This window comes from Gigantopelta aegis, chromosome 8 (assembly GCF_016097555.1).
Source record: "Gigantopelta aegis isolate Gae_Host chromosome 8, Gae_host_genome, whole genome shotgun sequence".
Lineage (NCBI taxonomy): Eukaryota > Metazoa > Mollusca > Gastropoda > Neomphalida > Peltospiridae > Gigantopelta > Gigantopelta aegis.
The window spans coordinates 9,654,833-9,799,011 of NC_054706.1; the positions used below are offsets into that span (position 1 = coordinate 9,654,833).

General features: G+C 37.2%; 6 protein-coding genes across 6 annotated transcripts in view; all 6 read right to left on the minus strand.

The window, feature by feature from the left end:
• Positions 1–14,408: 14,408 nt before the first annotated feature.
• On the minus strand, positions 14,409–41,002 carry LOC121379140 (polycystic kidney disease protein 1-like 2). Its single transcript, XM_041507626.1, has 15 exons — positions 40,904–41,002; positions 36,036–36,241; positions 35,235–35,461; positions 33,147–33,597; positions 30,756–30,931; positions 29,673–29,906; positions 28,747–28,917; positions 28,138–28,298; positions 27,313–27,711; positions 26,287–26,614; positions 25,533–25,653; positions 19,084–19,325; positions 17,967–18,141; positions 16,221–17,453; positions 14,409–15,669 (listed from the first exon to the last, which is right to left on the minus strand). The coding sequence occupies exons 3-15, from the start codon at positions 35,418–35,420 to the stop codon at positions 15,617–15,619; spliced, it is 3,930 nt and encodes a 1,309-aa protein (XP_041363560.1). The 5' UTR covers positions 35,421–35,461; positions 36,036–36,241; positions 40,904–41,002; the 3' UTR covers positions 14,409–15,616.
• LOC121378732 lies at positions 37,269–44,151 on the minus strand. Its single transcript, XM_041507018.1, has 6 exons — positions 43,942–44,151; positions 42,576–42,707; positions 42,004–42,204; positions 41,028–41,124; positions 37,441–37,528; positions 37,269–37,302 (listed from the first exon to the last, which is right to left on the minus strand). Exons 1-6 carry the CDS (start codon positions 44,149–44,151, stop codon positions 37,269–37,271), a joined length of 762 nt encoding a protein of 253 aa, XP_041362952.1.
• A 356-nt stretch (positions 44,152–44,507) lies between these two features.
• Positions 44,508–48,691, minus strand: LOC121378735. The gene is made up of 4 exons (XM_041507021.1): positions 48,631–48,691; positions 47,723–47,878; positions 44,906–45,021; positions 44,508–44,522 (listed from the first exon to the last, which is right to left on the minus strand). The coding sequence occupies exons 1-4, from the start codon at positions 48,689–48,691 to the stop codon at positions 44,508–44,510; spliced, it is 348 nt and encodes a 115-aa protein (XP_041362955.1).
• Positions 48,692–49,020: 329 nt separating this feature from the next.
• Positions 49,021–86,045, minus strand: LOC121378736. The gene is made up of 6 exons (XM_041507022.1): positions 85,856–86,045; positions 68,515–68,854; positions 59,847–59,879; positions 51,137–54,073; positions 50,648–50,823; positions 49,021–49,223 (listed from the first exon to the last, which is right to left on the minus strand). Exons 1-6 carry the CDS (start codon positions 86,043–86,045, stop codon positions 49,021–49,023), a joined length of 3,879 nt encoding a protein of 1,292 aa, XP_041362956.1.
• A 30,436-nt stretch (positions 86,046–116,481) lies between these two features.
• On the minus strand, positions 116,482–122,336 carry LOC121378742 (alanine and glycine-rich protein-like). Its single transcript, XM_041507031.1, has 3 exons — positions 122,117–122,336; positions 118,468–118,549; positions 116,482–116,626 (listed from the first exon to the last, which is right to left on the minus strand). Exons 1-3 carry the CDS (start codon positions 122,334–122,336, stop codon positions 116,482–116,484), a joined length of 447 nt encoding a protein of 148 aa, XP_041362965.1.
• A 9,141-nt stretch (positions 122,337–131,477) lies between these two features.
• Positions 131,478–144,179, minus strand: part of LOC121378743 — a 59,838-nt gene continuing 47,136 nt past the window's right edge. Inside the window, exons 21-29 of the mRNA XM_041507032.1 lie at positions 143,715–143,885; positions 142,716–142,876; positions 142,013–142,411; positions 140,553–140,880; positions 140,119–140,239; positions 137,561–137,802; positions 135,276–135,450; positions 133,559–134,791; positions 131,478–132,944 (exon numbers count right to left, since the gene is read on the minus strand). Coding sequence (XP_041362966.1) covers positions 132,886–132,944; positions 133,559–134,791; positions 135,276–135,450; positions 137,561–137,802; positions 140,119–140,239; positions 140,553–140,880; positions 142,013–142,411; positions 142,716–142,876; positions 143,715–143,885 — 2,889 coding nt within the window. The 3' untranslated portion in view covers positions 131,478–132,885. The remainder of the gene's footprint in view (positions 132,945–133,558; positions 134,792–135,275; positions 135,451–137,560; positions 137,803–140,118; positions 140,240–140,552; positions 140,881–142,012; positions 142,412–142,715; positions 142,877–143,714; positions 143,886–144,179) is intronic.

Genomic DNA, 144,179 nt, shown 5'->3' on the forward strand with positions numbered 1-144,179 from the left:
ATAGGGCTGACAGTTGCCCACAACCATAATACGATATGCTCTATGGTTGTGCCATGCCTTGATGGCTTGTGGCAAACCGACTGGGACCACAAGACACGTGGACATTTAGATCGGACTTTAAACTTTTAGACCTTCGTTCAAAATTTTATGTCGAAATTACTTTCTTTTTTAATATTATTAAATAGTCCGATCCTCTCTGCTTTGTCTTATTTATTTTTGGACTGTCCTTCTAAAATGCTCCAAATTATATAAATATTCGGCCGATCAGTCAATTCTTTTTATTTTTGGTGCCATCATTATCAAAAGGCACTCCGCCAACTAAATAACCGTAAGAAGACCAATACAGATTCCAATAGCAAAAAACATACATCGGCCAGGCCAGCAACTGCAGTCACAGCAGGCTGCACATATGCTGAAAAACTCAAAACCTCAGCCAATCAGGAAGTCAACCAGTTAAAACTAGTAATTGAAACTCTAGTTTCAGAAATAGCCTTAATCAAAACCAACCTCAACTAAACAACTAAATTAATTAATACGAACTTAGCTTAATTTCGGGCTAGCGTTATAGGAGACAAGTCTCCATACGCCCCCACAAATAAAAATAACATAGGAAAAAAGGGCCTTAGCGTTCTCCAATGGAACGCTAAAGGCCTCCATTCAATGGGACATGGCAACAACAAGCCAGATATTATTTGCCTTCAAGAAACATGGCTAGGAGCTGGCGTCAAAAATAAAGCAAACAAAAATAAAACAGCTAAAACCTTTAAAATACCAGGTTACACTAGTTACTTTAAAACTAGGGACAGTAACACCCGCGGTGGTCTAGCCACCTTAATTAAAAATAATATTCCTCATTTAGAAATGAAAACTCAACCAACTAACAATAACCTTGAAGTCCTAGGACTTATAGTTCAGCACGATAAAATGTCTATTGACATCATTAAAGGGACATACCCTAGTTTTTAAACACTAAGGTATATTTTTGACTGTTAGAGCTGTTTTTGATAACTGAAATCATACTTTACTTAGATTTTATGGTTTAGATTATCAATTTACGTACATTCAAAGTGTCTTTGGTTATCCGGTTGTTTTTAATATCACAAAATGCATTTCTCATATTTTTAAAAACGCACGTGCGACTGAGACGTAAAAGTTATGGAGTTGAGGTTTACTCCGTTTTCAGAAGGTATTTCACCATTTCAAAGTCACAGACTCATGTTTCACTCATTTGTAACTTTATCCAAATTTTTTTCGGGTTTGTAGATTAACTAAACTTAGTGTTAATTTTCACGGGTTGAAACCAGGGTATGTCCCTTTAATGTTTATATTCTATCTGGAGTCGCCCACAGCAATCTAACCTTAGCAAACTACAATAAAAACCATAACATAATTCTAGTAGGAGATTTCCACTGCCACAGTACTCTGTGGGGCTGTTCCTTCACAGAACCACAGGGGGATGTACTTGAAACCTTCATCACTAACAATAACCTAGTCTGTTTCAACGATGAGAGTATGACTCACATCTCTGGTCACAGCGCTGGTACCTCAGCCATCGACCTAACTATCACCTCAAATAATATAGGAGCCAACTCTCAATGGGAAGCGATGGAAGCCCTTAATAGCAACCACCTGCCTATATTAACCAGATACAAATGTAATAATACCTTTTCAGAAGATAAAATATTCATCCCTAAATTTAAATTCTCACTAAAGATTGCCAGGACGTTAAACTCAACGAGAACCTAAACATTGATGACGCTACCAATGATCTAACAGATAAAATTTTAAAAGTAGCTGAGAAAAAATATACCAAAAACCAAACCCTATAATAAAAATAAACCAGTCAACTGGTGGACAGACGAATTCAAAGCTAAACGCAGTCTTTGCAATAGGATGTGCAAAATCTTAAAAAAAACCCCAGGCAAACCTGAATATCATACTAAGTACAAAATAGCCAAAAATGAAGTAAGTAAATTAATAATCAATGCTGAACAAGCCAGCTGGAACAAATTCTGCGGCGAAATTAACAATAATACATCCATAGGCGAAATGTGGAAACAAGTTAAAGCTATTCAAGGACATCGCGTCAAATCCACAGTCCTTTAAACACATAAAACAGCAATCTCTAATAAACAAAAGGCCGATCTACTCAGCAAAACCGTTAGTACAAATAGCAGGAATGAAAATTTTCCTAAACAGTTCTTTGAAAAACTTAAAAATAACAATTCTTTACCCACTAATAACGTTACCGAAGCCAAACAACCAGCCAATGATAATCTAGAATTTAATCAGCCAATAACCTTAACCGAACTTAAAACCGCTCTTAAAGCAAAAAAACCACAGAAAAACAGAAAGGTACGGCAACAGGACCAGATAAAATAAGCTATATATTACTTAAGCATATGCCGGACGTAACCCTTGAGGTTGTGTTCAGAGGCGTAGGCTAGGGGGGTTCGGACGAAATGGTCCGCTTTCAGAACTAAAACATACAGGAGTTTCTGGTGGTGCAAAAACAAAATAGAAAAAGGTCCACTTGGTTCATATTCGACCCCCCCCCGGTCCAGATCACGCTACGCCCCTGGTGTTATCATTGTTTAACAAAATCTGGGGAGAGGGGTGTATGCCCGAAGCCAATCTAATTAAAATTAGCTCCACTATTACATGTGGATCTAACAGCAGCCCGTTGAAGCTCATGTCCAGTTGACCTGTCATTCGACCAATCAAAACCTTACTTGCAAAATCATGCCAGTGATTTGAAAAGAATTTGAAAACATTCGGGATTATGTGGAGAGTATACGAAATGATTCAGGGGAATTACGAAGTATGCCGGAAACTAATTTCAATATACAATTTTATATAAAATTCGTTTCAAGACGAAAAAAAACCCCTGCTGAAATAGACCAACAAGTTCGCCTATTGCATAAATAGTCTCGCCCGATATTTTTAGAATTTGTATGCTCCCGAATAACGCTATAAAAGGCGAAGTATAATTGGTCGATATTTAAATTGTTATTTATAGATGAAATGTCACTTGGACATGGGAGTCTACGCAATGCTGTTAGATCTACTGGTGAGACCATTAGAGCTAATTGTAATCAGATTGGCCCGAAACATGGAAACATGCTGAATGCTTTAGCCTGCCTAAAGCGGGCAAGAACCACTCTCTACCAGGTAGTTATAGACCGATAACGCTTACGTCCCATATGTGTAAAAGCTTAGAAACCATTATAAACAAACGTCTTAATAACTACTTACTTAAAAATAATCTTATCACTAATACCCAAAGTGGATTTAGAACTAAACACTCTACTATTGACCAAATAGTTAAACTTCAAAATACTATTAATGATGCATTCAGAAAATCAAATAAAGCAATGGCGTAAACATAGAAAAGGCATTAGATATGGTATGGCGGCAAGGCCTACAACTAAACTCCAAAATAACGGAATTAAAGGAAACATGTTCAACTTTATTAATAATTTTATCCATAACAGATCCATCTCAGTCAGAGTAAACGGTCACTACTCCGATAAAACTGATATTCTTAATGGTATATCACAAGGTTCGGTCCTCTCACCCAACCTTATTTAACGTCGTTATTAACGATTTAACCACAGCACTTAATGCCAAAGAAAAAACAGGTCAATCATCTCTACTAAACACAGCCTTATTTGCCGACGACTGCGCCATATGGTGGACAGGCAGACAAACTACAGCTCACTGTAAAAAAAAAAATGCAACTAGATATGGATAGACTAAATCAATGGGTCCTTGCCTGGGGCATTAAACTATCTAAAACCAAAACTGTATTTATGCTATTTAGTAAAAACAAAAAAACCCAGATACCTGCCAACTAAAATCAGGAGCTAGATTAGTACCCAGAGTAAAATAATTTAAATTCCTAGGAGTCACCTTTGACTCAAAACTAACGTTTAGACCACATATTCTAGGCATAGTTAAAAAATCTAAAAAACCACTAAACCTTCTAAGGGCAATATCAGGCACAAGTTGGGGAGCGCAAACAGAGGCAATGCTTATGGTATACAAAGCTTGCATAATCTCCATACTTGATTATGGCGCCCAAGCCTACAGTTGCGCCGCCCCATACTTACTGCATAAACTAGATGTAATACAAAATCAAGCTCTAAGAATAATAGCCAAAGTACCACAAAACACCAGTGGCCAAAACCTAGAAGCAGAATTTAACATTATGCCACTCGAATATCGTAGGAAACTCCAACGTCTTAAATACTGCCTTAAAATTCACTCTTTTGAGCATGAGCATCCAGTACAGGAGCTCATACCAGTAGCAGACAAACCAGGCCTAGCCTTCAAATCAAATAAAAACCTTGGCGACTCTTTTGCCACCACAGTCTATACAACAGAAACAGAAGTAGGAATCGATGATATACCGGTGGCAGTATGCACCCTCAACCAACCAGTATACTTCCACACACCTTACCTAATTAAACTAGCTACAGATAAAACTCCCTTCCCACCGTTTAAAAAAATTCTATTCGAAGCTGCCGCCAATGAAAATTACCCAGAGCACACCCACATCTTCAAGGATGGCACAAAACACCAATAAAACGGCAGGGTTCCTTTGCAGTAGTTGGAGAAAACATTTCCAGGCATCCTAAATTAGTTACATTTACAAGGCTGTCAGATAACCTATCAGTATATACAGCAGAACTGACAGCCATTCTGGAAGCACTAATCTGGATTAAAACAAAAACATATACAAATAGTGTAATTTTCTCAGATAGTCTCAGCTCTATTCAATCTCTACAAACAAATCGCTCCACCAGACCAGATATCCTAACAGCTATACACAAATAACTAAATGAAATAAACCAACTAAAACTAACAGTTACTCTAGAATGGGTCCCAGCTCACGTAGGAATAATTGGCAATGGAGTAGCAGATTATGGAGCCAAAAAAGCACTTTCCATCAATAATACTAATATTATCAACACCATTCTACTAGGCATCACCGAACTTATATCCATAGCAAAAAAAACCCCAAAACCCCACTACACCAACAAATGGCAAGAAAGCTGGGACCAAACACAAAACACTTGGCACTATAATATTAAACCCACAGTTAACTCTCTAAGACCTAAACACCTAAATTCTCACATAGATACAACTATCATTAAACTAAGAATAGGCAACTCAATGGCACTAAATAAATGTTCGTCTAAAATTACTAAAAGCTCATCTAACTGTAACTGCGGCACCCCAGAATATATGAAACACTATCTTCTGGACTGTACGCTGCACAATAACCATAGAAAATCATTCGTAGAAATTCTTACTAAAGACAACCCTGCCATCATAATTATCCCAAAAACTCTAATTCTCCCAGATAATTTTTTGTTTAAAATTAAATCTTTACAGCGCTCTTCCAATGTGTACAGTCCACCAAACCTAAACTCTAATACAAACCAACCCCCGTTCCCAAGCCACCGGTCACCTGAGGCGGAGCAGCCACCCTGCGCACTCGACCACGATACGCACTCCAAATTAGAAGGCAGGAGCCAGGAAAGGGGAATAACTCTAAATAACCATGGGCTCATGTTTAACAAACATCGAGTAAATTAGCTAATTGTCCAGCCCCACCCTGCCTGTACGTCCCGTGGTGCGGAGCAGCGACCATACGCACTCGATCTATGACCACGCACTCCAAACTAGGGAACCAACGACAGGGAGTCGCTTGAACATTTATAAACCTTAAAAGATTTAATAAACCACTTAAATTAATATGACGACAGACGTCATAAATGAAAAAAAGTATTTTAAAACCCCCGACGTGCTGGCACTCCTTTGAGGCGGGTGAGCGACTCTAGGAACTCGAACAGACTGTGCACCCCAAATCAGACGTGTGCCGAAACGATAGCTACGGCCTAAAACTTCACCCTGCCTGTACGTTATATGTGCGGTGCAACGACCATATGCACTCGACCACGACTACGCACACCAAACTTATGAACCAACGGTAGGGAGTCACCCGGGCACTAACTAAATCGATAATTAGAACTAATTAGCAATTGTATATATATGACTGTTCTTAATACGAAGAGAACAGACCACTATTCATTGTAATATAGAATCAGTGCACTGATCCTTGATTGGCAGTTGGTATATCACACTTTCAAATGTTCTGGTGGCCCTTAAAAGGGCCGTATCAACACTATCGCGGTCTGATAGTGTTGCAAATGCGAAAGAAGTACTTTCGCATTCCACTGGCATTGAAGTGGACCTCGTCATCCAAAAAAATCTTCAGGATAACGGGGTGACAGAGGCACCAGGTTGCGCCCTGTGGCCTTCTTCAAACCCCGATTCACAGCATTTCTTAGTGTGTTGAACCGAGCTATTGTCATCTCAGGGGATTTCTTAAAAATCCCCCCGGCGACAAATCTCCACCACACACACCCTCTCCACACCTCCAGATAGTAGTCGTTGACGTAACGCCAGCAGACGGTCAACAATATATTTGGGGACGGTCTCAGGACCAATATCATTTCCGCCAAGGTGTATTATCACCAAGGACGGATTATAATTTTCCACAGCCCGAACCATCTTCTCCGGTACGCGATCAGATCGCATACCTCCCCGGCCCAAAAATCGGCACTTGGTGGAGAACTGAACTGAACTGAACATTTATTTCTCTCAGGCCGTAACCCACGGCATATGAGGAACAATATATACTCTTCAAAAAAAGAAACGCAAAAGGGTACAAATGGGTTATAACTCCGATTTTATGTTTCCTACCGGTTCATGCTTTGTGAATATAAGGTCATTGCATGTCCCAAACACATTCCCACGGTTACATTCGATAAAACGCAGCTACTGTACAATAAAGTTCCGAAATGTGAATATTCGCAAAAACGCAGCCACGTGCAAACCATGTCACCACTGCACGTGCGTTGTCTGCACGTGCAACATGAACACCGACAGTATAAAAGTGCAGGGTGTTCGCTTGCCTGGCCTCTGTATCTGGCCGACAGTTGACAATCCAGGACATGCCACGTCTCAGTGAACCGCAGAGAAACAATGCCATCGGCCGACTAGACGCAGGCGAATCCAGAACGGCCGTTGCCAGGGCATTCCATATGTCCCCAAGCACCATCTCCAGACTGTGGGACCGTTACCAGCAACATGGATCAACACGTGACCTCCCTAGATCCGGTCGACCACGGGTCACTACCCCCGGGCAGGACCGCTACATCCGGGTACGCCACCTTCGGGAACGATTGACTACTGCCACCTCCACAGCCGCAGAAATACCAGGTTTGCGCAGGATATCCGACCAGACCGTACGGAACCGCCTACGTGAGGTAGGAATTCGTGCCAGACGTCCAGTTCGAGGTGTCATCTTAACACCACAACACCGTCGACTCCGACTGCAGTGGTGCCAGATTCATCGACAATGGCCTCAACTGCGATGGAGACAGGTGTGGTTCAGTGACGAGTCCCGATTTCTGCTCCGACGTCATGATGGAAGATGTCGCGTGTATAGGCGTCGTGGTGAACGTTATGCGGCAAACTGCGTGCAGGAAGTGGACAGATTCGGCGGGGGTAGTGTCATGGTGTGGGCAGCCATCTCACACACTGGCAGAACTGACCTGGTCCACGTGCAGGGCAACCTGAATGCACAGGGCTACATTGACCAGATCCTCCGGCCACACATCGTTCCAGTTATGGCCAACGCCAACGCAGTGTTCCAACATGACAACGTCAGGCCTCACACAGCACGTCTCACAACGGCTTTCCTACAGAACAACAACATTAATGTCCTTCCTTGGCCATCGATATCACCGGATTTGAACCCAAATGAGCATCTATGGGACGAGTTGGACCGACGCCTCCGACAGCGACAACCACAGCCCCAGACCCTGCCCGAGCTGGCAGCAGCCTTGCAGGTCGAGTGGGCCACCATCCCCCGGGACGTCATCCGTACTCTGGTTGCTTCAATGGGCAGGCGGTGCCAGGCAGTTGTCGACACACGCGGAGGCCACACCCGGTATTGACTCCAGATGACCTTGACCTTGGTGGTGTGTCCTATCACTTACTCACAATGGACTAGAGTGAATTGTGAACAATCCTGCAACATTTGGTAATTATCGGACTCACCATTCAATAATTAAATCAATTCTCCAAATGTTACGACAATGTGGTTTTGCGTTTCTTCTTTTGAAGAGAGTAAAACTATTCACATAAGTATATCTACATAAAACGAACATGGGAATATAATTATAAATAATTGGTTTGGGTTTGCATACACAATAATAATACAATAAAGCTATGAGCCGGAGGGCTTGAAAGTATTCATAATATGTTTACAAAATATACACCAGTTTTTTTACAATTAAATAATTCGTGAAATTTATATGTGTTTGGTTTGGATCGATAATATTTCGGTATATATTGAAGTCTGAATTGGTTAAAATATGGGCATGTAAAAATATAATGGAATTCATCTCCGATGTCGTTAGTGTTGCATAAAAAAACACAATCTATCATGTCTCCGCGAGTATCTTGACCCAACCGCCTAACATAGCTACTGCCAAAAATAGCCACTCGCGCCATTGTGAATGGAATAGAATGGAAACTCGTTTAACGTGTCCATATCCACGAAGGTTCAGGTACGCCCACCACGGATCCGACCTCTGACTTCGCCAGTGGAGGGTTCCGTGGCAGGAGGGGGTGGGGGGAGCGGAGGCAGTTGAGATGATGGGGATAATTATAAAAATTTAGATGGTAAGACCAGTGTTCTAAAATAAATAAATAAAAACTTTAAATAAAAAAAAAAAAATTGTTTAGAAGCACCAAGAGAAAAGGGAAACATAAAATAGGTTTTAATCATGGGTGATCAGGTTATGAAAATTAACATTAAATTAATAGGTGCAAATTTGAGTCGTGCTGGCCAGAAAAAATTAAATAATATTACAATATATTTATTAAATTATACAACTTAAATATATAATTACTAATTACTAGCCCTGGAGGTTAAGGATTCCAAATCTGTTCCGCGGTCCAACAGGCGGGTTGGCCCAGGTCAGCTGGTCCGGATTTCCATGGGATGGAAGTGCCGGGGAAGGGAGGCCTCCTAACAGGCAAACTATCGGTCGAAACCGCCTACGCCCTACCGCACCCAAAAGCACCCTACCACGGCGTCCCCGCCCCCCCCTATCCCGACCACCCCCAAGTTATCCATACAGCAGGTAAGGGTTTTGTTTACTATGATTATGATAAGGGTAGGAAGGGAGGGAATGATGGGAAAGGAATGATGATGATAGTGTAGAGCCCGCCAGCCGCCGTCCAGAGAGTTGGTGGAAACGTAGCCATTGTGAACTGGCAACTGGCAACTCATTTTGCGTGCCCCTATCCACTAAGGTTCAGGCACGCCCACCCCGGATTCAGCCTCTGACTTCGCCAGTGACCGACTCCGGGGCGGGAGGCCATTGTGAACGGGCAACGGGCAACTCTTTTTACGTGCCCCTATCCACGAAGGTTCAGGCACGCCCACCACGGATTTAGCCTCTGACTTCGCCAGTGACTAACTCCGGAGCAGGAGGGGGGGGGGGGGGGGGGGTAAGTTTGAGGTGGGCGGAATTTGGAATAAAGCCATTTAGTAAGGTCAACGCGAGCGCGGACCAAATAGCAGACACTTCGTAAACTTGAAGTACACCGAGTGGGAGCCGTGCTCTGATTGGCTGAATTTCGATTCCTCGGTGAAGCCTGTATTTTACCTAAGTCTACAAAGAGTAACTGCATCCAAAACATGTCCGGACTCTAAAATTTAACCCAAAGTAGTTAAGACTGCTCAGCCAAAAGGTTTTTAAGGTGATTTTGAGCAATTGAACGGGCGCCAAAGTAAAATGCGTTAGACTACTTATAAAAAAATAAACAAAAAAAAATGAACTGCTTTCGAAACGTTTAAAGTCTAACTAGCCCAATAAAAGAGGTTGGTACTCACGGAGGTAAAGGTTGGTATCTAGGGGGTTCCGATGTAGTCGTGGATGTCAAGGTGCGGGAGGAACTGCCGGTAATCGGAGTCTGCTAGCGACTTGGTGATTGGAACGGTAATGCGGACCCGCGACGGTTTTTAGGACACGATGTAATGTCGGGTTGTCCATCTCCGGTAGTAGCAGACCTTGATTAAATCTTCCGTTCCGGCGGATGGTTACGCACACTGCGTTTTGTCCCTCCCGCATCTTGAGCCGGTGCACCGCGAATTCCCCCTCGTTGAGTCCGTCGGGTAGAGGTTGATAGGACTGCTCCTTAGGGCGGCTAATCAGGTGGCGTACATCTGAGAGATTGGTCTTCACCAGCTGTTGGTACCGCTGTTGGAGACGGCCGGCCTGCAGTGACCACCATCCCTCTGGTTCTGTCTCCGGCTGCGGCGGTTTAGAGGGGCAAGTTGGCTTGGGTGGAGTTGCACTCGGGGGAGTGTTCGCCTTCCTCCTCTTCACAACTGGCTCCTTCCGGGCCTGCGCCTCAACGGGTGTCGTCGACAGGATCGGCGACACGTCCGGAAGCGCTTGAGTAGGAGTAGGTGCAGGAGGCCGATTGGACGGGGTGGCACAGATGGCTGTGTCAGGCTCGTCCAATTCGTCTTCTTCCAAGGGGACGGTAGCCGAGACAGCCGGGGCCGGAACCTCTTCTATCTGGGTCGTCTTCCTCTGGTGAGCGGTGTTCGGCGGTTTTACAGAAGGAGTCGCCGCCGGCGGTTTAGCCACCGGTTTTGACCCCCCCCTGCGCCGCCGCTGGCACACGTCTCCTCTTCCTCCACCTTCCTTTCTTCTGAATCCGGTCTCCGTACACCAAGGTCACGGTTGCCCGTGACCCGGTGTACGAGACCCGGTATTCTAGCAGCATTCCATACGTCTTCATCAGTCCCCCCAGGTGGGGGGGGGGGGGGGGGGGGGGGGCAGATCGAGAGAGCAAGGGCTAACGTCCGTCATCATCGCGAAAATAGATTGGAATGCCATTGTGAATGCAAGATACAAACTTCAACCCTCCTTTTATTAGCCAGATAGGATCGGCAATTACACTAATCCAATTGGTCAATTAAAACAACCAATCAACAACCGCTAGGCACTTAACCAAGACAGGGAGCCGTTGATTATAACCTTTCTCTTCCAGCGTTCTCATTGGTCCAATCCAGCCAATCATGGATTAGGAGCACCACCTGTACATAACTTCACTTCGTTGCATTTACATGTATGTCTTGGTAGTTGGAACCGTTTTATTACAGCAGATCAAGGTGAGTTTTTCAGAACATCAACAAACAGATGTCCAACCAGACAGGAAGACCAGATAATAAGTAAGAATAGAATAATTAGTAAATACCAAACACCCAACTATACTATTTCCCTGGGGGACCTGGGAGTTATCTATATAACTAGCATAAACATCTGCCTAATGAACAGTACCTGCTACCTAAAATTACCATGTGAAGCATTAGCCTTTTTTAACCAATGCCTACACTATAAGGGAACTTCCCTTCAAATTAGATAGCTAGGTTAGTTTAATTCCCACCCTCCTTGCATTCAAAACTGCAATTCACGGAGAGAGGGGGATAGGTGGCTTGATCGGCCGTTGGATACTTCTAGTAGGGACCTAGGACAATAAAAACAACCATAACACAATAAATAGGTACACACGTATACGGCATGCGCACACGCAACATTCCACACAGGATGCATTGACTAATGATAACAATGCATCCGCTCAAAAATAAAAATAAAATAATGGGCCAATAAGGAGTCGGGCAAAAGAAAACCGACTTAGAGTACACAATTGCACTGCACCCGGAGGAAGCTGGACAAAAGAATACCGGCCTCCTCCATCCATCCCCCAAATCCTTGCTGCTAGTATGACTTCTTGGGCACCTGGAAATCGGTAGAGGAAAACAAAACAACCACGACACCAACGGCAAACCTCAAGCAGCAACACCCGCCTTCGCCTCGTCCGACATATACACAATTGCTCGAGTCTCCCCTGGGTTGTCATGCCACGATGAGAAGAGATCAGGCCCTTTCTAAGGACCCTACAGGCAACCTAGGGAGACACCCCAGCATCAACGGGTCTTAGTAACGAGCTACTCTCGGCCTACTAAAATCAAAACTTATATGTGGCTCTCTACCTTTCACATTTTGAACGACCATCAAAATTGTGCCAAATTTCCTTCACTAAAATGCGCACCAGTTCTCTTTGGCTTAATCCTACGGGACATTCCAAATTACATAGCACCATATCACCCTCCGCCTGTTGCCAACCTCGATTGGGTTTGAAACGAGGCATGGTAGTAGGAACACGTGTTTATTTTGTTTAACCAGTTTAGAATAATGATTTTATTTTATAAATAAATGAATAAGTTTTGATTATCTTGTTGACTTGTTTTATTCTTAGTGGGGTATTAATAATATACGAACTTGGGTTGATCTAACAATATGGTGCAAGGTATTAAGATTAAATAATTATGCCCCCTGTTACATGTATATAATGTTTTAAATACATATTTCTCCTGAATAAGTGATGTGCATGTTGGTGTTTTTTTTCTCACCTTAAAACATCAAAGAGGTGATTGAAAAGTTCTAACTAGGAAGGGGCCGTGAACATGACATGAATCGTTACGAATGCGTTGCCAATAACGACGGGTTCACAAAGGTGTAGTTTTATCAGGACCACGCACCTGCTCACGCATCGGTGTTTGGTAGATATTGCAGTCTCTTTAGTTTTAGTTCAGTTTTAGAACCAATCTATCAAAGTTAATTTTGCGTTTTCTAAGCTAGTCTCGAGAGTGGCATTCGTCCTGCAATCTGTGCAAGATGGATGAAACATTCTGATATGGATCTCCTAGACGCGTGTCGGTCCTCCTAAGGGCGACCACCTGATAAGTGACTATGGAAGCAATCACGACTTTGCCTAAAATTTTCTTTCAACTCTGCCCTGTGCAGAGATACGATTTTGATAACGGAATACAGTTTTTACTACTCCCATGAATCTTTAAGTGTCTCATCTACTGGATCATTTAACCTTCTTACGCTCCTAAGACTGGTGTCACGACAGCTGAGTGCACACACACAACACGATACAGACGCAAGACAATAATATGTTTTGCTATTTTAATTATCACGTTAAACAGCATAATTAATACAAAAATGTACATGACTAAAAAGCAAGACTTGAACAACTACGAAAATAAAATATAAATGTAATTGTATTAAATTAACTTTATTATTCAAATATGGTTTTCAATGTAATGTTTGAGGAAACTTTCAGTTGAGAACACAACCAACATATTAATAGGTAACTGTAATTTCTGTCGGGTAACTTCGGGTATATAGCATTAAGAGTTATAGGGAAAAGTGTATCACCACAGGCGTCTTATTATTAGTTGATTGTGAACAAGCTTTTGACTAGGTACACTAGAATTTTATTTATAACGTACTAACGTTTTTTTTTAGGGTTTTTTTAAAAATCGATTCAGAAATGGGGTTATTTATTTCAGACAGACAGCCATTCCAGTATCCTTGTAAACGGATTTGCCTCATATTTCTTTAACCTATGAAGAGGGTGAAGACAAGGCAATCCAATATCGCAATAATGTTTTTTCCTCTGTTCAGAAATATTAGCCAGATTGTTCAGAAACAATAATAATATAAAAATAATAAAAACATGGTAATACGGTATATTTACACATGTATTTGCTAAGTTTGTAGATGATGCAACAGTAATATTAGATGGAACGGTTTATTACAAAGAGTTTATCCTTTTCCAAGTGTGAATATGATAAATTTCTAAACTTTTGGTCAGTATATCGTAATTTAATTAAAGAATAAATATAGGGCTTAACTGTTCAAAGCATAGTCATGCAGCTAGTACTAACTAATAAATATAAATGTTGATAACTTAAAAACCCCCACATTTTTTGTTAAATGCATACAGTTTGATTTAATATAGATATTTCGTTTTATTTATTCTTTAAAAAATATATCTTAACAAGTGGCTCGCTGGCTATTTTGTTAACGGCTTGCCCAATTGTACCATGTTCACATTATGTATATTTAAAATAATAGTGTTCTTGAAGAAATTATTGTATCTAGATATCAGTATATATCCTTTTTGTATGTATAGTTATGTAAAGAATAGGTTAAATTAAATTTTATATTATATCATTGTAATTGTAATTGTATCAAATTGACTTTATTATACAAATATAGTTTTCAATGTATTGTTGCAGAAAGTTATCAGATGTGAATAGAATAGAATAGAATAGTTGTTTAATGACACCCCATCACGAAAATACATCGGCTATTGGGTGTCAAACTGTGGTAAATGCAAAAATAAAGTAATGATCAACATCAATGTAAACCAAAATCAAGAGTTAAATAAAAACACAGTGTAAAGAACTGTATAAAATACAAATATCACAGATAGGTCAAATTAAAATTTAGAATAAAAGTCAGTATCACGTAGAAATTGTAATAAAATAAAAGTTCTGGATGGAATAAAAATGATTTATCAGATGTGAATGCAACCAAATTATTAATACGTAATATGCATTTAGTTTAGTAATGTTTAATAAAAATACATAAGCTATAAATATTAATATTGAATTCAGTTAAATTATTGTGTTGTGTGTAAGGTCATAAACCCATATATACAAATGCAAATATATTGACATTTCAGGACCAGTGATTAAAATATTTAGACTGCTTCATATTATTACTATTATTAATGTTATTCTTCTTCTTCTTCTTATTATTATTATATAAAACATTAATTATGTATTCTTATTAAAACATTATTTCATTGCTATTATTATTATTTTATTATTTTAAACATATTTTATTTTTACATGTTAATATTTATACAAGGCCATAATCAGCTTAACTAATATTAACAAATGGCAATTAATTGTGTACACAGCGCCCCGAACCCCCCTCACCCCCGGAACAAATGACTGGTAGGAAATATAGAAAAAGTGGAAACCATGTTGCAATCTGATTATCGACATAAGCAAAACCAATTCCCGATGTTAAATATAACATTATTAATGTCAACATTTTGCTACACAATTTAAATTTGTTTGAGTGGGAAACTAATTTAATATTAATTTATATAAAAGAACCATAAACAACGAAAAAACCCTAATATTAAACATTTCTTCAGGAGTTATGGCCCCTTTGTCATGAATATCTGCATACATATCTTCTTTTACGTTAATAGAATCACCAATGACAGATTAATATAAAATAAACTGCTTAAAATTTAGTGATTACCAGGCCCAAAACTCCCCTCCAAGCCCTCAACCTCGTAATAAAGAACTAGCATCATCACTTTCTGTCTTTGCTCCAACATAGAAACAATGTTTGTTCCACCAAGTAGTAACAATACTTGTTCCAAAAGTAGTAACAATAAAGGAAATATATAGTGTCAGTAGATTAGTGCAAATATCTGTGGATGATGGAGCGAAGTGTGAAGAATAGTGTCTCAATTATCAATGTGAACACTGCAGGTGACGTCATAGTACATAGAGCAGGTGATAACACAATGTAAAGAGCTGATGACGTCAGAGTAAATAAAGCAGGTGACTTCACAGTTATGGCTGAACTTCTGGTTTCGAAAATGTCTTGGTGGTCAGCCGACGAGACTCTGAAAAAGACATGGTAGTTTGTTAATGTGACGTACCACTACTGCAGTTAACGTCAGAAATTTGATATAAAGTGACCATACAAACTGACAAATTACTAGGCGCGATGGTACTTTAACATTAGTCAAATTCATCTAACAGAATTTATATTATCCTGGTTTAAGCAAGGATATGCTTTAAGTGGCTTTGTCTTAACACGTTATATACTGATGTTTCTAGTTCAGTCCACTGGTAGAATGGTGACAACAGTGGTAGAAAAATCGCCTAGCAGTCCTTCTCGTGACGTAATATATATCAAATGAGACAATTAACGTCACGATACAACAATAAAATGCTGTTAATTATATATAAATATACTACAATTATAAGACTGATTGACCTAGAAAATATTTGACTGAATCAATCTGATTGAACTAATCCGTCTGTAGATGTGATTTTAACACTCAATCCTTGAGAATTCTATCAGAAAAACATCTACATGTGGACCCGTGTCAGAAACTATTATTCTATAGGAAGCTGCGTTTTTCAAACAAATTAATATAAAGTTTCATACTAGTTTTAGGCTTCAGGGTCTTGTCGTTTTGCCTTCTAGTTATGATTTCTTTAGCAGAATGCCACAGGAATGTCGTCAGTTCAAGATCCAGCTCTCCATTCTTGTCACTTTGTAGCAAGTCCATCGTATCCAGCAGTATTGACATGAAGATGTTGGCCAGGGTGAAGGTCACAATTATGATGAAGGTCACGAAGTATATAAAGCCAAACCAATTGCTCTCTGCTGGGATGTTCATCTTGGTGAATCCAGTATGACCCAGAACGCCAGAGAAGAGACTCTCCAAACATGTGATGATGTCTTTGTATTCCTTCGCATATGCGCCAAAGAACAGCGTGCCAAATACAGCGAAGACCAGCAGGGTCAAGATGATGTAGAAAAAGAATCCCGGGAGAGTCTTTGAGCTTTGCTTTAGCACAATGAAGACGGTGTGTGTGAACTTGCTATAGGCCATGACCTTGATAAGCCGTACGGTGACAATGGCCAGAATGATGGCAACGACGTAAATGAAGATGCTGTCCCATACTGCAATGTGGTAGAAGTTGACGAATTTGCGAGTGTTCTCTCTAAACTTGGTTAAGGCTTCTGTGGTGAACCGTAGCCTGTAGAAGTACAAGGCGATTGCACAAAATGATAAACCGACAGTGCCGAGTTCAGCGATGTTCCAGAACTGGTTGAAGAAGGTCCATCTTTCCTTGAGGAATCGAAGTCCAATGACAACCGCCCAAATGACGGTAGTTATCAAGAAGAGGATCTCACAGAAGATAGTGAAGGTGCCCAGAGTTCCAGTAAGCTGCAAACTTCTGAAGGTGAATATATTTTTGTAGTGGAGAAGGGATCCCGTTTCTGGAAACTCAGATAGCAAACTGATATAAGCGAACATGTTCAGATTGGTAGAATACACCGTGAACTCTAGAAACACAGCTCTTGTCTGACGGTCAATCCATCTGGTTTCTATCAGTTCAGCTATTGATTTCTTAGCCACTGGACGACTGATGTCCAGCTCTGCTATGTATCCACCACCGCCATACACGTTGAAGCTTCCAGTAATTGGAATACCCCATATTTTCCACGCTGGTACGAAACTCCAAGCTGCACTTGATAACTTCAACCCTTCATCTTCGTCACATGGCTTTGTAGAATTCCAACCCTCACAATAGTCCCTAGTATCTGCTGTAGTCAGTGAATATCGTGGAATGCATTTAACAATGCCTACGTACGGCAAGGAACACGAAGCTGAAACAGTATTAAAATATATGATGTAGCCTAACTCCTAAGTATTGTACTAGTGTTTTGTTAGCTAGGATCGTATTCTTTGGTGTTATTTTGTGAACATTTCACCTATTTGTTTCTCCACATTTAAGCACAATTAAAATCAGGATTATTTGATATGGAATCTGATTTTTTTTGGTATAAAATCTAAATGTATTTATATCGAAGATAGATAGTTTGATACACGTGGTGCTTTTTTTCACTGAATCATAATGACTTTGCATTTAATATCAATATTTTCTCTATAAAACAGATTACTTTCTCTTTGCTTTATTTCGTATAAAATATTATTGAAGGTCCAAGACATTTAAACATTGTTTTATGAAATCTAGATGCTTTCTATGAAATCTGAATACTTGTCTATTCAATTTGCATATATTCCTTTGAGAAAGTATACATTTAGTTAATATTTGCCTAATTCTGTACTTATATTATATAATTTCATTCATATTATCAATTATTACTGGATAAACTTACTTTTTCTCTGCCTAACAAGTCTTAGTCTGGGTGCTCCAATACGGAAATTGTTCAAATCAGACATCAACAATCTGTCCTGAGATCCTAACACCTCTTTGTTGTAATTTTCTTCTGGAAACATGGCGTCCATCACTGTGTAATTCAGCCAGTGGTAATAGTGTCTAACACTGTGAACCTGTTGTAAAAGAAAGGAATATTCAAGATAATAAATATACAATAGGAAAAATACATTGTCTTGGGAACTGGCAGAAACAGCAATTGAGAGCTATCCTACTATTATCAAACATATGACCTTGGGATTTAGATGGAGTTCAATGTACTTTACAGAAGTTTAATTTTGCACGAGTTAGTGCACCACTAGGCACAATGGATAGGTGTAAGGCCACATACACCGTGTTTCATCCACTTCAAAGGTCCCATATGGGTGTGTCTCCCGAGGATATGACCCCACATCGGCGATGATTACCTGGCATGTACTGAAGGTTCCATGTACCTCAGGCTCGGGTGATACCGAGATAGCTCAACTGACAGCTGTCGTAGCGCACGGCCCAGTCAAGTAGCGCCATACCGAAATCAAAATACTGCGGCTTCACCATTCATATCATCATTATCCAGGTTTCAAAACAAAAGAAAAACTGTTTTGTCTCTGTTACATGTTTGTGGCATTTAAAAACAACAAACCCTCCTCCTAAATTCCTGAATAAGAGCAAAAAGGAGATACTGACAGTTATGTCACTAAATTGATCATTTGTAAAATTTAATGGTGGGGCATTAGAAAGGGCACAGGAATTTGTTCCGAGACCATGGATGAGAATAAGGCCAAAATCTACTGTTACAGATTCTTGGAAATGAAAATAGGCACACTCTTTCTCCATTATACTTTGTGTTTAAACAGGACTGGGGACGTTAGCAGCAATGAATCTTTCATATGTAAGATCTCTCCAGAGTAGAAATCTAATAAAAGCTACTACAGCTTTGAAACTCTTGTCGAGACAAAAAGCAACAAAAAACCCAGCCATACATAAAAAGCATTCAAATAAGAAACAAACCGCAGGCATGAACATACACTATATTCAATATAACCTTTTGATAAATATAATAGTCTGCATAAACGTACTTGTGATAACTTGATGAGGGGTTTAGTTGGTGATATGAGCTGGTTCTCCAAGTTTGTTCGTAGCAGGAAGCTATGGGGATCCCTGTTGCTGTAGCAGATGGTGCAGAGGAGAACGAGGAGGAAAACAGTCACCAGAAACTCACTGATAGCCTTCTGGATTTTTGACTTTTGCTTACATTTGGTTATGGCTGCTTTTATTTGCGATCGAGAGAATGGATGTTTGTAGTCCAAACGTCTTCGTGCTAAATAAAATAAATGTATATTGGTGTCAGGAATTATCTATGTTAAACATAAGGTGACTCTCACATAGTTGAAGCTAAGTTAATACTTCATTGCCATATCTGGTTTGCGAGTAGTCGACTCATTCAGTTCTGTTTCTGTCCATACATCATCCATCTTTAGTATATTTGCATGTCTGTTCTTTAAGAGGTTTTTTTTTTCTTTTACAAAAACAGTATTTCATTTACAATACGTCTAAGTTTCTCATGAGCCTGACAACCATTTTAAACATATATCATTTGTCAAAGAGGGATATATTAGAGTATGCCGCTTTATAAACGGACAGTACATAGTCACACTTCTTTTTGTACGAGTGATGTTAGACAGATAATAATAGGAAAATAACATGTTTGATAATTAACTTAAATTTGAGCTACGAGAATGCTACTTTAAGGTATTTTGTTCATTTCAATCTCTTTTCTAGTTTATATTGATGTTGTTCGTAACTTATTTCTTTTACATTTACCTTAGTTTGACACTGAATAGCCCATGCAATTTTGGTACTGGGGTGTCGTTATATTCAGTTACTTCTCAAGCACGCTGTCCTGGGATATCTGTTGAGCCAGGGCAGATGTTTTGTTTTGCTTTTGTTTACCCGCTGCACCATACATATCAACTATGAGTAATACCACTTTATGAACAGAACATCTTAACAAAAATGCTGTAAAGACTATAATAGAATAGATGTTTAATGACACCCCAGCACAAAAAATACATCAGCTACTGGGTGTCAAACTATGGTATATGCAAACATTAAGTGATGAGCAACATCAATGTTAAAATGCAACAGTTAAAGTAAAACACAAAAATGCTGTAAAGGCAAGTGTATGTCACGTGGTTCTCGCTGTACGTCACATGCGACTTCTGTGATTCACAATCACGATCTGGACAAACAGTCACAATGTGGACATTAATTAGGTGCATGGAAGCTCTTTGTTAATATAGAGTATGATTACGATTACAATTATGATTATGATTACAAGAAAATGGAAAGTAATCGATTACAATAGAGAATACATTATCTAGTAATCATGTTTACAGTCATGATTACATTTTACATTTTTACAAATATGTGAAATTATATCTCCAATATAAAATTGTTCATTTTATTTCACAACCATATCAATTTCATTAATTGAAAACATAATGAATTATTTTGGATTATTTATTGAATAATTTCAGAAATGTATGAACGTATGTACACAAGCCATAATAATAATAATAATAATAATTATTATTATTCATGCTTCTTTTAAATTTACTAATAATCCTTTTTATTTCAAAGCCTCAATTAAAAACTGGATTAAAACTCTGTATAATAATTCAATGTCGAGGGTGATTCAAAATGGCTTTCTGTCAGAGACATTTAAATTAGAAAGAGGATGTAGACAAGGTGATCCACTTTCTCCTTATATTTTTATTATTTGCGCTGAAATTCTACCTATATTAATAAAAAATAACGAAAACATAAATGGAATAACAATCGATGGTGAACAATATCTAATATCCCAATACGCAGACGATACAACTTTTATATTGGATGGAACTCCTGGGTCTCTGTTTAATACTTTAACAATATTAGAATATTATGCCACAGTATCTGGATTAAAAATAAATTATACAAAATCAAAAGCTATTTGGATAGGCAGTAAAAAAACCTCAAAAGATGTTTATCACCATTCAAGATGGAAATTGGAATGGAATACAACAGAATTTAAGATGCTCGGAATAACGTTTACAGTAAATTTACAATTAATTGTTAAAGCGAATTACCCCACAAAAATTAATGAAATTAAACTATTGATAAAACTATGGTCAGTAAGGAAGTTAACTGTCTTAGGAAGAATAACCGTACTAAAAACACTAATAATACCTAAAATTACATATTTACTAATTTCACTACCAAACCCATCCAAAAAAGAAGTTGACAATTTGAATAGATTATTTCATAAATTCATTTGGCAAAATAAACCTGATAAAATAAAACGAGTCTTATTAGCTCAAGAATTCAAAGATGGTGGATTACAAATGTTAAATATATATAATTTCATGATGGCTTTAAAAGCTTCATGGCTCAGGAGACTATTTTTAGGTAACGCAAAATGGATTAAACTGTTTGATTCTACTACTAACTTATCCAATAGAGACCTTGTAATAAATGGAGATTATTATTTGAATATAAAAAGAAAGAAATTAAAAAACATGTTTTGGAAAGATGTCTTATACAGTTGGGAGTTAATTCAACAAAAACAAATTTTGGAAAAAATAGAAGACATTTTAAGCTCAAATATTTGGTACAACAGCAATATAACAATAAATACAAAACCATTCTGTTATAAAAATTATTTAGAAAAGGGAATAATATTTATAAACGATCTACTTGATGAAGATGGAAATTTCTTTACATTTGAGAAATTAAAAAATATATATAACGTAAATTCACACTTTTTAGAATATTCATCGCTTATAAACAGCATTAAGGCATTTATAAATAAAGCAGACAACGTTACAAATGGCCACTTTATATTGCTAACTAATCCTGTATTTCCGGTAAAATTTAATATTATTCTTAAAAGTCAAACAGGTATTAAAGACATGTATAAACTATTAAATCACGAAATTATTACACCAACATCACAAATAAGATGTAGAAACCAAGGTTTTGCGTTTGACTCAAAAGAATGGGGAAACTATTATAGAGTGCCTTTTATAAGTCTCAAAGATACAACTTTGATATGGTTTCAATACAGAATTATACACCAGATACTAACAACTAATACTTTTTTACATAAAATTAAATACATAGATACTAATGAATGTACGTTCTGTGGCAGTTCACCAGAAACATTAACACATTTATTTTACTATTGTAATAAAGTGACTGATCTGTGGCATGCTGTTGTAAATTGGATTTTAAACAAAAAAGGAATTCGAATAAAATTAAATAAAACAATTATTTTATTTGGACAAATAGGCGATATAAAAGACATATTTATAAACTGGCTGTTAATAAACATTAAATATTATATATACAAGACAAAAATGGAAAAAAATGAAATAAATATAATAGCTGCTCAAAACTTTTTAAAAAATAAATACGAAATAGAAAAATATATTCTTTTTAAAAACTGTAAATATGAAGAGTATAATACAATATGGGCACCATGGAAACGACTCTTCAGTCAAGAAAGTAATTTGATGGAAGATAATAGAAACAATTATCAAGCGAGCGCTTGACGTGAATTTTGACATTATCACTCATCACTATAATTACCTACTATAACTTCTCTTTTTAACATTCTTTCTTTCTAAACTTATATATTTATTTTATGTCCCCATTACATCAACCAGCCTATTTAAATATATTTCTATTAACTAGTCATTTATAATACTACTATCTACATGTACATATGCATTAATATTAAATATATCACCATGTATATTATTTGTATAAGTATTACGATTACTATAATCAGCACACTACCACAAATTGTATGTACTTCCAGTATTTAGCGTGTATAATCTAATTCATATTCTGTGAGGCGATGAATCAGAGCACCCCAACCCTGGCATCGTCAAAATGACCTGGGGACAATAAATAATTAAAAAAAAAAAAAAAAAAAAAAAAATCCTTTTTCGAGATGGGGACGGGGGAATCTGTTTCCAAAACCAAAATTATTATTCTTATATTTGGATCATTGACGAAAAGGTACATCCATAAGCATAGGTATAATTATATCTATATATAAAATATATTTGGATCATTGACGAAAAGGTACATCCATAAGCATAGGTATAATTATATCTATACATAAAATATATCTGGATCATTGACGAAAAGGTACATCCATAAACATAGGTATAATTATATCTATATATAAAATATATTTGGATCATTGACGAAAAGGTACATCCATAAGCATAGGTATAATTATATCTATATATAAAATATATTTTTTATTTATTGAACTAAGCCCTACTTAATATTTATCGGTCTTATCACTGTTTTATTTTTTGTATTGTTTTTTGTATTTAAAAAATACCACACACAAATTATAATTAAAATAATGAAATAATCTTTTAAAATCTATTAATTAAAAAATAATGATAGAAAGATAGGAACAGACAAATAAATAAATAAATAAATAAAAAAACAAACAAACTGATATCTACATTTGCGCAAATTGTTGATTGCATTTAATTTTTGACACTCTACAAATGACTATTATTGACGTTCGAAATCGATTTTATTAACACGTTTTTGCATTTATGCTTTTATTAAATAAATTAACAAAGTTATATCTTGATTGACTACTTTCAAGTAGGTGTTTGCTTAATTAGTTACGTGATTCGTGACTGTCTGTGACAGTGTAGGGATAACCGTCTATGGAATCAAGCCTAAAACGACTGGCTGCCTGCCCATCTGCAGTCGTAACGACTAAGACAAGAAAAGAAATTTTGTCACAGTACGGTTGGTAAATTTTCACACCTGTGACCAAATGATATATTGTCAAGCGTTAGTTGAGAATTCAGACCAGTAATAACACTGTACACACTTTGAAAGGAAAGCAAGGTTTTAAATTATTTTATTTCATTTCATTATTATTTGTTGTGCGGCAAAGCATTATGGCATGGTGACAACAAACAGCAGGGCAGCACAAACCTGGGGCAGGGCGCGCAGCTAACGCATTTCTATTTATTGCCAGCTAGAATACTGTATTCATTCAGTGAATGCCATTATGTGAATGTGTAGCTGCAGGCCCCTTGGTTTCATTCATTTGGCAATCATTTCATGTTGATTCCCTGTTTCCAAGGCACATTATAGTAGTGGAAGAAGACAAGTTGTTTTATAATTGTGTCACATGCTGTAAATAACATTTTAATCATAGAATATAAATATATGAATAAATACAAAGGTTAGACAGTACAGCATCCAAACAGCCCATGAGACACTTTAAACTTTTAAAATTGTAAAATACATGTGTATTTAAAAAGCATATGTGCTAACTTCTAAGTAAAATATAATTTATTATATAATGCAATAATCATGCTATAATTCGATTGGGTTAATCAGTATATCGGACAGTTCAACTGTTAGAGCAGAAGACAATGGGATATCAGTTCTAATGTCCACACTGATTGACAAGTGCGGCAGTTGATGCTAAACATACCTAAGGGGTTTGGTAAATTATGAGTAATCATGAAAGTAATCGTTGACTATGATTACATTAGCTGTGTAATCTATTACGATTGTGATTACATGTCATCCTCAAACATTAAAATCGATTACGATTGCGATTACATGAAAACACTAAAACTATTACAATCGATTACCCCATCTGTGATATATATATATGTATGTATGTATGTATGTATCTCTATCCATCTATCTATCTATCTATCTATCTATCTATCTATCTATCTATCTATCTATCTATATTTCTATATTTCTATATATCTCTCTATCTCTCTATCTATCTATGTATCTATGTACCTATCTATATCTATCTATCTCTATCTATCTATCTATATCTGTCTATCACTATCTATCTCTATCTATCTATCTTATCTATCTCTATATCTCTATCTATCTCTGTCTATCTATCTATCTATCTATCTATCTATCTATCTATCTATCTATCTATCTATCTATCTCTATCTCTGTATCTATCTATATCTATCTATCTCTGTCTATCTATCTCTATCGCTATCTATCTATCTATCTCTATATCTCTATCTATCTATCTCTATATCTATCTATCTATCTATCTATCTATCTATCTATCTATTTCTATCTCTATCGCTTTCTATCTCTATGTATGTATGTATGTATGTATCTATCTATATATCTCTATATCTCTATCTATCTCTATATCTCTATCTATCTATCTATCTATCTATCTATCTATCTATCTATCTATCTATCTATCTCTATATCTATCTATCTATCTATATCTATCTATCTATATATCTATATCTATATGTGTATATATATCTATCTATCTATCTATCTATCTATCTATATCTATATGTATATATCTATCTATCTATCTATCTATCTATCTATCTATCTATCTATCTATCTATATCTATCTATATAATAAAATAAATAAATAAATAAATAAGAAGACGAAAAATAAACTAGAATATGTCAGTTTTAACCAACTTACTTTCTGTTGGTTTGCCATTCTTGGCATTCATGGCTTTGATATGGTCCAAATCAAATATTGTGGGTTGAACTACTTTTATGTTCTTCAGAATTATTGCAAATATGATTGAGAGAATCAAAATCTGAAACACATATATGAAATGAATAAAATGTTTTGATCACTATTTAACTAATGTCAAAACTATATATTTGCAATAAAATTAATTTGTTCCTTTTATTCTTATGTTCTTAAATGAATTATCGAAATGTTATTACATGTTTTTACTTTAATACAGACAAACAAGATGGGAAAACAAAAGGTAAAACATTCACATGACAGAGCTGACAGGCAGACACATGTACACATATACATTAAATGGTAGTAACATTGATTTGTCAGGAAATGCATTAAAATTGACATATAACTGTTACATAGTCCTCCCAATACGAAATCTAAAATTGGTATATAACATGTCTGAAATTGCTATATAATCCTACAATGTCTAAAATTGATATAAAACGTTTTAAATGGTTACAAAATTCTACGAATATAGTGAAACCCAAAATTGGCATATATGAAATGTCTAAAATGGTTACATAGTTTAACATTTAACATTCTTATATATAAAATGATTACATATTTCTGGCATTATTAAATGTAAAATGGGTATATACCATATCTAAAATGGTTACATAACCTTGCCAATATAGACTTTCATTTTAGAGATTGTTACTTCTCTTGAAAGTTTAAAACCACACATTAATCATTGTCTGACCTTAAATGGATACAGGATGAACATGGACTCGAAGAAGCTTAAGAAAAACGTGGCAAGCCACTCTTCAGAAATGTCTTTTCCCCACTGTGCACTGTACATAAATATGAAGAAGGCTGATGCCAGTGAAGCCAAAGCCACGAGGACCCAGCCGATGTAGACACAGAAGTGAGGCAGGACACCATCCTCGTCATCTACAATATCTTTTATGACCAGCACCTTCTGCAGTGCGACACTGTCCTTGTAGAACTTGAATCGTTTGAAACATGGCAGCATCCAGTGTGTTGTGTACTCGTTGGCATCCACCTGCCTCTTGCTCAGCTTGGACTTTCTGAAATAGTTATGATTATATAATTGCCTAAAATGGTGATGGTTCTAATATGCTAATTCAAAACGACAAAGCTGTTATCATTGTAAAAGACGGTGATAGTCATACGGTTATTCAGTAACTGAGGTCATAGTAACAATTATATCTGTGAAAAATAGTCTGGTGGTCGAACAAACCACGAATGTTATTAATAATTAAATTTGTTGATGAAATATAAAACTAACACTCAAAATGGAAAGCACACCACTATTTGAACTCATGTCTGGCGTTTGTTTGAGTGCGAAAAGTTAAACTAAACGGAAGACAACACTGTCAGTGTTACATTATGACAGTTGAACACATGACAATGATTCGTGTCAGCCGTCACGATTTTGTCAATTCATCTTGTGGATCTGCTTTGTGAAAATATGTTAAAGTATATGACTTATGTATTTTCAGACCAATAATAGTAAAGGAAGATACCAAGGTCTAGGAGTTATTGTTCCCACCATATGTGTTCTTTCTTAGTATTAAAATAATAAATTAACGAATTTAGAGAATGTGTATCTACAAACCACAAGTCTAAATGAGGACTGTGCATAAGCCTGTCCTTTTATTTTACGACCTGTTATTTTACAGGTTTGACCCAGGCAATAAAAATGCACTCCGATGGGGTTGAAAAGGACAGTGAGAGAGAAATGCATTGATGCTAAAATATTTACCTGAAGAGCAGCATAATCACAAACACTGGAATGGTCGTAATTATGGCACTCACAAATGAAATCCATAATTGAGAGAAATTGAACTTTATTGGTCCTAGTTCAAGGTCAACTGACTGCTTTCTGTCTTTGAATTCCTTGCCTTGAAAGAACATTGCGTTTGAAATCATGGACAGAAGAATCAAAGCCAAACAGCAACCAACTCGCTGTACTCGACTGAAGTGGCTCTTCACGGGTCTCAATACGGTCGACAGCCATAGATGATCATCAATCATGCTGTGCCTAGCATGTTCAAAGAACATTCTTTTGAAGGTTTTCATACTTTCAGCACATCCCGCACCAATAGCTGTTTCAATCCGCCCTGTTTCCAGTGACAGCCATTTATAGCAGAGGAAATCATTTCTGGGAAGATAAAGAATAAAAATATTTAACCATGTATAATACAATTTCTGGAAAGTTATATTGATATATACACAAAGGCAAAAGTTATTGTCGTATCGTTAAACAAAACAAAAGACTATCATATCGAATATACATTGCCACACATGAAACAGATCATAACGTTTATAGATAACACTTTTTTATTATAAAATTAAGATATAATATTAAAATTGCACCTTTTGTAATCAATACATCTTCATGTATACATTTTGTGTAGTTATAAGACATGTTGACAACGTACTATGTCCTGTAAGGTAAAGTATCTTATTAAGGTGTCAACATTTCTGGCATTGGCAAAACGCTATAAAGTGATTATATTCACAATCTTACTACCTGATTTACCTGATTATAGATCTTAATATTTTAAACTATTTTATCATTCATTACCTTTCCTTTGTCTGGAGGTCGACGATCTCTATTCTGTTGAGATACCAGGACGCCCAGTTTCCCTTGCCAGAGTTGTCATGCCAGATTTCGAGACACTGTAATCTACCCAGAGAGTGAGGCACCGCAATGATGAAATGTAGAACACTTCCTGAACCAAATTCCTGCAGAAAGATGATAACAGAAAAACACTAGGTCTGTGATAAACAATAACTGCAGAAAAAAGATAAAACAAATTAGAGACTTAAAACTGTATCACAAATTTACATTAGCTCTAATAAAGATATACAATAAAATATCTCCAGGATCAAAACTAGCGACAAAACTGCAACAGTTCTACAAGAGTCTGTTATCATGATACAAATCGGTATTTTGGGAAATAGTAGATCCAAACTGGTTTTCTTTTTCATATTATATATGATCTATAAAAATCCATGCTTTGAAACTGGCTCCATTTCTCTTTCGGCGAATAGTTCCAAATTCTGCGTCCAAATTACGTCCAAGAAATTACATACCAGTTTATATTTGGCTATAATCCCACTGGACATTTGCCTCTGCTCCCTTGCACATGCCAGTCAGGGCGATTCATCCTTCCCTACCCTTTCATTTTACCTTGCGCACCCCGTCTGTAAGAGCTCTGATACCAGTGTCTCCCTTCTCGCCAGAGATGTTGAACTCGATTCTAGACCTGGTTCCTCCCTGTCTGATCATTCCAGTGTAAACTGTTATCAGGTAGAAATAAGTATCTTCGTGAAAATTGTCTTCCAGCAGAGACACGCCCCACTGAAATTAAAGTATTGTTTTAAAAACTAAACCAATTTCTCTCACAAACAATCTGTTTACAATTATATCTTCTAGTAAAACTGACATAGGTAGAGTATCAGCGCACACAACAGTACACAAGATAAATAGATCTAGGGTAACAGTTTTTTCTGTGATACACAACTGGTCTAAAATGTGGTAGTCCGCATGTAAAATTGGCAGTTCTAAAATTTCACTTACAAAATAAAAATAAAATCTTCAATTGCATTAACACAGTTGCATCTACGCATGATGAATGTGGACTTGTGAAAGGAATCATTGTGACTAAAATCTGATGTTCGTCAGATTTTAGTACCTACACTTAAGTTCGAACCCTGAAGGCACATTACGAATTGCATTTAAAAATCCAGTGTTTATCAAAGGAACACAATATATTTATTTCTTGTTAGTATGTGACATGTAATATCTTGGTGGGCTTAGTGTTTCAAGGGAATAATACTATATTATAATACCTGGTAAGTTATTTTGAATACCGTTGTGTGCTTTCTAAATAGTACACCTCCTCCCTCATTTCAGTAGTCAACCTTTCTGATATGGTGTACTTCCTATTCTGCACAAGCAACTGTTACATTTAATTTACTTGGCAAACTTGAGATGTCACAAGGTATTTGTGGAACGAACGTAAAGAATGTATTAAGAATTGTTATTTTGCCCTAGTTTTAGCCAATACAAAAATCAGAAAATTCACTGAAATTACACACACTAACGTGACACACCTGAAGAATATCCTGGCCGTCTTTGTACCTTGAGAACAGAGCGGCGATGACAAACAGTGTGAAGATGACTATCAGTGTTGACAATACTGCTGCCTGGCCTGCAACATCAAACTTGCTGAACACTGTGGAGAAGTCGATCATGTTTGGCGCCACGAAAAACGAAACGCTCGCCACCAGATCCTTTGTGTCTGGACAGACGCAAGTCGTCTCGTTGTTAAGTTCGTCTCTTGAGAACTAAAAAAACAACACAGTGATGTAATGCATGTCATGAAGATATCACGATATGTGTATGTGGAAGTAATGCGTCTCTCTGTCTGTGTTTGTATCTGCCTCAATTTGTATCTTTCTCTCTGCCACATCACTCTTCTGCCTCACTTAAAACATTCCCAAATCGCCGCTTCTATCCCCATATATCCCTCCCGCCCCTCTCTGACTGTCTGACTGATTATTCCTGCTTGTGTGTTGATGGTTGATAGCACAGCGTGCCAGATTGGATACACGGTACATTATTCTCTAGTACTTCTCCAATTCTGGAGCAGTCCATTATTCCCTTCATTGACTCGATACATTTCGTGTATTTAACCATATTTATTTCTGGACACATGCATCTGTTTGACACCCTATTATTCTCTTCTATCACCTCGACTTGAACTATGATCAGAACGTTTACCATACAATAAGTTATTTTCAGTTGTACAATATTTTAGCAAAACTTCATCCTATCATACTCCCAGATTCCCCCAACAAAATGTCATATAATATTTTGAGGCTGAATGAAACAGTTTTGCCACCCCTAACCGTAAGACATTATATGGCTTAAACATGCTGCTAACCCGCTTCGTCCAGCCATAAAATGTTGTATGACATATAGCTATCATCTGCTGGTACCCCATCTCCCTAGCCTCATCTAGTCATATGACGTATAGCTCACATTTGCTGCTACACTACCTACCCAGACTCAGCTACTCTAACACAGCTCTCATCTGCTGCTACCCCACCCTCTGCTTCAACTAGTCACAAGACATATAGCTCACATTTGCTGCTACCCCACCTCCACCAACTTCAACTAGTCATATGCCATACCTCACACGTGTTGCTATTCCAGTCTTCAATCTGTGCATCCCATGAGAAACATCCGATTGTGTTGACTCGAAACATGTATGGAGTTTCTAGAACACTGGACTCATTAGACGTCCTAGTGCTGCTTCCTGAAGACGTTTGAACATCCACACTCCTTTTTGGACGTGAAACAGGATCGGCTGTGCAGGAAATGAAAAAGCAAATATCATTTACGGATCCAATGTCATATCCCTCTACATGGCAGCAACAGAGAAAGAGAGAAATAGAGTGATAGCGTATATGTATGTTCTATATCAATATTAATCACCTTTTAAAATATCTACAAATTATGCAATTAAAATCACTGTGGAACACAGAAAAGAACAAATAATATCACAGGTAACACATTGCCCTTGGGAACATAGGCCTACGGGCTTCCATTTTTGTAGGGTAGCAGGCTGATTTTTGCACAAATTAAAGAAAAATGCCCGAATCTGGATAACAAACATTTATTCATAGTGGCAATACTGGCAAATGGCTATATGGTTGAAAACAAATCACTACGCATTTTTACATGGATTACAACTAATATTGTGGGTAGAATAATGAAAATGCATGGTGAAAAGGTTTCAGGCAAGCTCATTTTGCCAGAATATTTCTATCTTTTTTGCCCGAATTTGAGGATTTACTCCTGCCCTTGGGAAATATAATCAATCAGTTTATTATGTAGAAGCTGAAATGAAATCAGCCATTGACTCAAACATAAAATATAATATGTGGTTATTAATACAATAGCACAGACGTACAGGCTCCGATTTTTGTAGGGGGTGGGCAGGCTTGGCTTGGCTTTTGCCCGAATTAAATGAAAATGCCCGAATCTGGATAACAACATTTATTCATATTAACATTACTACCAACAGCTATATAGGGTTGCAAACGAATCAGGATGCTTTTTTTAATGATGGAATACAACTAATTGTGATAGTAGAATGATGGAAATACATGGTAAAATGGTCTCAAGTTAACACATTTTTTTCCGAATATCTCTTTTATTTTCCCCGAATTTGAGGTTTTGCTCCAGCTCTATGGGGGCAGTTGCCCCCTCACACCACGTCCCCTGCCCCGTACGCTTATGTATATAGTGTTACAAATATACATCTGAATAAAATAAGAAAATACCAAACAAGTAAATGCATATAACAATTATTCACGATCAGTTAATAATAATGTTAGTAGTAGTAGTAATAATAATAGTAATGTAGTAGTTGTAGTGGAGGAAACAAGAACTATGACAGTGACATTTTGCTATCTACTACAATTTTGTTAAATTGTAATGTTAACAAAATTAACATCTATTGCCCATATTTTATATTTCGTAATAATTTAGTATTAAAATACTAATCAAAATTATACCCAGGTGTTATAGTCTGTTTCAAATTACATATGTTTTGCAGTAAACTAATACATAAGACTGGAAAATCACCTGATTAGTACTTTAGCATTGTTGACTACATATAGTGGTTATGAATTATTATTATTATTTTCGATTGGTATTTCAAAGGCAGTGGTATGTGCTATCCTGTCTGTGGGATGGTGATACTATACTGTGTTGTTGGTTTCAGTTGACAATTTGTGATGTTGGCTTCATATCAATTACGCCACTCGTTTCCTCCCAATTTGAGTAACCAATCGAATGTCTAAAAAATGATTTCCACATATTGGAAAGGAAAGGAAATGGTTTATTTTATTGACGGTTATATGGCGTCGGACATATGGTTAACGATCAAACAGATATTGAGGGAGGAAACCAGCTGTCGCCACTTCATGGGCTACTCTTTTCGATTAGCAGCAAGGGATCGTTTATATGCACCATCCCATAGACAGTATAGCACATACCACGGCCTTTGATGTACCAATCGTGGTGCACTGGCTGGAGCGAGAAATATCCAAATGGCCCACTGACATTACCAGTGGGTTACGTCCCTCCCAATATATTGAAGACATAAATGATTCAATATCTGTACAGGAGCGGGACGTAGCCCAGTGATAAAGTACTAAAATGATGCGCAATCGGTCTGGGATCGATCCCCATCGGGAGGCCCATTGAGCAATTTCTCGCTCTAGACCGTGCATCACGACTGGTATGTCAAAGGCTGTGGTATGTGCTATCCTATCTGTGAGATGGTGCATATAAAATATCCCTTGCTACTAACGAAACCATGTAGCGTATTTTCTCTTGACATCCAATATCTCATGAATAATAAATCAATATGCTCTTGTGGTGTTGTTAACCTAAAACCCCCTTTAACTTTCCATGGTTGTACTGTTATAGTTACACGGGTATTAGCACTGTGATGATGAAACGCTCACTAAGACTGTGGGTGAGTTTATAAAAGCGGAAAAAAAGAGAAACACCTTCATTTAGTCTGGGTCGCAATCCCAAATAGACCACACCCATACGCTTTAGGGTGCCTGCAGGAATACAATAGTTGATTCCGGTCTCTCCCTCTTTCGCCTTGTAGGAAGTATAATGGTCATACGTGATATCAGTAGGTGGGTTACCAGTTCTAAGAAACATGTCGTAAACTAGTTTGATGTTAGCAATTGGAAGGATAGATAAGCAGATATTTAGTAGACGATTCCTGTAGAACAATCTGTGATATAACAGTTTAGCAGCATCTTCTTTTATGAACTGGGGTGTGATCAGCTTGTACGGGGAGGTCACCAGGTCAGTCTGTTTGACGACTGGCTTTGAAATTTCCACGAGAGAACCATCCTCTGTCTGTACACGGGCAATCACGACAGGCGAGTTGACGAGCTTGGCGTTGTCGCCACCACTGTAGATGTTGCCTTTGACGACCCTGAGCTAAATATTGAAATTTTCAAATTTCAAATATAAATGTCAGTATGTTTATTTTTAATGTGTAAATATATTTTGGATTTTAACTATAATGTACATGTAATTGTCTGCCAAGCAGTATACGAATTACTCATATTAAGTGCACGTGCAAATAGTACCACGTGACAGTTACGGTTCAACATGAGAGTTAATTCTGGCATGAGTTGGCGATTTTTTATGGTCAAGTAGGAAGTGTTGGATAGGGTGGTGTTATAACATTATATTGTAATAACTGTAATGTATATAATTTGTATAGTAGTATATAAACGTGGTGAATTTGTTCTGCTGCATAGACAAAATCTATGTTGTGATTTAATGGTATCATGTAACTATTGATAATAGATACATAGTAATGTGTTGTAGTTGCGGGTGTATACGTGGGTATCTACATGAGTAAGTACTGGTGTTAATATTAATTGGTGTAGTTAATAATGTATGACTAATAATAAGTAGATATTACCTTGTATTATGGGAATGGATAACGTCTTATATATTACCGTAAAGTAATGTTAGATATATATCACTGATAAGAGTGATAATATTGTTAATGCCCGTATGAATATTTTATTCACAATGTTATAGTTCTTAGTCGTCCTTTTAGTAAGGTTATATATATTTTCTTTACGGAGTACACACTAGGATGTATGGTGGTCAAGTCGTGTGGTGGTGGTCACATGGGCACCTGGTTCAATGAACGGTTTATGTAATATGGTCAAGATTTATTTAATATATATGTATGCATTATTTTACTGTAAGATTTGGTAGATGATGTGTGGATGTTTTATTAATGGTTGCAGATGTATGACAATGGTGTAAGTATACATTATAGTGAGGTATTAAATGTAATGTAATATTGTATTACATAATAATGGCATACCTGTGAGTAAATTGGAATAGTGAATATTAGGATTTGTTAATGTTAAATGATGTTAATAGGGTTATAGTTATTCCTTTCTGGGTGTTTAGCTCATGCGACTTGGTGACCAGAATAAACAAATTAAGAACCTACATTGATTCGTTGTCCCTTAGTGGTATTATCGGCGACGTATAATGTAGCTGACACATAAATACATATACAAAAACATGAATATATGAATATTTGGATATATAAAAACAGATATAACATATTTTATAACAAATGCAGTCCTAAAATACTATTGGGTTGGAGGAATAAAAATAAAAGCATAAATACTTAAATATTTAGATATATTAGAATATTCATAAAATATAATTTAAAGATAGTATTTCCCTAAGCTACAACGATGTTATCCAATTATATCTTCTCATATAACTGAAACTAATATGGCACTGTTCTGAAATTAGAATATACACATGCATATATGAATACTTGGATAATATATTAGAATATACGTAATATAATAGGAACTATTTTATTAAAATACCGTATACTAATTGTGTTATGGGTTTATGAGACATCACACGTCTCAAAGCATTTTATATTATGGTATAGTTTAGGAATGGTATTGCACTTGAGAATACGAATTTGTCTTACCCGCTCTCTTTTGGTCATATTATGAAAGTTATCTATTTTTATAGCAAAACATAATTATTATAAACACACATTACTTTCCATAAATTCTAACCTGGAGTTTAACAAGGTCTTTGTTTCCAATTGACTTGTTTTTCAGACCATCCAGTTTAAAGTTTGCGCCATTCAAAGGTGGTCGACTACTGTTGGTTATGTTTTGCACAGTCTCTTCCTCCAGAGATAAACCAAATCCTTCCTGGTACAAAGTTTTCTTTTTTATCTTGCTCATCAGCGTAAACATGCTGTTTATTATAATTTCTGAGTTATGAAGTGTTTTTGAATCTACAATGAAAAGATTATATGAATAAATGTAATTATTTTAATGCAGATAATTTCTTTGAATTATAATTTGAAGGAAAACATCTTTTTGACCTTCAGATGTTCTGCTGTTATTAAGGCGAATATAAATGCTACAAGTGCCACAGTAAAAAAAACCATAAACATTTTTCATGAATTTAACTAAGATTCACAACCTCGAAAGTATCATTGTTAGTTGCAGACTCTCACGGTTATATTTGTGTATTTACCCATTACTTAAGACCAGGTTTTGATGAAAACAAGACTAAAAATATATTTTAGAAAATAAAATGAAATTTAACCTAGTACAAATATTATAACGATCAGAAACACGTTTAATATACAGCCATTAATATTTTAGGTATAAAAATATATTTGATACGTAATTACAATCGTGAAAAATTGCAGCAAACTCAGGAATGTCCCTTTAACGGACCAAGAAGTGTTGTTTCTTCAGTTTTATAAATGTGACATAACTATGTAGCCATACATACATCAGTAACGTAAACACAAACGAAGGTTAAAACAAAAATATTTCATTTGCCAGACAACAACATACATGTTTCTGCCTCTTCTGTCTGTCAACCTCACGTCTTTTCTTGATGACTTTCTTGAAATATTTCCTTTCGAATTCGTTGAACATGCGTTCTCCTTTAGTGAGTTTCTTGTTCACAAAGTTCTCAGCATCGTCCAGGTCCTCTAGGTCCTCAACGAGGTTCTTATTGTCCTGAATGTTGTTGAGCTTGCTCTCACTGGCTCCTATAGCTGAAACCACGACAGAAAACCATGTCACTGTAGACAGATGAAGACCGTTTTAAGTTAAAAAGTGAAGATAACCACACACATGACCATTTTAGGTTACACACACACACACTGATTATCCAATTCCCAAGTAGATGAAACACCCGATATGCTTGATGTAAAAACCGTATTCCAGTTTCGAAGTCTTATCTCTGCACAAATCAAGAGACAAAAGGAAGTTTGGCAGTCACGATTGCTTCTATGTCCCATTATCAGGTGCTCATTCTCAACAAAATATATACATTTTAATATTCAGATTTTAGAAGAAAAAAAATCCCCAATAAAACCCCCTAAACAACAAAACCCCACCACATTAATTAAACTACAAATAAAAGAGAGATACGTACCCATAGTTTACTCACTGAATATAAATACAGAATAGTTATTTCAATTTGCAAAACATTTTTTTTTTCTATATTGTGTAAAGCCAAACTTGAATATTGGCAAAACATATACTCTTCTAAAAAGTAGGAGAACTCTAATAAGAATTTACAATTGCCAAAGTTTTAAAGTATATTAGCTGTGGGGAATGGTTATATGATAATAGTGAATTAATTGGGCAAACTTTACTACCGGTAGTTCAGTATTACAGTAGGTTTTATAACCACCAAAGATCTTGAAGGATGACTGGGGTCAGAAATGAAATTTGAAAGGTGTGTTTTTTTTTATCAGTAAATCACAAATTCAAACAATAAAAATGACTAAAAACAAACGTGTTTTTGTCAGTAGTGGGTGATACCGCCACGATGTGTCAGACATTCATTCAGTCGACGAGGCATACTGCGTATGAGTCTCCCAATGGTCATTTGAGGCAATCTGTTCCACTCCTCTTGCAGCGACTGACCAAGTTCCACTAACGTGGTCGGCGGTCTTTGACGTTGACGCACACGTCTCCCTATCATGTCCCAGACGTGTTCAATGGGGGAAAGGTCTGGGCTCATTGCTGGCCATGACATTCGATAGATGTTGTGCTGCTGGAGGTGAGCATTGACTATTCGTGCATGGTGAGCACGGTCATTGTCATCCTGAAAAACAAAACGTTGACCCACACGCCTAGCAAACGGGACAACAAAGGGTGTCAGTATGTTGTCTCGGTAGACCCTTCCTTGCACAATAGGGGGGGGGGGGGGTGTTCTGTCAGTAATAGTGATACCACCCCACACCATAACCGATCCACCGCCAACTCTGTCATGAAATCGCATTGTGACGTTGGCGTGCCGTTCATTTCGTCGTCGCCAAACCCGACCACGCCTGTCAAGGAAGTCCAAAGTGAATAAGGAATCATCTGAAAACATGACACGTAACCAGCGACGAATACCCCAGTTCTGACGCTCCATACACCATTCACGTCTGTGGGCAATGTGACGATTTGTTAAGGTAGGCACAACCCGGGGCCGTCGAGCATGAAGACGATTTCTAATCGTCTGACCCGTAACTCGGACATCAGTAGCCTGATGAAGGTTTGCAACAATTTGATTTGCCGTTTGAGCTCGATTTCTTAGAGTCTGCGTACGGATGAATCCTGTCGTTGCCCTGGGACGACCTGAACGGGGTAGATCGTCAACATTTTGGGTTTTTTGTACCTGTTCCATAGTCTGCTAATCACTGACTTCGAAACACTGAAGGTGTTGGCCACTTCACGCTGTTTCTGCAGCATGCCAATAGCCCGTAGACGCTCATCGCGTTGCATACGCCGCATCGCAAATTCAAACAATAAAAATGACTAAAAACAAAACAATAACAACTGTATGATCAACAGAATGAAAAAGATTGACAGAAATGATGTTCCACAGTGATTGATCGACTGCGTGATGCACGTGCAAACTATGGAATGTGTTTGTGTGTTGATAAACAGACCTGGACGTTCTTTACTAGGATGTCTGTCGTCAAAACGTATGTTCGGTCTAATATTTGATATAAACATTAATATTTCAGGTTCCCCTACTTTTTTTGAAGAGTATATAAAAGTTTGCCTGGTACGGGTTCATAATCATTTGCAAAGACCATTGCCACTTCTGGGTTTTTTTTTATCTCTACACTCAGTGAACCATTTGATTAACGTTCTTGTTGCTTAAGTGTACACATGAATACCATTAATTTTGTAATGACAGTTATTAGAGATTTGATAGTCGGACTCTTTGTGGAAGTATAATAATGTCAGTAAGTCACTTCTCGATGAACATGATTAACCGAGTTTAGTCTTGTATAATGATGGTTGAAGTTTTTGTTTGTTGGAACATACGAGTGGCAGTCCAAAATTTAATTTAAAAGGTACATAACGTCATTAAAAGGTACATAACGTCATTAAAAGGTACATAACGTCATTAAAACTGAGGCTAGATTGGTCGAATTTGATTGCATAGACATTTTCGCGTTTAGGTAAAAACACTTTGTGTCAGGAGCCAGCACTGTAATGCGCCTGAGTAGTGACGGCAGCTAGTCCAAGACGACGACTCGAATGGAGCCGTGGTCCAAAGAGGAGATCCATCCAGAAATTCGGTGAGGAATGCTATGAATTTGCCTGCAGCATAAATTTATCATCAGCTGATCAGAATGTACTAGAACAAAGTGACGAGTCGTGAGAGTGTGGCAAAGTTGTATGCAGACGTTGAAACCGGATAAGCCATAACAAAAGATTGTGAGTGAAGAGGCAGACCCTTGACAGCAAACACGCCAGACAACAAGACACTTGTTTAAACAGTCATTTGTGAAACAGGAATTTTATCATGAATCAACTACAGCAATATTTGAGTCTGTTACATGGAACAGATGTAAGATGTTTTGAGGACGTGACGACAGCTGTGTGACGGTGGGTGTACTTGCAGAATACCGAATTCTATGATGAAGGAATCGAAACACTAGTCCAGGGTTATGACAAATGCGTCAACTGTGGTGAGGACCATTTTGAAAAATAAAGAGATGAGCTAAGGTCTTACTACACAGATCACTTCCGGGTGAGAGTTGATTGATCACGGTCCACTATAGTCCCTAATTGTGACACATGTTATGGTTCACATATTCACTTCTAGGAAATGGTGAAGAATTAAAACAATATGTATGTTTAATGGTAAGCCTTCTGGCTGTATTTTACACATGCTATTTTGTAATATTGTGCATCGACCTTTTGGGACATGAGTGTATAGCGCAAAAGACAGCCGGAGTGAATCGGTTAATGAACCACCTGTTCGGACCGGTACTACAGCCAGATGCGGTCATATAGCAAAAAACTGAGATGGAAATGTTCTCAATTTTGGAGTGAAAATAAATGCTTATATAATGTATGTTCGCAATGGTGTATGTTGTTAGTGCCAACGAGAACCCGTTCTATTGGCAATCTTCGTTTCAAGTTGGGCAATTTAACATGGGTTTCAATGGCAGATGACATCTGTGTAATGAGACCATAGAATCAAATAAATTGACACATATACTCCAAGATCTATGTCTTGTAAATTTACTTTTGTACTGCCCCTCGTAATATTGTAGGGTTTTGCTGAAACCATTATTCCGTAAACCGTGATAGGTGGTGTACTTAATTCATTAACGAATGGTTGTTTATAATGGTTTTCTAATTGTATGATTGTCTCACAAAAACAATGCAATCGCACACTGCTGTCTGAGGTTAATAGGATATACTGGACTCTGAATGGCATAAGCACTGTTAAACACAACGTTGCCACTAATAATAAAACTAGTGGTTTGACTATGGTAGGCAATTACCAGAATGTTTCGTAATATATTTGAAAGTAATCTAGAAGATACTTGTCAGTTCTCTTTTGTTTATACTATATTCTGATCACACTTCGCGGTTCGGTTCTCATGGATAATTTCCGTATAGTATTATTACATCTACTGTGAACAATGATTCACGTCTTCACTACTAATTTGCAGTCTATTTTCGTCTTCTAGAAAGCCGGCTATTATAATTAGCGATTATGTTCTTCATTTAGTACGGTTATACACACTGTGTTTTGTTTGCACTTTTGGCGGACTCAGGTACAGTAACAAGTTTGACACCCAATAGCCGATGTATTTGTCTTCTTGGGGTGTTGCTAAACATTCATTAATTAATTCATTCATTTTCAGGTACAGTAATTTGCCGATCATATTAGTTGATCAATTTCGTTTTGATAGCTATGACTAAGTTATTAAAGTGAGCGATGAATTGCATAATATATATTTGAAATATATATTGCTTTATCATCCATTAAATGCTTTTGTGGGAGATATCGCTGGCACTATAGTATGCGATATCTCCTGCAATATTCTCCTAGGAGATATTGCTTTTTTTGTTACGTCACTGTGTATGTTTCAGCACTAATTCTGTTATAAGTTATGTAACGCCACTGGCGTTCTGCTAGGTAAGGAGTCTATCGCTGCCAAATATAGCGACATTAAACCCACATTACTGACATTGTCGCTAAAGAAAATAATGATAATGGATGATAAAGAAGAATATCCCTCGTGTCTTGTGTTATCATAATATATCAGCACTCCTTGATAAAAGTATAAAAATCCTCGGCAAGCCTCGGATTTCATACTTTTATCAACTTGTGCCGATAAATTATGATATCACAAGACACTCGGGGAGTATCCTCTATGTAATTTCAGTAGAAGAAGAATTAGTACCTTCAAGTGCAAACTCAATCTGGCTGATATCTCTGCTATGGTTCAGCGTTTCCAAGAAAGCTTTACTTAGTCCACTGAGGCCATTCGACACATCTGACTACAACAGCAAAAGAAGAATTAGTACCTTCAAGTGCAAACTCAATCTGGCTGATATCTCTGCTATGGTTCAGCGTTTCCAAGAAAGCTTTACTTAGTCCACTGAGGCCATTCGACACATCTGACTACAACAGCAAACAAACAGTAATACATATATATTTCAAATATGATTATTTAATTAACATACCATTTGTAAAGACAAGATACAAGTCTTTAGTGATAGGATGTTCGAAACAAACATTACTCTGATTGCAGTGTAAATTATTTGGTTACAGCTCTATAGTCCGAAGGTTCAGTGGTCTGAAGGTTCAGTAGTCCGAAGGTTCAGTAGTCCGAAGGTTCAATACTAACCCTAACCCTAGGTTCAGTAGTCCAAAAGGTTTATAGACCTAACCCCGGACTATTGACCCTTCGGACCACTGAACCTTGGGACTATAGAGCGGCTCCCAGTTATTTACAGAAGAAAAGTTCAAGTTCAAGTTTGCTTTGTTATACGACACCACTAAAGCACATTGATTTATTAATCATCGGCTATTGGATATCAAACAAATGGTAATTTTGACATATAGTCTCAGAGAGGAAACCCGCCACAGTGTTCCATTAGTAGCAAGGCATATGTTATATGCACCATCCCAGAGACAGAATAGCACATACCACGGGTCGTGGTGCACTGGATGGAATGAAAAATATACAAATGAGGATCGATCCTAGACAGATTGACGTAGCGAGGGAGAAGGGCGCACGGGGGTCATTACCCCATAAAACAGTTTTTAACTGTATTAAATTTGATTAAATCATACATACAATCATACATATATGCATACTAGGTTTACATTTATTGTGGAAAGAAAACCACAATGAATGCTATTGTTTACATATAATGTCAAAATAAAACTATAAGGAACATATTATCTGTACATCTAATTTTGAAACCAAAATTACATTAGAACTATATGATTTTACATTTAATATGATTTTACTAAGGAAAAGTGAAAACTGTTTACCTCAATACCCGGCTTCACAATTTCCGTTTTTTTAATGGTTGTTGACAACGCCGATGTTAACATGATGAGGATCTCAACTGATGGTTTTGTGGTAGGTAACACGATCCCGTTGCTGTCGGTGTTGCCAGGACCGACTGTATATGGAGCCACCACTAGCAATTCGATGGCCTCCAGGGTAGCACTGGTTAAAACCGCTGTTGTCTTAAAAAAAAAAGCACACAAAAACGTTTTATTTAAAATGGTGCTATTATTATCTTAATACAAATAATACTGCTGCGCTGATTACATGAATCTTTCTTTTATTCATTCATTCATCCATTCCTTCATTCATTAATTTTTATTCATTCATTCATTTGTTAATTTATGACATCAGCCATTTTGTCCACTCCTTTGCTTCCCTCCTTTCTTCATTGACAGACATGCAATGCCCCAAAAAATTAAACTAGTTACCTGTTGTCATCAAGTTTATGGTCCGATACTAGTTGAATGCTTAAAATATACTTTAAATAAGATGAAAAGAGAACCCTCCTCAAAGATCCCGTTTAGATTTACCTATACAAATAGATATGTACCTCTTGAATGCGAGCCATGTCTGGATTAGGAGATGTCAGGAACGTTAGAGCATTAGCTACGACATTGTTTACATTTCCATCACCTGCAGCAACAGCATTGGTGATATCGTTAGATGTGATTTCTGGTAACGCCTACAATTATTGACAACATATTAAGACAGACACGTTGTAGAAACAGGATATCGATGAAAACAAAGAAACTGAATCTATGAATTAAAAGAGAAAACAAAATGAAAGTAATACATGAATGAACGAGAAAAAAGTAGAATGGGATTCTTAAATTAAAAAAGAAGAAAAAACCCCTAAATAAATAAAATAAAACAAAACAAAAAAATCCCAAAACAAATGTGACAACATTGACCACTTGGTGTCAAACAAGGTCAACGAATCAATAGCCACATCACACATTCATCACAAGGGGATAATAACGTATAATGCTATGATAAAATCAAATTCATGCATTGATGACGATGATTATTATGATTACGGCTATCTAACGACACCACTAAAGCACACTGGTTAATTCATCTTTGGTTATTAAATACGAAACGTTTGATTATTCAAGTAGGAAACACGCTACATTTGTTCATTAGCAGAGAGGGATCTTTTACATGCACTTTCCTACGCATATACCGCAACCTCGAAATCGTGATGAAAAATAGATATTAGATATATTATTAACATTCAGTCTGATGATGTTTACAATTACTATAAATTCGGAGTAGTAAGGTGGTGCCAGAACGTATTCGGTATATGTATATTAAAGTATACGTCTAGATATTATTCTTCAGTGTTGTTTACAAGTTGAAATCAGCCTCTCACTTAAAAAACAAAATTCTCTCTCTCTCTCTCTCTCTCTCTCTCTCTCTCTCTCTCTCTCTCTCTCTCTCTCTCTCTCCCCCGTCCCTCCCTCTCTACCTCCTCCCCTTCCCTAACTCCCTCCCTCCCCCCTCTCTCTCTCTCTAAATTTGCACTTATAGTAGCTGTTGAGATTCACTATTATATTTTTATGTACACCTTGTGGTTGTTTTCGAAACAACCGTAGTAATAATTTTGACCGATGCAAAACCAAAAGTTAAAGTTTTTGTTTGTTTAACAACACCACTAAAGCACATTGATTAATTAATCATCGCCTACTGGATGTCAAACATTTGGTACTTCTGACTCGTAGTCATCAAAGGAAACCCGCTACATTTTTCCATTAGTAGCAAGGGATCTTTTAAATGCATTTGTTTTACAGACAGAAAAGCACATACCACGGATGTAGACCCCCCCCCCCCCCCCCCGCCCACAATCAGCTGAATGGTACACCAAGATGATTCGATTATACGACACCTCCAAAATCAAGAGACAAGTTATTACTTACCATGGTGTTTATTGCTGACATATACATGGATGCTACTTTTGCCGTTTTTTCGGAATCTCTACTCATTTTAATCAATTTAAGGGCTAATTCAGTATCTTCTAGGAAACGTCTTAAAACCGGATTGCCTTCCTCAGGGTTATACGGGACTTCCAGCGATACTGCTGGAATATCAGGAGTTAAGTTGATGACCTGTACAAAAATACATTTCATTTATACTATTATAACAGTCAACAAATAAATAAATAATCAACTAGAAAAATCCAAATATACGTTAATACATACTATTACATAACACAGGCTGTCGTTTTTGTTATAGGGCAGCCTTTTTGCCCGAATTAAATGGAAATGTCCGAATCCGGATAGCGATTATTAATATTTGCATCAGTACAAGCTAGTCATATAGAGTTCGAAACATATCACTACGCATCTTCGCCGAATGTCTCCATCATTGAGATGAGTTAACTTCTCTAAGTCCCGCCTCGTGCACATATGCACAATGTTGACTTTGAAGAGTGTATGGAAACAGAACAAGAAATTAACGAATAGATGTTTAATGGCACTGTACCTCACAAAAAGAGAATCTGTTAATAGATGTCAGACAAATGTAAACATATGAAGACAAAGTGATGAATGACTGACATCGGTATAAAAATTACAAAAAGGGTAAAGAAGAAAGTAACTGTTTTATTTAACAACACACTCAGGATATTCTGTGTTACGGTTATATGCTGTCAGACATATGGCTAAGGACCTCACAAATATTGAGAAAGGAAACCCACTGTCGCCACTTCATGGGCTACTCTTTTCGATTAGCATCAAGTGATATTTTATATGTACCATCCCACAAACAGGATAATATATACCATGACCTTTGTAACACCAGTTGTGGATCACTGGTTGTCACGAGAAATATCCAAGAGTAAATAAAAAAGAACAGTAACATGAACATAATACGTGCCGTTACAGAAAGATACTCAATAGCCTCTGCGTTGAACAGATCCCGTATTCTGATTTCAATTTTACACACATTGTTATCTTCTTCAGGACAGACTTCCAACTTTTGGACCGTAGTAGCTTCGTCTAGAACAACAACAACAACAATACGTTACATGGTTTAATACAGTTGGGGGTCACCACATTTATTTACTAAACTGTTAATTTGATAAATATTATTTACTGCCTTGTTTTAAGTGGTGCTGAAAAGTAATGTAAATGAAAAATACATTTAATAATATAATCGTGTTTTTTGTTGTGTGTTTTTTTGTTGTTAAATAAGCAGTATAGTTATTAGTACTAATTACATACAAGTATCACTCTTTATAACCAACTGATTGTAGTTTATCGGAGATCTGCCCATGGTCTTGTTGTTTTTCTGTGATATATTTGACAATTTGATTTCAGAAAACGTAAATGTTTCTTCGAATATAAGGCACAGTACAAATTTTATTAATATATTGGAGGTATCCCGGAAATCATCACACAGAAAGTCGGGGTATGGTGTATTTTGATGTTAATACGTTACACCCATTAAAGACATATTTTGCAATATTAATCATGTAAATTAATTTACCAACGGTGTATGCATAACGGGTCCAACAGACGAATATGTTACACTAAAAGCAATATATTTGTAAACATAATCCCCACTTTAGAAAATGCTATATATTAATAAAAACTGTTACTTCCGTTTCACATCGAGTCTATGTCAACAAGCTTCCGTAACTACGGTTAATTGGGCTTCCATTTTGCGGAAGACTTGGTTATCCAAGTGGTTAAGGTTACAGGCTGTCAAATGTCATACAAATCGATGCAGTAGGTTCGAATACTGCCAATTGATAGTTTGTGTTTTTAAACATGAGTTACATGGCTGCTAAAACATAATTTAGCTTTCGTTCTCCTCCACCACCCAACAAAATCAGTGAGGACGATGCATAGTCTTTTTATGCACGATATATAGTCTTTTTATGCACATAGTTCTGGATGTAAATAGATTCTAGGATTTTGTTACTGATGCAGTGAGAGTAGAATTGTCTGTGTGAAAATCAAGTAAAACAAAAAACAAAACAGCAGTTAATAATAATAATAATAATAATAATAATAATAAAAAGAAGAAGAAGAAGAAAAATAATACAAATGTGTACTAAAAGCGGTAATGACGGATTCCTAAGCTGTAATACCCAGAACACATAACCGCTCATTTAAGGACAGTGGCACCTGTTGATGGCTGACCTCTGACTGACCTCTTATTATTGCCAACGGTTCAACAGTTCTCAGCCGTAAGAAAAGTATTTTTGGTTAGGAAGTTTCATTTAATGTATTGCCATATTAACAAAACACATTGCAGCTAATGAGTAATCCTAACATATAACTTTTATTTCTGTCACCTTCATAGATTTAAAGATACAAACTGCGCAAATATGTGCAATTTTCATTTGCAAAATCTATCTGAAAAAGAAAAAAGGAAAAAAAAAAGAAAAAAAAAAAAGAGAAAGAAAGTAAAATGACAGTTTATTACGCTCTAAGGAGTAGATTTCAACAGCAGATTAATTCAATATTTTGACACTTTTATGGGCCTAACTACCTACCAGATTTCAGCTATATAGGCCCAGAACGTTTATTTGAAAATGATGAAACACACAGCTGAAGAATGTTTTTAATGAATAATTTCACATAATTCGCGACAGCGGCCAATGCACGTAACGTATACACACAATTGTTTAATACATTCAATATCCCCCCCCCCCCACCCCCCACCCCACCCCCACCCCCGCGGGAACTAATTACCGACAAAATGTCAAGGAAATCGGTCCAGAAATTTCCTCAGTTTATTACAAAAAAGGCAGCTTAATAATAATAGTAATCAAACCAAAAACAATAGGTACCCCAGCGGAAACCGATTGGGGACCTAATAATAATAAACCCCACCAAACACCTTTGACAAGCTTCAATGCTATCAAGCCAATCTTGGGAGAGTGGCAGTCCTCCTATAGACAGTGCAGGAAGGATGAAATAGTCTTGTGTCGTGCCCGCATCGGTCATACTTACTTGACCCATTCATTTATCTTAAAGAAAGATCCTCCACCTGTGTGAGCACTGTCAGTGTCTTCTGACTGTGCGACACATTTTGGTGGAGTGTAAGCATTTTACAGCAACTCGAAAAGCTGTATTTGGACAAAGAAATATTGCAGTTTTTACGTGATACTGAGTTTTATTCTAAATTGTAATATTATATATCTGTAATACACTGTGTTTTAATTTAACTGTTGAATTTTTATATGGATGTTGATGATCACATTGTTTTTCCATTACCACAGTCTGACACCCAATAGCCGATGTATTTTTCGTGCTGGGGTGTCGTTAAACATTCATTCATTCAATCACAAACCCGTGGTAATGATGAAATCTGAAGAAACACTTAGAGACACAGTCATTCGGCAATTGACGTCAAAAAGATGATCTAAAATAACAGAAGCTGGTGCTCGCTGACAACATTTTGCGAACATTTCTAAACAGCTGACGTTATTGTTGTCTGCATTATGGATATGTAGCTTCAATTACATTGTTGTCAAAATATCGACAAGAGGGATATGACAACTATGTAGATACAATAATGAAGTACATCTCGAGACAAATTAAATGAAAAATATTATATACCTTTGGGATTTGATAATTATGTGACTAGTTGAATGAAGCACATTAAATGTACAAATGTATATATTTTCAAGCAACGTTTTGTTGGAAATTTGTTACGTCAATTGCCGAACACACGCGACAGTCTTACTTCCGGTGTAGATGATTTGAGCTACGTTTCCTTTGATCTGCGATATGACGTAAGTGAGGGGCTCGTTGGCATCCAGGGTGATGTTGCGGACGTGACGTGGCCCTTCGTCCTTCCAGTCCATGCATTCGAACCTGAAGTCATCTGTAGTAGCATTACCTATAAGACAAAGTTAGTCGAGCTCGGTTCTAGAGGACATGCCCAGACGGAGTGTGCGTCACCAAATACAAACTTTCCTTTAGGGCCACTGTGACCTAGTTTGTATCGCTCTTTATACTTTTATCCTGCAATCACTTTATCAGGATACCTGTCCAAATACATGTATATAACTTTCTGTGTCTATTTTTACATTAGATATGATCAGCATATGATTGTTGCATTGTTCAAATTTAATTATTCTTTTATTTCCAGTTAGTTGTTTTGATTTTATAAACTATTTTGAACATAATTTTTAGTTTAAAAATATGAACTATTTTTTTTTAAATTTAAGAAGTACTTTGCTTTATAGATAGTCGTGAACGTCCTATTCTGGAAAATTATAAAGTTGCGACGTTCATTAATTTTTCGTTTTATGTGACTTGCAGGACCAATAAAATAATCGGTTACTGTCTTAAGGTATCTGTTTTATCCTGCTCAGTTTGAATGACGAATGTATATGTACATTTGTGTCTGCATGTCTATTTGGATATAATTATGAGTGTATTTATGTGTGTTTGTATTGATATGTATGTATGTATGCGTGCGTGCGTGCGTGTATGTATGTATGTATGTATGTATGTATGTATGTATGTATGTATGTATGTATGCATAGTCGTATGAATATATATTGCATGCATGTCGTGTTTAACTAGTACATACATAGACATTAGGGTAATGGCACAGGGGATGAAATCCTTTCTGGCCTCACAAACTATCTATCATGCCGATACTGGGACTTTTAACTTTAGGCATCGAATTGCCCGCAGCTGCCATGCAACCGCAGTAATTTTGCGACCACCGAGATATTCATATAAATGAATGTTCAGTTAACCGATGATATACGTGGGGCCCACATACCACGTGGCAGGGCTGCATGTTTAGAAATGACACCTGAAGTATTAAAATGTACACTAACATGCTTTATAATACGGCGATACTATCCCAAAATACCAAGCCAATACAGATATTACATGTCCCCCAGTAAAAATTAAACAATCCTAAATCATTCGCTACACACAAGCATTTTCAGGACACTTTGGCATTTATGAGTGTACATCCCAAAACACGTCCTCTGGATCTGTACCTCTATGATTATACATATATTACGCTTTTATCTGCTTTGGATACTGGCCTGTTGAAGGGTTAACGGTACAGGTTCCGCCATAAGGTTCTTCACTCACAGTGAAGAATGCAGTCGCCCACGCAGATGGGAGATCTCCTACGTTCGACACCGTTACCTTCAGTTTGTAAGATTTCCCAGGTTCCAGAACATCAGCCGCAACTTCGAAAACACCAACAGTTGGGTCTGTAAACGTAACACAGTTTATGAGTTTGAAAGTATTATTCCTTCTACCAATCATTTTGACCTCAGTTTATTACTATTCATTTAATACTTCATATTCTTTGTGGCCATTTTCATGATTATCTTGGATTAAAATGCTGATGGACTATCTCAATTAGCATGAAGTCATTATATATAAATTCTTTGGCCTACAAACTTTAATTACTAATACATACAATCCTTTTCCTATTTGACGTTTTGACGTAAAATGCGATAAATTACGATTTCCCTAATTTAGCTGATACAGTAGCTGCCGTAAGGGATTACAATGGTGTTGCAAAGCTTTAATTAGCTGGGAATAGTTCTCAACAAATTCCTGTTAATGTTCACAGGTGGATTTTAGTTTGTGTGATAGATATAATGACACAGTTTAATACAGAGAATCGTTAGTAATTGTTTGGGAAAATATCCCCTCTCTACTAAAATGAATTGTTTTACCCTAAGAATCTTGTTTTGATATCCATCATCTTGTTTTTGAGATCCAAGCACACACCGTTATCACAAAAGCGTTATCCGTGCGCCCAGATTGTACCGAATGGTCAAATGTAGGGTCGCACCCCAAGGTCTAGTAATGCGAGGAAGTTATCCAATGTCAAATTAGTCGATTGGACGTTATATTCATCACCATCTGTTTTTCTTCTGGTTTTTTGTTCAGTTCAAATAAGGGTAATAATTACTATTCAGTTCAGAAATTCAAATTTGTTAACAATATATGATCAGTGCCAAAACTGATTAATAATACTTCATCCTCAAAATAGTTGGTTCTTGTTTGAATTTACGGAAGAAGAAGTAGAACGATTTTGGTGTGCACTGCAATTTAATTGTTCCCACGCATAATCTTTGCACAAATTATTCGGTTGTGTCGAAATTGTAATGTGCTTGAAGACATATAAAGAGCATCGTGTTCGGTGAAACAAAGTTGCTATCTTATCACATCTTACGAAGTTGGAAAATCCACACACTAACCAGGAGATTGTCAGCAGCTAGATAAGGTCGTAAGAGACAAACCAACACAAACTAACCAGGAGATTGTCAGCAGCTAGATAAGGTCGTAAGAGACAAACCAACACAAACTAACCAGGTGATTGTCAGCAGCTAGATAAGGTCGTAAGAGACAAACCAACACAAACTAACCAGGTGATTGTCAGCAGCTAGATAAGGTCGTAAGAGACAAACCAACACAAACTATTCAGGGTATAAGGACTATTTTATTAATTTACTGTAGACTCGTTCATCTGTACGAGCGCAATATTTTAAAGTCTGACTGACGAAAACACGAACATCAGCTACTACTACTACTACTACTACTACTACTACTACTACTAGTAATACTTGTACTCATACTGCTACAACTAAATCAATTACTTTGAAATAATATATATAGCAACCTGACAGAACGGGCACGTTTGGAACAAGACCATAGTTAATCCCGTTGTATTTCTGCAGCTGCCACTGGTATGTTGCCGCTGTCAGTTCGTCATCAGTGCAATTAGTGCAGTTTAAGTGAGTGTCGTATATCATGCGAACTCGTCTAGATCTCTTCATTTCACAGTTCCACTTACAGCTAAAACAGCGAATAGCGAAAATGCAACACATTGTTTAATTAATACCCACTTAAAAATAGTTCGAAACAAAGGTAACTTAAAGCATTGCCTAAATACATGCATATGAATCGTTTAATGACATAATAGTGATATACGTGATAAATACTAGTCTGCTAGACTACATTTATGCAGTGACAGTTATAATAGACACGTGAAATTCTGAAACTCGTTTTGTCTAAATTAATGAGAAATGAACTTTCATTACCAAACAAATGCAATATGGCACAACTTAGCAAAACATGCTAGTACTTGAAAGCAGAACATAATACTTACTACAGAAAGAATTCTGGTCTACCATCGTCTACGATGCGTATGGCTTGAATAGCTCTTGCTGACCGGACGTCTTTGGAAACAACAACTTCAAATAAGAACCAAGCATTGGGCTGCAAAGACGACGCGGGGACTGTCACCACACCGGCGGACGTGAAGCTAAGCGTGCAGGCTGTACCGTTCTCGTACGAGGAGTCATCACTCTCTGGGGTTAAATACTTCTCCACGTCACTCTCTACTATCTCAAAACACCGCCATGAAAAATCAAGATGGTTCTCATTCCCGTACCCTATCACCGGATCATAAGAATTCGAAACGGCGTCTAAGAAAATATCTGCATCACTGTTAACAGTCAACTTCGCGCCTCCTGCTATCCAGGCAGTTATTGGTGGGTCTATGAGTTGTAAGTACATCTTGTCTTTGATCGATTGTACCTTCGATCCATAAACAGTCAAGTTGCACGACAGTCTGTAAAACCCAGGACCAAGTTCACACATGGCAAGATCAAATACCTTAGCATTTGGACTGGGAACATTGAGTTTACTCCAACCAAAAGGCCGCTGTTCTTCAACTGTCCAGTCGAAGGTCTGTTCAGTACTGTTCTGGCATTTTGGTGAAAATTCTATTCGTCCAGAAATGATTCGGATCAGAGATGTGTAGGCCTTAAGAGGTGTGCGAATATGTCTGTATCTCTCATCAAACAACCTTGCCACAGTAAAACATCCAGTCAACACTATAATTGTTTGTGTGAGTGTCTGGTGAGATAGCTGGTTCGAACAGTTTACGGATATTGTTTTACCTCCCATCGTGGCAAAGATGTGCTCGGGACCAAGCAGCTTTGTAGACTGCTGTGAGAAGTTAATCTGTGTCACGTTTACATCACCATCGTAGTCAAACGTACACGTGACATTATTTATGTCCAAACTGCCGGTGTATATTACTTCTAGAAAAAACGTGAAACCGAACTGAATCGACGCTGGTATGTTCCACGTTAGATTTTTCACTGGATTCTCTATGAAAATAGAATCAGTAGTGGATGACATTTCAGTACCTTTGGAACTCATTGCTTTGATTTGTGGTGTAAATAATCCTGCCAACACAAATGTGTGATATACTGTCATTGTTTTGTTTGCCGACAAATTGATTTGCTCAGAAGTGTTGTCACCCCAGATGACATAAATATCAGCCGTTGTTCCATGTAAATAGTTTGCAATTTCAAAACTGAACTGTGTCACAGACACTAGTCCGGATGTTTCAGAGGAAACTAGCGATATGTTAAAAGCTCCCATGCTTATTTCGAGGTTTATACTTCTGATATCATTATCAATAATATATTTTATTTCTAGATATACTGAATAGTGTCCTCTATTTGGGTAGATATGTTGTATAGAAAAGTTAGTCATAGGAACATTCTGAACAAGACCAGAGCCATCACCAAAATTCCACTTTAGAATGACATTGTTTGGAGGACGTGTAAAATTATACAGTTGTAGCTCGATCTGGAACAACCCAGACTCACTCTCATTGTGCAAGTTAATACTGCGGTAAGATATATTGAATAGTTGGACACTAAAGTTAATTGCTCTGATCATGGTCATTAGGACAAGCCTGCTTACCGGGTTGCTGCAGTTCAGAATAACTTCGTAAGTTCCACCTGACACGTAATTATGTTCTAATCGGAGTCCAAAACCGGTTGCGTTATAGTCAAACTCAGTTGAAACATTTGTTAAGACAGTCCCATCATCAAAGTCGATATCACAGAAGACATTGGAGGGTTTGGGAGCAACCAGACCATCATTAGAATATATTTCAAACTGAACAAGGCCATCAACTGGAATAAGAAGAGTTCGGTTTGGATTCACTTGAAAATAGCTTTTGGGAAGTCCGTAGAAAGCTGTGACAATCGTTTCTTTATTAACAGTGTAGAAATCGTTGTATGCCATGAAACGGATGTAATATTTTCCTGGTCGACTGTAATTTAATGAGGATGGTAAACTAATACCGGAGTATGGCTGCATGAGAATCCCTGGATCAGTTTCCTCGATTATGGTCGTTTCTCCAAAGTCGATATGGTATTTAAATCCAGAGAGTGGAGGATCAACAACTTGAAACACAGGTTGTGAACCAACTGAGAAGTATGTTTCGTTGATATGCAGGGAGACATTCAACCTGTCCCAGACGTAGACATCCATTGTCAAGGAATCTTCTATCCCAAACAGCGACTGTGTTGAGATGTTAACTGTGTAGTTGCCCTGTGTTAGAAAGGAGCACGGAAACAGTTGCGTTTGGCCAGGCAGAACGTTTAATTCTTCCACCAAGCTGGATATTCCACATGGGGAGATGGTGACGGTCAATTTGCCCATGTATAAATCAGCCGTTTGATTTCGACTGACGTAGAATGTAGCATTCTCAGTCGTCTGTATCTCACTTTCATTTAGGCCAATAGTGAATCCACTGTAAGGATACACCACTTCTATATTCCTTGTGTCGGATTTGTTGTAACTTAGAGTCGAGACGAACACACTTATGGTGACGGATCCAGCCTCGGTGTATTTATTTGAAGCATTTAACCGAAAACAGCCGTGATTCGTGACAATCAGTTTAACGAAATTAACAAAAATACCCACACTGACATTCTGACTTATACTAACATTAATTACGTAAGTTGATCCCACCAACATTACTGTTTCTCCAAATACAATATCTATTTCAGGCTGGTAAATGAAGGTCACTTGTGCAAAACTGTTTTCGTTGGTGATGTCGTTTGATGCCACGGCAATCAGGTTGTGTGTTGAGTTATTGGCTGCGTACTTGTCCAGAAAGTTTCCATTACACGATTGTATCAGTGTGGCAAGTTCTTTCAAATCAAAGGCAAACTCTGCATTGGTGTCATTCTCAACTGACGCATGGACCTCGAACGGTTTATCGGGTTTTGCATACCTATGGAAACAAGAATTCTCCGGAATTAAATGTTTCGCCTACCATATACTCATTCTGTTTCACAAAAAAATTGCATACAAATGATGGTCATCTGAATGAATGTTAAACATTTAAACATGATTTTAATCGTTTGATGCAGGAATTAGAGTTAAATAATGTTCTCATTGTTGTGATTGGCCAGGGGGCTTAGCAGTGGAGGGAGTTAAAGTTATAAGTAGTTATGCAGTTACACTTGCAGTGTGATTTAATGTATCAGTTCAGGCGACACACTGGGTTCAAAGAGACGTGTTTCTTTACGCTACGCGTGTTCAGTGGTATGGCCACCGAGGAAACCAAGCTAACTTTGGAAGATAACTGGAACGACATTCAGGCTCAGGGGAACAATTTTAGACGCGATATTGAAACTGTGAAAAATATTGTTCAACAGAATATTGAAAAAGACGCTAAAAAGCTGAAAGGTGAGAAAGAATATGAATGTAGACGAATGGGGAACAAAGAGCAGTTAATTTCAATACAAACATTGAAGACGAACGGACACAAGTATTGTTGGGACTTATCTACGGGAAGTTACATTATGTGAAAGAAGTGGTGGAGAAAATACTGAAAACATTCAAAAAAGATTTTTAAAAATGTGTTGAAATTGGCAGACTGTTTGGGACACGGTGCGTGAATACGAAATAAACCCTTTAGCCGGTGATTCTGAAGATGAAAATAAAATTAACAAAGCAAAAGAGAAAGCTGTTAGAAAATGGAAGGAAAGCCAGACACTTAAAGAAGCTTCTAAAAGTCGATTTGTTTCGCAAAATACATTTCATTGTTTTGTTATTTTTTTTAGGCACATTTGGTCAGAACAGGAAATATTATTTTAATCGTATGATGCAGGAATTAAAGTGAAATATTTTTTTCTAGTTGTTATCATTGACCAGAGGGCGGAGTTGTAGGTATGAGTAGCTCTACAGTTGCTCGTGCAGTGTGAGTTGAAACACATAGGTTTCTGTGGAGGATTTTGTTTATTTCTTATGCTCCTCAAATGTCTGGAATGATGTTAAGGTTGTGCCATTTTATTATAAAAGGCCTGTTTAAATATGATGTGTTGTGTGAAATACATTTCATTATTTTGTTATTACTTAGGCCAATTTGTCCAGAACGAAAACAAACAATCAACATAAAAAAGATATATATTGTCACATGCATTGCAATCAACATCCATAGGTTGCAAGTTGCATTGATAAACGATTTAAATATATAGTTTGTGAAGAATAGAGCTAAATGTGAAACTTTAATGTTGAGGAAAACACAAATACTTAATTAATTCGTTTTTAATTCTTTTCATCAATGGGAATAACTATAAAACACGTTTTCTTGTTCTAGGTCTTATAGTTTGTAAGAAACAGAGATTAATGCAAAACATTAACATTAAGCTAATCCCAAACGAATTTTACTTTAAAATGTTTAATATATTTTTTATTATTTCTACATGCTCTGTGATGAACATCAGTAGGTACAACTATATGCCAAGTTTCATTGATGTGGGTTTATACTTTGTGAGAAACTATCTAAAGTTAAACTTGTAACTAGAAACATTAACTTTGAGCAAAAATAAACAAAATAAAATATATTTTAATTACAAATGTTTAATTAATTTTTAATTATTTTTACCTGTATTGTGATATATTATATCCACAGGAAGAAGACAAAAAATATGTTTCATCAATCAAGGACTTATAATATTCGAGAAATAGAGCTAAAACCAACACTTTAATGTTAAGCTAAATGTTTACTTAATGGCTGTTTAATTAGTTTCATATACACTGTGATGAGCATCCATAGGTGTAACTAGACGAAAGTCGTGCACGTATATTTTTCCGATCTAAACACAAAATTTAACATAAAACTTCATCGAAAACGTTAACACCATCGCCGCCGCCACAATAAGAAAACTAAATCTCACCTTTTTACTTCGAAAAGGGAAATATATAATTAAAAATGTATTATCCATTTGGGGTAAAATGGTAAAATATCACAGGTAATTGGAGTTATAAACCACTGAGCTAAATAGGAGGTATCAATCAAGTATGTTACACGTACTGATTTTGCATACGAAATATACGTACGCCATAATACTGAACAACACGTATATTTTCTTTAATATAGTTAACTATTTTAGTTTACATTTTCTACCCACCATGACGACAGCACTTCTTTGCGTGCAATTATTCTACCGTCCTAACATTCGTCAAGATTAAATGTTGAAAGCTCCGCATTTCAGGCATCCTTACCTTTTTCATCCAAACTCTCCTCCTCACAGGTTTGACACCCTGCTTCACACTGTATATTACTTTATGCACATTAGGAAATGGTTCACTAACAGGTGACCGTTAATATTTCTTAGTTAACAACATTTAATGTTTTTTAATAAGACCTGACATTTTGCTGAAAGAGTTAAAGTGAAAGCTTAACAGCATCAAATCTATTTATTAATTATGTCAAACGTTTGGTAATTTTCACTCGTAGTCTTAAAAGAAAATCTGCTACATTTTTTTCCATTAGCAGTAATGGATATTTCGTATAATTATGCATTTCTCCAGAGACAAGACAGCACATACCACACGGCTTTTGATATGCCAGTCGTGTGGCACTGGTTGGAACGAAAAACAAAACAACCACAGAATGGAGGAGGTTCGACCGCACGACCAAAGCACACCAGACTAGCGTTCTACCCACTGAGCTAGATTTGCTCCATTTTGACGAAGATGCGGCCGTAACAAACAAAACAACCCCCCCCCCCCGAAAACCCACAAAAACCCCACAAAAAACACACCCCCCCCCCAACCCACAAAAAACCCCCAACAACAACAAAATAAATAAATAAATTAAAAAAAACCCAAAACCCATCAACAAACAAACAACAACAAATAAAACACCCTCAAAACAATAACAATGAAACAAACAACAACAAGCAAACAGAAAAAGAACCCTAAGATAATCAAACACTAATTATTATTTTAAATGCCTAACAAGAACACGAAGGAAAGGATGGTGTCGGACCTATGGTTAAAGAACACACATATAATGAGAGAGGAAACCCGTTGCTGCCATTCCATGGACACCACTGCTCAGACAGGATAATACATACCGCGTCCTGTTAGAACAGCGATGGATCACTGGAACGAAAGATAGTCCGATTGATCACGCTTCACGCGACGCTTTACCACTAGGCTATGTCGCACACCACAATGCCTAATAGCTAAGGACTGAAGAGTCAATGTCGTATTTGTTTTTGTAGAAAGTTCAAACGTTTTCATAAACAGGTGGGAAACATAGCCCAGTAGTAAAGCGCTCGCTTGATGCGCGGTCGGTTTGGAATCGATCACCGTCAGTGGGCCCATTGGGATATTTCTCGCTCAAGCCAATGCACCACGACTGGTACATTAAAGGCTGTAGTATGTGCTATCCTGTCTATGAGATGGTACATATAGAATATCCCTTGCTGCTAATCGAAAATAGTAGCCCATGAAGTGGCGACAGCGGGTTTCCTCCTTCAATATCTATGTGGTCATTAACTATATGTCCGACGCCATATAAACGAAAATAAAATGTGTTGAGTGCGTCGTTAAACAAACCATTTCCTTCCTTCCGTTTTCATAAACAAGTATTGCCAGATATATTCATAACCAATGGCTTTTACAATACTAAAAAAATAATATACTTTCTAATCGAATCGTAGTTTAATCATTTTATTGTAAACACGAGATTATGAAACGTCTTAGCACATGTTTTATTTCACATTGGTTGATCGGAAGCGTACGTGGGGGAGGGGGACACGAAGTACCTGCCGCTACCACTGTGCTTGAACAAATATACTAATTCGCGCAAAAACGACATTCAGGAAAAATGAGATGTTCTGAACAATTTTCACCATGAATTTCCATATTTAGAATGCACGAAATTGCATTTCTTGTTTGAAACATTTTCTGGGTCAGGAATAGTCCTTTGAACCATTTTAGCTTTTTTTTTTTTTTTAAATAGGCCTACAAAGTCCTACATAGTAAATTGAAAAACAGAAATGCATTTCAAAATGATAAATTTTAGTTTATTAATATTCATTGTTTGTTATTATTTGCGATTGTCATTGTAACGAATAATACGGTTATTTATTGTAAGTTATTAATTCATTTGATCCAACAATTTGGTAATGACTGTTGTTTATATACATGTATTTTCAGCATATACATACATACACAAAACATATACATCGTAAACAATGAATTAATTCATTTGATCCAACAATTTGGTAATGACTGTTGTTTATATACATGTATTTTCAGCATATACATACATACACAAAACATATACATCGTAAACAATGAATTAAAAAAATATTGGATTTATCATGATTTGTTATTACCAGTTTTACTTGTATAATGCAGTAATTACATTTTAGAACATGCTATTGGATTAGGAGCTTATGTGAGCTATTTTTAAAAAGTATACGTATCTCAGCAAAGTACTCTTACCAGGTATGTCATAATATATAATAATGTATCGAGTTGCACGTGCGTGTAATATCAAGCTTGTGTACATATGGCTGGTGATTATTGTTGGATCACGTGTTATGATTGAAATAATTCGGTAACAATACAAATATAGACATATAATAAACTGGGCTGAACGTCCAAGAAGTGAATTTGTTCGTGGTCTGGTCGAGTGTTATTATACATTTTGTTCAAACGCACTGCATATCGTCTGCACCCCCCCCTCCCCCCACACACACACTGAGTAGTCAATCTAATTAAAATTAGCTCCACTATTACATGTGGATCTAAAGACAGCCAGTTGGAGCTCATGTCCACCAATCAAAACCTTACTTGCAGAATCCTGCCAGTGATTTAAAAATAATTTGAAAACATTCCGAATTATCCTGAGGGTATACGACATGTTTCGTGTGAATTACGAATGCCTTAAAACATGTTTTATTTTATAAAATAAATAATTTGTAATGTAAAACTGAAGACTGATTTAGGTTTTTTTAATTTTATAAATAAATAAATAATTTTTAATGTAAAATTGAAGACTGATAACCCACCTCGTACGTATTGGTATGGTTCGCTGTACTGCGGCCACTAAAATAGACTCGCCCGATATTTTTAGAATTTATATGCTCCCAAATAACGTTATAAAAGGCGAAGTGTGATTGGTCATATTTAAATTATTATTTACAGACGAAATGTTACCTGGACATTGGGGACTACGCAGTGTTGTTAGTTTTAAATCACTGGCAGGATTCTGCAAGTAAGGTTTTGATTGGTGGACATGAGCTCCAACTGGCTGTCTTTAGATCCACATGTAATAGTGGAGCTAATTTTAATTAGATTGACTGAGTAGTGGGCCCGTTACTTTAATAATACAGTAAGTACGTTGGTTTAGTGCATAAAATGCCAAACACAGGGTGAACGTATTACTTTACAGTTCCTAGTTGACAACAATAAACCAATATAAAACAAAAACAATAATAAACCCCCCCCCCAAAAAAAAAAACACACAACAATAACAACGTTCCTTCTCGAAAAGGTATCACGAAGTAATGCAGGATAACATTGGACAAGTGTGTAATATTATATTAATGATTTCACCCACCACCACCACTTCACTCACCACCACGTCATCCACTCCAGTGAAGAAATGGTGTTTATTATATTAGTGAATTGAAATATATTCGGATTATCAAATAAAAAACAGTGCTATCAATATTAGTGTATATAGAGTTACTCACTGGCTGAAAAAGGAACACGGACAAATACTCCATCTGGAAATAGAAAAACAAGTGTTATTTTTCAAAATGTAATATTTGCAGTAAATATATTTTTCTGAATGTAGAACATCATTGTGGTAAAATCTACTGAACTCTGCTAAGAACCTATCATCATTGTGTCATATAGGTTGGTGTATACAAAATAGACTGCTGAAAATATGCTACCGTGACAATAACAAAATTATAGACCACGAGTGGTACTAGATTTGCTGATTTTGTGTGCATATAATATTATGAGAAGGTTATGGAGCATAAGGTCGCCTGGAAAGATTGTATTCTAAGCCACATGTTTTGTTGTTGTTTTTGTATGGTTCCTTTAAACGCTTCGGTGATCGAGTATTGACTCAAAAACGTTGACAGTTGTGCCGAACATGTCGAAGTTAGGCCTAGCCTGTGATAGTAAAAATATATATATATTTTTTTTACGGAAAGTCAAGGCGTCGCCAATTGTATTTGTTGCTCTTGGAGCAGTGGCTAGGGTCAGCCAGGTGATTTATTATTTTCTATTGCCTGAGTATATCAACTATGTACCCCTGGCATGACTGTGTGGTGGATATCCGCATCATCATGTCCCCTTGCAGACTCCGTGGTGAGTGGGAGTGTGGCTGATGAATTACATAAATCAAATTATGGGTAAAAACAATAACAGAAATCCTGATGGGACACTGAAAAGGGTCCACACCACGGTTTCGGAAACTTCATCGTTAGATGAAAAATACACGACTTGTACTTTATAGAAATCAAAAGTAATTTCATCGCAAACCTAACAAAAGTTTCTTTTTTATCGATCATCTGATGAAGAAGCCTTTCAGAAACGTTTTCCATTTGCGATTCAAAAGGGGCTTGAAGGCTTAGCTGGAGAGCCAAATAGTGTAAAGAAGTTGCGAAATGGATCTTTGTTGGTCGAATGTGCCATAGAAAGTCATTTTAGAAACCTGCTTAAATCGAAATTGTTGTGCAGCATTTCAATACTACTCTCGCCATATGCCTCTGTCAATTCATCTAAGGTCAAGAGATCTGGAAGGAGTTAGTGAGGAAGAGATTTGTGCCTCACAAGGTGTTACATCTGTCAAGCAGATGGAAATATGTCGCAATAATGCATACCTGTCAACTCTCACGCATTTGGTGTGAGTCTCACGAATTTGTAACAAACATTACGCTCTCACGCAACGTTACTATAATCTCACTTTTTCTGAAATTAAAAACATTTTATAATCGTGGTTTATATCTTAGAGCTGAATGGAATTATATGCTGATTATGCAGGGTCTCTGAATTCGTTACCTATTAATAATAGTAATACAGCATATCAGTTCAATACCAACAATCACTCGCGGGTGCTACCGATGACCGACTTGTATGGTTTAACATTAACCGTATTAATTAGTAAAACCTGCACTCACTCGATTGTTTTAAGAGATTTCCATTTTGGACTTAAACAAACAACAAACAACTCCCCCCCCCCCCCCCCCCCCCCTGAACCCGACCAAGAGCCTGCAGTCCCTGGACCCTCATTTCTAATTTTCTCACGCCTAAGAATTGTCACAGGTTGACAGCTCTGAATTATTGAAATGATTCCAACGAACACTTTAGTTGTCATTTTCAATACACCTTCCTTACCTTCGTCAGTTAAGGCCAGTTACTTGAACATCCCTGTTGTCCCGTACATTCCAAACCCCGTGTGGTGTTTTAAATGCCAAAATTGATATGTGCTCGCTGTGGTCAGTATGATCACGACAGCAAGGCATGTAAAATGATATGGCATTGCAAATCTCCAGCGACAGGCAACTAAAGGTGTCAACTGCTGGGGAGCCAGGTCTTAGTAAACATTTGTCAGCAAAAGACACAATAAAGAAGGTTGTTCGGGACATTGAAGAAGATCGAACAACGTACCGTCCCGATCAGTAATCCCTTTGATCCTTTGGATATGTAAGTGAGCGATGTGATTTGTGATTCATCACAATCACAAAAACCACCGCCACCACATTCAAAGGAAAAGGCAAAATTAACTCCCATACCCCACCCCCAATGACTAATTCAGTCATTCAATGGAACTGCCGTGGGCTTAGGCCCAATTTTGATTAATTAAGTATTTTAGTTTAAAAACATAATTATCATGCAGTATGTCTTCAGGAACCTTTCCCGAAGGATCATCACATACTGTTTGCATTTACCATAGTTTGACACTCAATAGCCGATGTAATTTTCGTGCTGGGGTGTCGTTAAACATTCATTCATTCTTTCCCGAAGGACACTGATAATATTACCATCAGAGGATGTAACCTCCGTCACAAATTTTAAGGAACTGAAAACAGAGCATCTGGGTGTGTTTCCATTCTTGTTAATGAAAACATTCACCAGGGTATAGTTAACCCAAATACTCCTTTACAAGCTGTGGCTGTAAAAATCTATTACTCTATGTTCAGTTTAGTAATTATTTTAATTTTAACCCTAGGGACAGTCAATATCTTATTGATCAACTCACTAATCCCTGTATTTTTATGGGGGATTTTAATGACCACCATAACATGTGGGGATACGAGGATATTAATATTAGAGGAAAACAACTGTAAGACTTAATTCTCAATAGTGACTTAATTGTATTTAATGATAAAAGTCATACATATTTTCATGGATCTTTCACTTCCATATACTTAACCCTTTGTAGTCCCTTTTTGTTGATTTCTCCTGGAAGGTTGGTCCAGACCCTTGTGGTAGTGACCACGTTCCAATTATTTTTGTGAATGATGGACTTCCATCACTTGAAAGGGTTCAAAGGTGGACATTAACAAAGGCAAACTGGGGTTAGTTTCAACATCTATGCAGCACTCGACTGCAACAAAGTGCCATTATTGATGCTGATGGTGGTGATCCCATATCTTTTTTTCACTTCCATCTTGAATGACATTGCAGACGAAACTAGTCCTTAGAGTTCAGCAGTGCCAAAGTGTTTCAATAAACCATGGAACTTTAAAGATTTTGTCGACTAACAGAGACTTTGTAACGATTGTAATTACATATTAAATATATTTTTCTGCATAAAATATTAATGGCTGTATATTAAATGTGCTTCTGATCGTTCTAATATTTGCACTAGGTTAAACTTCATTTTATTTCCTAAAATATTTTTTGGTACGTACGAAATTATTTGAAGACAAAATCCAGTTTGGGCTTCTTACAAATATTAAAGCGACAAGAAACACATTGAATATATAGACACTGATATTCTAAACAAGAAAATATATTTAATTTCTAAGTTTAATCGTAGAAATATTTATTAGTCGGAAACATCTTACAATGCAGCAAACTCAGGAATGCCCCTTTAATGACACATGCAAGGATGCACTCAAAGAGTAAAACAGGATCCTTGAGAGGTTGAACCGTTAACCTACTGAGAATAACCTGGATGTATATCGTATTGATATGGCTAAGACTCGCAGAAAGATCAGACAGAGTAAGAAATCATCTTGAAGAAATTATGTCTCCAAGTTGAATTAACAAACATCAGAGAATAGGACCCATAACATCAAAGGACAAAAAGCCTGTAACACTGTTCATCGTTTGTCTGTTAATGGTACAGATGTCACGTCTCATCGTGACATTGCACGTCTCTTCTTGATATTGCAAATGCAGACAACTTTACTAATAACTCATCATCTGCTTTCAGTACAGATGCGTCTTCAACTGTTCGAAAATGCTGAAGTATACAACGGGCCCTTCTTGGTGAAAGAGTTGAGGATGCTCTTCGTAGAGCCCACGATACTTTGATAGGACCAGATGAAATTCATTATCAGTTATTAAAACATTTACCTGAATCATCCTTGCTTGTTCTTTTGAGTATTTGTAACATCTTGATTTCTGGTGACTTTCCTTCTAATTTAAGGAAAGAAATTATTATTCCTATTCCCAAGCCTGGTAAGGATCCAACTAATCATAATTAATAGTTATCGTCCTATCGCTTTGCCAAGTTGCATTTGTAAAAACATGGAATGAATGATCAATCATAGACTTGTCTGGTATGTCGAATTTCACAAAGTGTTTACTAACTTGCAATGTTGGTTCGGATCTAGACGTAGCACGGTTGATCATCTTGTTAGATTTGAAACAATATTAGGGAAACGTTCATCCATAATTAGCAGTTAGTATCAGCGTTTTGTTATTTGGAGAAAGCTTACAAAAACGTTTGGAAGTATTTTATTTCAAATGACTTAGAGGTCGACTTCCTGTTTTTAGTTCTAAATTTTTTAAAGATAGGTCTTTTAACGTACAGGTGGGATCGACTTTGTCCGACATTAACAACATAGGCTAGTGTTTAAAACCTGGTGTGGACTGCTTGTTATACGTTGATGATTATCAGATTTACTACAGATCGTCCAATATGAGTATCAATGAAAGTTAGTTGCATCTTTGTTTGAACAAATATCATCAATGGGCAACTGACAATGGCTTTAGGTTCTCAAAGTCAAAGACTGTTTATATGCATATTAGCCAGAAAATGAGGTCTCCACGTAGATCTACAGTTGTTTCTGGACAACAATCTGATTCCAGTTGTGCAGGAGACTAACTTTCTGTGAGTTATATTTGACAAGAAGCTTTCTTTTGAGCCCCATCTTAAATATGTTACAAAGAAGGGTTTAAAAGCTTGTAATATTTTAAAAGTTAATGGTATGAGAGAATATCAAAACTTAATTTTGGATGCATTGTGTATGGCACGCAATCTTAATTGCAGATGCTAGATCCTGTACACAACCAGAGACATAGGCTTTATCTTGGTACATTTAGAACATCTTCTGTAAAGAGCTTGTATGTTGATGTACACGAACCTTGTTTGGGCGCTGGCGTGAAAATCGTTCTCTGCAATATAGCACCAAGATTATATCATTATGGAAACGCCCTACACATAATGCAGTGTTTGATAACAAATATATGAAGTCGTTTGATACAAGGCCAAATGCTATCCTTACATTTAACAAACTCTTTGGAAACGACTTCATATTATGTTTTACCACCTTGGTGTATTAAACCACCTAGAATTGTGTTTGATCTTGTGCATCTGAAGAAAGATCGTACAGAAACATTTGTTTCAAGCAAATTAAGACAGGTACCATGATTACATTCCTATTTATGCAGACGGATCACGGGATGGGAATTATATGGATTGTGCTTCAGTTTTTCCATCAGGCACAATACTTTCCATTATATTGCTTGACTGAGCATCAGTGTTTACTGCTGACGTTTAAAGTCTTAGAAGAAATAAAGGATTCGATTGCATCCACATTTATCATCTTTACAAATGCACTTCTGTGTCTACAATCTTTACATAATATGAAATTGGAACATCCCTTAATTGGGATGGTGATACGAAAGTGTGTCTTTTTATCCATTGCTAATAAAGACATTGTATTTGTTGGGTGCCTAGCCATGTTGACACCAATGGTAATGGTTTGGATTTGACTCATGCCAGGGTTGGTGTGCCCTATACTGATTTTAAACATAGTATCAACCAATTTATCTTTTCGACTTGGCAAAATGATTGGAACGGTTGGTTGCGAACAAGTTCCATGCTGTTAAGCCAGTGCTGAGAGAGTGCCAGTCCTCCTGCAGGCAGTGCAGGCAGGATGAAATAGTATTGGGCCGTGTTCCCATCGGCCATACATATTTGTTCCATTCATTTATCTTGAACAAGGACCCCCCCACCGCAGTGTGCGCACTGTCAGTGTACTATGACGATACATCACATTGTGGTGGAGTGTAATCATCTGAAGGAAACAACAAAATATAGTTTTGTTCAAAACAATGTGCTGGAATCATTTCGGTTCCATCGATAGCTTTTATTGCAATTTCTTCGAGATACTGACTTTTATTCTAAATTTTTGATTTTATCTATCTGTGATATATTTGTGTTTTTTTGCACAGTTCTTTACACTGTTTTTATTTGACTCTTGAATTTTTATAATGAAGTTGATCATCCCTTTATTTGTTTGTAGTTACCTGAATAGCCAATGTATTTTTCGTTCTGGGTGTCGTTAAACATCTATTCTATTCTATTCCATTCTGTTCTATTCTACTCAAAAGATCTTTGAAATCAATGTTTTGTAGACAGGTGGCGTGCATATCATGTAACAAGACTGCATTGTACCCAAGAAAAAAACTTGGACATTTAAAATAATTCACTATTTGTCATATCCAGAACATGAAACTGTTAAAGATAACTTATACTAAATCTGATGAAGCTGTTACGTCAAAACGAGAAAACCATACAACATGGGCAGGACTGTATCTCTGCACAATTCAAAGTCAAATGGGCATTTGGCAAAATAGCTGTTGATTGCATTAATTTCTATCTAGTGCCTCGTCTATAGGAGGACAGCCACTCCCGATGAGATCATTCACTGGAGATATCATCCCTCCTGCACTGACAAAAGAGGACTGCCATTCCCGTACTAATTTAATAAATCAAAACCAGCACTGGACAGAGGTTGGGTCAAGGGATATTTTAGCCAAAGCTGACATTAAATCTCCCTTTAGGCTTTTGGCGGTATGGCCTATTGATTTTAATATATTATATTCTAAACGTGATGGCCTATATTACTTTGATAAATGTTTATCAATGGGTTGCTCTATTTGGTGTGATACATTTGAAAAAGTCTACATATTTGAAATAGGCTACACGTACAGCATTGCATGGTGGGATATTATTTACATGCCTTTTTGTTTGTTCATTGACTTAATTCTAGTGATTATCGGTTACCGTTAGAGCCCCGGTTTGCTATATACAGTCAAGTAGGTGTTCCTACTACTATGGAGTAGACCGCAGTACCTCAGCAGGTAATTAGTTATTTATAGCTGGAAATTGATACAATCAATATGTTGATTAGGATTCCCATGACAAAGGTGTATTACTAGTAGGGTTCACCCGGGTTCTATGCAAGACAATGCCACTATTCAATGAACGAATGAATGAATGAATGAATGAATAAATGTTTAACGACACCCCAGCACGAAAAACACATCGGCTATATATGGGTGTCAAACTATGGTGAATGCAAAACATGAAGTGATGATCAACATCAATGGTCAAATAATAACACACTGTAAAGAACTGTGCAAAAAATACAAATATCACAGATAAATCAAATTAAAATTTAGAGTAAAAGTCAGTATCACGTAAAAATTGTAAAACAAACTCTGGATGGAATCGAAATGATCTATCACATTACGTTGGCGAAATATATCTTTTCGAGGGTTTTTTTACCGGCCTCGGGGTTAGGCCATCGGTCTACAGGCTGGTAAGTACTGGGTTCGGATCCCAGTCGAGGCATGGGATTTTTAATCCAGATACCGACTCCAAACCCTGAGTGAGTGCTCCGCAAGGCTCAATGGGTAGGTGTAAACCACTTGCACCGACCAGTGATCCATAACTGGTTCAACAAAGGCCATGGTTTGTGCTATCCTGCCTGTGAGAAGCGCAAATAAAAGATCCCTTGCTGCTAATCGGAAAGAGTAGCCCATGTAGTGGCGACAGTGGGTTTCCTCTCAAAATCTGTGTGATCCGTAACTATATGTATGAGGCCATATAACCGTAAATACATTGTGTTGAGTGTGTCATTAAATAAAGACATTTCATTCTGTTTTTCTTTTCGAGTTTCTTTAAGATGCTTACACTCCACTAAAATGTTGCACACCGTCAGAGTACACCGACAGTGTTCAAATTGAGTTGGAGGATTTTTCTTTAAGATAAATGAATGGGTCAAATATGTATGACCGATGCGAGCACGACAGAAGACTATTTCATCCTACCTGCACTGTCTATAGGATAAATTGGGTGATACTATGTTTAAAATCAGTATAAGGTACACCGACTCTGACATGAGGCAAATCCAAAGCAGACTTGTCAGCTGAATCTGCCTTTTCATTGCCCCTGATGCCAACATGGCTGGGCACCCAACAAAATACAATGTCTTTATTAGCAATGGATAAAAAGACACACTTTCGTATCACCATCCCAATTAAGGGGTGGTCCAGCTTCATATTGCATAAAGCTTGGAGGAGACACGAAAGTCAGTCGGTAAATAATAAATTTGGAGGCACTAGAATCCTTGATTTCTTCTAAGGCTTTAATGACTGCCCAAACTTCAGCACTAAAGATTGATGCCGAGTTAGGCAGTCTCATGGAAATGATAGTGTCTGATGGAAAAACTGTGACACAAGCAACCTAATTCCCATCCCGTGATCTGTCTGTATAGACAGGAATGTAATCACGGTACTTGTCTTGAATTTCCATGAAAAATTGCTTGTACACAACAGCATCTGTACGATCTTTCTTCAGATGCACAAGATCAAACACAATTTTAAGTGGTGTAATACACGCCACTATTCTAATGCTGAGAAGTGATCCAGAATTCACGGTAGTTTTGTTCCACAGGCATGTACCACATACTAGAAGCCTGATCTCAATAACAGTAGCCAAGTCTTGAATAGTACCCGGGTCAACGCTACATCTGACTAATTGAAGCACCCGGCTTGTACTCGAGTATTTACGGTATGTGCCAATATTGGTTTAGATTTGTAACCCGTTACTATAACCGGATATTTCGCTAGAAAACGTATATCATGTGGTTGTAAACTCACCTGAAATTACCTGCATCCAGCACTGCCTCCACCTGCACTTTGTTGTCCACAGAGAAAGTGAAGTTGGCCAAAACGGATGATGAGGGGATTCCTGAAATGGAGATTTCCAAATGGTGGGTTCCAAGCCCGGAAAAGTCACTACTGTTGACAGTACGAAACCAACGCCCTCCTGTAATTTTTGCGGAGTCCCATGGCTGGTTGTCCTTGGTGATGTTAATGGACAGTGGGTCGGATTCAGTGTATGTTACTTCAATCGAAGCTTTGCATTCAGTACTGTCTGCGTATTTCAGAATGAGATAGTCATTTTCAGGTCCTGTCAAAGCAAATGCACCAGCAGCTTCTGTAAAACAAAATAGAAGTGTTGTTCATCCCTTGTGTTACTTCTAACCTGATGTTCGTACTCAGTTGGGGTTATTAGAGATGTTTAAATATAATGTGAAGGACAAAACGTGATTAGGGCCGTCGAATGGGCATTTGGCAAAATAGTGGTTAATACCATGCATCTATATCTAGGACATTCACTCCCAACGAGATCCTTTAATGGAGATTTTATCCTTGCACCGCTAAACGGAGAAATACAGTTGTGATGATAGTGATGGGGCAGATGTAATTCCGTGGGACTTGAATGTTAATATTTGGAACTATCCATGATTGTAATTATTATCATATATAGATTACAATCAAATATGGTTCCATTTATTTCTGTCGGTACCCAAAATCGACTTATAGCATCAATGTCAGAGGTTGTTTTTGTTTGTTTGTTTTTTTAAGAACATAGACATGTAGTATATCGATAGTGAACATGGTAAACATAGTCAATATTATGTATGCATGTTGTATACAGGGTAATAATCATGTTAAAGGGACATACCCTAGTTTAAGCCCATGAAAATTAACACTAACTAAGTTTAGTTAATCTACAAACCTGTAACACATTTGGATAAAGTTACAATTGAGTGAAACATGAGTCCGTGACTTTGAAATGGTAAAATACCCTCTAAAAATAGACTGAAACTTGACTCCATAACTGTTATCTATCAGACGCACGTGCGTTTTTAAAACTATGAGAAATGCATTTTGTGATATCAAAAATCACCAGGATGACCAAAAGCATTTTGAATGTACGGAAATGGATAATCTAAACAATAAAATATAAGTAAAGTAGGATGTCAGTTATCAAAAACGGCTCCAATAGTAAAAGATATGCCTTAGTGTTTAAAATCTAGGGTATGTCCCTTTAATACCATTTTAAATTAAATATAGTCCCTTTTTTTATCCTAAATACCTATGCAGATTTAGTTTATATTACCACATTATATATGCCTAAATTATCTCTGTTTCTTAGGTAACAAAAAGGAATATATGCTATGTTGTTTGTATAGAGAGGATACAATATTACCTGGCCTCAATATTTATATGTGCATTTTAACAAAATGATTTCACTCAGTATTCACATCATCATCCAACTCGTCACCATCAAGAACAAACATGTGCCATTGTGCATTTTAAGACAATCTTCGGAAATATGTTTGATATAGGAACACTGGAGATTTATTTGGTGGTTGCCGTGGTAGCCAATTTTCAAACTGACCAACTTGGCTGTATAGTCTTATGTCTAATTTTGAGGTCCCGTGAGAATTGTTTGAAGAAAGCAAACAACCATCATAATTCGATTTATTATACCTCACAGATAAAGAAAATTGTTGGTGCCAGTCTTGTATTTTTGTTAAGGTGTCATAATGATGTCATCAAAGATGGCGGCCATTTTGAATTTTACATTTAACTAACATCGACCATAAATGAGTTATTTCTCGGCCAGTCTTCATAAACAAGATATCCAAATGATCAGAATGAGGAGCTTAAATAGTTTGCGTTGACTACTTATTGATTGAAACAATTTATTGCTTTCTAAAGAACAAATGGATTAGGCACATGTTACACAACATATTAGGCCTTCTCCATAGTACATACATCTTACGACAGTAATATATTTTTGCAATAAAAATATGAACAGAAATAGATATTATTGAAAAAGAGAAAGAAAAAAATAGAATAAAGGAAACAGAAAAAAAAACCGCAATAAAGTTTTCGATGTGCTCTATAATTAAATAGCAGGTTCGCTAAAGCAAAATACAAAACACAGACTAAACATGGTAATGATAACGTAATGGCTACGAAAATAACAATACCAATAAAATAAATAAATAGTAATAATTTTAAAGATCCAATACTTTATTTACTAATTAAGGGAAACGTTTTGTTTTATTTATATACTTATGTACATGACAAAATATTTCTTCGTTGTCTTCTTCACTTAAAGCATTTCTTACCATTTAAAACTAGTTATAAATCTATTGGCTGAAATCTTTGCAATGAACTCCAGAGAGTGCGTGTTTGCCTTTCGTATAAAAATGCATTCAAAGGAAAAATTATAATTGTTTTCGAAATTATATCTACACAAGGACACGGTGCTAAGATCAATTCGGTATACGTCTGCTTTTATATCACTACAAATGTGTCTTAACTTGGTATGCAATACATTTTCTCCTCTTAATAATTTCAGGGTGTTTATGAAGTTTTCTTTTGTTTTTGGTATGTTTTGATATAATTCAAAGGTTGTAGGCCTATTCATGAAGAATTCCGTTTCTTTAATGTATCAACTTAAAGGCTCTAACCCGGTAACCCTTATTATTAGGCAATGTAAAATGTGTTTGTTTACTGCACTACTTGCCATTAAAGTGTTTGTAATAGTATCAAGTGCAAAAACAGAAACAAAACTATGTTGCTCGGTAAGTTTGTAAAGTCTGAATATGGTATACTAAAAGGCAAAAGTTATTGTGACACACAAAAGACAAAGATAATTGATGATAGATAAGTTTTTACTGCCGTGTATAAAACGTTATAACATGGAAAGAGAAATGACCCATGAAAATGGCGCACCTGCCATATGCAAATGAGCCACATCACTAGAGGGGGTCCAGAGAGAAGTTCACACAGTCAGTAGCGAGTGTATCCACCTTGAGCACAATCTGATTAAAATTATCTCTACTGGTCTACCAGTAGATCTAACAGCATTGCGTGGACTCCCATGTCCAGGTGACATTTCATCTATAAATAACAATTTAAATATCGACCAATTATACTTCGCCTTTTATAGCGTTATCCGGGAGCATACACATTCTAAAAATATCGGGCGAGACTATTTATGCAATAGGCGAACTTGTTGGTCTATTTCAACATTAAAAAACAGGGGTTGGAGAGAGTAATAAATTCTGGATTGTATACTAGTATAAACAGATTTTATGGCTATACCATTTTTTTTCGTCTTGAAACGAATTTTATATAAAATTTTATATTGAAATTAGTTTCCGGCATACTTCGTAATTCACCCGAATCATTTCGTATACTCTCGGCATAATCCCAAATGTTTTCAAATTCTTTTCAAATCACTGGCATGATTGTGCAAGTAAGGTTTTGATTGGTCGAATGAAAGGTCAACTGGACATGAGCTCCAACGGGGTGCTATTAGATCCACAGTTAATAGTGGAGCTAATTTTAATTAGATTGCCTTGAGCATCGATACAGGCCTGGCACCGTCGTCTCATTGAGACTACTGGACGCTGAGGAAAGGGATGGTATGGGTTGTGGGGGTTGCTGGCTGGAACCTGTTTTGCAGATGCGTAGTTCGGATCCATGTGTCTTGGCGAGGGGTTGTCACGGGTGGTCTGCCACTACGGGGACGGTCCCTGACCTGGTTGTTTTGTTGATATCGTTGCCTTAAGTGCCATATGGTGTTTCTGTGGACGTTCAATTGACGTGCGACGTCACGCTGCGAGGTCTCAGATTCAAGTATCCCTATGACTCGCCATCAAACAGATCACTTATGGTGTTTTCTGACTTCTGGACTTCTGAAGGCTGCCCAAAGTGGCAGTGATTTGCGACTGAATGTCTGGCCTTTTAAGCTGAACACTGGACAGCATTTCTCCCGAATATTCCATGTTTCTTGCACAAAGCATGCAATCGCTGCAACAACTGCGTGGTTGCATTTCTTCGAGCTGTTTCATGCACATTTTCTCTGGTTTACATCCATAAATCCACTCACAAATTTATTACTCCAAACAATATGTCACAATAACTTTTGTAAAAAAAAGAGTAAAGTTTGTTTTATTTAACGACGCCACTAGAGCACATTGATTTTTTTATCTTATCATCGGCTATTGGACGTCAAACATATGGTCATTCTGACACCGTTTTTTTAGAGGAAACCCGCTTTCACCACATAGGCTACTCTTTTACGACAGGCAGCAAGGGATCTTTTATTTGCGCTTCCCACATGCAGGATAGCACAAACCATGACCTTTTTTGAACCAGTTATGGATCACTGGTCGGCGCAAGTGGTTTACACCTACCCATTGAGTCTTGCGGAGCACTCACTCAGGGTTTGGAGTCGGTATCTGGATTAAAAATCCCATGCCTTGACTGGGATCCGAACCCAGTACCTACGAAACTGTAGACCGATGGCCTAACCACGACGCCACCGAGGCCGGTCAATAACTTTTGTCTTCGAGTATATATACTCGTGCAATTCGTGTTAGCGGCAATTTATTGCATCATGTTTGTTTTCACCTAAATATCACAAAATTAATTCTGATGCACTGGTCGTTGTTATTTGAAACTATAATAGGCTACTGCGCAGATATATATGATTCCATTAATTATATCTTCAGCCATTACTTTGCCTATATCAGAAACGGTTTGCTTGTTCACATCATTTGAATAATTTAATACCTTTTAAAGATATAGTTTTTCTTTTTTTCATATATTTTTATATGGCATCGGTACCATAAATGCATGGCATGCTGGAAGCACTTGAGGGGTGTATTGGTGAGATCAGCATGTATTAATTTTAAGGATGCCCCTCAAGAACGTTTTGTCTCAAAGCTCCAAGTTCTTTGCTTTCAAACTACAGTAAGACCTTGCAGAAAGCTAGTTACCTAAACAGTAGTCAGAGGAAGGTACTCGCTCACAATTCATTTGATACCAATGTATAAAATGTATAAGTACTTTGTCTAAAACGTTTTCAACCAATCACAAACGACACATGACTAACATATTTATGATGATATAATTTAAGCCAAAACATTAATATATGCTAGGTAACTTGGCAGACAGCCAGACACACACACATACACACACACACACACACACACACACACACACACACACACACACACACACACACACACACATTCCATACACTTTCTGGTCCTGATACGACAGGAACATCTGTGCGACAGATTCGAATTTTTAGAAACATTTTAAAGGATTCTAATGAGGTAATCAAACAGGCATTTGCTAACTTAGGTAAAGAACCAGTTCCGGATAAAATAATAATGATTTAGAATGGTATATATGCGCTGTGTATTTCAAAGAACAATAACCAGGATATAATTAAGGTGGTGAAAAAGATGCTTGATCCGAAAAACTAACACTAACACGAGGTGCAATTATTAAACGTATGCTAATGTAATGGCATGCTACGATTTTCACGATCTTCAATTTCAACGACTATGACGTGGTTTTTATTTGGATGATGTGTAACACTACCACCAGACCCAGTTGATGAAGCAACCAAATCGAACTTATAAAATTTAAAGTAGGGGAACGCATTCGGATGTCCATTATAAAAGGAAAGTACTCAGACCATTACAAGGCTTCATCTCAGACGTTCTGTTTATCCTCCAAACTTTCAAATGCCCACCCCCAATAAAGCCATGAATGATAATGGTACTATCACTTTCTTCACTGAGCTGTGTCACTGAACAAACAATAATACACAGCACAGTGCATCATCCAAGAAACCGAAGAAGCAGATACGCTAGCAGTGGAGGGGAAGATGTTCAAATTCCCCAAGATGATCCGCAAATTACATATGAGGAGATGAAGGCTTCGGTACAGCCCTGATGCAAGAGGTGATGGCTACAACAACCATACTATAACAAGAACAGCTACCACAAACGTTCCCGAGAAGACCAGGTAATAAACTGCCCACAGTAGATCCAATTAACACATGTATAAACAATTCCGAGTGGAAGACACAGGAATACACCATTGTAGCACAGCCCCAATAACTGTATATGTTTCTGCAATACTGACCCACCCTCCTGCGATGAACAGGAACATTTATTGAGCTACTGGGGGACCCAATCTCAGAATGTGAAGGAGGAGAAGAAGTACAACAACAATCTGAATGACAAAACCGTTATCCACAATCAAGACCGTATCTCCTCACAGTACAGAGTCGAATGGGTATTTGACAAAATAGTGATCGATTCCATGAATCTCTATTTAGTGCCTCGTGTATAGGACAGCCACATCTTAGAAGATTGTTTACTGGTCCCCCGTGTTCAAAACACCGGTGGTTTATGAGCACATATAACTAGTTATCTACCTACTGGGCCCCGTTCCACGAAGCAATCTTAGCGCTAAGAGCAGTTGAAATACATAACTACCTTCGTATTGCCCTCCATTGCCACAAAGAGGCTAGGAATACCACTCAAACTAGTTTACTAAATCAAAACAAGTACAGGGCATTTCTTGTTGGAATAAATATAGCTGTCATGATGTGCACTTATGAATCACTGTAAAACAGACACTGCAATAGCCGGATATGCAAACACAAAGTTTCTTTGTATATTCAGGGAGGGGTAAATATTCCAGTAATGCTAATTCCTCTTTTTCCTGGTTTCCGGTGTAATGAATGTGTATTTATATGCATACATACATATATACATACATACATACATACATACATACATACATACACATATACATATATACACATAATAACCAAGTTTTAATGATTTTATACCCGCGAGCAGGAATGAATATAATTACCAAGGCATAGTGTTTATTCTCAAACATTAGAAAATGGGGTAGAGAGCAGATTAGCTAATATTAGTCACGTGACCTGTGTATGAATTCCTGTTCACGCTACTGAGTCGTCCATTTTGTTTGGACAGTCGAAAATATCAGTTAACTTTTTTGAAATAAGTACTTTGTGTTTAGCGTTTAGGTTTACCTTAATTTTAGGTATACAATCTTTGTTATGTCGAATGCAATAATTATGGAGTTTTGTGAATAGATTAGAGCGAGCTTTATGTGGTTCGTGGGAAAATTTGGCTTTCAAGAAAAATGAATTTAAAATGCACTTCATTGGCCGTAGCGGCAGTAAAATTACTCAAATGTACGCCACTGAAATTTGTATTGAACATCACCAGGGAAATTGAAAAAATAAAGCATGAAGCCACCGACGCCATATATATTTGTGTATATGTGATAGTGTTTGTATATAGTTTTAATTGTTTTGACATGTAGTAAGTCTAGGTATTGTTATCTATAATAATTATTTTGACATGTAGTAAGTCTAGATATTATTATCGATTACTCGGGTATTGAGATACAGATGTGCATTTCTTGCATGTGCGACTGTAGGTACGTGCGTTGCGCCTTCTATTGTTCTCTTGGCTATATAAACTCTGGTTTGTAGGATGTTTCACTACGATATAATGCTCGGTTGGATTCGCTGCTGGAAGAGGGGAAATATTCGGTTCTTGTAAGTTTGCATTTAACTTTAATGTGATTTATGAAGTACTTGTAGAATATTGTAGTGGTCTTTACAGATGTCTTTATATTAAATTGTGAAGTTTATACTAATACATACGCTTAGGTAAGGGAGTGTGAATATATTGGACGGGATGGAATGGCTATACGCTCATGTAGACATGTATTGAAGAATATTATATTTATTACATGTATTTGAAACTGTGGTCAGTTTATACCTGATTATTAATAGTTATAATTGCATAGTTGTACGATGATTTATTTCTAATTCAGATTCGTCGTTTGTGCACGTGATGACGTGACGGATTACTTCGTTACTGGGACAGCTTAGTCCACATACTTGGTATGTTTATGAATAAATTGTATCTGCTACATTTAAGAAATGGGTTATGTGTAGATTATGAAGATACAATAGTTCATATTATGTGGGTAGATATTTTGTATATTATGATTTTATATTTGACGTTTGTTACGAGGTTATTGTTGACTATTATATGTATTATATGTAATATTAGGATTATAATGCTTTAATATTGTGTAATGTATGTTTTGGCATGTATATGAAGTAATTTGTATGTGTATTATATCATACCATTGGATGATTAACATTATATTTTATTATTGGTGTATTTACAGTGATGTTGGTCATAATAATTAATGGATGAAACTATTTGTAATATTTTCAGAGCTGTAAAGAAATAAAGAATGAGAAAATATGAATAAACCTGAGTAACATTCCACCTCGCTGTCGTCTGTCGTCTATTTGAACCCATTATGATGCTGCTACATATATAATATTGTGTAATTACTACACCTAGGTAAATTGCTGTTAAATAAGTTCATTATTAGTGTTACAGCGTAGTGTGGTACAAATGTACGACAGTGGAAAATAGTCTGGAATCAACAAGTAATTTGCAATGTGAATCTGACAATAACAAAACGCTAAAACGTATATGCCTTTTTTCATACTCTGCAATTTACTACATTTTTGTAGGAGGATGGGACGGACTACAGACATCGTTCGCTATATTGTTATTGATATTTTTGAAGTAACTGATAAAGTAACAATATGACAATTATTAATCTTATTTACAGATTTACTTCGCCAGTTTTCTAGCAGATAGTATTTTATTATTTCTGCAAAATCGCTAGGGTTCATTTACTTTCTTACTTTAACTGCAACCATACAAATGAATGAATGAATGAATTAATGTTTAACGACACCTCAGCACGAAAACTACATCTGCTATTGGGTGTCAAACTATGGTAAAGTCAAACAAATAAGTGATGTTCAACACCAAATAAAAATTCAAGAGTCAAATAAAAACACAATGTAAAGAACTGCACAAAATACAAATATCACAGATATATAAAATTAAAATTTAAATAAAAGTCAGTATCACGTAAAAACTGTAAAACAAATTCTGGATGGAATCGAAATGATTCCATCACATTACGTTGGCCAAATATATCCTTTCGAGGTTCTTTGAAATGAGGACACTCCACCAAAATGTGGCGCACCGTCAGAGTACACTGACAATGCTCACACTGAGGTGGAGGATCTTTCTTTAAGATACAACCATACAATGACAATAAATAGTTTTCAGATTTTATATCGGCGATGAATTAAGAAATTCGTGGAATTTGTCAGACTTACTTTGATCGGTAACATTGTATTGTCGTCAACTGTAAACGTGTTACAGTTTTAGTTCAAAGTAATTTAGCGTTTTTAAAAAAAATCACGTGATTAACATAGATTTTTAAGCAGTGTAGATGGTTCGAATGTTAACCCATTTTAGTTGCAGTAGCTGATATTAATTTAAAAACAAATCATGTAAGTATTGATATTAGGCCACGGGAATGTAATATAAACATTGTACGTCCGAGGTGTAAATCTCGTATCTGTTTACGTATTAAATACATACTAACAAGAAAGTTAGTCGATGAGATAAAAATATTGTCAGATTCCTTGTGTAAAAATATTTATTTAAAGAAAAACACATTACATAATTTAAGTTGTGTACTATTTACATAAATATTTGTTTTAAATTATCATCAACTAAAATGTATTTTACAAATACTGTCGAAACATTTCATAAAATTTCGTTTGTTGGTTATATTATTTTGTTTGTTGATATATCAATATACCACAATACGTGGCAAAACACATTAATACTGTTCGTGTATTTATGAATAAACTGATTTCGTTTATATACATTTTTTTGGTCTCAATATATATGCGAATCCGCCATGTTTTTTTGTTCTGGCCAAAATGCACGGCAATGTATCGAATGTATTTTCTAAAAATATATCCACACGATCCCGATCATAAGGTATTTACGAAAGTAAGATTAATTGACCCTTTCCTGCATTTGTCGCAGATCTGTTACCGATTTACTCCGATATTTTTTTAACGCGAGTTCACTTCCGTTATCATAAGCGCTCGCCACAAATATTTGTATGCAAGTTTGTAATGAAGATACTTTCTAAAAAGCTATTTATTTACAAGTGGCATTTTTACTCTACAATAATGCATTGATACTGGTAACCCTTCTGCCCTATATTCAGACACTGACAGAACCAGTCTGTGCCCCGGGTAAACGTGCCTGAACTTTTGATGGATATAGGCACGGAGAGTTACTTGTCACTGGCACTGGCTGCATACACAATTTAATATTTAACAGAATATTAATAGTATGTAGATGGATTTAATAAGAGGGATGAGCCTTTGGTTCGTATTGAACACAGTGGACTAGATAGAATGTGCTTTATGTGGAACTGATGATGGTCCATTAAAGTGACCTGCATCCAGACAATATGGTAAAGGTATATAATCGCATCAGAATTTTATTGACAATATCGACGGTATTAGAGAACTCCATTCAACGTATTCTGATATACGTCTTGAAAGCCATATTAATGCAAAGGATCTTCTTAACAAGCGGGCAAAATGGCACCTTAAATGTCAGTTAAATTCGCTAATAACAAATTGCAACGAACACAGGAGAGGCTCGCCAGTAAAAGGAGCATTGAATAATGTAACATTAACAGTAAACAAAGAAACTGAAAGGGACCATCGTTTAGTAACGAGTCAAAGTGCAAAGATATGTGCATATTCTGTACGAAAATAGACGGTGTACTTCATAGTTGTAAAACATTAGAACTAGACACAACACGTAGACAACCGTACAGAGAAATGCAGGATACTACACTATAGCAGGTGGTGACTTAGTTGCCATTGGGGCAACATATCACAAACACTACATGGACATGTTTAGAACTCGTTACAGAAGTATGCAAAGAGCTAAAGCAACACGCATTGTGTCCAATGATTATACAATGACGTAATAATTAGCTGAAATGATATCATTCATTGGAAGCAGCGTATTTATAATAAGAATATTTAGACAAAATGTATGAAAATCGCCTTGTATTATTAGGACTGGATAAAACAATTAAAAAAACAGGACCCAAAAACAAACTTCTCATCCACTACACAGAAAAATACACTTTGCACGAAACAGCAGAAGACGGGAAGCAGTGGCTAGATCAGAAAATACCACTCCTTGATAAAAACAAACTAGATAAAGGTGATTCCATTGTATGGGCTGCACATCGGCAACAACAAATCCCCCCTGAGATATGTGCTGTCGTGTGTTTTTACTACGAGAAAGCATTGCAATGGTAAACATGAGATGGAAATCATAAAACTGCTCATTCATTGGTGTAATCCTTGGCGAATACCACTAATGGCTGGAGATCAACCCATTTTTGCTTTGGCAAAATACATACAGTGGCCGCAAACTCTAGTGGAGTTCCGCCATATAAGGGGTTGGGGGTGGGGGGTCTGCACACAGAAATGGCTTCGTGGAGGATAGTTGGTAACATACTAGATTGGCGTGAATGGTGTACAGCTCTAAGCGAGGCTGGTGTGGCATCTGTTTGAAAAGCAGATTCCTTCCTCAAGGCAGAACACCTGACCAAGACACGTCATCAACATCAAGTACCTGCCATGTCCCTTGTAAAACTCCAACATGATGCTTTCAACAACGTTTGATCACTGAAAAAATGAAATGATACAGAAGAGTCCACATTGTGAGTTCTGGGATAAAATATTGCAGCTTCAACTGTTGGTTCTTGTCTTTGTCCGACCACATAGGGGAACAAATCTTGCACTATAGGCTACATAGATGTTCTGGAAGCACTTGCACCCTTGTTTTTCGTGTTTGACTACACTAACTATTCCCGTTTGTTACCAGTCCATATTAGGTATACGAAGGCCCTTCCAAAGAAAATCAGAAAAAGAGTTTGAAAAGAACTTGGGTGTTTACAAAACGTCAAATTAAATGTACAAGTATGGCTTTGGATCAAGCCCATGAACAAAACAACGAATCAGTGAAAGGAACTGATAGCGCCGTTGGTCTCACTAAAAACCCTGCTGCCCTAAAACGATGGACGGTGGCAGGTCCTGATGAGCCAGGATGCTCTCTGAATGTGAGGAAATGTATCACTTTCCCGACCACCCATCTCAGTGTTATGAGCAAGGGCACTGAACACAGGTAAAGTTCCAGAAACAGGTAAAAAATATGTGTGATGTTATAATGGCAATGGGTAATCCATTCATGGATACATCAAAAGAACAATTCCAACATTTAAAGAGAGATTGCAATCTTTTCAGTCAAATGTTCTTTGCTGCACAAATCTGCAACACCAAAACTGGAGGAATTATTTTGGCATGGAAACCACCCATGACCACCATCACTGTCTCTGCATGGAAGACTTCGATTACCGTGAAACAAAGGAGAGAGCGCCTGTTGTTCTAGTACCGTAGACGCATATGTTATTGTGATTTTGGTAAGAGCCTTTTGTGGTCTTGTGCAGCACCATCCAGATACGCAATCATGGTTTGGCTTTGATACAGGACAACACTTCCGATATTACCACATAAATTATCCAACGCCATATAACCGTAAATAAATGTGTTGAGTTCGTCGTTAAATAAAACAATTCCTTCCTTTCTTCCTTCCTATTTAATAAATTCAATCAGCCTTGAACTTGGAGAAGAAGAAGGCTAGTGCTCTACCATTCCCCATGCTTTCTCCGGCTGTGACACAACATCTCAGTTTAGCCGTAAAAACAAAACATCAGTTTGGAAGACATGGAAGACTTTTCCGAAAGTTAAAGAAGCATTCATTATCACGCCAATATGTGTGCTTGTTCCACAAGATATTACATTTGCAACATTTAAAATGATTTAGCGATTTACCTGTATCATGTATGATAACACGACTTCACACATGAATGTGAATGATTTTCGACAGGAGCTATTTCCAAGGAGAGTCAAGATGATGGAAAACCTTCCCTCAAATCAGAGTGCATTGCTACAACATGTCAGTCGATGCGTATTCCAAACTAGCATTTGGAGATAACGTTTGAAGCCCATTATATCTTAAACCTTAAAGACTTTGGGTGGTGGACAAAAGCAGAAATTGGATGGTAGACAATCCTACCAGCTGCTGCTGTTTATTGTAGATAATTGATCGAGTGTGGATATAAGGCATTATTACATAATGAAAATATATCTGTATTCGTATTAGTAAAAAAACAGTCACATGACCTTCCGCAAATAATTATATTACCATGAGACGGTCCAACCACCCATCAAAAGTGATATTGCCCTGAGCAATGAAAATAAAGATGGGACAAAATTCTATCCATTTAATGAGTAGGTAATGTAATGCAACGTCAACTGCTAATTGTTTTGTAAACAAGCACACACTTGTGACAAAATGCTTTGCTGTCCTTCAACAAAAAGATAACATCTTTACGGATACGGAGTTTAATTCCGCGAATACGACAAAAACAAGGTCGCTAATGGTCAATTTGTGTAAGGGATATCTCGCAGTTTGAATCAGCCCTCTCAGGATTTTACGTTAGAAATAAAAACAATGCATTTAGGACTAATCGGTAACTTTAAGTATTAAATGTATGTTCAGATGTATCACATTTTGTGTTTTATTTTGCTATTAATATGATTTTGACACTCTTGATATTCGTCTTGGTAATGTTTCAGCTGTTTATTTCCTCATTCCTATGCGTGTCATACAACGTCATAGGATTAAGTGACGTCACTAAATCCTATCAGTTTTAACACATTGCGTGAAATTATAAGCGTTAGCGTATTTCGACTCTGATAAACAAAGCAGGAGTGTACGAGTCTTATGGATGACTTTATTTAATAAAACAAGTATTGACCACATTTTGGGCAATATCATGTTTTATGGACCGAAGAAATTGATATTGATCGAGGTCCATAAATAGACGATATTTTATGGGGTTTTTTTTGGTCAAATATGATTTATTTCTCATCAAGTGAAGTTTGCAATCATATCTTACGAGATATAAATCATATTTGAGAAGAAAAAAAACATTAAATGTTCTAATTATTATATAACTTTTGGTAATTTACCTTTATTTTTTAAAATGACAGCAACAAAATAGTTCCGGCTTTCTTATAGTGAAGATAACACTTTCTACAATGACGATGACACATTTCAGAGTGAAATAGTGATATTTTCACTCGGAAATGTTTTATCGTCACTGAGTGACTGATAACACTTTATTTTACTGATATTTTAAGTAATTGTAAGTGTAGAAATGCAGGTCTAGTGTGCACCGCACTGTGTGTTTGTCAAGATAATTATAATGTTTAAACGGAAATGCATGGAGTTTAATGATATTTTAGAATTAAGTTTATCTATCCACCTACTGTTGAACAACGCGAGACCAGCAGCACTGTAACTCTTGATGTTGGTATATACTGTGTCATTGTTCTTTGTGTAAATACATACCTGTTGTAAATTTCGTATCACCCGTTGACCTTTGACCTTCACCTGGCTTTGACCTTGCTTTTCTTTTAATCTTCAACAATCCTCTTAGTATTAAAACATTTGTGTGAACTGGTTTGTGAAAAATGTATATTTTTCTGCATTTCTTGAATACCATTTCAGTTTGACCTTTGGCCTTTGATCTTGACGTGACTTTAACATTGGTATTTAAATCTGAGCATCTTACCCATATTAAACCATTTGTACATGCCTTGGGTAAATGTGTGCCCAATTTAGTACTTTAAAACAGCTTTTTGGATAATATTTAAAAAAAACCGGACTGTTGACCGTGACCTGACCTTGACCTAGACCTCTAAAATCGGCTAACCCCTGTAAAATGTGTACTGTCCTAAAGTACAACTATCAATAATTTGGTACTTTGGGCCAGTATATCATGATCATTTCCCTCAGTCACTGGACTAACACACTTATTGAACAAATAAACACTTAATTAGATCACGGGTTCTATTTCTTAGATAAACATTATACTCGGGTTCTATTCGACACCCAGATACAGGCACGACAGAAGCAAATGAAAAGTTGTAACCTAGATGTCCTCAAATGAAATTTCTTACATTGTACAAGTAAACTTCATCAGGACAAAAATGCAACAGTTTTTTAATGCACTTTAGACAATGTTCAGACAATTGTTACACAGATAATAGTTATATAGTTTACATCGTCTAATCAAAAGAAAGTTTACCAAAATCATGGTCATATGAATTCATGACCAGTGTTCATCCGACCTCATGGGCATGGTGAAATTTGCCAACAATATTGCTGACTACACTTTTGTGTTGCTATTGATCTACGTCTTTTCCTGTGGTTGAGACCGTTGAAAGATAAGAAAGGATTAACTATGCTAAATGCTATGGAAGATATACTTAAAGGAGGAAGGCAGCCCAATCGAATTCGCACGGATCGAGGTCAAGAGCAAAACATATTGAGATAATCTCTCAAATAAAGGAACATTCAGCATCTGCTCAGCAATAACGAAACTAAGGCAGCAGTGTCAGGAAGAGTCTTAAAAACGACGAAGTCGCGACTGTATTGACACTTCACCAATAAACTGTCATGTGAGTATGTCGATCGTCTGCATATCTTTGCTGACAGCTATAATACCACCTATGACAGAATCATCGGTATGGCTCTGGCCAAAGTGAACCAGAAAATGTACTGACCGAAGAAAGATAGTAAAACAGTAAAGAAACCCTTCAAGTTTGGAGATAATGTAAGGCGCACTCATTTGATGAATGTATTCACAAGAGAATACGTCGAGCGCTGGACTAGTGAAATATGTGTCATCTCACAGCAGACCTTACGTGGTGGACTACCCATCGAAGGTCTATGATGGTGAGGAAATCTAGAAGTACCGTTTACCAGTAAGAGCTACAGTAAATAGACATACAAAAAACCTTGTGGAAAAGATCATAAAATCGAGAGGACGTAGAAGCAACAAAACATATTGGCCCAAGAAATGAAATTCCTGTATATTAGCAAATGTTCTCCTAGCTGTCAACTAGATTTAATTCAATCATTGTACAGTATAGATAGTTTGCCCTTAAACCCTCTATGTGTACCCCTTCGTATGGGCATGTTATATATATATATATATATATATATATATATATATATATATATATATATATATATCAGGTTTCCAGTGATTGTAATATAAAAATAAATGAAAACCAACTCAGATTTTCGCTAGACCACACAAATTGCACTTGAATCGACGTAACTATGTTTTGTTATTACTGCGTATTGCATTGGTGTATGGAAGAGAGTTATATCCCAGGGTTTCTTATGTAGCACTTGGTTGGGGCTCTATTCTATATTACAATATCAAAAGACCCCCGAAATCAAAAGAAGGAAGGTTTACCTCAATCATGGTATTAGCTTGGGGAAACCAAATCTAGATTTAACTAAACACGAATAAATCACGTTGGGATGGGTATCTTATCTAACACATCAGTAGGGCCCTATCCTATCTCACAAGGGGAAAATAACACGAGGTCAGCACAAAGCTTACATGGTTCTTGAATATATCGGGGGAACTCAAACGTTTTTAATGCCTCTCACCAGAAAGGCTCATGGGAGGCCCTGTGACGGGTGCTCTGTTTTTCGTTGTTAATCAAATGGATGAACGTGTCCCAGACCCACTCCACCTTTTTAAATGAAAACAACATATTTAAAGGGACATTCCTGACTTTGCTGCATTGTAAGATGTTTCCGACTAATAAACTACTTCTCCGATTAAACTTACATATTAAACATATTTTTTTGTTTAGAATATCAATGTCTGTATATACAACGTGTTTCTGGTCGTCTCAATATTTGTAAGAAGCCCAAACTGGATTTTGTCTTGAAATAATTTCGTACGTACAAAAACCCCCAATATTTTAGGAAATAAGATGAAATTTAACCTAGTACAAATATTAGAACACGTTTAATATACAGCTACTAATGTTTTATGCAGAACAAATATATTTGATATGTAATTACAATCCTTAAAAAGTCTCTGTTAGTCAATAACATCTTAAAAAGTACAGCAAACTCAGGAATGTCCCTTTAAGAACTCAAAGTGTCAGTTTGCAGGTTTCGAACCTACTTCACCGATTCGCATGACATTTGACAGTCCATGGTTCCATCCACTCGGCCTATACGACTTATAAAAACAAAATAACCGAAAGTAAAGACTGTGTATTGTCAAACACTAGGTTCAAAACTAATGTAACAATTTTGTATTTATATACAGCAATTTTATAAATTGCAACGAGGCTAATGATGCACTGTGCATTCAGAATTATATTGCAATTGGATGTTCTTACCTCTAAGCAACAGAGATAACCCCACGGCCAGGATCACGAGCTGGTACTTGTAGATCATTTTCCACTTTTCATCTGGACATCTTGTACAAAACACAACATCTGGCTCACTGAGCGGTAGCATTGTCTGCATCTCAAGTATTGCAACGGATCCAGGTTTGATTGAGCTACGATTGGCGGATTCGCCATACATGCGTACAAAAAGGATAAAAAATACTACAGGTCCCCTAAGACGAGCTCCATAACAACGGTTAATACAAGCCAAGTTCTTTCAATTTTGTTTGGTCTTTTTTAAATCATATTTTATTTCAGAATTGTATTCAATAAAGGATGATGCCCAATGCGATGAATACATCTCTGAGCTATACGGCTGCATGCTTTACATATAATTATATATTTATATGTATGTATAATGTATATCCATTGAGGTTGATACATGATGTTATGGGCACACACCTGATGTATCCACGACTTAAAGAGTTAAAGATGGGCAAGTGTGCCTACGAATGACATCACAAAGGTTGCGATACGTGATGCCTTGTCTATGGAATGAATGAAAGTTTAACGACACCCCAGAAAGTAAAATACATCGGTTTGTGGATATTGGACTATGGTAAATGAAAACATTAAATGTGTATGTGGAAACATGCAGACAAAGTGTCACTGCTGCTGAGGAAGGTGTAATTATGTGACTAACAGATTTCATTTTTAACTGTTTTGTTATTTCTCTTGTTTTGTATTTTGTACAAGTTATAACCTGTAAAGTAACATTGTTAAAACTATAACTTATATGACGTTATAAGCTACAACTTGTATAGTATTATATCTCGATTTTAACACAATTTGCATAAAAGCATTTTGAAGAATAATATATATATATATATATATATATATATATATATATATATATATATATATATACATATACACACAGAGAGAGAGAGAGAGAGAGAGAGAGAGAGAGAGAGAGAGAGAGAGAGAGAGAGAGAGAGAGAGAGAGAGAGAGAGAGAGAGAGAGAGAGAGAGAAACCGATCGATCTCTGCTACTAAGCAAATGAGACTGTTTCTGGTTAATACTTAATGTGTGCGATGTCCTCTTTAAACTTCAAACTAATTGATCCCATATCAAATATTGTTCTATTTGCCACGCCGATTGCTCCCCCGACGAACACAATCTATGAATAATAGATTTAACATTTACCCTTATGTATACTGTGCTTGCAGATGATGCAGAAGAAGATAAGTATTACCTTTTGAAAAACAAATTGCATTTTAGTTATTTAGTATTATCGTCGAGAGCTAAAAGGTGTTCTTAGTTCTTTGGGAGGAAATAACAGAACACGAACAAAATTGTCATTAAATATTAACCATATGGATTTTGTTTGTTTGTTATTTGTTAGCATTTTTCAAAACATTTTCTTGTGGTCTTAGATATTAGCATGTCTGTGGAATTTCAATGGGTGGATTACCCAACTTTGGAGTAACTGGATCAAAAAAGAATATTTTACTGTTATATCTAGCCTAAATGTCCTCTTGTTCTTGTTCGAGAGTTCAGTTTATATGTGAAATTATGGCTAGAGTACACTTAGAGTTAAAAACAGTCACTCGATTATTGAGACAACTGAAGGGTTGTTAAATATTGTCTAAAATGCACATACGTACTTGTTAATTTGAAAGCCACAATCTTTTAGTGTTTTTGTATAACTTCAGTGTCAGAGGTTCTAGAATACGGTGGCCCGATGCTCGAAGCCACTGATTTTTAGACTCGGGACACCAAAAATTACTTTGTGTGAGCCCGATGGCCAGTGATTTATTTTTTTTTTTTATTCTAATACTATGATCGTACGCAAACAAAAGAAACATCTACAAATCACTTATTTCGATGTAACAATTCACTAAACATAAATTGCCATCAGTAATCTTTGACCGATTCTTGACATTAATATACCTACGATGTAATTTTATTCAAGTAAGTTATAAAGTAAAAACACAAAACGTTCCTTTGTTATTTTGCCGCCGTTTTTGTCTTTACAGTGGAACCCACATACTTGTTATTCTAATAGTATTCTAATACTAATGGTAACATAGTGCTAGCGTAGTATGCAAAATGAAGAGCACGCATACCATTAAAGATATAGACCCTAATTTTTATCATCATGACGTATTGACGTATTGTTCCCTATTAGGGTCGTGTTTGAAAATTTAAAATATGCGTTACCAACATTTTATTGTTTAGGATATCCATTGGCATCTGGTCATTCTGCTGTTTGAAATACCCAGAAAATTATTTTTTCATAACTCTAATAACGCACGTACGACATATCGGTTATAGAGTATATTGTTGAGGGCACAGACTCTCGTTTCAGTCTATAGGAATTGTATAACAGATGTGTTATATACTATTTATGATAAAATGAATATAAAATATGTACATTTTGTTTTATTTTGTAACTAAAATTTGCACCTCGTCATGAAAACAACCCCATTTCTGGCATGTCGCTTTTCCATATTTTTTATGTTTTGATTAATATTATTTTGTGACAAAGCCCACATTTGCCAAATAGTTTTACCTCAATATCTTGTTCATAAAAAAAATCAACGAATACTTTCGCAAAGTTTAAATTTTGCACGTGTGTGCATGCATTATTTGTTGTCTATAACAAATAACACAACAAATTAAATGAACGTTGTAATGAATTAAATGTCATATTTGTGTAGTTTTACACCCAATACACATTATATGTTAATGGATATAATAGTCCAAGCAATATAACGAAAAACCCATCACCAATTGCAAAAGTTTTAACTCCAACTATATTCATCTGTGTGTGTAGTACGAAATACCATATGGAAATGTACAACAATATATATAGTGCAACTATTTTAAATTCAACGCTGAAAATATGCTAGTCAAAATAAGTTAACATTTTAATTTCATGCCTCTTATTTTAATAGATAACTCTTCCAGCCAGTGAACCTAAACTGGCATCTCAAAGGCCGTGGTATGTACTACTTTGTCTGTGGTATGGTGCATATAAAAGATCCCTTGCTGCTAATTGAAAAGAGTAGCCCATGACGTGGCGACAGCTGGATATCTATATATCTGTGTTGTCTGACTCCATATAACCGTACATAAAATGTCTGGAGTACGTCGTTAAATGAAACATTTCCTTCAATTGATAACTCAGTTAAACAATACTAATTAAGGAAGAAGAACCTGAACATATCTAACTCTTGAAATGTCCAAATACTAATGCGAATATAACATTTAGACATTAATGTATTCATTAGCAACACATATGGGTTACCTCACAACAGCTGTCATTAGCATCATATTTTCAATATCAGTTTCTGTCATTTCATTTACAATATGCTTTACCAGCCTTCGTGGTGCAGTGTTTGAGCCATCGGTCGTAAGGCTGGTAGATACTGGTTTCGCACCTCGGTACCGACTTCCACCCAGATAGAGTTTTAAAAGATAAAAGGTTACCTGTAAGGCCACTACTTTGACATCTCTCTCTGTCTCTCTCTCTCTCTCTCTCTCTCTCTCTCTCTCTCTCTCTCTCTCTCTCTCTCTCTCTCTCTCTCTCTCTCTCTCTCTCTCTCTCTCTCTCTCTCTCTCTCTCTCTCTCTCTCTCTCTCTCTCTCTCTCTCTCTCTCTCTCTCTCTCTCTCACACACACACACACACACACTAATAACAAATCATTAACACAATGTATTGGATAGTCAGCCCAAATAACCGACTCGTGTGTCTAGGACAGCATGCTTGGACCATAATTGGGTACATGTACGAAAATCAAGTCAAAGTGAATTAAACGAAATAGCCTTATTTTGTAAAATACAAATGCACACTATTAAGGAAAGAAATAGTTTATTTAATGACGCATTCAACACATTTTATTTACGGTTATATGGCGTCGGATATATGGTTAAGAACCACACAGATACTGAGGGAGGAAACCCGCTGTCGCCACTTCATGGGCTACTCTTTTCGATTAGCAGCAAGGGATCTTTTATATGCAGCATCCCATAGACATGATAACACATACCAAGGCCTTTGATGTACCAGTCGTGGTGCACTGGCTGGAGCGAGAAATAGCCCAATAGGCCCACTGACAGGGATCGATCCCAAACCAACCGCGCATCAAGCGAACGCTTTACCACTGGGCTACGTCTTGCCCCGCACACTACTAAGGTCCGCGAGGAACAAAATCCAGTAATATATTGGGGAATTAACGTGCATAACGAGCTGTGACGGAACATGCTCTTATCTTTTCGCCTGTGGCGAAGTTAATTGTTTTAGAGGGCCGTGTGCAGCTTCGTTACGTAATACCCCCTTGCGACGGTGGTAGTCCTGCGTCCCAATACACACCCAGACCAAGTGTGGAGGCCATGTGGAGAGTGATTACGTAATACCTCCGCGCGACCATGATATCTCTAGCGAACTAGGCGTCGATCAGTCTAGGCTTGTAAGCAAATATACCGTCTTGGTCGCTGTGGAAATATACACATCATAAGATTCGGTCCCGCGGACTGTCTCCGGACCAGTCTGTTATTTTATAATAAATAGATAGGATTTTAGATATATCGAGGAGAAACATTGGAAGTATCCAGGGGAACGGACGTGGTCCAACTGAACGAAATATATTAGTTCAGACCGGGCTTGGTAAATATATATTTCTACTCTGTTGTATAACCTTGATGTGACTGATGTGACTTTAAATATTTTAATACTGTATTATACCAATATTATTTAGACAGTGTCTCCGGTAATCTGACGAAGTAAATTGTAGGCTTCACTGTTCTAAAATATTAAAGCTTAGCCGGTCATCATAGAGGACCTAGGTAAACTGTAGGTTATTGTCTTTATTGTGATATGTACCAGTATTAATTCTGTATTACAAGGTTACTGAATGAGTATTTAAGGGTTAATTAAAAATTAACCAGTTAGGAATAGAGTTGTAATTCCTTTATTAATTAAGTTCCCCTGGCAGCGTTTCTCAATTATCACACGTGTGTGTGTGTGTGTGTTGTATCACGGTGAAGTGATTAGAATATTGTGTAAACTAGACACCTAGTAATTAACTAATTAAGTGATTAGCTGGGTTGTTATTATATTGTTGTTGTTAATTAACTACTGCGGCAAGTACCTTTGTCAGCGTTAGAGTTAATATAGATTCCAAAGTGTATTGTGTTTTGTTGTGTTTTCTAGTGAACTAAACGTGCTACATATATATATATATATATATATATATATATATATATATATATATATATATATATATATATATTTATATCAGATCTTATCTCTGATAACTTCTAGAGCCGGGCCACTCGGGTAGTAGCCTGCCCGATACAGAGAGATCTAATAGATATACAGTTAGGAGAGATATTTGGATAATCGTGTTTTATTCAGTTACGGGTATTATAGGATCCCCGTGACACGAGCATTTGTCATAAATGGTGCAATGTTACCATTTGTTGCAACTACGTTTAAAGAAACCAAATTGTCAAACAAACTGAGTATGTTATATAATAAAATATGCACATATGTGAAAAAAACTATTAAAGTCCGTGACGTTTAAAATCTGCAACGGAAACATCTTACCGCGTCCTGCTTCTACTTAGTAACTATTACTATTCCCGGATGAAACAGGTTAATATCGTTGCTACATCCGCTAAAGTAGATGCAAGTTTGATACTATTTCATAGAACTCGATAGTACAATGATTTGCGTTTAGGATACTAATTAGTTTAATGGGACATTCCTGAGTTTGCTGCATTGTAAGATGTTTCCGACTAATAAAATATTCCTACGAGTAAACTTACATATTAAATGTATTTTCGTGTTTAGAATATCAATGCCTGTATATTCAATATGTTTCTGGTCGTCTTAATATTTGTAAGAAGCCTAAACTGGATTCTCTGTTCAAATAATTTCGTACGTACGAAAAAACAAACATTTTTAGGAAATAAAATGAAATTAACCTATTACAAATATTACAACGACCAGAAACACGTTTAATATACAGCTACTAACATTTTATGCAGAAAAATATATTTGATATGTAATTACAATCGTTACAAATTCTCTGTTAGTCGATAACATCTTAAAGGGACATTCCTGAGTTTGCTGCATTGTAAGACTTTTCTGACATAAAATATTTCTACGATTAAACTTACAAATTAAATATATTTTCTTGTTTAAAATATCAGTGTCTGTATATTCAATGTGTTTCTGGTTGTCTTAATATTTGTAAGAAGCCCAAACTGGATTTTGTATTCAAATAATTTCGTACGTACCAAAAAATAATATTTTAGGAAATAAAATGAAATTTCACCTGGTACAAATATTAGAACGATGAGAAACACGTTTAATATACAGCCACTAATATTGTATGCAGAAAAATATATTTGATATGTAATTACAATCGTTAAAAAGTCTCTGTTAGTCGATAACATCTTAAAATTTGCAGCAAACTCAGGAATGTCCCTTTAAAAAGTGCAGCAAACTCAGGAATGTCCCTTTAAGAGTAACAACTGTTTTCCCTTTATTTAGTGTTTTACGAATGTTAATATTTTACAGTTTCACATTTAAGTGATATAACCTTTTAATTTTTTTTTATTTGAGAATATATTCCCGTATATCCAGGTATTCTTATGATACTATGCCTGATAATACTTTCTTATGTAGTTTATTTATATTCAGATGAATTAGGAATCATTTATTATTAATGTTTTTATAAGATATTAATCAAATCAATGTTTTGTTCAGAATAACTATAACTATGTGCCTAAGTTATATATGCGTGCTTATACAGGTTACGGCCGTTTCGTTACAGAAGTTAACAAAAAGAAAACAAAACTAATTTGAAGTTTAAAAGGTTTTGAGAAGAAATCTTGGACTAAAATGTTTAACAAATAAAACGCAATTTTAATAGGCTATTTCTTTTATTTGTCACTTGTTTAATACGAGTAAACATAGAACAAAACGAAGATCCAGATAATAATGGAAAATGCTTTTAAGAAATCATAAGATAGTTTGGCAATGTTATAATGTCTCCTTAAATAACTGTCAGATGTTTTGTCTGAAGGAGGATTGCCACTTTTAAGGACGACATACCCTTCCTACATTGCTATAGGAGGAATATCACAGCCAAATGTGGTCTAATACATGCCAGCCTGCTCAGGACAGAGTTCATTGGATTCACACATGTCGTATAATTATCATACTCCTCAATCAGTATGAGGTGTTCGAAAACGGTTAACGTGAGTATATGCACAGTCAATGGAATTGGTTTGATTCTTTCAAAGGTTTCTTTTATTTTCAACTCTGATAGCTAAATTAGTGGAACGCATCCTGCAATTCTGATATTATGGAGTGATATGTGCGAATACTAGATTCATGTAAATTACGAATTAACAAAAACTATTTATTCATTTTTTCTTTGTTAAATGTAAGGACTAGACCTTGAATTACATGTACATAAAAATATATCCAATTAAACCTTTATTTTACTACTATTGATAAATTTATATTATCGCAAAATTACATAAGTGTGACCGACAGGTTAACGTGTCACATAGAATTAAAATTTTTAATTGCAAATAATTAACTGCTATTTCCTATATTTGTATATATGTTAACCATTCTGGGGAAAACATACTGTTCTCTGGATTTTGTTAATTATGCAAATATTATATCGGAATCAGTGTATGTATTTATCACAGATAAAATGTAAAATAACAAAATATGACATTTGCAAATTTAAGAATGTACCTTTAAATTAGTTTGATGTAAAACGTCTGTTTGACTTTGTGTTGGGTTTTATCCTGTGATTTATTTTTTAATGATTTTTATTTATTTATGGTGTAAAATTCATGATTAATCTAGTATGTAACTAAACTGGTTTAATGTTTTGAAAATTCGGATTCAACAATGACCCATAATATCATTGATTTGTTCACACAAATTCGGAAAGATGTATCAAGAAATGTTCATCGTTATAATATGTATTCATTGTAACACCTCTTTGCCAACATCGTAACACCTCTTTTCATATATAATTACTATCCTGAACCGCGGTATTCAGATATTTTATGTTTGTAAGAATACTATAGGAATTGCATGAAAGGAGACAATATAAAACCCCCGAAAAAACACTTCTCTAAGAAGAGATTAAAAAAGAAAAACATTTCACATATGATATAATCATCTGTATTATTTGTAAATCTGAACGACAAACCGTATTGCATTATCAAAATCGTATGTCTGCACAAGGCGGAGTCGAAAGGATATTAGGGAAGAGTCCTGATTGCTTCCATGATCCACTATCTGGTGTTCGTCCTTAGTAGGACCGCCACTCCCCTAGAAGATCCGAAACAGGATGTTACATTCCTCTTTTACCGCCAGTAGGAGTACTTCCACTCTTGAAACTAGAACACGACCAAGCTCAATGTAATAGATTCAACTGTGATGGCATGCACTCATGAATCACTGTAAAAAGTGATGTTATCAGGTGTTCGCGAAAGATGAGCATATCCTGCCCCACCTGTGTACCGTCATCAACACAGCCCTCAGCAATCAATTCCACAGATGACATATACAGGATTGTCACCAAAATGACGAAAACGCTTGTAGAAGGTGAAAATAAGGTATTGCATCAGACACCATTCAATTTCAGTCAGTGATGCGCCATATCATGAAATGGCATCTGAGTGTCTACAATGATGTTATAGCCTTGATCAAACAACCTCTTTACCGGAACAATACGTTGGTCTTTAAACTCGGCATATGATGAGAATACCCTATGGTATCTCAGAAGTTGCAAAATATAGACCCCAAAAGTTGCGGCAGAAAGAAAAGTGTTTAACATGAAAGGAAAATTTGAAGTCATCCCTCTTATCATACAGCTTTACATGAATGTCAACATCGTTCTGAATCTCTATGTATATATCAAGGTATGAAACAGATCTATACATTATGTAGTTTTCTTTATTTCTAACTCTGGTGGGTAAATCAATGAAAGGTAACATATCATATTATGTTCATTTGTTTTCTAAAGAAACGAGGAAATTCAAGAAAGGGAAGAAGTAGAAGACGAAGAATGGTTTCATGCCAGGGGTATGTTTCTTTTTCTTGTTTTCTGCTATTAGCAAACAAACCATAACGACACAGAAATTAAACTAGCATCATATATTTCGGTTATTCGTTTTCATTAAACAGATTAACCCATGGTGCCCATTATTTATTAAATATTTCGTACTTGCAATTTTTATATAGAATAAATAATTCTATTTTAAATAATTTTTCTGTATCTTTGTTCAATAAGCATAATATTTTATGTTAATAATTAACCAGTTAAGAAAGTTAGACTTTTCATTATTGATCATACCAAAGATGATATTATTTTGACTGAAATTAATTATAATACCAGTCTGAATCAATATCCAGTTTTGTACTGCAACCCATAAGTTTTGAACCTTATTGCATTCGAAACATTGATGTGGTATGGTTTCTGAACTACACCTTATTTTCTAAACTCAAAATCTGTTGTAGAATTATGTTTTCACTGTCTTTGATTATTCACCAATTATTAAAACCAATTTGATGTCCCACCATTTGTGACGGTGTTGACGAACTATCAGACCCTGTTCTGTTCAGATTGAGAAAAACAATAAAATATTATGTAATGACCACTGCTTGAAGACGAAAAACATTCACCTGTCTCCTGATATAAGACACGACTACAAAGCCTCATACTTTAAACAAAACAAAAAAAACCATAATTTTTACAAGGGCTCTACTGTGCAAAATGACACATTTTGGATAAATGGTCCAATAGCTTTCCCATGGAAAGGACGGCATGTTGGTCCTAATATCATTTTGTGGAATACTGGTCACTACTCAACCCCCCACCCACCTCCACCCCCAAACAAACAACAAAAAAACAAACAAACCCCAAAACAACACAAACCACCCCCACCCCCCACCCACCCTCTCAAAAGAAAAAGAAAAGAAGAATAAACCCCCCACCAAAAAACAACAAAACACCGTAAATGGGACTAAACTAATGGAAAATTGATCTCAAGCCCTATCAGGCGAACACTTCGACTGTGCTACATCTCGCTTCAACCTACATGACACAAGTACAATTCCAAACGTTGACGTATTGCTAGCTCGAGTGTTCGATCCACGTATAGTAGGACGCTAGTCGGACCTGCTATGGGTCGAAGAGAGCATGATATTTGTGTTACATGTGTTGTTCTGATGGTGATAAAAACCTTGACGTTGATGCTACATGCGATGATTATGATGATGTTTACAGTAACGATAATGGTAATGATGATGATCTCAATATAATATATAATATAATATAAATGGAGGCGATATCAGTGGTGGGGGAGATGATGATGATGATGATTACTTAGGTAATAACGATGATGATCACAGCCACGACAAAACTGGTGATGGTGATGATGATGATTGTGGTGTTTGCAGTCAAGATGACTACAGTGATGATAATTGCCGTGATTGCTATAATGATGATTACTATGATATAATCGTAATGGTATTGACGACGATGACCACAACCAATGGCCATGTTGGTGATGACGTTAATGACAACTGTTGCGCGTTTAATGTGAATGATCGATAAATGATTGCTGTCACTTAAGTCAGCACATTTTATTCTACAGAACAGATCTTTATTACACCCAGGCCGTTAGGCAACGGCTTATGGGTAAAGATGAACAAATACATACTATAATATAATACCAATTCCATTCTCCTACCTACAGCCAACACTTTTATATGTTTAACAATAAAGAATCGAAGTTGCACGAAGCAAGTATTAGTTCGTATTAAGCAGGCAATAAATTATGCAAGATATTTTACCTTATGCTTACATAGGCCTACTCGATACAGTGATGAGGTTGATAGAACCAGAAGTAATGATAATGTATTGATATTAAAACATATTTGATCGAGCATGTGCTATTATATTTATAATATTTTTTCTTCACAAACTATACAGTCAGACAGCATAGCGAGGCAAGTGTTTTAAAACTAATTATAATTATTATTTATTTATTATTTTAGAAAGCTTTCCAATTTCTATTTCTGATTCTTCGTGCTTGCTACAGTTCCAGAGCAATTCTCGTTGATGATTATATTAACACTAAATATACTAATATAAGTCCCATTAGGCCGATTTTATATATCTGGGTTTCGAAACACTGGGTTATAAAAAACCCTAGGGTTAACCCTTGTTTAGGTAAACACTCAAACACTTAACCCAGTCTCACGCCGGGTCCATGTTTACAAAATCATGCATTTTGCTTTTGGTTGCTATTTTAACAATGTCTTACCTATGGACATACAATTTTCACTGAAGGTGGCAAATATCCACACAGTAATGTGTATGAAATATCAGTTGAAATACATCTTTAAAACTACAATTCCATATTCAGTGTACTTAAGCTACAATTCCCAACCTTCTAGGTCCGATTCGGACTAAAGCAAAAGCAAATGTTTTGAACCTCAAGTGTAAGGTCTTATAACGAGTAACATTTCCAAAGTCCACATCTTCATAACAATCTAGCAGGTACAAATCGTGTGAAAAACAAACAAAACAACAAAAACAAAATACAAGACAAAAACCCAACATATTTTCGCCTCATGGCGTAAAACGCAATTTCCGTGTCAAAAATGATCCATTTTTAAAAGTTACTTTAAAGTGATGGTTGGGAAACACTTTTGGACTGGTATGCATATTCAACAATATTTAATGCAAATTATTGCGTAATATCAACAAGTATATAGGTATATTTAATTGATAAGGGAGGGGGGGGGGGGGGTGGTGATTGCTATTATATATTACGAGCAGAGTAATGTTTTCTCCATCCCACTGAATCCGCCCTCCAATAAGCAAGTAGTTATGTAATATTTAACTCGTCACACCAGGTCTTAGTCTTAGAAACGAACGTACTCGTCTATTGATTTTTTTAAGAATGATGCCTACGTCGCAATGTTCTGTAACAATATCCATCCCTGTAAGCCAGCAATAAGTATACATTATTTTCTCAGAATGTAATCCATCATTGTCAAACTGGCTATAAGACAAATAATTGTCCAACGATGTATCATGTTTTGTTTATGAAGAAGCGGTATAGTTCAGAAACATACACACTTAAATAATAAAATGACTGGTTATTTAGTTAATTTAGTTGTCTCCACCTGTGATTACAAGACGTTATAAATATTTGGTAGCGACGTTGCGGTCTGGACACAAATAGTATACTTATTAGTATTATCACAGGGTATTGTGAATTAGTTTCCAATCTGATGAGTAATGACATGTCCTAATATCAGTCTTTGTTTAATAATTTGGAGAAAACTTAGGCACGCAGGAAGTAGATCATGATCCGTGTCACCACATTGAAAACGTTCTGCAACAAATAGCATGTAACCCCTAAATTGGTAATGAACGTTATCAACCGACAAGGTTAGTACTGTAAACACTTCTGCACATCTGATTAAAGGGACATTGCTGAGTTTGCTGCAATTTTTAAGATGTTACCAACTAACAGAGACTTTTTAACGATTGTAATTACATATCAAATATATTTTTCTGCATCAAATATTAGTGGCTGTGTATTAAACGTGTTTCTGATCGTTCTACTATTTGTACTAGGTTAAATTTCATTTTATTTCCTAAAATATACTTGTTCATACGTACGAAATTATTTTAAGACAAAATCCAGTTTGGGCTTCTGACAAATATTAAGACGACCAGAAACACATTGAATATACAGACACTGATATTCTAAACAAGAAAATATATTTAATATGTAACTTTAATCGTAGAACTATTTTATTTTTCGGAAACATCTTACAATGCAGCAAACTCAGGAATGTCCCTGTAAGCAGCCTGTCCCATCTAACAATCACAGACCTGAACAACCATGTAGTTCCAAAGAAAAGGAAATTATCAGTGAGTTATAATGGTGTTTCTGGTCGAACGTACTCCTAGTGATACTCGTTTTGTTCTTTAGATTTTTGCATACGGAAAAACACTGTAACCCTATTTCGTTCTGTTAATGCACTGGAATATGTTTAGTTACACACTTTATTATATTACCTAGTCATTTATGTTGTTTTACATGTCAGACTGTCATGGGGTACCTGTGAAAAAATACTCAAATTTTGTGCGGAACTAGGGTAGTCATAGACGCTAACCGTTATCTCAGAAATGAGCAGCTTGAGCCCCACATTTATTTCTGATTCACATTAAGGATGAGGGGTGGTGGTATTTACATCCGTAGCATTTATGTCGATTGATACGCTGTAGGTAGGAGTTTTAGCCACACATGCTACTATTGTCGTCTATGGGATTTGATTTGGTAGTATACACCCTACAGGAATAGTTTACAGGAGGTAACGTTACTTCTCGTCCAAGTGGAAGTGCCGCAAAAGATGAAAAACAAACAAAATGGCTGCCCGCGTTTAGCAGGATTAATCATGGTTCTTTATTAATTTTCCACATTAACGCTCACATTTGACTTGATTCTCCTTTTAAGCAAACCCAGCGAATCACAATGGTAGATTTAACCAGCAATACAATTGTAGCTCAGTGTACAATACCTATCAGAAACGTTTAACCCATATGTTTCCATAACACACCGATAACCTAGACATGTGAAATCGGCCCATTGTGTTTTCCAGTGTGTTTTAGGGTATTTACTGGTAATCGTTGTATAACATATTGTTTTTTAATTATTTGCAGGAACCATATTACAAACATTATAAAATGCATATATACTCTTAATAAAAAGGGAACTTAAAATGCAAATGTCATTACCAGAACGTTCATGTACAAGTGCAACACGCAGTAGCCCCGTACACGTGAGTAGGGAGTCTCTTTGAATGATTACGACTGTCCATTTTGCTGAATCTCATTATAAGTTAACTTTTGTTCTTTGGATGTTATGCATTGTTTGTCTTTTAATTAGTGATGCGGCGTCTACGACGTAAAGACCGCCTTATGGTTATTAACATGCTTCAACCTGGTAGAATTCAGCGTGGTGTAGCCAATATATTCAATGTTTCGACGTCTGTGATATGCAGACTATACAAAAGATACCAGCAGACCCAACATGTTGATGATCGACCCCGTTCAGGACATCCCAGGTCTACCACACGAGTCCAGGATCGATTCATCAGAACTCAAATCGCTGCACAGTTACACCAGGGTCCGAACGACGGCGACCACATGTTGTGCCACATGGTAAACAGGCGCCAATGGTGTACACAGCGTAGAAACTGGGGGAAATCGTCGATGGTCTTGTGTAATGTTTTCTGACGAGTCCAGGGCACATGCTTATAAAACTTTTAAAGTCCAGACGCATTCTAAATGACGTCACGCATACAGTGTGTATGGCGTTGTCATGACATCAGTGTCTCAGACTTTATTAGAGTCTCGAGTCTAGACTCTAAACGTTTTATAAGCACCAGGTCTGATTCGTTATCGACTTCTTGGATAGGCGTGGTCGCGTTTGGCGACGTCGAAAGGAACGCCATACAAACGTCAACCTCAAGTCACATGACTGATTTAGTGGTGGTTCAGTTATGATGTGGGATGGAATCACTATGAATCAAGAACACCACTCCATATTGTTCAAGGGAGGGTCACTAGTCAGTACCACAGGTATAACATACTGGCAACGATTGTTGTCCCATTTGCTCGCCGTGCTGGCCGACGTTTTTTGTTCTCAAGACGACAATGCTCGGGTCCACCGTGCACATATCATAAATGACTACCTTCAGCAACAAAAGGTTACCAGAATGTCATTAACAGCAACGAGCCCTGACCTTTCCTCCATAGATCTCGTCTGGGACATGATCGCGGAAGGTGCATGGCGACGTCAATGGCCGCCGGTTCCTTTAGGGGAACTTGGCCAGGTGCTGCAAGGGGAGTGGGATAGACTTTCTCAAATCGTCATTGCAAGATTGATACGTAGCATGCCACGTCGAATAAACGAATGTTTGACGAATCGTGGGGGTATTGTCCATTGCTGATCAAAATACGTGCACGTTAAATTGTCACGTCATCCCTATCTTTTTTCAAGGTCGTTTGCAGCCAACATGAACTGTTGGTTGTCATTTCTTCCCAATTCCTTCATTATTATCATGCATCTATTCCTAGACAGTGATACCGCTTGATACTTCTTTAATTGGCTGTTATTTCCTACATTGAACTACTTTTTTGAAGAGTATATATGCATATAAAGCACCGTGTTGCCACACACATGCATACATGCGTTTTCATATCCCTGTATAGGACAGCAGACTCGTTCTGCAGATACATTTTCGGTTTATGGACAACCAGCTGGGAAGATAACTGCGATCTGTGGCCATCGGTACAAAGTTTCAAAATATACTTGCCTTGATATCTGTATTGTATTATACACCCCACCCCCAGCTCTTTAAACTGTGGTTTTGAAATAATTATATACATTTTTATCTTAATATAAATATTAGTTCCATATACGTACCTTTTCCGACACCCAAAAGCCGTGTATTTTTGTGCTGGGGTGTCGTTAAACATTATTTCATTCATTATGTGGCTATCGATGAGGAAACTGAAAGTCGGCGTCGCCTCCCTCAATGGACCCATTGTTTCTGAGTCGGTACTGGGTAACGAACCCATAACCTACCACACGTGAAGCCATAGGCTTGTCTGTTGCAATTAATCTGCAGAGCAATACTTGCAGCTGAGCAAACAATTTCGTTATCGTAACATCATAATGCCAGGATCTGTGCGCATGAAATGTTTTATTTTAAACACAAATTATTAATGATGTGCCTAACAGATCATGGTAGGACTTGCGAGAACCGATCACGGTGAACATGAAGGTAGCCGAATCAGTCATATTTTATAGAATAAAAAATAATGTATTGTGCTTGCAGAATACAATTTTTATTTCTAATATATACTGACTATAGTGAAACACACTCTGGTAATAAACCGCACGCACGCACACACACACACACACACACACACACACACACACACACACACACACACACACACACACACACACATATATATATATATATATGGATCGCACCAGATCCAGTACTACTGCTACCAGCGTTGCTGTTGCTACTACTGCTGCTGCTACCGTTGTTGGTACCACTACTGCTACTTTAACTGCTGCTGTTACTGATCACGTGTTTGTTACTGCTGCAGTTGGTGTTGCTGCTGCTACTGCTTCTGTTGCATCTGGTACTTCCATCACTAATACAACTACTGCTGCTGAGCACTGCTGTTACTACTATTACTACTACTACCACTACTACTACTACTACTACTACTACTGTTGCTACTGCTGTTGCTACTACTACTACTACTGCATCATCATCATCAGCAGTGGTAGTAGTAGTAGTAGTAGTAGTAACAGTAGCAGCAGCAGCAGTAGTAGCAGGGTTGAAAATTAACATGAAAACCATGGTCGCCAGCAGGGCCAATTGAAGAAACGTCTTACTGACCGTTCTCAAATTCAACTAAGCCCTCCAATTATCACATTGAAATTTAACTGAAGAGCCAAAATCAAAACTAGACTTTCTTTAAAAATAATAACCATGCGCTCACCGTATAGTCCGTGTGCGTCAAAAGAAAACCGATGAATTGGCGTTTAACTTCATAATGAATAAAATTAAAATTAATATAAAACCATGTCATTGAATTTTAAAACCATACCAACTCAAATAACAAATAATTGAAAAATACATCCAGTATAAATAAAACTATTACTTTACAAAATACCATTAAATGATACATATTAAATCTCATTTTTAATACCGGAGGTAAAAACAAAATGCTAGAACACCCAAGGTATGCTGCTTGACTTGCGTTGTCTCTGAAAGGGACATTCCTGAGTTTGCTGCATTGTAAGATGTTTCCGACTAATAAAATATTTCTACGATTAAGCTTAAATGTTAAACATATTTTCCTGTTTAGAATATCAATGTCTGTATATACAATGTGTTTCTGGTCGTCTTAATATTTGTAAGAAGTCCAAACTGGATTTTGTCTTCAAATAATTTCGTACGTACGAAAAAACAATATTTTAGGAAATAAGATGAAATTTAACCTAGTACAAATATTAGAACGATCAGAAACACGTTTAATATACAGCCACTAATGTTTTATGCAGAAAAAATATATTTGATATGTAATTACAATCCTTAAAAAGTCTCTGTTAGTCGATAACATCTTAAAAAGTGCAGCAAACTCAAGAATGTCCCTTTAATGATCTTGTCTATGGTGTGATAATAACAATGATATAGATGATGATAATGGCGAAGTCTTGTTTGTAATTTCCCAAAATATAATGGCGAGATCGACAGTATAATGTAATTAATTATGAACTTCGATTTCTGGTACTAATCCAATAAAACTATTTTCGTTAGTTCCTAACGCTAGCGATGTCCTCTTTAAACTCCTTGTCATTAGCCACAGTTTCAAAGTTATTGATTACATGACAAGTAGTATTCTATTTGCCACGCCGAATGTGGCCGTTGAAAAAAATAATCGGGAAAATTAATACAATTTATGATCATATTTTTAACATTTTATAAGCGTTAAGCTTGTGCATAATGTGTTTACAGATGCATGATTTGTGCAGAAAGCGTATTACGTTTTGAAAAGTAAATTGCATTTTAGTTATTTAGTATCGTCGGCTAAAAGTTGTGCTTAGTCCTTTGGGAGAAAATAAAAACACGTAAAATATAATGTCAATAATTATGACAGATAAGATATGAACCTATGTTCGGTTTGCTTTGTATTGTTGTGTGTGTGTGTAAAAATTCCCAAACATTTTGTTGTGATGTTAGAGATTGGCATGTCTGTGTAACTGGGCGGGACGTAACCCAGTGGTAAAGCGCTCGCTTGATGCGCATTCAGTTTGGGATCGATCCCCGTCGGTGGGCCCATTGGGCTATTTCTCGTTCCAGCCAGTGCACCACGACTGGTATATCAAAGGCCGTGGTATGTTATATTATGTCTGTGGGACATATATTCTAGTGGTGTCGTTAAACAAAACAATTTTTTTTAAACTTTGTCTGTGGAACTAGCCTGGGAGCAGCGAGTGCCGAAGCTTCCCTTACCGTTTACTAATTTAATTGATCCAGAATTTATTTCTAGTGTGTCTAGCTCGAGTGTCCTGTGGTCCGGGGACCGCTCTATAGCCCGAAGGTTCAATAGTCCGAAGGTTCAATAGTCCGAAGGTTCAGTAGTCCGAAGGTTCATTGATTCGAAACACAGTACTCCGTTTATTGAAATCCAACAGTTAAAGCTGCTATATAAGGCTACCATGTTATAAAATCGATTACGAAATAAAAATGCAGGCATAACTAAACTTTTAAGTCTTGCGAATTGAATAGTAGGTTTTTGACGATATCCGTTGATAGCGAAGACGGACGAGTGTAATAAAGGTGCAGTGTAGGGTCCGCTATTTTGCATTAGTATTCGATATTATAAGATATATAGGATATAGGAGCTTTAACTGTTAGATTTCAATAATTATTTTAATTATATACCGACATTTCCTTTTTGTTAATTGATGTATTATACTACTGACCTATCCAGATGTGGCATGTGTTATACTACTGGTCTATCCAGGTGTGACTTATGTTTTCAAATATCCACTCTTAAAAGAGGCATTATTTTTGTTATATTATTTATATAATTATAGATTAATAGCATTATCACCAAACGTTTAAATCGTGACCACTGTAGAATGTTCTTGGATAAACAGATAATACTACATGAATGATCATTACAAAACGTTTTTACTTTCGAGTTGCTTCAAAATGTACCTAAGAAGCCAACATCTTCAAGCACACATCTTTTCAAACCATGTTTATCTGTCGTCCTATTATCAAGGGGCCGGGTCGTAGCTCAATGGTACACCACTCTCTTGATGCACGACCGAACCGTCGGTGGGCTATTTTTCATTCCAGCCAGTGCTCCACTACTGGTGTAAAAAAGGCCGTGGTATGTAATACCCGGTCTGTGGGATGGTGCATATAATAACTGCTTTGCTGCTAATCGAAAAGAGTAACCCATGAAGTGGCGGCATCGGGTTTTCTGTCTCATTATCTGTGTGTCCGATGCCGTATAACCGTAAATAAAATGTGTTGAGTGCATCGTTATATAAACCATTACCTTCCTTCCTTCCCTATTAAAATTCTCAAAAACAGCGTCACTGTAGGTCTATTCTGGATGACACTGCTTTTTCTATACTGGTCGCGAGATCGCTATTACGCTAATTGAATATCGTATTATTATGTTTAAGGTGTCCGATAGATTAAGTAACCGTTTGTTCACATCAGGAGATAGAAAATGGTTTAGCCAAACGTTTAGTCGCTTGCAAATTGTATTAGCTTTCTTTCTTTAAAATTAAAAAGAAAAAAGAAAAAGCCAATGGCTAATTTACCGGCCTCGGTGGCGTCGTGGCAGGCCATCTGTCTACAGGCTGGTAGGTACTGGGTTCGGATCCCAGTCGAGGCATGGGATTTTTAATCCAGATACCGACTCCAAACCCTGAGTGAGTGCTCCACAAGGCTCAATGGGTAGGTGTAAACCACTTGCACCGACCAGTGATCCATAACTGGTTCAACAAAGGCCATGGTTTGTGTTATCCTGCCTGTGGGAAGCGCAAATAAAAGATCCCTTGCTGCTAATCGGAAGAGTAGCCCATGTAGTGGCGACAGCGGGTTTCCTCTCAAAATCTGAGTGGTTCTTAACCATATGTCTGACGCCATATAACCGTAAATAAAATGTGTTGAGTGCGTCGTTAAATAAAACATTTCTTTCTTTCTTTCCAACGGCTAATTTGGCTACCGACATCTTGAGCTTGAACTTTTTTAACATGCCCATATACCACTAAGGTTTCCGGCATGCCCATCCCGGGTCCTGTCTCTGGATAGCCAGGGACGTGACTCGGGACAGAAAGTTAAGAGGAGAATTTGGAATATTACTTCAAAAAATGCTATCGACAGCCAGAGACCTGAATGTGGTTGACCCTCTATGACATTGTTGTCCTCCACCAATATAAAATCCTGGCTACGCCATTGGGAACAAAAGTGAGGTGAATACAATTTTAAACGAAATGCAAGATAAATGGTATCTAACTGACACGAGACCTGGAAACACAGGTGTAGAATTATTTGTCCTACATATCTTTATCTTTAAAATGCAGGTTTAAGAGAAATTAATAAAACAATTGTTTTGTTTAACGACACAGCTAGAGCACATTGATTAATTAATCATTGATTATTGAATGTCAAACATTTGGTAATCAGAGGCAACCCCATACATTGTTCTTAATGCAGCAAGGGATCTTTTGTAAGCACTTTCCCACAGAGAGGAAAGCACATATCACGGCCTTTGACCAGTTATGGTGCACTGGTTGGAACGAGAAAAACAACAACAATCAGTTGATATGATCCATCGAGGTGCTTCGATCATGCGACGCAAAGACCTCAGCCGAGCAGTCAACAAGAGAAATTAAAGTAGCAGACCCTAGGTTTTAAACACTATAACGCAATTTTCACTATTAAAGCCATTTTTGATAGATTAAATTACATTTTATTGTTTAGAATATTCACTTTTATATACCTAAAGTGGTTGTTGTCATCCGGGATGTTTTAGTAAAACCTCAAAATACATTTTGTTTAGTGCATTTGGCACAATTCTTTTGCCATTCTTGGTGATTATAGTTAGGTCTATAAACCTTCGGCCCCTGCGTGTGCTGTAACCTCACCGTGGTGCAGGGGTGTAACATTCTCTTTGATAATGGCCAATACAGCACAACTCCCCTTTTGGGGCACCTTGTTGGCCGTGAGGTGCGTCCCGTAATGCTGGATGATGGGATCCTGGTGGTTGAGTTGGGAACATATCTGCGAGTATGTTTTCTGGCAACACACCACTTTGGCCTGGAGTTCAACCAGACGGGTGGTCAGGGAGGCCCGACATGATTAATCGGCTAGTCATGTCAAGCTCTAGAGTAAACAACCTTTGTTTTGTTAATTTTGTCAAGAACAAACATTGTATATATATGATTTGTATTTGTTGCTCTTGGGGCAGTGGCTAAGATCAACTATGTATTACTGGCATGGGTGTCTGCTGGTTATCTGCAGCATCATATCCCCATATTGGACTCCGTGGTGGGTGGAGGCATGGTTGATGAACATTCCATACTTCAGATGGGACCCTGAAAAGGGTCCACACCGAAAGTTTCGGATTGAGGAATCTAGGATTATTGTTAATTCTAAAAAATCAAAAGTAATAACTTCTGAATCCTGGCTAAGGTTTCTAGTCATCAGTTCTTCTGTAGACGGAGCCTTGAGCACACTGTTACCGTTTGCTGTTCAGAAGGGGCTTGTTGGTTTGGTTGGCGAGCCAAAGAATGTTAAAAAGATGAAAAATGGTTCGTTGCTGGTAGAATGTTCGACTTGGACTCACTCTCGGTGTCTTCTTAAGTCAACAGTCTTGTGTAATGTACCAGTTAAAGTATCGCCACATTCCTCCCTGAATTCTTCTAAGGGAGTTATTCGGTCGAAAGATTTGGAAGGAGTCAGTGAAAATGAAATTACTGAAAACTTGTCACCACAGGGTGTGACATCAGTGAGGAGAATCAAGATTCGCCGGAACAATGAACTTGTTCCGACGAATACTTTGATTTTAACCTTTGACAAGCCTACCCTTCCAGAGTCTGTTAAGGCTGGATATCTGCATATACCTGTTGTGCGTTTTGTTCGAAACCCGTTACGATGTTTTAACTGTCAAAAGTTTGGTCATGGCCAAACTACATGTCGAAACAAGTTGACATGCGCTCGTTGTGGTCAATTCGCGAGAATGTGCAAAATGGAAATTGGAAAAAAAGGTGAAGAAGGTCAAAGTTGAAAAACACTTGTCATTTCCTGAGACTATGAAATTTGTGGAGACAGAAGTTTCTGTCGTAGTAGGGAAGTCCTATTCTGCGGCAGTCAAGGTCTCCACACGAAGTGTTGCCATCAACACTGACCTAACGTGGCGATACGATGAAGATAAATACAGAAAGCTTTCAGATGTTGAAAAAGCTGCAAAACAAGCTGACAAGGCAGCTCAAAAACAACAAGAAGCTATTCAAAAGCACAAGACAACTACCACAATGACCCAAGTGTCATTGGACTTAACACATTCTTCAGGTAGATCGACTGCTGTGGTGCCAGGCCCTAGCTGTCTTTCTCAGCCAGGAAAACAGAAAGTTTCATCTAAAAAAGATTGCTCTTCCGGGCGGTTAAAAAAGATTGAAATGCGACCTGTTCCAGTTAGCAATTCCTTTGATGCTTTGCTTGTTGATATGACTGACGAGATGGATGTTTCATCTCAACGTCGTTCATGATCAACATCAAAGGAAAAAGTAACGCTAACTCCTGTACTTCCCCCTAATGGCTAATTCAGTTTTACAGTGGAACTGCCGTGGGCTTAGGCCCAATTTTGATGAATTAAGTCTTTTAATTCAAAAACATAATCCTCGTGCAGTGTGTCTTCAGGAAACTTTCTTGAAGGACACTGATCATATTACCATGAGAGGATTTAACCTCTATCATAAGTTTCAAGAAACTGAAAATAGAGCATCTGGGGGTGTTTCCATTATTGTTAATGAAAACATTCCTCAGAGTTCAGTAACATTAAATACCAATTTACAAGCTGTGGCTGTCAAAGTCACGGCTCATAAAACTGTTACTCTGTGCTCAGTTTACTTGCCACCTCGTAATCATTTTAATTTTAATCCTAGTGATCTTCAAGGTCTTCTTGATCAGCTCCCTACTCCCTTTATTATTATGGGAGATTTTAATGGTCACCACACTTTGTGGGGATGCGAGGATGTAAATATTAGAGGTAAACAATTGGAAGACTTAATTCTCAAAAATGACTTGCTTTTATTGAATGATAAAAGTCATACATATTTTCATTCTGCAAACGGTTCTTTCACTTCTATAGATTTAACCCTTTGTAGTGCTTCACTTTTTCTTGATTTCTCCTGGAAAGTTGGTTCAGTTCCTTGTGGTAGTGACCACTTTCCCATTATTTTGGAGAATGATGGACCACCATCACTTGAAAGGGTTCAAAGGTGGAAGTTGGCGAAGGCTAATTGGAGTCAGTTTCAGCATCTGTGCAGGACTCGTCTGCAACAATTTGCCATTACTGATGCTGATGATCCCATGTCTTTGTTCACTTCCATCTTGAAGGACATTGCAGATGAAACTATTCCTAAGACTTCGGCAGTGCCAAAGCGTTTCAATAAACCATGGTTTAATGATACGTGCAAAGATGCATTCAAAGAGCGAAACAGGTTGCTTGAGCGGTTCAACCGTGAACCTACAGCAGACAACCTGGATGCATTTCGTATTGCTAGGGCTAAGGCTCGCAGAGAGATTAGGCAGAGTAAGAAATCATCTTGGAGAACTTTTGTCTCCAAGTTGAATTCACAAACGTCAGTAAAATCTGTCTGGAATAGGATCCGTAAAATCAAAGGTAAAGAATCCAGTAATACAGTTCATCATTTGTCTGTCAATGATACGGATGTCACGTCTCATCGTGACATTGCCAATGCATTGGCAGACAACTTTTCTCATAATTAATCTTCTGCTGAAGTATACAACAGGCATTTCTCCATGGAGGAATTGCAGGACGCTCTTGGTAGAGCCCACGATACTTCAGTAGGACTGGATGAAATTCATTATCAGTTATTAAAACATTTACCTGAATCATCTTTGATGGTTCTTTTGAATATTTTTAATAACATCTGGATTTCTGGAGACTTTCCTTCTGATTGAGGAAAGCTGTTATTATTCCTATTCCAAAGCCTGGTAAGGATCCAACCAATCTTACTAGTTATCGCCCTATCGCTTTGACACGCTGCATTTGTAAAACCATGGAACGCATGATCAATCGTAGACTTGTCTGGTATCTTGAATCTCACAAATTGCTTACTAACGTGCAATGTGGGTTCAGATCTAGACGTAGCACGGTTGATTATCTTGTTAGATTCAAAACGTTTTGTAGGGAAGCTTTCATCCATAATCAGCACTTGGTTTCAGTGTTTTTTGATTTAGAGAAAGCTTACGATACCATGTGGAAGTATGGGATTTTAAACGACCTCCATGTCATGGGCCTAAGAGGTCGACTTCCTGTTTTTATATCTCAATTTTTAAGAGATAGATCTTTTAAAGTCCGGATGGGGTCGACTTTGTCCGACATTCACCCACAGGAGATGGGTGTACCTCAAGGTAGTATCCTGTCTGTAACTCTGTTTTCTGTGAACATTAACAGCATCACCCAGTGTTTAACACCTGGTGTGGATTGCTCGTTATATGTCGATGATTTTCAGATTTGATATAGATCGTCCAATATGAGTATCATTGAACGTAAGTTGCAGCTTTGTTTGAATAAACTTCATCAATGGGCAACTGGCAATGGCTTTAGATTCTTAAAGGCAAAAACGGTTTGTATGCATATCTGCCAGAAAAGAGGTCTCCACTTAGATCCAGTTGTTTCTGGACAAAAATCCAATTCCAGTTGTGGAGGAGACCAAATTTCTGGGGGTTATATTTGACAGGAAATTATCTTTTGTCCCCCATCTTAAATATGTTAAAAAGAAGGGCGTAAAAGCTCTTAATATTTTAAAAGTTATTGGTAGTACGGAATGGGGAGCAGACCACAAGGTTATGTTCCGTCTGTATATATCTCTTGTGAGGTCTAAACTTGATTATGGATGCACTGTGTATGGGTCGGCACGCAAGTCGTACTTGCAGATGCTAGATCCTATACACAGTCAGGGACTTAGGCTTTGTCTTGGTGCATTTAGAACATCTCCTGTAGAGAACTTATACGTTGATGCACACGAACCTTGTTTGGGTGCTAGACGTGCCGAGGTTTCTCTGCAGTATGCTGCCAAGATTAAATCTTTACCAAAACATCCAACACATGATGCGGTGTTTGATAACAAATATATGAAGTTGTTTGATGCAAGGCTAAATGCTATTCGTACATTTGGTCTTTGCATTAAGCGTTTTTTGTCACTTTCCAACATTGATTTAACTGACACTTTGGAAACTCCTTCATATTTTGTTTTACCACCTTGGTGTATTACATCACCTAAAATTGTGTTTGATCTGGCGCATCTGAAAAAGATCGTACAGATGCTGTTGCGTATAAACAATTGTTCATGGAAATTCAAGACAGGTACCTTGATTACATTCCTGTGTATACAGATGGATCACGGGATGGGAATTCTGAGGTTTGTGCTACAGTTTTTCCATCAGACACAATATTTTCCATGCGACTGCCTGACTCAGCATCGATTTTTAGTGCTGAAGTTTGGGCAGTCATTAAAGCCTTAGAAGAAATCAAAGATTCAATAGCATGCAAATGTATTACTTTTACTGACTCACTTTCGTGTCTCCAAGCTTTACGTAATATGAAGCTGGACCATCCCTTAATTGGGATTGGGGTACGAAAGTGTGTCTTTTTATCCATTGCCAATAAAGTTATTGTATTTTGTTGGGTGCCCAGCCATGTTGGCATCAGGGGTAAAGAAAAGGCAGATTCAGCTGCCAAGTCTGCTTTGGATTTGCCTCATGCCAGGGTTGGTGCGCCTTATACTGATTTTAAAACTAATATCAAAAACTTTATCTTTTCGACTTGGCAACGTGATTGGGACGGTGAAGTTGCGAACAAGCTTCATGCTATCAAACCAGTCTTGGGAGAGTGGCAGTCCTCCTATAAGCAGTGCAGGAAGGATGAAATAGTCTTGTGTCGTGCCCGCATTGGGCAGACTTACTTGACCCATTCATTTATCTTAAAGTGTCTTCTGACTGTGCGACACATTTTGGTGGAGTGTAAGTAGTTGTCAGCAACTCGAAAAGATTTATTTGGATAAAGAAATGTGATGGAATCATTTAGATTCCATCCAGAACTTTTATTGCAGTTTTTACGCGATACTGAATTTTATTCTAAATTTTAATTATATCTATCTGTGATATTTGTATTTTTACACAGTCCTTTACACTGTGTTTTTATTTAACTGTTGAATTTTTATATTGATGTTGATCATCACATTGGGTTTACATTTACCATAGTTTGACACCCAATAGCCGATGTATTTTTCGTGCTGGGGTGTCGTTAAACATTCGGACTATTGAACCTTCAGACAATTGAACCTTCGGACTATAGAGCTGTAACCCTGTGGTTCCATTCTGTTTATATGTAAAAATAGATTAGATTGTGATTAGATTTAAAAACTGTCAATCGATTATAGTGCGATTAGATTTAAAAACTCTCAATCGATTAGACTGCGATTAGATTTAAAAACTGTAAGTCGATAATTGAGACAACTAAAGTGTTGTTAAGTACTGTCTAAAATACATATAGTTTTTTATTAAATCGAAAGCCACACACCTTTAGTTTTAATATTTGAAGTTTACTAATAATATACAAGAGATACACCACGACGAATGTTTCCTTATTAAAGTCGTTTGTAAAAATGTAAAGTTTGAGTTACTAATATTTTATTGTTTAGAAGATCCATTGGCGTACATCTTAAGTGTTTGTTTGTGGGTGTGGGACGTAGCCCAGTGGTAAAGCGTTCACTTGATGCGTGGTCGATCTAGGATCGATCCCCGTTGGTGGATCCGTTAGGATATTTCTCGTTCCAGCCAGTGCTCCACAACTGGTGTAACAAAGGCCGTGGTATGTGCTATTCTGTCTGTGGATGGTGAATATAAAATATTCCTTGCTGCTAATCGAAAAGAGTAGCTCAAGAAGTGGCGATTGCGGGTTTCCTCTTTTCATATCTGTGTGGTCCTTAACCATATGTCTGATGCCATATAACCGTAAATAAAATGTGTTGAGCGTGTCGTTAAATAAAAATATTTCCTTTCCTGAAGTGTTTTTGGTCATTCTATTGTTTGTAATACTTCAAAATACTCTCTCTTTTTTGCATAATTCTAAAAACGCACGTTCGATGTAACGGTTATAGAGCCAAGCTTTAATCTATTTGTGAGGGTATTTCCCCATGTTAACATCACAGACTCTCGTTTCAGTCTATTGCAAATTTACAGTTACAGGTTTGTAGATTTCAACAAAGTTGGTGCCCATTTCCATGGGTTGAAATTAGGGTCTATGACTTTAAACTTATAGTTTTCGACTATTTCAAGAAAACACTTCACTCATTCCAGGAAATATTTTACAATTACCGTTAAAAAACCCACGTGTCGTCAGCTATTTATGATAAAAATAACATAAAAACATATGGAGTTTTTATATTTTTTTGTGCCTAGAAATACCACTTCGGCATGTAGCTTTTCTATATTATTGTTTTAATTAATATAGGAGTAATATAATTTTGTGATAAAGTTGCCAAATAGTTTTTTCTGCAACATCTTGATGGTCATACTATGAAAAAAGCTTTTGTTCATGCAAGCCATATGTATTGAACGTAACAAACAATTAACACGACACAATAAGTGAACGTCGTAATGAACGAAATATATATATAATGTTTGTGTAGTATTACACACAATACATATTATATTTTGATGGATATAATATTTTGGTCATCTGGGCAAACTGGTAGTTGTTAATGTCCGCTAAATTGATTAAACGTCTTTGTCACATACGTAACGAGCATTTGTCATATGAACCACTATGGAGGGAATTCCATGACAACCAGTGAGCCCGTTCATTTTTAAATCTTGCAACTCTCTATCAGAAGTCTAAAATGTACGGTAAAACCGAGTAGTGGTGTACGACAGCCGTGTAATCAGTGACGGATCCACAAAATGCATTGGAGTGGGGAGGGGCAATGACATGAGGCGGAATGCCAAGGGAACTTTGAGGGAGGTTTGGAGGGAGATGCAAAGTAATATATAATAAAATTATAACTGTTGCAAAATTTAGTGGGGCCGGGGCCCTGGCCCATCCCCTAGATCCTCCTCTGGTAATGTACCCTTGAATTTTATATACACGACCGCCGTGAACAGAGACTTGGAAAATGAGGGAGGACCGGCTATACATACGGCAAATAATTAAAAAATATATTATTTGATGACAAAATAACAGCGAATGCGCTGAAAAAATAGTCGGAACATGAACTCACGATTTTATTTTAAATTTATTATGACTTTTTTTGTCTTTTTGATTTATTATTATGATTTTTTGGCGTATTATATTTTTACGGAACTACACAGGATCATTGCTGGTGTGAGTGATGGAATTTTGGCAAGGGGGGGGGGGGGGGAGGTGTCTAGGCTGAGGCGAGCAAAGTTTACGGAAAGGGGTCGAGATACCCTCCCCTGTAAAATTAATCAGGGGAAAAAAGAAAAGAAAATTTGCTTAAGCCCAAGTCATATACACAAGATGTTTACCCTGAATGGCCATGACTTGAACATTCGGGGTTATTCTTGGATATGCGTAGTGAGACTCTAGAGGCTTCCTGGTCTTTCTTCAGTATTCTTGGAACGTCTGGATAGGCACCTGGCAGTTTTGATCATGTTCAAAACTGTCAGGAGTATTCTTGGAATTTTTCAATTCGTGATGCATTCTTAAAGCAGTCGTGAGTGCATCGTGCATATCCGTAGGTGCACCGTAGACACAGTCGTGATAGTTCGTGTGTGTGTGGGTGTGGGTGTGTGTGTGTGTGTGTGTGTGTGTGTGTGTGTGTGTGGGGGGTAATCGTGCGACTTGGCTGATCGGCAGGCCTTTTTATGCGAGTCCTGCGGATGTCGGCGTACTACTTAATAGCGACATTGCTATTCACATTCGTTCGTTTCCCACCACGAAAGATGGGACCCCCCCCCCCCCCCCCCCCCCCAACATCTCGATGGGAACGTCTATGACGCACGTAGTTATGCCAGCGTGGATATTCGTCAGTGGTGGTGTTGCGGACAAGAACTGAAACCCTCCCGTCGAGGCGTTCGACTGAAAAGCTCCATAAATGCTTCGACACTTTATACGACTTTGTTCAGTTGATATTCCAATCATACAGAAAGCAACACCTCATAAAGACAGATAACGTTTAAGAAACAATTTAAATTGTGACGTCACGGGGAAAACCCAGGACGTGTTCGGACATGTTATAAAATTCTTGGATTTAGAATCGTTCATCATTTATCAGTCGACCGCGGTAGAAAGAAGACGTACGCTCCAGAAATGGCATCGGGATATTCTGGAATGGACAGAAACAGTAGCAGTGACGATGTCTTGGTATGCAAATGTTCCAAAAGAAACGATCAAATGTCAAAATTGGCTACTAAAGCAGAAGAAATTTTCACGGATCACACGGACGCTGCTAATGAACCTGGTAAAATTGTGGATGACGAACCCACGGATACCCGTGAACCCGTCGAAATCGTTGATGAAGAACCCATGGATCAGACGGATGCTGCTCGAGAATATAAAACGGACGCTTCCTACGATGTTGCCTACGACGCCGATGACGAATGGGATGACCTTTCGAGACATTACTTGTTCTGCCATCGTCCCGATATGAGAGGATTCTACAGACGACTCTACACATTTGGTCGGTGGCCCTTTCCAGATGAGTCAGAGACCGAGGGAACTCGCCAAGGCCGGTTTCTTCTACACGGCAGACCACGATGCCGTCTTCTGTTACTGTTGTGGACTAAGCGCCTACGGATGGAAGAAGATGGACGATCCAGTGATAGAACATTACAGGCTATCCCCGAGACGAGTATTAAAATTGTGTTCAGACATTAAACATGTATTGCTTGGGTATGCTACTTTTTGCGTTGTAAAATAAGCATGTGTTATTAATGTAAGGGTGGCCCTGAGCCCTGCATGAACTATGCTTTGGGATGAAGCCGCCACCGGTCATACGTATCACACAAATTCAAACTACATCTTTGTACGCATGCGCGAAATTGTAGAGAGTATAAATAAAAGAGTAATGGGTAACATCGTCATATGACGTAGAACCCTCAGAGAAGTAACATGTCAGATCAGTACAAGCTGTACGTTCCCGACGAGGATAAGTGGACCCGTTTCTACAAGCTGCAAACAGAAGGCAAACTCCAGTCTCATTTTCCAGTTCAGCATGGTGGGAAAAGTCAGATGATGTACAGAAAAAGAGGAACAGAACAAGCCCCCGGCACCCAATGTGGTCATGGTCTCCCTCATACAACTGGTGGTGGAGCAAGCCGAGGAAGACCTGAAGCGAAACCGAGAACCGAGTGGCGTGGAACAGAAACGATGAGAGCAGACTGACACAGGTCAAAAACGGCACAAGCATTGCTGAGAAGACTATAAAAGGGGACATGACAGTTTCGACATCGCCAGTTCACGTCGAGCACTTCAACAGTCAACATTATGAATCAGAATTGGTTTATTCTGCAATTGTCATGAACAGAAGATCGTGTCCCGTATGTCCAAATACTTTTTCAAAACCATCAAACATGCTACGTCGTTGGAAGACCTTCCATTCAAGTCAACTCCAGGTTCCAATTGCTCCAGCTCCTATAGCTCATGCTCCCGCTCCTATGGCTCCTATAGCTCATGTTACAGCTCCTAGGGCACCTCTACCTCCTGTTCCGGTTCCCAGCGCTCCTCTAGCTCCCGCTCCGGTTCCCGGGGCTTCTGCTCCGGCTCCTAGGGCTCCTATAGCTCTTGCTCCGGCTCCTAGTTGTCCTAATCCACCCCTTCACCATGATCATGTCGGGACCCACATCGTGTGGAAAGACTTATTTGGTATACACGTTGTTGAGAGACGGTAAAATCCAAGTGCCTCCCCAACGCATCATCTGGCTCTTTAAACGGTGGCAACCTCTGTACGATGTGATCAAAACGGTTGCTCAAGTGAAATTCGTTCAAGGCTTACTCAAGCATTTGGAAAAAAAAAGTCGTTATTTCGATCCCAGAGTCCGGAATTTCTCCGTGTTGGATGATTTGATGTATGTGGCTGTAACCATGTGGGTTTTATTGTTTTAATGATTTTAGTATGCACAAAACACATGCACCTAAACCTTTGGCTAGGAGCTGTAGGGACATGCATTTACCTGTCTAAACCTCTGACCTCTGACCAGGGACAGTGACGATCAACCAATATAGACTGGCCAGCTGTGTTTGACCCAGTTGGTGGCTATTCACTGTCACTCACCTGACATTCCTTTACATGTCACGATCTGCACAGGCTACACACTTTTGATCTGCTTTAAACATACACTGGAATAATTGGTGAGTTATATTTCTACTTTTCTAATTCACTTTACTATTTTACTAACATATAAAGTACAGTTTATAAATTACAAATAAGGTTTAAATAAATAACTACTTAAATTAACATTTACTTTGATAAAGGAATAAACTGAATTAATGTAAGCATTAGAATTTGGGCGTGACACTTACGCTGTAACAATAATGGATATTCCTATAGCCAAGCCATAATTAAATGAGTCGTTATTATTGTTTTAGAAATGTATGTGAATAGTGTGTATGTGTGTATATTAAATTAGAATAGTATTAGTTTTATTTTACTTGTTTCTTGTAGACTTTTTGACGACTGATGTTACCGCCCTAAAGCCCACAGCTGAAGGTAATGGTATTTCAGTGTCTAGGTAAACAGTATCACCTGTGGAGATAATGTTTTGTGTAGCTTACCTTTATTTTATTATACTATATATCGCCATATGTGTACTTGTTGTCGGTTGTAAATAATGATTTAAGATTACCGGCGATTGATTAATGTTCAGTCGTTTAACGTACGGCAATTCTGTATGTGTATTATACCTATATTTGATGTTTACTGTGGCGATATTAACTACTGTTCAGTGTACGGTTCTTTCTTTTGTTTAAGCGATTTGCTATTATCTGTAGATAATAACTAGACTGCAGAGTGTATTTATATATATTTTAATGCGTTTTAATATGGTGTTTTAAGACTGTTTATGTATAGTTGTGAATATATTTTAATAATGCCATTTTTGCTTATAGGGTTTATTCGACTATATACTCATGTTGTTCGGAATAAAGAACCCTGTTAAACCCTCTTCATCGAGTCCAGTTGTCTGTTATCAGGGGAAGTAACATGGCCAACAAGGACCGAAAGATAACCGACCTGTTCACAGAAGGAAGTCACCACAGAAAACTATCGGTGATTGCCATCAACCAGAACTTGTATCAAAGCAAAGACACGCCGCAGACAAAAAAACTGCCATTAACTGACCTGTTCAACAATCCCGTCGATAAGGAACAAGTCCTGACCTTGGCACAGCAGATGTATTCTGGAAATACTCGTCATTTAATTCAACGGTTTGAGGAAGCTACCCACAAGCCCTATGGGTATTTCTTGGTGGACTTGAAACCAACCACGCTCGAACATTGGCGACTTCGACCTAATGGTTTAGAGACAGGGCCGTCCGAATGGCATAAAACATGAACGTAACGGCGAATGTCGCAGAAGAGTTACAACCGCCGTTGGAGAAAGAGCTCTACATGCAAATCATGCAAAGGGACGCATTCAAGAGGAAACTATCAGGCATACCTGCCTACGAAAATGACGACGAAGAAGTTGATGAGCATGAATTTGACGTCAATCATGACTATTTCGAAAGCAAGAGGAAACGCTAGAAAGACAAAAACATGTCCCAAGATGCCATCAAAAAACCCCATGAAGACTTTACAATGGAAGTTATTTAAAGACACGTACTCTCGCTTTCTGACATATATGTATTACTTTGACACGAGGAAACGTCTACAGTCTGTGAATCCCAACAGAGATATCAGGCCACAGATTCATTCTAAATTAAATCAGTAGCGTTCCTGGATCAGCGGATATTTGGACGAACTAGACGATGACGATACTTATGATGAGGAAAAAGATGATGAAGAGAAATGAGCACTAATATTATCCACATGTCGCCCTTAAGGCCTCTCGGTGTAACCCAATGTGTACCCATTTTGTATATGTGTAGTTGTCTATAGTGATTGTAATTTAGAAATAAATGAAAAAGCAAACGGCTGAGTTTGTTGTTTTTTGTGGGTTTAAAAAAAATAAAAATGTTTATTGCCCCAGAAAAACAATAGAGTTGGTGCCCCGAATCATTACCGTACATAGCAATTATACACAGAATATACCATGAAGCAAAGAGAGAAAGGGAAGGAAAAAAGCTGGAATAAGTATTTCCTCCAAACCAGCAAATTGTAAAACAAACAACCCTAGTCGTTTTATATAAAAAAAAAACATTAACCAGTTTTCGTCGAATTCTTTATGTAAACAATTCTTGTAATACATATATTTTTCTAATAATAGCTTATCTTCAATATAATGTTTGAATCCAGTTTTATTGAGTGTAGTGTTCTGTAATTTTGTTTTGTATATATACTACTTTACATTTATAATTAACCAATTTACGAAATTGTTCCTTATATCACGAAATAAAATCATAGTTTTGTCAAACTGGAAGTCTTCACCTGTTTGCTGCAACAATTGTTCTATAAGATTCCAATATGAGTATCATTGAACGTAAGTTGCAGCTTTGTTTGAATAAACTTCATCAATGGGCAACTGACAATGGCTTTAGATCCTCAAAGGCAAAAACGGTTTGTATGCATATCTGCCAGAAAAGAGGTCTCCACTTAGATCCACAGTTGTTTTTGGAAAAAAATCCAATTCCAGTTGTGGAGGAGACTAAATTTCTGGGGGTGATATTTGACAAGAAACTAACTTTTGTGCCCCATCTTAAATATGTAAAAAAGAAGGGCTTAAAAGCTCTTAATATTTTAAAAGTTATTGGTAATACAGAATGGGGAGCAGACCGAAAGGTTATGCTCCGTCTGTATAGATCTTTAGTCAGATCAAAACTAGATTATGGATGCATTGTGTATGGGTCGGCACGCAAGTCTTACTTGCAGATGCTAGATCCTATACACAATCATGGACTTAGGCTTTGTCTTGGTGCATTTAGAACATCTCCTGTAGAGAGCCTGTACGTTGATGCACACGAACCTTGTTTGGGTGCTAGACGTGCCAAGCTTTCTGTGCAGTATGCTGCCAAGATTAAATCGTTACCAACACATCCAACACATGATGCGGTGTTTGGCAACAAATATATGAAGTTGTTTGATGCAAGGCTAAATGCTATTCGTACATTTGGTCTTCGCATTAAGCGTTTTTTGTTGCTTTCCAACATTGATTTAACTGACACTTTGGAAACTCCTTCATATTTTGTTTTACCACCTTGGTGTATTACTCCACCTAAAATTGTGTTTCATCTTTCGCATCTAAAGAAAGATCGTACAGATGCTGTTGTGTACAAACAGTTTTTCATGGAAATTCAGGACAAGTACCGTGATTACATTCCTGTGTATACAGATGGATCACGGGATGGGAATTCTGTGGCTTGTGCTACAGTTTTTCCATCAGACACAATACTTTCCATGCGACTGCCTGACTCAGCATCAATCTTTAGTGCTGAAGTTTGGGCAGTCATTAAAGCCTTAGAAGAAATAAAGGATTCTAGTGCATCCAAATTTATTATTTTTACTGACTCACTTTCGTGTCCCCAAGCTTTACGTAATATGAAGCTGGACCATCCCTTAATTGGGATGGTGATACGAAAGTGTGTCTTTTTATCTATTGCCAATAAAGACATTGTATTTTGTTGGGTACCCAGCCATGTTGGCATCAGGGGTAATGAAAAGGCAGATTTAGCTGCCAAATCTGCTTTGGATTTGCCTCATGCCAGGGTTGGTGTACCGTATACTGATTTTAAATATGGTATTAACAAATTTATCTTTTCGATTTGGCAACGTGATTGGGACGGTGAGGTTGCGAACAAGCTTCATGCTATCAAGCCAGTCTTGGGAGAGTGGCAGTCCTCCTATAGACAGTGCAGGAAGGATGAAATAGTCTTGTGTCGTTCCCGCATCGGGCATACATATTTAACCCATTCATTTATCTTAAAGAAAGATCCTCCACCTCAGTGTGAGCACTGTCATTGTCTTCTGACTGTGCGACACATTTTGGTGGAGTGTACCCATCTGAAAGCGATTCGAAAAGATATATTTGGACTACGAACTGTGATGGAATCCTTTCGATTCCATCCAGAACTTATTTTACAATTTTTACGTGATACTGAATTTTATTCAAAATTTTAATTATATATATATCTGTGATATTTGCATTTTTACACGGTCCTTTACACTGTGTTTTTATTTAACTGTTGAATTTTATATTGATGATGCTCATCACACTTGTTTCATTTTGCCATAGTTTGACACCCAATAGCCGATGTATTTTTCGTGCTGGGGTGTCGTTAAACATTCATTCATTCATTCATTCATTTTTTCTCCATGACTAGATTTGTGATTGGTTGTAAAACAACTGATATTACTGCCGCTACTTTATAGTAGCAAGGGATGTGTGCACAAGACAGGACATACCTTTGATATACCCGTTGTAGTCGTTTGGTTGGCTATAGCTTATTGGAGCACTGACCGTGATCGATCCTAGATCGACCACTGGCCTACGTCTCGCCTCTGCATTTACCCATTTGGTAAATGTATATTAAATGGCCCTGCAAAGGCTAGTACTCATGTTTAAAATGCAGTTATTATAGCCATAGGTTAGTTTGGAGCGTTGAGTTGCAGTCATGCGTTTTTTCATCAAAGTAATGGGCTTCGGTGTTACACACACATTCCTTTTTTTCCCTTACCAATTAAGGCGTCTACACATCCAGACGGCACGTATCGTCTGCTAGTCAGCCTATCGCCGAGTTCTAGCAATTAACTTACATTGATGGATTAAGCACGTGTGGCATATCGATTTCTTTGTTTATAGATTAGAGGGGCGTAACCAGCAGCATATACCGACTTGCTCACTCCGAGCTATGCCTTCGATGAGAAAAGACGTATCGCTCTGCTCTCTCGAGTTGCCCCCCCCCCCCCCCCCCCCACCTGGGGGGACTTATTGCAAGCTACGGCTCTTTGTTAGAGTACCGCGTCGCTTACATTGGCTCACGGGCAACCGTGACTTTGGTGTATGGCGACGCGGTAACAAACACGACGAAGAGGAAGGGAAGAGGAAAGCTGCACCAGGGACGGCTCAGGGGGTGGGGACCTAAACTGGCGGCTCAACCGCCAGCGGCGGTCCTGTCTGCGTCGCCGCCCCCCACCCCCGGGACCCGACCAACCAGTGCCAGCCGACGCAGATAACTCTGAACAGACTGAGCCAGTGGACCAGTCTACGCCGCAGTTGGACACAACGATCTGCGAAACTCCACAGCGTGCGTCTCCCGTTCCAACCCCTTCGAGGCGGTCGGCGTCGAGTCCCCCACCGAGTAGTGACCAGCCAGCCAAGGCCCGGCCTTCCGCGACCGCCCGGGGCAGGGACGCCGCGTGGAGCCTAGCCATCTCCAAGATCAAGGGCCAGTACGCTCGATACTTGGTCGGGGACACCTCGAACACCAGCTCACTGCCGGGAGGCATTCTTGAGGGCAACTTTAAGAAGTTTCCTGACGGGAGTTGAGTGTGCCATCCACGCCATGGAACTACGAGACGGGAATTTTGGACTTGTGGTGACGTCGCGCCGAGATGATCTCTACAGACAGGGAATACTCTTCGAAGACATGGACAACTACACCATCCACAGAGTACTGAAGATCATCGCCGGCGCCCATTACGTCGAGCTAGCTAAGACCTTGCTAGCCCACCGTTGGAGGAAACTGGTGCCACAGTTCAACGCCAAGCACTTCATCTCGTCCCCGTAATCGCCAACCGTTCCAAGGGCTTAGTTGGACTTTATTTTTATTATTATTATTATTATTATTATTATTATTTTTTTTTGTAAACAGTCCGACGCACTTAATTTTGGCAGCCCGTCTAAATTGCTCAAATCACCTTAAAACCCTTTCGGTCGAGCAGTCTAATTTTGTTCTTTGGACTTAAATTTTTGTCCAGACATGAGTTGTATGAATGAGCTCATTTTGGCTTTAGGTCTTTGACCTAACTACTAAATTCGTATTCCAAATTCCGCCCACCTTAAACTCACCCCCACCCCCCACCCCCCACCCCCCACCCACCCGGCCCGGACCATTTAGATTGGACTTTAAACGTTTAGACCTCCGTTCAAAATTATATGTCGAAATTATTCTCTTTTTTTTAATATTATTAAATAGTCCGATCCTCTCTTCTTTCTCTTATTTATTTTTGGACTGTCCATCTAAAATGCTCCAAATTATATAAATATTCGGCCGAGCAGTCAATTCTTTTTATTTTTGGCTTATAACTTTTTATTTAATTTTTTTTTTTTAATTGTATTAACTTTTTTTACTAAATTCTATCTTCAAAATTCTGCCCATTTTCAACTCTATCCTCCCCTCATCCCGAGTCAGGCCACCGATCTTATCGGAGGTCGGACTCTGGATGGGCGTGTTCGAAACCCTAGTGGTATATGGACACATTAAATTGTTATCTATCTATCTATCCGACTTGCTCTCATTCATTTATTAATCCCCAAATATGTGTTGATTCTGATATATAGTTTTAGAGAGGAAAGCCGCTAGATTGTTCTGTTAATACCAATGGATCGTTTATATGCACCATCCCACAGAGACAGCACATACCAGGGCATTTGATATACCAGTCGTGGTGCACTGACTGGAACGAGAAATAACCCAATGAACTTACCGACGGGGATCGATTCTAGATTGTCCGAACATCAGGCGACTGGGCTATGTTCTGCCTCTTGTATATAGATAACCCTAACCCTAATATTCATAAATGTGTTAGAGGGGAACGGGTGGAACTATTGCCGATGAGCTGAATGAAGTTTGCATAATAAATATTTATTCGTCCTTCTCGTCTGAATCCCTGATTAAAGTGACACACCTTACGACAGTTCGCAAAACACCAGTGCATATGTTTTATGGAAGCTCGTGCTTTTCGTTGCACATTTCAATCACGTTTGTCTGCTTTGGGGTATGAGTGCGGTTTTCCGGATCTAACTAATTATGTTCCACAATGCATGGCCGTACATATACGTAATGGACGCACATTTTAATAGGTAGTACTAGACCAAATAACTTCCGGCTGGGTCAAAGTCCTGTGATTGGTTATAAATGTGAGTGTGTTGGTTGTAAAAAATAATCGTTTTATCTGGGTTAAAAAAAAAAGCAATTTTATTTCATCTAGTACCAATGTGTCAAGTAGCCTTGTGCTTGAAACATGTATGGGGTACCTGTAAAAAAAAGTACTCGAATTTTGTGCGGAACTAGGGTAGTTATAGACGCTACCCGTTATCTCAGAAACGAGCAGCTTGACCCCCATTTTTTTCTGATTCACTTGAAGTGTGAGGGCTGGTAGTATTTATATCCGTGGCGTTTATGTCGGTTGATACGTTGCAGGTAGGAGTTTTAGCCACATATGTTACTATTGTCGTCTATGGGATTTGATTTGGTAGTATACACCCTAATATATATTTTATAAATTGTATTTTAATAATTTTATACCATTTGATTGTGGTTAAGTAAGAGAATGCGCGGTTAACTGTCGGTTATTGACAGTTAACCGTGTAATCTTCATTGCTGAGTAGTCAGGGGCGTGTAAGTAATAAGACAGAAGAAGACAGATAAAGGTACAATTAAAGTATACAGCTGTGACGAATCGGCAGTAACGCGCGTCTCTGCACAGCAAGATGAAAACGTTTGGCTAAATTTTGATACAAGCCGAGTATTGTAACAGGGCTTTAACTAATAACGGTTTTTGATATTTAGCCATCTATGGTAAATTGTATTCAAATACATTTGTCGTAAAGCCTTATACACTGAGCACCCCAAAACAATGTGATATTGATTTTTTTTTATATAATTCTCAGATTAAATTATTTAAATTATATAATCACTGGTATGAAATATATTATGATATCTCCCAATTTCGCATAACTGCAGTCTGGCTAACAATAAACATTATTTCATGTGTGATGATAAAATATAAAATACATATTTGTCACGCTCAAAACTCAGTCTGCACTCGTTATAATGTTTTAGTTTTGAATATGATTGTCTATATTCATTCCGTCCGATTAATATATGGCAAGCAATGCAAAATTAGATCTTGATTCCACCAAACATTCGAAACACTAAGGCTGCTCAACAAACATTTAACACCATAAGCCTATTTTAATACATATATACTACTCAAAAGAATTTAAGGGTCAGACGATATTTTCGACATTATTTTCTGAATGTCAATTATATTAGCTAGACCATAATGTCACGCATGGTATTGTTCCATTTTGACGAAAGTGGGTCTAAGCAACCCATAAATGAATTAAAATCCACTGGCATTGACACTGTCGACTAGTTCTAATGGCGAAAACATGCTTACATTTGCACGTAAATTAGGGCGAAAGCGAAAGGTCTGCTAAGTGCCCATAACTTGCTTTTTCACAAAGCGCTTCATTTGCACGTGTATTCCATGTTCCCAATGCTGAATTTCCGTATAATTGGAGCTTGCGTTCGTGTACGGTGCACACTCCAAATTCGACAATGGTACGACTTCAACTGACTATCGAAGATCGAGGAAGGGCTATTGCTTGGCTTCAGGATGGCAATACGCAAAGAAATGTTGCTCTGAGACTTGGTGTCAGTCAGAGTGTCGTTGGCCGACTGTGGCAACGGTACCAAGCAACGAATTCTGTTCGAAATCGTCCACGTTCGGGAAGACCCCGAAGCACTACAAATAGAGAGGACCGCTACATCACCAATATGGCTCTACATCAACGCACAACCACTGCACGCCGATTACGTGACAATCTGCGGACTGCGACTGGAACTCGAGTGTCTGATCAAACCATACGCAATCGTCTGAGAGCCAACAATCTACGCTGCCGTCGCCAGGCTGTTCGACCATCACTCCTACCACGTCACAGAACGGCCAGACGTCACTGGTGCACGCTTCATCTGCGGTGGCAACGTGTTCAGTGGGGTCGAGTGATGTTCACTGATGAGTCCAGGTTTAGTCTCCAGTTCAACGACGGTCGGGTTCGTGTCTACAGACGTCGTGGGGAGCGCTTCGCTGACGTTAACGTTAGACAACGTCACCGGTTCGGTGGTGGCAGCGTCATGGTGTTGGGCGGCATCTCTATCCACCACAGGACCCCCCTCTATGTGGTGGATGGCAATCTGAATGGAATCCGCTATCTGAATGAGATTATCCGGCCGTTGGTTCTCCCAGGCCTTCAGCAGATTGGCGGCGGGGCAGTTCTGCAGGATGACAATGCCAGACCCCACCGCGCCAGGGTGGTAACGGACTTTCTCAGACAACAAGGTATCGCCAGGATGGATTGGCCAGCATATTCGCCTGACTTGGCCCCAATAGAGCACGCCTGGGACGAATTAGGCAGGAGAGTTCGGGATAACCATGCCCCTCCGGCCAACCTTCATGATCTGGGTCAACTTCTTATGGCAGAGTGGCAGGCCATTCCCCAAGAGTTCTTCAGACGTCTGATCAACAGCATGAGGCCACGATGTGTCGAGTGTATTCGCGCCAGGGGTGGATTCACACACTATTAAACGAATGTTCTAATGTGTAAAATCCATGTTTGACAACCTTCAACTTTGACAGCATGTCATGTGACTTTCTTGTATACAGTGACGTTTATTTGTGTGTTTTTTTTTTTAAATATGGAACAATAAAAAAAAAAATTGGTGTAGTTTACATCATCAATCTAATACACTCTGAAACTTATTTGGTTATAAATTTTTGACCCTTAAATTCTTTTGAGTAGTATATATATATATATATGAATGATTACTGTTTAAAATATTGTAAACATGATATACACTGCCAGTGACCGATACATATCGTTCCTGTGAGACCGATATAAGCAAAATAATGGTAGCCCTTGTTAACCTAAGGCTATTCAAACACTATTAAAAGCTATTATAACAGAGATGGCCATAGTGTAACCCATAGCTTTCCATAAAAAAACCTGATAACTTACACGTATGAAATCGGTCCACTGTGCTTTGACTGGCGTGTTTTAGCGTATTTACTAGTAATTGCAGGCAATCATTGTATATTAATGTGGGAGTTTTTTAATATTTCATATATATATATAATACTAAACAAGCTTGCCTGTCATACCATTTTTATGAAACGAGTGAACAGTGTTGGTATCTGACGAGCGAAAGCGAGTCAGATACCAACACTGTTCATGAGTTTGATAAAAATGGTATGACAGGCATGCTAGTTTAGTATTTTATTTATTACAAACCAAACGCAAACAAGCCGCAACGCAGAAGTAAGCAGATTTCGAGACCTACTACACGTTATTTTTCTACGAATTGGGTCAGCAAGTAATCTACGTCACACGTAAACTTAAATGACGTCACAATGAGCAACGAGACATCAGCAATGTACAGTTTAGATGTTGAAATTTACAATAATAACTGAATTGTTGATCGGACCAGCAAATATTAAGCTGAGTGAATGGGATTAACTAAATGTGACATTTTGTACATAGTGCCGTAAAAAAACAGAGTAGCAGGTCGACGACAGATGCTTGCCGCAACATCGTTTTGGCTTCGAACACAATATGCTCCAATATAACAGCCTATCTTATCGCAATTTCAATTCATGACCATATTTCGTAATGGTACACTTTTAAATTACATTATTTGGTACAAACACAGTCAGATACGTTAACAGCAATTTTACACTTAATGTTTTCTAGCTTTCTAAAAAAGGACGTGTCATGCACCCAATTATTTTATTGCAGGGAGTGATGTCATTCGAATTCCGACGTCATTCTAATAAAACAATCAAACACAACAAAACCCACACCAAAAAACCCCACGCCAATGTGCGCGTGCTAATATTACACTAGTTAGATACTGAGTAATTGTTATGATATGGGCAATATCTTACACAGGTGTGTAATAAAACTAACTAATGATTTAATTAGTTGCAGAAAAAAATAGAGAGATGCTATTTTATGTGGGGTTGTTTTTGTTCGAATAGGCCTACTAGGATTTTTTGTTTGGCGGGTGGGGGGGGGGGGGGGAGGGGGGCAACTGAGTAGTTAATATTTGTTTCGGGGAAGCGGTGGGGGGGGGGGGCGCATTTGCCCCATTTGCCCTCATACTAGCTACGGCCCTGCCTACGAGTTTTGTCAATGAGTGATGTGTCAAACAAATATTTTAACGAATTGCGAAGTAATGCGTGGAACTATAGTTTTTGTATAGAAAATTTACTGTACCATGGACTTTTTAAAAGAAATATGATTAAAAGTATGTTTATTTAAGTGTTAAATTAATAATCATATAACAGTACTGCTGTGCAAACATACCTGATAAAGCGATCCTTCCTCCCAACACCCCAAAAAAAACCCCAAACTACAACAACAAAACCCCCCACAAAAAAAAAAAAAAAAAAAAAAAAAAAACCACGAATCGAACTCCAAGTTAAATCCTCAACGATTAGATCAGATGCATTGGTAATCATCAAACTTAAAAACGATCAAATGACATTGACCTCAATAATCCAAACGTAACACACTCTGATAATAACCTCTGTCTCCCCCTCTCACACTTCATAGTTTGAATTTACCATAGTTTGACACCCAATAGCCGATGTATTTTTCGTGCCGGGGTGTTGTTAAAACATTCATTCATTCAGGGGGGCGAGACATAGCCCAGTGGTACATCGCTCGCTCGATGCGCGGTCGGTGTGGGATCGATCCCCGTCGGTGGGCCCATTGGGCTATTTCTTGTTCCAGCCAGTGCACCACGACTGGTATATCAAAGGCCGTGGTATGTACTACCATGTCTATGGAATGGTGCATATAAAAGAACTAAACTAAGTGAAAACATTACTTTTCATCGAATATCACTTTTATGGTTATATCTATATATTTCATTGCTATGTACATATATATGTTACAGGCAATGTGCCACATCAGTCATTTGGCAAAATGACTGAAATATTCAAGCATTCTGTAAAATGCCCGTGTCCCATAGGCATATTACAAATTGACTCAAATTATCAGACCTTTGACCAAATGACTGAAACTTAGGGTTATGTATTTGACAGTTTGACTGAACACATTCAGAGGATGAGTAAAGTGCAATTCGACCTGTGTCTGGAAAAGCTATTTTACTAAACTATCATGCCATCATGTCAAAACATATTAGAACATACACAACACGATATAAACACAAGACGATACTGTAGTTCACTATTTTATTTATCATTTTAAACAGAAGAATTAAATAAAATATACTCAACTAAAAACAGATAATGTACATTTATTTTAGTAACGTTTAATAAAAATAATTACGTAAATTATAAATATTAATATTTAATTCAGTTAAATGTTTCTGTACCACATACAAATACATTGACATTATGCACCAATAATTCAAATATTTAGTCAGTTTATTATTATTATTATTATTATTATTATTGTTTTTATGATTGGCTTATTATACATCGATTATTAACATCTATATTTGCATTACATATATCTCAATTGTTTTAGTGGAAAGCTATTGTAAAATACCTGTAAAAAAATCAAGCATTTTAATTGGCCGATTACAAGTGGTTCATTCTACGATATACCATCTCCGAAAGTCGATGTACCAACTGTAACGTTGTTTACGTGTATTCATACGCGGTGAAGTGTCACTGTTTGTAAATATTGATGACGTACACATAGAAGACGCCGGGTCTTTTAATGTGGGTGAAATGGAAGAAATATTATGACCAGAAAATGACCACGAAGAACACTTTCCAGACGATATAGCAACGCTTGCTGCATCGGCCTCTTCAAGCACAATTTCAACTAACAATCGTCCTGTTGAGCGAAATCAGCTGCTCGAGAATATACAGACGACACCGATAACTCACGCTTTGCCAACATAAACAAAATTGATATGGAGGAACTTTTAGAGAATATCCACTCTAAAAATACCAAAAAACAAACAAAATTTGGAACCGACATTTTCAAAAGTATGCTTATAATATTTACCACGTAATTAATTTAATTTATTACTAGTAAGAGTTAGGTAGGCTATATGGCCTAACAGTCAAACGTATTCACCCAAAATAACAAGAAAGACGTGACAAATCTATTCTTCAGCTAGAACACATGGCTCGGGTTTTTTTTCGCTTTTTTTTGCTTCCACCCCTTCATAGAGCGCAATATTTTTTTTACAAATATCAGTACTGATAACTACTTAAATACATTTAATTTCAGAATGCTTAGCAACACGTGGTTACAGTAATCAATTTCAAATGCTCCCAAGTGAAAAGTTAAATTGTCTGTTAAAGCAGTTTTATGCAGAAGTAAGAAATCAAGATGGCGGTTTCTATTCAAATCAACCTTTGTTGGTTTAAGGGCCAGTATCAACAGGCACCTTCGATCTGTTCCATACAGCCGCATAATCTGCATTTTACTGATAAAGAGTTCCATAGCGCCAATCAGGTTTTTATGGCGATGCAAAAAAAACTTAAAAACGAAGGAAAAGACAAAACCGATCATATCACCCCAATTGCTGATGCAGATTTAAAGAAACTGCTACAAGAAAAATGAGATGCATTTAACACTTCGACTCCACTTGGCTTACTGAATAAAGTATGGTTTGATATTCAGTGTAACTTCACAAGGCGTGGCTTTGAAAACAATAGACCGGCCTCGGTGGCGTCGTGGTTAGGTATCGGTGTACAGGCTGGTAGGTACTGGGTTCGGATCCCGGTCGAGGCATGAGATTTTTAATCCAGATACCGACTCCAAACCCTGAGTGAGTGCTCCGCAAAACTCAATGGTAGGTGTCAACCACTTGCACCGACCAGTGATCTATAACTGGTTTAACAAAGGCCATGGTTTGTGCTATCCTGCCTGTGGGAAGCGTAAATAAAAGACCCCTTGCTGCCTATCGTAAAGAGTAGCCTATGTGGCGACAGCGGGTTTCCTCTAAAAAAAAAACAGTGTCAGAATGACCATATGTCTGACGTCCAATAGCCGATGATAAGATAAAAAATCAATGTGCTCTAGTGGCGTCGTTAAATAAAACAAACTTTTTTTTAAAACTGTAGAAAACTTACAGATAAATCTTTCGAAATCAAAATAGATGATGAGGGTAAACAGTTCGTGCAAATGACATTCAACGACGCTACAAAAAACCCACCCAGGCCATTTGAATGATCCCAACCAAAATGTCAAAGCCAGAATGTACAAAAATGACGGAGAATCTTGCCCAGTGAACAGTTTTAAAAAGTACATGGGGAAACGAAAAAAAAAAATTGAACCTCTTTGGCAAAAACCAAAAAATGCGGTCAAGAATGATTCTGACGAATGGTATTGTGCCCTTCCCATTGGCACACATACTCTTTGTAAAATGATGCAACAAATGTCTGTACAGGCAAACCTTTCTCAGATTTATACAAATCACAGCATTCGATCAACTGCTATAACACTGTTGTCAAACGCTGGCGTCGAATCCAGACACATCATGCGCATATCTGACCCCAAAAAATGATATGAGCATTGCCGTGTACAAACATGATTCAACTGACAAACAAAAACACAAATATTAAAAACTTCTACAACAAATTCATGAAAATATTGATCCCTTAAGTGCACCTAGCAGTGAAAAATCGTCGTGTAAAGCCCAAATTGAAAACGCAACAAGTGACCCCCGTTTACCCGATAACGGCCTCTCAAAGTTTTCAAACGAACTTGTAAAAACACGAATATTACAACAAACACAGCTCCCAACATCAACAGAATTACTCAAATTACACCTACCTAAAATGACAGGCTGTAGAGTTGTAATTCACAACCATTATCACACAACAAATATGAATTTGCAACGTAGCACAAAAATAAAAACGAATCTATTCAAATATGTTTGATCGACAAACACTTTTACAAGTTTACATTTTAGACAGTTCCATATTGCAGGATATTTGAAATTTTATTATGTTCTTCCATCTTAAAAGTGGTTTATTGGTATTGCTTTCAGTTTAAAGCATTATGTTGTTGTTATTGTTGTTTTTGCGTCTATAATAATAATAATTGGTTCAAATACACAATAGTATTTTTCATATAACCAGTTTTGAAAATTTACTTCCAATTTCGTTACCCCCATGATGGACTCGTCCCATCGATTGACGTCATTCAGCTACAGACAACGTTTAGTAAGTTCGGAGAATTTCGTGAATGAAAATAGTTCGCTATTTATATCACATTAAACATAAATAAATATAATTTACAGAAAATAAAAGAAAAGAAGGTAAAAGGTATTTCACAATGGAGATCACCAGTTACCATTTTGTTTTCGAGAGGTGCTATCGTCTAATCGCCGGTGGATAGGCGGATGACCGTCAATCCGTCAATCCACCGTCAATTAGACCATATCACCTCTCGAAGAAAAAAATAGAAACAGGTGACCTCCTGAGTTAATATAAACGTTCTATATGTACAACGAAAAACTGTTACTTTATGTACGTGCCTATATCCAAAAGAACTAACATTAAACATTTATTCAGGAGTTATGGCCCCTTTGTCATAACATTTACCATTACGTTCATGAAATCAACAGTGAGAGATTCATAGAATGAATTGCTGAACATGTAGTGATCACCGGGCCTAAGACTCCACCCTAAACTTCTTCACAGAGAACTGGCATTGCCACTTTCAATGTGTGCTCTAATATAGAAACAACTTGTTCCACTAAGTATATTTATAAGGAATTATCTGCAGTAGTAGTAGCAGCAGTAACAATGACAATGACCATACATAGTGTCAGTAGATTAATGCAAATGTCTGTAGACGATGAAGAGGAATCTATTGTCTCCATAGTCATTGTGGATACCGCAGGTGACGTCAGAGTGAATAGACTTGGCGACAACACAGTGACATTTGCTGGTGACATCAGAGTAAATAGAGCAGGTGACGTTACAGTTCTGGTTGAACTTCTTCTGGTTTCGGCAATGTCTTGGTCAATCGAAGAGTTTCTGAAACAGACGTGATATTTGGTTAATGCGACGTACTAATGTTATAGTCAATGTCAGACATATGATAAAAACTGACCATAGAAACTGAAAGATTACTAGGTACGATGCCACTTCGGTATTAGTTTAAACTCATCTAACATAATTCATATTACTCTGCAGCCATATTTTTTAATCGGGTATGTCTTAAATATCTAGCACACATCCCAAGAAGATAATGTTTGTTAATGGGTCTCGTTGTCTAGGAAGTAGACGACCATTAATAACTATTAATTAAGACATTCTGTAAGCGAGGAACTACGTGATATCACGTAATATTTTGTCTCTTTAAATAATATATATCAGCCAGGAGTAACGTCACGGTACAACAATAACATGTACTTAATTTTATTCCAGTTATACTATAATTATAAGATTGATTGAACAACAAAATATTTCTGGCATTCGTCCTTTTTGGGATGTTTTTTCCCACACTTGTCTAAAAAATCAATCCTTCAGAATTGTGTTAGAAACAAAAAACACCATCTACAAAAGGACTCGAACCAGAAACTATACTATATATATGTACTATGCTTCCTTCAAACACATTTAAAACGCGATTTAAAAACGTTTCATACTATTTTTAGGCTCAAGAGTCTTGTCGTTTTTCCTTCCAGTTATGACTTCTTTAGCAGAATGCCACAGGAATGTCGTCATCTCAAGATCCAGCTCTCCATTCTTGTCACTTTGTAGCAAGTCCATTGTATCCAGCAGTATTGACATGAATATGTTGGCCAGGGTGAAGGTCACAATGATGATGAAGGTCACGAAGTATATGAAACCAAACCAGTTGCTCTCTGCTGGGATGTTCATCTTGGTGAATCCTGCATGGCCCAGCACGCCCGAGAAGAGACTTTCTAAGCATGTGATGATGTCCTTGTATTCCTTCGCATATGCGCCGAAGAACAGGGTGCCACATGCAGCGAATGCCAGAAGGATCATGATGATGTAGAAAAAGAATCCCGGGAGCGTCTTGGAGCTTTGCTTCAACACAATGAAAACTGTGTGTGTGAACTTGCTATAGGCCATAACCTTGATAAGCCGTACTGTGACAATGGCCAGAATAATGGCAACAACGTAAATGAAGATGCTGTCCCATACTGCAATGTGATAGAAGTTGACGAATTTGCGAGTGTTCTCTCTGAACTTGGCTAATGCTTCTGTGGTGAACCGTAGCCTATAAAAGTACAAGGCGATTGCTCCAAACGATAAACCGACAGTGGCGAGTTCGATGATGTTCCAGAACTGGTTAAAGAAAGTCCATCTTTCTTTGAGCAATCGAAGACCAATAACAATCGCCCAAACGACGGTTGTTATCAAAAAGAGGATCTCACAGATGATAGTGAAGGTGCCCAGAGTTCCAGTAAGCTGTAAGCTTCTGAAGGTGAATATATTTGTGAAGTGGAGAAGTGATCCAGTTTCTGGAAACTCTGACAGCAAACTGATGTAAGCGAACATGTTCATGTTTGTAGAATACACTGTGAACTCTAAAAACACAGCTCTTGTTTGACGGTCAATCCACATTGTTTCTATCAGTTCGGTCAATGATTCCTTTGCCACTGGGCGACTGATGTCCAGCTCTGCTATGTAACCACCACCGCCATACAGGTTGAAGCCTCCAGTGATTGGAATACCCCAGATTTTCGAAGCTGGCATGAAGCTCCACGCTGCACTTGTTAACCTCAACCCTTCATCCTCATCACATGGTTTTGTAGATTTCCAACCCTCACAGTAGTCGCTAGTATCTTCAGTAGTCAATGAATATCGAGGAATGCATTTTACAGTGCCTATGTACGGCAAGGAACATGAAGCTGAAATAGGATTAAAATATGTGATGTAACCTACATAATGTTACTATTGTATTGTATTCTTTAATTTTGGTTTTTTAAACATTCTGACTATTTTAGTTCACACAGGAAAAATTACAATCTGGATTAACATCTGCGTGATATGGAATTTGAAAGTTTTTGTGTAAAATCTAGATGTTTTTATATCAATCGAAGATAGTTTCGTTTGGACCTGTGATGTTCGTTTTCGTTGAATCGTAGTTCCTTTGCGTTTAATATGAATATGGTTGTACAAAGGAGATTATTTTCTCTTTTCTTCACTTCATATAAAATATGATTGCATTTCCATTGAGTTTTGATGCCTTTCTATGGAATCTAAATACATTTATATTCAATTTGGACATATCCCCTTCAGAAAGTATACATTTAGTTAATAACAGCTTAATCATTGCTTTAGTGGCACAATTTCATTCATAATATCAATTATTTAGATACTAGATGAACTTACTTTTTCTCTGTCTGACAAGTCTTAGTCTGGGCGCTCCAACACGGAAATTGTTCAGGTCAGACATCAACACTCTTTCGCGTGACCCTAACAGATCGTTGTTGTAATTTTCTTCTGGAAACATGGCGTCCATCACTGTGTAGTTCAGCCAGTGATAATACTGTCTAACACTGTGAACCTGTTGTAAAAAAAAAAATATTCAAGATAACCTAATGGTAAATTAGGAAAGATATATAATCCTGGGAACTGGCAGACAAAGCAAATGAGAGCTATCATGAATTTACCAAAGTATTCGTGAGATTTTACCTGATGTAGACAGAATGGAATCTGCCTAAACCAGATCACCATGGGAGCCAAAGACGATGGACTTTATACAAATCTGTATGATAAAAGGTATGGCTTCAGCTTTCCAACAGTCATTTAACCTTTATTTCGAGCAATATCCCTTCTCTCAAGCTTTTGGTGTCTATATTTCTGAGATACCTTGTGGCATACCTATCCTATGCAGATTTTAAAGATTGACATATCGTTCTGGTAAAGAAGTTAGTTGATCAAGATTATAACATCTAAGGACTCCTGACGTCCCACATTTGTTTATGTTAGACACGCAGACACATTACTGACTAAAGTGATGCCTGATGCAATACCCTATGTTGATTTTTCCATCCTTTTGGTGAAAATCCTGTACATATCAACTGTGGACTTGATGACTGTAGGCTGTGCTCCTGACATGTACAACCAGAAGGGGAAGATATGTTCAACTTTCGCGAACACCTGCTATCATCAGTTTTTACAATGATTCATGGGCGCATACTAGTGGGGTCATATTTGCCTGTCTGGGACTTTTAGAAAAACAATCGCCACATATCACTTAATATGTGAGTTAGAATTACAAACAAGTTGTCTATTACCATTGTACAAATAATGCCTAATATTCTAGTTATTAATATAATATGAAGGCATCTTGAAATATTTGAGTTAAACCATAAGTGAATAATGTTTTATTTATACTGATGCACAGTCTATTGTTGAGATTAGTGTTACAATTGGAGAGCATCTTGATCTTCAAGACCAAGATGGCCATTGTTCATGACATTTAAAGTAAGAACAATCTGGAGCCGTTGAACTAACTGAGATAGAATAATCAATAGGGTGTCTATTTCCACTAAACAGGACATTCACAAACCTTTTATGGGTCATATTTACAATTTGATGCCAATTTGATGGCATTTTGACATTTAAGTTTAATATAGAGTCAGCTATAGCTATATTGAAACAAAGTATTTTAAAATAATGTTATGTCTACTTGAACTGTAAATTCAGTGAACAAAGGTAATGTCCAATAGGTTATAACTGAAACATGACTAAATGCGATAGTAACTCATGGTCTATATTTCAGAAGTGCACTCTGAGTATATGGAAGGTCAAAATCTCATGCGACACTTTGGATCATCACTTCTTATCTTCATTTAATGGAGGAAGAAGGAAGAAAGGAACTGTTTTGTTTAACGACACACTCAACACATTTTATTTTACAGTTATATGGCGTCGGTCATATAGTTAAGGACCACAAAGATATTGAGACATGTGCTACTCTTTTTGGATTAGCAGCAAACGATCTTTTATATGCACCATCACACAGACAGGGTAGCACATACCACGGCCTTTGATATACCAGTCGTGGTGCACTGGCTGGAGCGAGAAATTGCCAAATGGGCCCACCGACGGGGATCGATCCCAGATCGATCGCGCATCAAGCGGACACTTTACCACTGGGCTACGTCCCAGCCCTCACTTAATGAATGCCCAAAAAACATTTATTTGTATGGTGACACGAAGAGCTCAAATCCTGCAGAAGCTCTGACAAAAATGTGGTCCAAGAAAAGAGTAAAGGAACGATGAAGCTCTCATCAGAGCACGACTCTGTCAGATAACGCTGTCAGTTACCTCATCTACATTGCGCTCTGCCATTCCTTTGTCACACAACCCTTTTGGTTACATTGTAACTGATTCTTGGAAACGAAATTAGGCATATCCTGTATCCATATATATTGTGTTCAAACAAGAATGGGCAAATTTGCAGCAATGACACTTTAATGTGTAAGATCTAATTGGAGTAGAAATCCAATAACAAACAAACCTACTACAAAATCCAAGACGTGCCAAGACAAAAAACATAAATGAAAAAATATTCAAATAAGAATCTATAGATGTAGAATATAAATGGTTGTATAGGGTTTAAAAAAAATAAAAAAAATTGATAATGAAGGGATTCCAGATAGACTCACTTGTGATAACTTGATGAGCGGTTTTCCAGGTGATATCAGCTGGTTTTCCAGGTTTGTGCGTAGCAGGAAGCCGTGAGGATCCCGATTGCCGTAGCTGATGGTGCAGAGGAGAATGAGGAGGAAAACAGTCACCAGAAACTCACTGATAGCCTTCTGGATCTTCGACTTTTGCTTAAATTTTAGCATGGCTGTTTTTAATTTCGACCGAGAGAATGGGTGTTTGTAGTCCAAGCTTCTTCGTGCTTAGGGAAAGAAATCCATATTGGTCAGAATCAATCAATTATCAAACATACATTAATTCTCATATATTTAAGCTACGTTTATACTTCACCACCAACTTTTGTTGGCGAGTAGTTTATTATATATATATATATATATATATATATATATATATATAACAGTGAAATATATACTCGTAGATCTACAAAAAACATAAAAGTGATATTCGGTGAATTGTCATATTTTCACTGTATTGTAGTTACAGTGAAAATATAGAACTCATATTAATAATTTTGAGAATAAATTCATGATTAAATTATCTCGCTTGTAAATTATTAGTTTTAATTATTGAGGCCAGTGTAGCTTCTTCATGTTTAAGTTTGATGATTTACCAATGCATCAGATCGTATTGAAAAAAACAAAGAAAAAGAAAATCTCACAAATAACAAGCAAACAAGTAAATTAAACAATTGTACCTTTAAAAAATGAATATGAAGTGCAATTAAGATAAAACATCTAAAACTGATTGAATACAAAGCTAAACAATGAGGACGTAATGTCTTGTCGTGGAGAGTAAGTTAATATTAAACTTGGCATTCTATTGGTTTTGTTGTTGTGGGGTTTTAAGAGGATCGCATTGTCAGGTATGTTCGCACAGCAGTATTATTAAATAATTATTAATTTAATAATTAAATAAAGATAAATGTTATTCTTATTTCTTTTAAAAATTCCACAGTCAAGTACATTTTAAGCAAAAGTTCAACCAGAAGACATTTATCATGGTGTTACGTGTTTTCGATTGGAAAAGTGAAACATTTTGACAAAAAGCAAAAGATATTGTGAAACATTAGGAAAGATATACTTAGTAAATAGACCATTTCATGGTATTTTATCGAATGTGATTTTTATGTCAACTTGTGATGTGTGAACACCAAATATGGTTTTCACACATCATTTGTTGACATAAAAATCGTATTCGAAAAAACCAACAAGAAGAAATAGCCTCTAACTATTCACACAGTCCTGTTTCTGTCCACATTTTCCAGTATATTTACATGTGTTCGTCAAGAATGACAGTTTATAATTAGTGCACAGTTTCGTTTTTCAGTATTATTAGATTTACAATGCCTCGAACTAAGGTTCAGTTTCATATGAGGTTGGCGATCAAAGTATGAATTGGACTTTATATACAGCGTTAAATCAATCGGCTTCCATTTTAAATGTCACTCGTTTCTCTAAAAGGGCTATATTAGTACTGATTCATAAATGCAATACTACTTCTTGCAGTAATAAAATGTACACAAACCAATTGTATGTTTCATTAAAAACGTGATATTAGTAAGTAGTTGATAATGTGTCGTTATGCTAAAATGAAAGTGATATACTAATATTTAGTATTTTCTGGCATTATTGAAATGAATGTGGCTTATCCTGCAAATGGTGTGACATGTGTCGATGTACAGTCTGGTGCCGAAGTGAAACACGAACCGACATACAGCAACAAGACGCCAGGTTAGCTACATGTATGGAACTAAACAAGTCGGGTTCCCGACGTCTGTGATTTCGTTTCTGAACTTAGATTATGTTCAAAATATTGCGGCAACTTCAACTTCTCACTATCGGCCTCGGTGGCGTCGTGGTTAGGCCATCGGTCTACAGGCTGGTAGGTACTGGGTTCTGATCCCAGTCGAGGCATGGGATTTTTAATCCAGATACGCAAGGCTCAGTGGATAGGTGTAAACCACTTGCACCGACCAGTGATCCATAACTTATTCAACAAAGGCCATGGTTTGTGCTATCCTGCCTGTGGGAAGCGCAAATAAAAGATCCCTTGCTGCTAATCGGAAAGAGTAGCCCATGAAGTGGCGACAACGGGTTTCCTCTCAAAATCTGTGTGGTCCTTAACCACATGTCTGACGCCATATAACCGTAAATAAAATGTGTTGAGTGCGTCGTTAAATAAAGCATTTCTTTCTTTCTTTCAACTTCTCACTACTGCTAATAACTCGACGACTTGAGCCTACATGTACTTTCGGCAAAAAACAACCACTTATTTCGCCGGCTAGATTAGGGCCATTAGAGTTAATAAAAAATGGTTATATTTATGGAACTAATGTGTGTAGTCTAGTGAAGTGGACATATGCAGAAAACAAGCCTTGAGAGACACGACTTTGGGTAAGTACAAAGTTGGTCGTCGGCACTGCAGAGAAGGAGAACACTATTAAAAAGGCCTTGCATATTATATTATATTATATTATATTATATTATATTATATTATACATATCTTTTTCAAAATAGGAATTCAAGAAATAAACAAGGAAATCTTTTTAAAAACTTACTTTCTGTTGATTTGCCATTCTTGGTATTCATGGATTTGATGTAGCCTAAATCAAATACTGTGGGTCGAACTACTTTGATGTTCTTCAGAATTATTGCAAATATGATTGAGATAATAAAAATCTGAAAAAAAATATCAAAGACATGGAACGAATTATACATTTTGACCACGTTTTCACTAATCTCAAATGTATATATTTGGAATAAAATTAATTTGATCCTTCATTAAATGATTTTGTTGTTTTTAATACAGGCAATCATGTCGGAAAAATTAAAGTAAAATATCCACATGGCACCACAGACGTATTAAAGAATAAATAAATTTTGGTGTATAGCATATGTAAACTGGAAACATAACCCTGCTAATAAAGACATTGGTTTTATATATCACTGCGATTCCTGAAGGTTTATAACCACACATTTATCATTGGCTGACCTTAAATGGATCGAGGATGAACATGGACTCAAAGAAGCTCAAGAAGAACGTGGCAAGCCACTCTTCAGAAATATCTTTTCCCCACTGTGCACTGTACAGAAAGATGAAGACAGCTGATGCCAGTGAAGCCAAAGCCACGAGGACCCAACCAATGTAGACACAGAAGTGAGGCAGGACACCCTCCTCGTCATCTACAATATCTTTTATGACCAACACCTTCTGCAGTGCGACACTGTCCTTGTAGAACTTGAATCGTTTGAAACATGGAAACATCCAGTGTGTTGTGTACTCATTTGTATTCAACTGGCTCTTGCTCAACTTAGATTTTCTGAAATGGTTGTGGTTATACAATTGCATAAAACAGTGATGGTTCTCCAGCTATATGTTAATTCAGAAAATGGCAAGTTTCAGAGATCGCTACACAGTTTTAAAACATTAAACAATCATTGCTAATCAAAATTTAATTGACTAGAAATATCGCAAATCACAATTTTGAAATGAAAATGTTCGCCGATTATTGCGTAACTCTAAACACAAAACTACATGATGGTAAAAACATTATCTTCGTAAAAGGATGTCTAGACATTCTGAAACAGGTGGCCAAACAAAACAGGAATGGCATTAATAATTACATTTGTTGATGAACGATTAAAAAGTAACACTCAAAATGTAAAGCATACCATTATCTAGACTCGTGTCTGGAGTGGGAACAGTTAAAATGAACGAAGGGCGTGACGTAGCCCAGTAGTAAAGTGTTTGGTTGATGCACTGTCAGTTTGGGGTCGATCCTCGTTGGTGGGCCCAATGGGCTATTTCTCGTTCCAGCTAGGGCCCCAAGACTGGTATATCAAAGACCGTGGTATGTGTATCCTGTCTTTGGGATGGTGCATATAACAGATCCCTTTGCTACTCATGGAAAAATATTGCTGGTTTCCTCTCTAAGACTACATTATGTCAAATTACGAAATGTTTGACATCCAATAACCGATGATTAATAAGTCAATGTGCTCTAGTGGTGTTGTCAAACAAAAGTAAATTTTAAACTGAATGGCAGACAACACTGTCTGTGTCAATGTTACATTATGACAGGTCCTAGCTTAACACGTAGCAGTCACGATCTTGCCAATATATCTGCAATATATCTGTTTGATCTGCTTTGTGAAGAGAACCATTATTTTAAATATGTTAATGGATCTGCCTTTTGTGGTTTAATACAAATCCCATCTAGTAAAAAATAGATAGCAAAGCCTAGGAGATATTACCTCCACTATATGTATTCTACGATAGTATTAAAATGATAAGAGTACCTGATTTCAAATGTCCAAGAATTAGCCAAATGAGTATCTACAAATCAAAAGCTTATAGCCTAGCCTCTCCTAATAGTTTTCGGCGTTCTGATATTATTAATTACTAGTAAAGGACAACGAAACAGAGAAATGTGTTGATGCTAAAATGCTTACCTGAAGAGCAGCATTATCACAAATACTGGAATAGCCGTAATTATGGCACTCACAAACGAAATCCATAATTGAGAGAAATTGAACTTTATTGGTCCTAATTCAAGATCTGCTGACTGCTTTCTGTCTTTAAATTTCTTGCCTCGAAAGAACATTGCGTTTGAAATCATGGACAGAAGAATCAAAGCCAAACAGCAACCAACTCGTTGTACTCGACTGAAGTGGCTCTTCACGGGTCTCAGTACGGTCGACAGCCAGAGATGATCATCAGTCACATTGTGCCTAGCATGTTCAAAGAACATTGTTTTGAAGTTATTCATACTTTCAGCAGATCCGGCACCAATGGCTGTTTCAATCCGCCCTGTTTCCAGTGACAACCATTTATAGCAGAGGAAATCATTTCTGGGAAAAAAAAATATTTTAAGATATTTAACTATATATCATCCAATTTCTGCAAAGTGATATCTATATACATAGGGTTTCACGCAGACAAGGCATTGCCACGTACAGAACACGAAGACAATAAGTTGTATATAAAAAAAAATTGTATTATAAAATTCTGATATAATATTAAAATTGCACATTTTGTATTCTATAGACCTTCATAACTATACTGTCATATAACGTCAACAACTATAGTTACTATACTAACAATTGTACTACTTGAGCTACTTTATCGTATTTTAACCAGTTCACTATTGTCTACCTTTCTTTTGTTTGAATGTCGACGATCTCTATTCTGTTGAGATACCAGGACGCCCAGGGTCCCTTGCCAGAGTTGTCATGCCAGATTTCGAGACACTGTAGTCTACCCAGAGAGTGTGGCACCGCAATGATGAAATGTAGAACACTCCCTGCACCAAATGTCTGCACAAAAATAATTATACATAAATACTAGGTCTAAAGTAAACAACAGCTTCAGAACAAAATAGATAAACAAATTAAATGCTTGTTCAAAATGGATACAAATTTACAATAGCTCTAATGAAAATATACCACATAATACCTTCAGGGTAAAATTTGAACGAATTTTTTTTTTTATCCATGATGCAAGGCAGTCGAATTGATAGTTGGTAAAATTGTGTTTTATTCGATAAAGCTTTTTCAAGTGCCTCGACAATAGGTGAACAGGCATTCCCAAGGAAATAATTTATTGGACAATACACGCTTTTCAGCGCCACAAAGAGGACTGCCACTTCGAAACTAAATCAAATCTAGCACAGAACAAAATTCATTAACAAAAATACAGATGTGATGGCATGCACTGATAAATCACTGTCAAAACAGGTGAGCACATCCTCCTGTACTGGTGGAACCCATCAAGAGTATTACCACCGCAGTTGTCAAGTCTTGTCACTTCATCTAAAAACTAGCTACAAAATAAACAGTAAATTGAAGACTGCCATCAGGATAAAAAGGTAGATATAGGAATAATGGATCCAGACTATTTTGTGCATACAAAATGAAAGATAACAATTATATTAGCACTTTAATGACCTATTACGAAATAGAAACATGGAGGACGAACGTTCCCATTTATCAATGAAACCAGTATTCAGCTATACGAGGAAGACTCACTTTCTAGGTCCATGTTTTCTTCCTATTTCGTATTTGATTCATATCAATCTACACACTAATCTTAATTTACGAAAATAGTCCAAGGGTTCTCAACTGTTAATGTCTTGGGTGTAACTACTTCATTTACCTTGCGGACCCCGTCTGTAAGAACTCTGATACCAGAGTCTCCATTCTCGCCAGATATGTTGAACTCGATCTTAGACGTGGTTCCTCCATGTCGAATCATTCCAGTGTAAACCGTTATCAGGTAGAAATACGAGTCTTCACAGAAATTGTCTTCCAGCAGCGACACGCCCCACTGAAATTAAGGTATTTGATGTAAACAGTAAACCAATTTATCAGAAGAAATTACATTTGTATTCTAGTAAAACTGGCATAGAGTACAATCGAATACAGCAGTACAAAGATAAAAAGTCTGTTAATTTTACTAGGTTATAAAATCTGGAAGCCCGCACTTAAATTTGATAGCTCTAACATTTCAGTTAAAAATCAAAATTAAATCTCAAATTGCATTTCAGATTAGGTGGCTATTAACACAAAGATGGACCTGCGCAAGGCGACAAAACAGATACCAAACCAATAGTGCCTGTTG

What these genes read in the sequence shown, in the direction of transcription:
- LOC121378742 (XM_041507031.1), bottom strand. Translation starts at nt 122,336, where the DNA reads ATGGCTAGGCTCCACGCGGCGTCCCTGCCCCGGGCGGTCGCGGAAGGC. An exon ending in ATCTGCGTCGGCTGGCACTG is followed by an intron (nt 118,550 to 122,116) that starts GTTGGTCGGGTC and finishes TTGTCTTTCTAG; the next exon opens with CGTTTCCTCTTGCTTTCGAA. An exon ending in GTCGTCATTTTCGTAGGCAG is followed by an intron (nt 116,627 to 118,467) that starts GTATGCCTGATA and finishes ATCATGGTGAAG; the next exon opens with GGGTGGATTAGGACAACTAG.
- LOC121378735 (XM_041507021.1), bottom strand. Translation starts at nt 48,691, where the DNA reads ATGGCAGCTGCGGGCAATTCGATGCCTAAAGTTAAAAGTCCCAGTATC. An exon ending in CAGTATCGGCATGATAGATA is followed by an intron (nt 47,879 to 48,630) that starts GTTTGTGAGGCC and finishes TTTGTCTTATAG; the next exon opens with GTAATGCTACTACAGATGAC. An exon ending in TCAAATCATCTACACCGGAA is followed by an intron (nt 45,022 to 47,722) that starts GTAAGACTGTCG and finishes TTGTTGTTCTAG; the next exon opens with ACGAAGCTACTACGGTCCAA.
- LOC121378736 (XM_041507022.1), bottom strand. Translation starts at nt 86,045, where the DNA reads ATGTATGGCGAATCCGCCAATCGTAGCTCAATCAAACCTGGATCCGTT. An exon ending in CTGGATGCAGGTAATTTCAG is followed by an intron (nt 59,880 to 68,514) that starts GTGAGTTTACAA and finishes TTCTATTTCCAG; the next exon opens with ATGGAGTATTTGTCCGTGTT. An exon ending in AAACGTGCCCGTTCTGTCAG is followed by an intron (nt 49,224 to 50,647) that starts GTTGCTATATAT and finishes TTACGTTTACAG; the next exon opens with ACCCAACTGTTGGTGTTTTC.
- LOC121379140 (XM_041507626.1), bottom strand. Translation starts at nt 35,420, where the DNA reads ATGTTTACGCTGATGAGCAAGATAAAAAAGAAAACTTTGTACCAGGAA. An exon ending in AAGACCTTGTTAAACTCCAG is followed by an intron (nt 33,598 to 35,234) that starts GTTAGAATTTAT and finishes TTCAATATTTAG; the next exon opens with CTCAGGGTCGTCAAAGGCAA. An exon ending in TCATCCTGTATCCATTTAAG is followed by an intron (nt 25,654 to 26,286) that starts GTCAGACAATGA and finishes TATGTGTTTCAG; the next exon opens with ATTTTGATTCTCTCAATCAT.
- LOC121378732 (XM_041507018.1), bottom strand. Translation starts at nt 44,151, where the DNA reads ATGAAATGTATTTTTGTACAGGTCATCAACTTAACTCCTGATATTCCA. An exon ending in ACATGGCTCGCATTCAAGAG is followed by an intron (nt 42,205 to 42,575) that starts GTACATATCTAT and finishes TTTTTTTTTAAG; the next exon opens with ACAACAGCGGTTTTAACCAG. An exon ending in TTGTGAAGCCGGGTATTGAG is followed by an intron (nt 41,125 to 42,003) that starts GTAAACAGTTTT and finishes TTGCTGTTGTAG; the next exon opens with TCAGATGTGTCGAATGGCCT.